At 50.1% G+C, this 124,751-nt stretch overlaps 1 protein-coding gene across 1 annotated transcript; it reads right to left on the reverse strand.

Moving 5' to 3' along the window:
- Positions 1–37,111: 37,111 nt before the first annotated feature.
- On the reverse strand, positions 37,112–114,911 carry COL13A1 (collagen type XIII alpha 1 chain). Its single transcript, XM_072971375.1, has 38 exons — positions 114,891–114,911; positions 112,371–112,406; positions 110,285–110,311; positions 107,798–107,848; positions 102,176–102,211; positions 101,652–101,678; positions 100,987–101,013; positions 96,475–96,501; positions 96,353–96,379; positions 95,484–95,510; positions 93,527–93,583; positions 88,680–88,787; positions 86,298–86,324; positions 85,461–85,496; positions 75,033–75,077; positions 74,114–74,146; positions 73,481–73,507; positions 70,942–70,995; positions 70,035–70,121; positions 68,425–68,478; positions 67,237–67,281; positions 66,773–66,841; positions 65,589–65,612; positions 64,015–64,077; positions 62,917–62,961; positions 62,403–62,555; positions 61,724–61,822; positions 60,362–60,406; positions 57,784–57,825; positions 56,809–56,835; positions 55,784–55,864; positions 52,402–52,437; positions 50,245–50,298; positions 49,011–49,064; positions 47,966–48,001; positions 41,912–41,989; positions 38,996–39,034; positions 37,112–37,339 (listed from the first exon to the last, which is right to left on the reverse strand). Exons 2-38 carry the CDS (start codon positions 112,383–112,385, stop codon positions 37,337–37,339), a joined length of 1,785 nt encoding a protein of 594 aa, XP_072827476.1. The 5' UTR covers positions 112,386–112,406; positions 114,891–114,911; the 3' UTR covers positions 37,112–37,336.
- Between the last annotated feature and the right edge of the window lie 9,840 nt (positions 114,912–124,751).

Here is a 124,751-nt window from a genome sequence, read left to right on the forward strand (position 1 = left end):
ACAATCATTATGCCAACAAAGCCTGTTCTTGGTATCTCTGGCTAAAATGAACATCTTCATCTGCTAACAAAAGAAACATTTTACTGTTTCTGGTTCTTAAAAACAACAACAAAATATGTCCTTTTTTGATACTATGCCCTGAGCCTTTGGTTCTGGGAAAGGAGATTTACATGAATGAGTGTGTGTATATATAGATTCAGATCTGAATATATGCATCTACATATAAGTAAATGAATATATATTTGGTGTGTGTTACACGTGTGTACGTTATAAGATGGATAGTGACTGAGATTGCTGTAGGCTCAAGAGTCAAGCCTGATTTGGATTTTAAAGGAATCTACCAAATGTTTAGCATTTAACCAATGAACTATATTGTAAAAAATATATTTGGAAAGTGAAATCTTTCAGGTTTTTAAGGGAAATGCATTGTCAGCCCCAAATATTCAGAGTTGTAGTTAGGAAAATGAAGCACGTGATGTCATTAAGTTTAATGGAAACAGAACCTGGAGCGAAGGGGAGTGTGCCAGTTGGTTTCTTGCTCTGTTCGGCGCTGGGGCTCTCTGGGAGATCATCCCAATACCTCCAGGCAGGGCTCTTTGTGACAATTGTAATGGGAATTGTCATCAAGCGCCTAGGGACTTTGGCCCTTAGCATCTGTGTTGGGAAATCTGCACAACGTGGCCTCACACCTAAATGAAATTGCTCATTACAATTTAGACATTCTAGAGAATGGGGGCACTGATTTTTCAAATGCAGAAAAGCAGAATACCACAGTAAAACTATAATTTATTTATACAAATGGTGTGTTTTTACAAAGGCCATCTGTCAGTTGACTCTCTGATCTAAAACAAATCTGTTTGTTCCCCGGAAGAAATAACATGTCTGTTGAAAAAGGATTTATGGACGACAGGCTGCCCAATCCACCAGCCATTGATATAATAGTAACTATTTATGATATATTTACTTCTAAGGGAGTGCTGTGAGTGGGAACTATTACTTGTAAAGTATGGTAATTAATTTTTCATTACCTCAAAGCCAAGAAATGGAGCCCGGTTGCATTTATTAAGATTTCTGCATGAAAAACATGTTTCTTCTGGAAAAAAAAATAAAAGTATTCAGAGAGCTATGGCCTCGTGGTAGCTCACTGCTCTGATGGGTGGGATAAAACTGTGGGCTGAAACTCAAGCCCTGGATTTGTTTTTGGGGGCCAAGATGACAGTTTTCTATTGAATGACCCTGGTCACTGGATCTCCAGGCACCACTGATAGTCCTTATTGAAAATTAGATCTTACCATTAATACTGAAAGAAAAAAGAACTCCGGGCTGGGAGAAACAGAAATGGAAGAGAAAGGAAAGCCCCCTGTCTTCCCTACACAAGGAAGACCCCATCCCCCTTCACAGAAGAGAGACTCCATGAGTATATTCATACTTTAATATTTACTTTGGGATGGAATCTAATGTTTCTTAGTATGTATCCTCTTCAAGAAACTGGGCTAGGTCACATGAGGGGTACAAAAAAGCATGTCTTCTCTCAGAAGGCTTACAATCTACCTGATATCTCAGGGCATGGTGATAGATACAGAAATCACCTTGACTTTATCAATGAAAAATGGGTAACAGAGTCAGTGTTTATCACCAAACACCTTTCTTAAATTAACACCAATTCTTATATTTTGGTTTTCCAAAGCATTCTTAAAATTAGCTAAACCTAGTTTTCCCCCCAAATACGTAATTTTTATTTCCTTTGAATTTATTTTTGTTTTTCAAACATTTTAAAAAATAGATAATACTTGAATATGACACACAAAAAGTACAAAGGTAGACGGTCCAAGGGGTCCTTTCCTTGTGTCCCCCAGGCAGCCAGTTGCCCTCTCCAAGGAAACCCAAATTCAGTTTCTTCTGTATCTGTTTCTCCTGGGTTTCTCTTGTGGACAGAGGTCTTATTTGTCTTTTCCAAGGAACTGTGGAGGCGTCTTAATATTCAGATCCCAAAGGAGACAGATTCTACCATAACACATTTACTTGTCTCTGCAAAGGTCTCGGCAGAAGAATGGACATTGAAGCTCAGAGGCAAGATGTTGGTGAATGTAACCATGTGGGTCTCCTGCTGATGCGGCAAAGTGACAGTCCTCTCATCTCTCCAGATCCAGGACGGTCCTCACGTTGGATAAGTCAAAACCCAGAGACAGGGCTGGCACTGAAATACATTGTGTCTCTCAGGCTGACAGTCCAGAATCCTTGGTTTGAAGATCGGAGGACCCTCACTGTACCTGTTGATGGATCCTTGAGGATGCCTGATGCCATTCTGCTTTATTTCCCACAAATACCTCCCAGCGGTGGGACTAGAGATGAAGTGGGCACTGCCCTGGACCCCCATTATGTACACAAGTCTCCCAGGACAGTTGGACTGAGCCTGTTTGCTTCCAAGCTCCACACTGCAAGGTTGGAAATGATGAGGTGGTTGTTGAAATGATGAGGTGGTTGTTGGCCCGGGTCACATCCACAGTCATGTCTTCTTGGGATCTCTGCAGCCTGGGGTCCAAGAGCAGGGTCACGTTCAACTGGGGCTGCTGCTCCCTGGTTTGGACTGCTCACGTTCCCATCTGGAGGTTGGGTCTCAGCTCAGGCACTGGGGGATTTGAAGGTTGGGGGCCAGGTTATAGCTTGTCTCCAGGGCCTGCATGAGCAGAAGGTTGCTTCAGCCAAGGCACCCTAGAGGCATGGGCTTCCAGAACAGTGGGAGTGGGGCAGCTCATGGCTTCCAACAGCCATCCAGCTGTGGCCTCCTCAGGTTTGCTTCTCAGTAACTGTGCCCCATCCCTGCCCCCTGCATCCTTATAGAGGAATTCCTACCTCCTTGAAATTCTTAGCTTGGGTTCTGGCACATGTAAAGGTCCACTAAGGTCTGTTGGACTCTTGGAAGAGATACTGAGGCTCTGGGAAATTTTATGTGTACACGTTTCTGTTGAGAAGATCCATCTTATGTTGTTGGCAGCTTTTGGGTGGGTGGGGGCGGTAATTATGTTTATTTATTTATTTTAGGTTTATTTATTTATTTTAATGGAAATACTGGGGGTTGAATCCAGGACTTCCTGTATGCTAAGCAAGCCCTCTACCACTAAGCTCCTTGGCAGCTTCTTAAAGGCGTTTCCGCCACAAAAGCTGCCCACTCAGTCTTCTGGTCCCACCCCAGGCCCCTGTCTTCACCAGCCAGCTCTGGTTCCCCTGCTACATGCTCTCAGAAAACGTCCCTCCTCCTTCTATAGTATAGATTAACAAACTTTTTCTGTACAGGGACAGATAGTAAATATTTTAGGGCTCTGGCCTAAGAGGCAAAATGAAGGAAATATGTAGGTCCTTATAAAGCAAGAGAGAAAACAAATCTCCACTTTTTTAAATTAATAAAATGCTAAATATAATAATAATAGAATACATTTTTTGTAGTATAGGACTATTAATGAGGATAATGGAATTCTATTTTAGGGATGATAATTTTTCTTAATTGAGGTTAAGATTTAGTGTTTGCTCTCATCAAAACTGATTGTAAATTTTTGTCTATTAATGCTGATCTGTAGTGAGATTTAATATATTAAATTAAAAAAATAAAGTTTGAATACTGTAATTTTCCTGTGTCACAAAATATTATTCTTCATTTGATTTTTATTCAAACTTAAAAAAAAAGTAAAAACCATTTTTAGCTGTACAAAAACGGGGAATGGGCTGAATTTGTTTCTAGAGCCTTACTTTGCCTGTTCCTGCGTTGTAGCACTCCCCACTGCATGTGGTATACTCGTTTGTTTCCTCCTCTGTGCTTTAAATGCTTGTGGTTAAGATATCAAATGACCCTAAAAGTTTTTTAGTAAAAACTAGCATTCACCTGCTCTGTTTCTCCCTACCCCCCTGCTGCTCCCTAGAGGCAATCACTTTAAATTCATAGCTAATTCTAATGTTAGTCTACATAGATCTAGAAAGAAAGGATAGAGATAAAAAGAAAAGAGAATATAAGAGGAAAAAATAAAAGGCATATAATGCTGTTTCTTGATTTATCAATTTTAAACAGTATACCTCTTGATTTCTTACCACAGAATGAGATTTTACTTCTCTTACACTCTTTCCTCCCACTTTCTTTCCTCTCATCCTCTCAGTATAGTTATACCACGGTTTTTGGTTAAATTAATATTCAGTCTTTATATTCTTGTGATCATATAGTTATTACTCAGCAGAGCCATATAGTATACTATGACTACATTTCCTATATTGCACAATATTTCTTTTTCCTGAAGGTAATAATTTCCTTTTTTTTTTTTCCTAATTGTCTCTGTGCTTTTTGGCAGATTCTGTGGAAGTTCAGAATCTCCCAGCTCATGTAATATTAGAGATAATTCTGCCTAATAACATTTTAGAGTGTTGCAGTATAACTGTACATGGGTGATGCCAAGTCATTTCAGTACAACTCTGGACGATGTAGCAAGATGGAACTGATGGTGTAGTATGATAAAATTGTACCTAAAACCAGGATGCTGGATCCTGTGGCCTGTGCAGGGTGGTTTTGCAATCATGTATATTAATGATGCTTGGAGTTTCAGGGTGACCAGTCTAGAGGCAGCAGAGACTTGGTAAGTGCTTATTTAGACTTCTTACAACCTGCAGGATGTCCCTGTAGACAAGCAGACTATCTCCACCACCTTGCGTGCACCTCCTGTGAGGACATGGAGACTAGAGGAGACATCTGCACTCCCCACTCCAACCAGCTGGACGTGCTCTTCCCTCCAGTACTAGCGACACATACTTTTCGCTTTCTGCAGTGAAATGTTGCTTATATAAGATTCCTGACTGAACCTAATTTTCCTCCTACACTCTCCACAGATCTCTAGAACTTTTCTCAATATGGTAAACCAAACAGGTAATCTAGCAGCTGTTTTTTTGTTTTTGTTTTTTAAATTGAAGTGTAATTGATTTACAGTGTTTCAGGTGTACAGCAAAGTGATTCAGTTATATATATATATATATATATATATATACATATATATTTTTTCAGATTATTTTACATTATAGGTAATTACAAAATATTGACTGTAGTTTCCTGTGCTATACAGTAGGTCCTTGTTATTTATGTGTTTTATTTTTTTTTAATTTTATTTTCTTTAGTGGAGGTACTGGGGAATGAACCCAGGATCTCATGCATGCTAAACCCACCACTGAGCTATACCCTCCCCCCATCTGTTTTATATATAGTAATGTATATCAGTTAATCTCAAATTCCTAATTTATCCCTCCTCCCCTTTACCCCCTGGTAACCATAAATTAGTTTTCTCTGTCTGTGAGTCTATTTCTGTTTTGTAAATAAGTTCATTTCTACCATTTTTTTAGATTCCATATATAAGTGATATCATGTGATATTTGTCTTTCTCTTTCTGACTTACTTCACTTAGTATGATAATCTCCAGGTCCATCCATGTTGCTGCAAATGGCATTATTTTATTCTTTTTTATGGCTGAGTACTATTCCATAGCATATACATGCAGTATCTTCTTTATGCAGTCATCTGTCAGTGGACATGTAGGCTGCTTCCCTGGCTTGGCTGCTGTAAGTGGTGCTGCTGTGAACACTGGGGTGTAGCAGCTGTTGTTGACGCTTCTCCTCATCCTTCCTCTCCGTCCCTTCTCCCCCCTCCCCTGCTTCCTCTCCCTCTTTTTCCCTTCCTTCTTCCTCCTCCTCCTCCTTCCTCTTCTTCTCCACTTAGACATTCCTCTTATATCTCTCTCTTTGCTTACTCCAGGCTGTACTGATTGCTTTCTAGGATTGCAATCTGATTATTTTGGGGATTTAACTCTTCTATCCCCTTGACAATTTCCTTCATCCCTTTAGTGTGTTGGATCCACTGTCTTCCTCTTTCTTGATTGACTTCCTTGTTTTAGTGGAGAATATTTTCCAGGAAATCCCTGTGCATGAGAGGTGAAAATATCTGCATGTCTGAAAATGTCTTATTCTACTATCACATTTGATATCTTTCATCTGTGGTCATTTCTCTTACTCTTTTTGTCCTTGAGGGTTTATGTCTATGAATTCCTTTACTGTTATTTTAGGGGAGTTTTGGGAGGAAGCGGAAGTAAACATACATAACAGAGTTAATTTTTACCTGCTATTCAATGTCTTTTTCCTTTATTACTAGAACCTCCCAATTTAAGCTAGAACAATGACTGCATTTCCTAGCTTCCCTTGGAGCTAGATATGGCTGTGTCATTAAGTTCTGGCCAGTTCTTTCTGCATATGTTATGTCTGTAGCTTCTAAGTCAACCTCTTCAAGGCAAGAGGCAGGTCTTCTCCTTCTCCACCCTTTTGCCTAGAACATGGTTATGGTGGTGAACCATCTTCAACCTTGCAGAACAGGGTGACACTCAGGGAAGGCTGAACAACGAGAGAGAAGGAATATGGGTCCCCAACATAGTGGGGCACTTTATTATCCTTGGCCTTCTAATGATCCCTGTTATGTAGGAGAGAATTACACCTCTTTCTTGTTTAAGACATTGTTAGTAGAACCTGTATCCTGACTAGTTCAGTGAATGTGTTCAATCTGCTGTGTTTGACTGGGGGAGAGCCTTCTTTACATGTAGAATAAATTTCTTCTCTTTTTCATGTAAGGGAATGAAAAGGCTCAGAAATGATAAGCAGTGGAGGAAGAAATACGTCTCTCAGATGTGTGAATAGATAAACTGTTGGCACATGACCACACTCCAAACTTTTTAATTTTTATCGACCTGATTCATGGAAGGAAGAATGAACTTAGAAATGAAAGATTTGGTTCTAGTCCCAGCCTCTCCACTGTGTCTTTGGAGGTGATAGAATCTCTTTGAGTCTTAGTGTCTTCATCTGTGAAATGATAATAATGGTTAAGAATGGAGTAGGGGGTTTACCAAATTCTGCTTATGTAATTATGTCTTTAAATGTTTGCTCTTAAGTGAATCTAAAATGAATCTTTTAAATTAATGTTATTTAGTATATCAGCTTAATGTATTATATTATCAATAGCTTTTATTTATTAAACATTTTCCAGATGCCTGGGACTGCAAAGCACTTTTATAATGGTAATGATGTTAATAATAATAAACCCTTAATGCATGCTTACGATGTGCCATGTGCTGCACTAACTGCTTTGTATGTATTAGCTCATATACTCCTTGTAATAACCCCATATGAATAGTTCCATTATTAACCCATTTTACAGATGAGGAAAGTAAGACTTACAGAGGTATATAACTCCTCTAAGGCAAGGATTCACACCCCAGTCTAGACCAACTCCCAAGTCTTTGCTCTTTTCTTTTTTCTTTATTCCTTTTCACCTTTTCCTCAGATGTTTTATGTGATTTTTAACATGAGAAATTAAAACAAGTAGGTAAGATTAGAGAACCACAACTAAACCTAAAGCAAAATTAGCCTCTAACTTGAAACACTGTTTTGACCCCATGGCCATGACCCAACTTAGAATCATGGAAGGGGATGTGGGGTCACCCAGTCTAACCTCCCACCCAGCATGGAAATCCCCCCGTAACAGCCTGGACGGATGGTCACCCAGGCTCTGTTTTAATACCTCAGTGGCTGAACTTGTGCTGCTTTATTCGGCTGCCAGTGCCACTGTCAGAGAATCTCGGCACAGCTGGCTTTCAGACTCCAGCCCCTGTGTGTGCCTACCTCTGCAGCACCGAAGCTATCAAGTGGCGGCACATCTCTCTTGTCTCTCATCTCCCTCCCTTCCCCTCTCCTCCAACCCCATTTGGTAGAGAACTCCATGAAGAAGATGACATTTGAGCTGAACGAGTGGGCTGCATGAGATTTCCACAGGCAGAGGTGAGAGGAGGTAGAAGATTAGAGGCAGAGGCTGCAGGTGGGGCAGGTGGGGGCGAGGCCAGTGTCTCAGCCTGGTGGGTCGTGGGTGCCCAGAGAGCAGCTTAGGGGGAAGGTATCTTTGGGGTGGCAGGTTGAGGCCCAACTACAGGGAGCTTTGAGCATGAGGGTGAGGACTGGTACATAACTATGGTAAGCGGTGGGATCTTGGAGCTTCTGATGAATAGGAGAGTGGACAGTTTGAGAGTCTTGCTTTTAGGAGATTCCTCTGATATCTGTGTGTGTACAGGGATGGCTTGGCAGGGAGACTCTGGAGCAGAGACCAGCCTTTCCCAGCCTGTTGGAGCAGGTGCCCCCTGGCTCCTCTCATGAACATAATCACTTTTCTCTCTACATAGTAGCATTTTAATTTCCCCTACCATATAACAGGACAGCTTATTACATTTTTTAAACAAAAGATGTGCATAAGACAAGCAAAAATGAGCAAAATTTTTAAAAAAATGAGATAAGATAAAGAACAGCCTTTTACAACAAATAATTGAAATGTGCTGAGAGCACTTTTCCTTTCCTCTTCCAGCCTTCTCTGGCCGGAGGCACACTTACTTCCCAGCCTCGGAGAGAATCTGCCCTTTAATCTTGTCCCGTGGGCCGCAGGTCACACAGCTAGTGGCCCAGCAGGCATCAGAACTGGGGCTTTCTGATGGAGAGTCCAAGGTTCTTTCCACTGCGCCCAACTGCTTCCATCAATCTCACTAACCGTCAGTGTGTGTGTGTCATATCAAAGCTTAGAATAGATTCCAAAATAATTCAACATAGGAACTTTTGCAGTTGGGTTTTATGTGGACAGATGAAAATGGCCCGATCTCTTTATTTACACATGCTTATTTTCATAAAAAGGTGCTTTTCAAAGAAGCTGATTAAGCAGATATACCCAGACTCTTTTGGTGTATTTGCAGATTTATGACTGATGGACTATGTGGTCACCATTTATTGATTAAGTTTTTTTCTTATCTGTACAAAGTCATGGCTGCCTGTCCTTTGAGTCTGGTTTTGTCAAGGGGCCCAGGTCTCTCTCCACTGCATCTGCTGCCTCTCTCTCTCTGGTTGTTCCTTTCATTCAGCTCATTAGATGAAGGTATTCTCCACTTGGTTCTGTGTTGACAATCATGAAATTGAGTGCTCCCCCAAAATGACAAGTGAGCAAGAAGAACCTTACTTAGAGCCAGAGGGGATGGTCGCAATTAAGATCTTTAAAAATTTCAAAAAGAAGTCCCTGCTGAGTGACTGCGACAGCTGCTGCTCATTGAGATGAGAAACCATTGGCTCCGAACCAGCCAGTTCTGAACAGCAGGGCTCCCTGCGCTACTCCAAAGTGTATTTCTTTCCATGGTGGCTGCCGAAATGCAGGCTGTAGTAACCCTGCTTTAGATGTGCCACTGGAGACTGGGCTGTTAAGGGATTCTGCTAGCGGTCCTCTGTCTAGGCAATGATTCCACTTCTACATTGTCCATCTCTGAGTTGGCTTAAAGGACTGCGTGCATTACTGCAGATGATGTGTGTGTTTGCTTTGGTAACCCGTATAGTCATTTGTAATGAAAATTATGTTGAGGACATTATAGTACATAACCCAAAGAAGCAAATGTTCACCCATCAGACGCTCGTAATTCTTTTCAGAATAAACTCTGTAAACTAACCCTCACATGAACGTGTTTTTATTTTCCAAGCAGAACGAGTGTTCAGATTACCTTTAGCTCACACTTATATATCCTTAAAATGGTTTGTGTATTAATGATTTAATGGAATTAATAACCCTCAGTGCCTCTCTTGAAACTATTTAAATTTTTCTCATATTGCTCCAAGGTTAGATAGAATCCCAAATTTTGAATTCCATTGTCATGAAACCCCCTCCCCCCATTTTCCACAGTGAGAGCACATGACATCCTGTGTGCCATGACACTCTTTTTCAAATTTGTACATTTAAAAAAAATCCATAATCAAACTGGACTTCATTTTTTTTTAAAGAAAGTGCATTATAGTCCCTATGCTAATCTTTTGAGTGAGTGAAGTGTTTTCTTGCAGATGCTATAGGGCTGATATTCTACTGGCTAATCTTACTTGACTCAGACCTAGTCATTCACAAACAACAGATGTTCATGGTGTATTTTTCACTTTCCTGCTTGCTCTGTGAGCAGTGATGTTTGTGGTAGGCCGTGTCTTTGTCAGGTCCTCACATTTCTAGTCAAACCTGGTATTTTCCTTGTGCTGATTTTTCCTCCCTTGGGATACGATCTTTTGGTGAGGTTAGAGGTTTGTGGCAGGCTTCATTTACTTTTGTTCTTGTTTTGGGTACAGCTAATTCAGGCATAAGGTTTCTGTCAGATGATATTTAGAAGCACTCTGTATTTCGGTTTGGAATACTGGACATACAAGGCTCTTTCTACAGAATATGTAAGTGCAATACTTCAGTCTCCTTGTTTACAAAATAATCTTTTAGACAACCCCGGAGCCTCCCAGAGAGATCCCCAAGGACTCTGACTGTCCACTCTGAATTCAGGATAGCTGTTCTTCATCACCTACCTCTCAGCCAAATATTATTATTAATTAGAAAAACAGATTCATAACAATGTGTTTTTAACTGCCTTTAATTCGGTTCTGTACAAAAACGTTTTTGAATATCTGCTTTTTACTAGATTTGAGCTGATAGCACATACCACGGAGCAGCTCGGATAGGAATGGGCAAGGCTGATGTAATCAAAGCAAAGGAGCAAAGATAGTGAAAAGAGTATGAATTTCCCCAAAGACCGCATACTCAATTTGTGGATAAGGTATTTCCGTTCAAAGTATTTATTGGTTTTATTTTTTTTCCTGATTACAAAAGTCTGTCATATTTGGAGTAGATATTTTGGAGAAAATAGAAAAGTAGTCATCCACCATCTCAGCATCCAGTGTTAACACTTGATTTCATAGCCTCCCTGTCTTTTTTCTAAGCATGTCTATATAGTTCACAAAAAGTTCACTCCATACCGTTTTCAAGAACCTTGTTATAAAATAAAACCTGTATCTAGAAAATGACACAAATGTATGGCTTACTGTAAGTTATCAGAAGGTGAACACTCTTATAATTAATTTCCAAATAGAGAATGAGAACTTTGCCGACACCAGAAGTCCTTTAATCTGCCTGATCATCATCTCAACCCCCTCACTTCCCACCAAAGTAACTACTGTCCTGGCTTTTATCATGTGTAACATTTTATCATTTATAACTTCTACATATAAGCCTCATAATACATTATTATTAGTTTTTCATTAAACCATCAATGATCTTTTAAAGAGGTTTTAAAAAATAACACCTGATAATTTTCCTTCTGTCTGCAGGATTTTCTTTAACACTTTCTGAAGTGTGGGTCTGCCACTAATAATAAATTCTTTTAGCTTTTTTATGCTTGAAAAAGTCTTTATTTTACTTTTGTTTTTGAGAGATATTTTTTCTGGATCCTATACAATGTTATATATTATACAATTATAGGATTACAGGTTTTTGTTGTCGTTTAGGAATTTTACAGTGTTGCTCCCTGGTCTTCTGACTTGCATTGTTTCTAAGAAGTTACTTGTGTTCTTAGCTTTGTTCGTTGGCTGCTTAAGAGTTTATCCTTATCACTGGTTTTAAGCAGTTTGATTATGATACGCCTTGGGAGAGTTTTCTTCTTGTATCTTGTGCTTTGGGTTCATTGAAATTCTTGGATAGATGGGGTTTGATAATTCTGTTGAAATTTGGAAAAATTTCAACCATTATTTCTTCAATTTTGGCCCCACCTCCCTCTTCTTTCCTCTTTGGGGACTCCAGCTGCATATTTGCAGGTTACTGGAAGTTATCCCACTGAGCCTGGTGCTCTGGGGGGGTTTTCGGTCTTTTTTCTCTAATTTCTATTGCTATGTCTTCAAGTTCATTACATTAGGCCTTTCTTCTGCAGTGTCCAATCTGCTATTCCTCCTGTCCAGTGTGTTTTTTAACTCTCAGATGTTGTAGTTTTCATCCCTATATGTTCATTTGGGTCTTTTAAAAATATATTGTTCACATCTCTACATGCCCAATCTTTCCTCTACTTTATGAAATACATATACTTTAATTATAATTGCTTTATATCCTTGTATCCTAATTCTGTTTGCTTTATTTATGCATCTTCTTATTATGGGTTATATTTTCCTGTTCCTTTTCATGCCTGATAATTTTTTAATTGGCTCCAGATCTGAAGAATTTTAACATGCAGGGTGCTAGCTATTTTACATTCCTGCACATATTCTTGAGTTTATTTCTGGGATTCAGTAAAGTTACTTGGAAACAGTTTGATCACTTTGAGGCTTGCTTTTAAGCTTTGTTAGGTGGGACCAAAGCAATTTTTGTTCTAGGGCTGGTTTTTGCCTCACTACTTAATGCCTCATGAATTACAAGGTTTTTCCAGCTCATGAACTTTTCCTGGTTTTATGTGAGCTCCAGAAATAAAAATTGTTCACCTTTCTTTGTATAAGTTTCCTTATATCCATGTGCTGATCAGTACTCAGGGGTTGCTCTCTGCAGGTCTCTGGACTTCTCTTCCCGAATTCCTCTCCTGTCCTGTATTCTCCCTGTGGACTAGACACCTGACCTCCTTGAACTCGAACTTTTTCTCCTCAATCCAAGAGGACTGTTAGGTTCCTCCTGTCCGCAGTCTGGCCTGGCTATTTTCTCCAGGCAGTAAGCTGGGGCAGTTTTAGAGCTCACCTCATTTGTTTCCCCTGTTGTAGGGATCACTGTTCTGTGCAGCTAGATAGTCAAGATCTAAAAACAGTTTTTTTTCCACCCATATATTTTGTCTAGTATTTTAGTTATTTCAGGCAGGAGGCTGTATCTGGTCCCTGTTGCTCCATCTTGACCAGAAGCAGAAGTCCCTATCTTGACTTTTATAGTGATTGCTTCCTCATGCTACTTTGTAGTTTTATCACCCAGGGGTACATCTCTAGAAACTACAATTTAATCTTGCGCATAAAAAAATTTATCATGCATCTTTTAAGTCTCTTTTACTATACAGAATCTTCTTCATCCTTTTCTTTTCCTTGCATTTCATCTGTTGAAGAACTGGACTGTTGAACTGTAGTTTCATGTGCTCTGGCTTTTGCTGATGCATATTTTTGGTGCGTTCAACATATAGCTCTAGTCTTTTATTTTTCCTGCAAATAGGGAGCCAGTTCCAGAGGTTTGATCAGATTTGGGTTCAATTCCTTTGGCAAGATTTCACCAGAAGGTACATAATGTCTGGTTGTTTCTCTTTTTGTGATGTCAGATGAATGCTTAATGCCTAAATTTATTAATTCATTGAGGATTGCAAAATGATGATATTCTGATTCTTTAATTTCTTTTTCATTTATTAGGTAGAGTACCTTTATAAAGAGACACATGTCCTCATTACCATTTGATACTCATGGTGCAGTTTATATGGGAAGGCAGAATAAATGATTCATTTAAGATAAATTGGTTTTATATCACTCTCTCAAGCTGACCCATTCATTTAAAAAATCATTTTTAATATCATTATTAACTCATTGATTGATAGGTTTTAATCAACTGCGATTATACTTTGTGAAACTCAAATTGTTCCATCGCTGGCTGGGGGGAGCCTCTTAAAGTTGGCTCTGAATGTTTTTAACCCCTTAGTAGCTTGATGACTGCCTCTCTGTCTGGTATGCCAAGATATTCCAGACTCATCTTGTACATTTCCTGCCCTAAACCAGGAATAGCAGCTTCTTTGAGAAGTGTTTTCATAGAAGATGGTATTTCAGATAATCCAAGTGCTAGGGATGATCTCTGCTATTAGTTGGTCATTGTTTTCAGGCTTCTTTAGTGAACAGAGCTCAGATTGTGTGTGTGTGTGTGTGTGTGTGTGTTTATTTTTTCTTTTAAAAGGGAAAATATCTCCTGAGTTCATATTGATCCTTCTGACTCATTTGGTTGTAAAATTCAACCTTTTCTATATTACATCTGTATTTCCTCTCTTCTACACCAAGAATCTTTTTTTTTTAACACCTTTATTGTGGTATGGTTCTTGTACAGTAAACCACACATATTTCAGATGTACAATTTGATGAATTTTGATAGATATATGCACCCATGAAACCACACCACAATCAAGATAGCTAACATTTCCATCACTCCCTGAGAGGTGCAACTTTTGAATTCCCAATTTACCTCTTACCACCCCTTTTACCCCCTGGTAACCATAAGTTTGTTCTCTATGTCTGTGGGTCTTTCTGTTTTGTAGTTAAGTCTATTTGTGTCCTTTTCTTAGATTCCACATATGAGTGATATCATATGGTATTTTTCTTTCTCTTTCTGGCTTACTTCACTTAGAATGATTATTTCCAGGTCTCTCCATGTTGCTGCAAGTGGCATTATTTCATTCTTTTTTATGGCAGAGTAGTATTCCATTGTATAAATATACCCCAACTTTATCCAGTCCTCTGTCGATGGACATTTATGTTGTTTCCATGTCTTGGCTGTTGTATATAGTGCTGCTATGAACATTGGGGTGCATGTATCTTTTCAAATTAGAGTTCCCTCTGGATATGGGCCCAGGAAGGGGATTGCTAGATCATACGGTAAGTCTATTTTTAGTTTTTTGAGGAATTTCTATATTGTTTTCCATAATGGCTGCACCAAACTGCATTCCCACCAACGATGCAGGAGAGTTCCCTTTTCTCCCCACCCTCCCCAGCATTTATCCCCCACAGTGTAAAGCCCCTGATATTGCTCCTCAGAGGATGCAGGCTTGGTCATGCACACAGTCACCCTGGGATGAAAATGGTTTTATCTGGGCTCCCTTTGACTGTCTTCATCCTTGATCTCTCCATTGAACTGTCTGCTTCTGTATCATACCCAGCTGTTAGGTTCTACTAATTGTCAGCTGACTCTTCTATTCATTTTTTGGCAATGCCCTGGGTGGTGAATTGCTCCACAGTTTTATCCAATTAAATTCAGGCTCTTTTGTGGGGGTGACTTTTGAGGCCAGACTTTGGGATTTGTGCTGGTCCCGGGAAGGCTCTGAGCTCTCTCTCTGATGCTCTCTGGTGAGCTAGCTTGCCTGTCACTTAGCCTGCTGCTGCCATGGCGCCGCCAGCCTTTCCTCAACAGCTCACCACCAAGATTCCCACGGTTTTTGAGAGTGCCGTTAGGCTTGAGCTTCCCCATATCCTTTTCCAAATAAAGTCAGTTCATTTGAGGAGTGTGATGAACCTTTGTTCTTATGATCTGTCTCTCTCTCTGGACAAAACCTCTGGGGCTGGGAACAGGGGCAGTAGCCCTTTTCTCTTGCGGTGACACTCTGGGTCACTGGGCAGGGGTCGTGGGAGCATCTGATCTTTTCAACTTGTCTCTCTTGGCATGGAACCTCTGCCCTGTGAACAGTCTGGGGTGAGCAGGGAGATCGGGGGCCTTGGTATTCCTGGTGTTCCTGGGGGCAGAACCTCTACTGTACACCAGGGTCTGCGTGGAGGATGGGAGTCTCTGACCTCAGCGCTCTCGCCTGGGATTTCGCCTCTGACGTGGAGCTGGGGGAATGAGGAATGCCAGCATGCCCCTCCTAGGGATATACTGTAGCTCTTGACTGGGAACCGGGGGGGGGGGGGGGGTGGCGGGGGTGGGGGGTGGGGGGGGAGGGAACCTTGTCTTCCAGGCCACACCCACCAAAGTGGAGCTTCCATCTTGCTTAAAAAATTTTTCTTTTAGCCGTTTTTCAGTTTTTTAATTGCTGTTAATTCAAGGGAAAAAAGGTTGCATGAAATCCAATCTGTTTCCAATCTCAAAAAAACTTTACAATACATAACATTTCAAATATCAAAGTATATGGTAAACATACAAATAAGGAGAAGGTGGGGGAAAGAGGAAGAGGGCTGTGGCTAATGTGCCACAGACTCTCCCTGCATTTGTGCTTCAGTTTAGTAGACATTCTTTTTTTTTTTTGATAGGGAAAGTAATAAGGTTGGTTGGTTTGTTTGTTTATTTAACGGAGGCACTGGGGGTTGAACCCAGACCTTGGGCATACTAAGCACACACTCTACCACTGAGCTATACCTTCCCCCTAGTAGACATTCTTGAATAAATGTTTTTTCACTTGCTGTATGTGCTTAAGACAATTTCCAGAAAATATAAATGGCCATTTTTTCATAATTTTCACCAATTAGTGATTGTTTCACTGGGGAGTGGGTTCATGGACCTCCTCACACAGCCATACCAATTTAGAGTTGGGATCTCTAATTCTAATTATTTTAAAATTTGTGTCTAATAACTGGAATAGGTAAGTTTCCTATTGATTTTTTTCTACTGTTTTTATTTTGGTCTTGGTTTTCAGCCAGTATTTATCTTTTTCTCTGCCTGGTTATTTTTGACTGAGGATCAGATGTTGCCATGAAGATTTCAGAGATAATGTGCATCTTTAGGTGATTTTATTTTCCTTCAAGAGAATTTACTTTTGCTTCTGCAGGCAGGTTGGTGGCAGATAGCCTTAACTGAATTGGAGATCGATCTGATTTAAAGGTAGGCTCCCCTCTTTGTAAGGGCTGGCTTATTTTGGTTATTTACTTAAAAATTTTTTTTATTCATATAAGGCTTTATTTATATATCCTAACTTTTAAAATTGAAGTATAGTTGATTTACATTATTATATTAGTTTCAGGTATACAGCATAGTGATTTAGTATTTTCACAGTTATTACAAGATAATGGCTATGGTTCCCTGTGCTGTACAATATATCCTTGTTGCTCATCTATTTTATACATCGTAGTTTGTATTTCTTAATCCCCTGCCCCTAACTTGCCCTTCCCCCCTTCCCTCTCCCCTCTAGTAACCACTAGTTTGTTTTCTACGTCATCCTTTTAGCCCCTCACAGTCTCATTTGAAAGGTCTCACCTCTTTGCTGGACAGAAACTCCAGTTTTTGTCCTCCCGTCAACGGGAAGTCAGGGAGTCACCTGAAAGCTCTGCTTCACTTTTCAGCTGTTGTTTTCAACGAGCGAGGGGAAGGTGGGCCCAGGGGTTCTGTTCCCTTTTCTGGGCTTTCCTTTATTCTGAGTTCTTGGCTCTGCAAGTCTTAACTACTTTTGTTACCAGGAAAAGGAAAACAAGAATTACCTTGGTTCTCAGTCACCCAAAAAAAAGATTTTTGATGAGAGACAAAAAGGGTGATATAAATACAATTTTTATTAGTGAAATAAAAAAAATAGTGAAAAATTGTGAAAAATATACTTCCGAGAATTGGGAGCCGGCCAATCTAAGAGAGGACAAATGGCGCCATTCCTAGTTTTTCCTGTTTTTCTATCCTGGATTCGTGATTGATTGATTGATTGATTGACAGCTCAGGTTCCCTGTGTTCTGGTTAATTGACAGCTCAGGTTCTTTGTGTTCTGGATTGTTCCCTTCCCCTTCCTTTCCCCCTGCCCAGTGCTCAGTTCTATCTAAACTATCTGACACTTTGATAGCTCTCTGATGCCTTCACATAGATTTTCTCCAACTGGCAATACAGGAAGCCACCCCGGCCAGCGTTGCAGAAGCTGCAGCAGCCGTCTCTCAGCTTGGCATGAGAAGGAACGTGGAAGTGCCTTGACTCCAGTAGGCTTCCCGGGAGTTTATCGGCGGTGGAGGTGGGGGAGGCGGAGGGCACCTCAAGAGAAATATGTTGGGCTGCTGCTAACTGGGTAGGTGGTGTTTTGAATAATTAATTTTGAAAAGAGAGAGGAAATTTGTGAAGTTTGTGAAGCAGGTCTTATAAGTTGTAGAAGGTATAATTCATACCAAAGACTAGACCTGTCCATCTTTTACATCATATGCTTTTAAGTCATACATCATGCACCAAATGGCTCGTAAAGATAATTCCCAGGACCCCATTGTGATTCTAGCATCTGTCTACTTGTTCTGGAGCTGTTAAAGCTTTAATTCAGTTTTGTTCAGTCTTACGCTTTGGATCTACCTCTCAGCGTTTATCCCTGAAGTGATTACTTCGGCAACATTTCTTTCGTGTTTAGGTGCGAGCCTTCCCCCTCCAAGGATGCTGGCTTTGCTCTTCTCTCCCACCTTTTGACTGTCCTGGGAGGTGATCTTTGGATACACTCCTTTGGCCCTCCCCGTGTTCCACACCTGGGACACCTGTGATGGGTTAGAGTTGGAAAAGAATAGCCATCTAGTCATTGAAGGTGTCTTTTGCTATCATGAAATGTGATGTTGGAAGTTAAGGAGATGAGTTAAAAAGATGAATGTCATCTTGAGAATATTCATACGTAAAAGTAACACTGAATTTTTTGAATGAATGGTAAGCCAATAGAGAGAACTGGCTTATGACCAGTAAGATAATGAAGCTGTGAGTTTTAAGCACAGAGGGCTCATTAGGGAAAAAAAATTGTATCAGGCAACATTTTGCAGTTTATTTTGATAGTTTTCAAATCAGAGGCGATGCAGTAGACGTTACATGCATAAATGTTTGCAACACATTTCAGTGTTTGAAAATTTTACCAGTAAAATTTAAGATGCCTTGGAATTAGAAAAACAGTCACATGGCTTGCAATCTGCTTGAAAGACTATAAATTACAAATGGTATTGTTTAGGAGTTAGGCTGAGAAGTTTAAGTGAAGTTGTAGAGTCGGAAAATGATTGCTGGAATCTGTAATTCCTAAGGAAAAATGTCTAGGAGGGTCAGGAGTTCCTGAGCAGTATATTTGTGGGAAAAAAATAATTTCAATTCTGTGTTTGTGGAATTCTTGAAATGCTGGAAAAGCTGACTTTTCAACAAGGTGGCGGAGGTTTACAGTGGAGATGGGCATTTTATTTTCGGCCGTAGCAACCAGTGTCGCCACAGGAATTGGGGGCTGTCCCACAGGAATTGGTCCTCTCTGTGGTGATTGGTGGTTTCTCACGCTAAGTGTTGTAGGGAATTTGGAAAGATTTCCTGTAAATTAGGATTGCCTGTATTCCACATCGTTATGATTTATTCTATATAAATGACTACATCCACTTTCTCAAATAACTTTTGGGGTTGTTTGCCTTTTGTCCTGATGTTATTTTCAAAGGTTCCAAGGTTCAAAAAACACAGCTTTGTTTCTCCGGAGTGCACTGCCTCCTGCTTTTTAATTTCCCCCAGAAATGGAAATGTTTGACAAGGCTTCCTTTGGGAATGCAGTTATCCAGTTAATCTTAGTGTGCTGTAGAAGGAGATTACAAAGCTTTTTTAGGTCTTGTCTTAGCTGGGGTCCTATAACAAATACTGTAGCCTGGCTGCCTTAAATAGCAGACAATTATTTCTCACAGTTCTGAAGGCTGGGAAATCCAAGATCAAGGTGCTGGCTGATTACGTTCCCGGGGAGGACCTTCTTCCTGGCTTGCAGCCGGCTGCCTCCTTGCTGTGTCCCCACAGGGCAGAGAGAGAACAAGTGAGCTCTGGTCTTTCTTCCTCTCCTCATAGAGCCACTAATCCCATCACGGGGGCCCAGGTCTCAGTATCTCAGCTAACCCTAATTACCTCCCGAAGGCCTCATCTCCAAACACCATCACACTGGGGGACAGGGCTTCAATGTGTGGATTTTGAGAGGCTACAAACGTTCAGTCCATAATAGATCTCATGCCTCCAAACTTGATTGCAAGAAAATGCCTCCCAACTCCACATTTCTAACAGAAAAAGATTATTTGTTTATTTATTTACGGCCATTGTTTTTATTTATTTATTTATGCTTGGCACTTCTTAATCCCCTCACCTATTTATCTCCCAATGCCCCCACTCCTAGGAACCACCTATTTATCCTCTGTACGTATGACTCAGTTTCTGTTTTATTATGTTTGTTCATTTGTTTTTTTTAGATTCCGCATGTAGGTGAAATCATGCAGTATTTGTCTTTTTCTGTCTGACTTATTTAATTTAACGTAATATCCTCTAGGTTCACCCATGTTGCTGCAAATGGCAAGATTTCATCATTTTTTCTGGCTGAGTAATATTTCATTATATATATATGTGTGTGTAGATCACATCTTTATCTATTCTTTAGTTAATGGACACTTAGGTTGCTTCCGTGTCTTAGTTATTGTAGATAATGCTGCAGTGAACACTGAAATACATAATGTCTTTTGAAACAGGGTCTTTGTTTTCTTCAGATAAATACTGGGAAGTCAAATTGCTGGATCGTATGGTTGTTCTATTTTTAGTTATTTGAGGAAGCTGTATACTGTGTTCCATAGTGGCTGCACCAACTGACATTCCCATCAACTGGGAGGGTGCACGGGGGCTCCCTTTTCTTCACATCCTCAGCTACACTTGTTATTTGTTTTCTTTTTGATGATAGCCACTCTGATGGGTGTGAGGTGGTGTTTCACTGTGGTTTTAATTTGCATTTCCCTGATGATTAGTGATGCTGAGCATCTTTTCATGTGCCTGTTGGTCACCTGTGTGTCTTCTTTGGAAAAATGTCTGTTCAGGTCTTCTGCCCGTTTTTAAGTTGGGTTGTTTGCTTTATTGATGTTGAGTTGATGTGTTTTTTGTGTAGTTTGGCTATTAACCCCTTATCAGATATATCATTTGCAAATAGAAAAAAAATTGTTTCCTCTATTGGTGGACATTTAGGTTTGTTCCTATTTTTCTTCTATAACAATGTTACACTGAGTATTCTTGTGCATTCTCTGTATATAATTATAATATATATAACATATACATATATATTTTTATTTATATAATACAGATATATGTATGATGTATAGAGTATATTGAAAAGTATTTTGAAGTTGTACACAGGGCAATTTCTGGAACCACTGATGAGAATTTTTCTGTTTTTACTTGTAATACACATTACCTGTCTTCCAGATAAATTATTTCCCATGTATTTTCTGCTCATTTCCTTTTCTTCCCAATGGTTTTTATCTACTGTTAGGCAATTTTAAAAGAAACACTGAAAAAAATCATTCTTAATCTTGTTAGTTTACATCAGGAACTTTTTTTTGTAAGTTACACATTTGTTAATTTTGTCTATATGTAATTAGAATCCACCATCTTATTTCTTGCTTATTTTCATTCTATTTAAAACTGTCAAAAACATTTGCCCATGTAATTACATAGTCTTTCCTCATCATCTTCATCATTATTATATGGCTTTACAATTACATGATAATCTGTAAAGATAAAGTAGTAAATTTACTTAACTGTTTTGGTGGGAACCATGCTAAACTGCAATAGAGAGGGATGTCCCCACCTCCTTCCCCAGAGATGGCGTGGGTCTTTAGGTCTCTATTCAGCAGCGCTGGGCTGCTTTCAGGAGGCCAGTCAGAGAAATAGCAGGTGCTCAGGGAGTTTACCGTCCAGCCCAGAGACAAAATTTTTTAAAAGTTTTTTGTTCCAAAATCAAGTTTGGAATTTTGTTACAGAAATTTTGGAGAGAGAGAGAGAGAGAGAACACATTTGCCTTAATTTCATCATTGATAGTACCACTTTTGTTTTTTGTATTAGTACATTTCCCTCTCAATTTGTTTTCTCTTTCCTTGTCTTTTAAAAGGTATAGAGTACATGAGTTCATTCTCACTGTAAAAGATTAAAATAATTATTAAGTGGAGAGGAAACAATAAAGCTCCCCTTCATTCGAGCACAGGAATCTCCCCTCCCTCTAGAGGTTAATTACCGTTACATATTCGGTGAGCATAATTCCAATTTTACTTCTTTGTAGCTACATACATATAAGTACACATACAGTTACTTATTTTCTTTTTACAAATAACATCCTTTCTGTATTGTTCTGTGACTTGCTTTTTCAATTTACAGTGTGTCTTAGAGCTAGTTTCACGTTAGTACTACATTATTCTCTTTAATAACCATTTAATATTCTATAGAAGGGATTGAGCCAGAATTTTTAAATATTTCCTCTCTCGGCGGACATTTTAGATTTGTTCCTATTTTTTTTCTATAACAAACGATGTTACAGTGAGTACTCTTGTGGATTCTTTTTTGAAACATATGTAAGAATTTCTGTATGGTAGTTTCCTTTAAGTTGAATTTCAGGTTCACAGGGTAGACATGTTAAAAAGTTTGAGAGATGTTGCCAAACTGTCTTGAATTTATATCCTTTCTAATAGTTATATAGGGGTGTCTTTCCTTTTATCCTTGTCACATTTAAAATTATATGACTCAAAAGTTGTTGGTAATCTGATTGGGAATACTTTATTACTATTTTAATTTGTATTTCTTTGCATTATGGTAGATCTGGCTTCTTTCATGTAGCACAATGTTTTCAATATTCACCTACTCTGAAGCGTGGATCAATGCGCCATTCCTTTTGTTTGACTGCATAATATTCCATTATATAGCTAGATCACATTTAGTTTATCCATTTATCGGTTGATGGACCTTTGGGTTGTTATACTTTTTTTTACTATTATGAATAATACTGCTATTATTCACTTGAACATTAGTGTACTTGTTTTTGTGTGAACATATGTTTTCTATTCTTCTGGGTACATTCCTGGGAGTGAAAACACTGGTTCATATGGTAACTTTGTGTTTAACTTTTTGAGCAACTGCCAAACTGTTTTCTGAAGTGGCTGCACCATTTTGCATTCCCATTAGCAGTTCATTAGGGTTCTGTTTTTCCCACGTCCATCCCAACACTTATAATGATCCATCATTTTCATTATAGCTTTAGTGGCTTTGAAGTGGTATCTCATGTGATTTGCATTTCCATTCACATACCGGACATATCCTATTCCCCCCTCGCCCTGGAGTTCACTTTCTAGTAATAATTGCAATGAGAGTTCATGGTCTAAGAAATATTTGGATTCCTGCACATCTGAACATGTCTATTTTTTCCTAACACTGGAATAATAATTTGGTTGGATATAAAATTTAGGTTCAAAATTATTTTGTCTCAGCATTTTGAAATTATTCTTACCTTGTCTTCTTTTTAAATATATTTTTTGAAATAATTTCAAAGAAAAAGTAGAATAGTATAAAGAACTCCTGCCTGCCCTTCACTCAGATTTACCAGTTGTTTGCATCTTCCCCCTTTTGTTTTATTATTTTATTTTTGTCTTTATCTCTTTTTATTTTTGTTGTGGAACTATTTGAGGACAAGTTGTAGATATCCTCCCCCTTTATTTTTAAATACTTCAGTGTGTATTTTCTAGGGGCAAGAATATTCACTTATACAACCACAATACCATTGTAAAAACAGATTTCACATTGATACAATACTATTTAAGCCTCAGACCATATTCAGGTGTTTCCAATTGCCCTATAATGAGTTTTATAGCTTTTTTTTCTGACCCAGGATCCATTTAGTTCCCATGTCTCTGTAATCTTTATTCTTCATTATTCTGGATCAGTTCCTTGGTCTTTCTTTGCCTTTCATGACATTCTTATTTTTGAAGAGTACAGGCAGTGTTTTTGTTGAATCTCTCTCCATTGCATTGTATTCTTATACCCAGTGCTACTAGTGAGAATCTGGAGGTAGAGGAACTGAATGAGAGTGTATTTAACTCAGCATAATCCATCCTCACTCCTGAAAAGCCAGGGAGGTAAACAATTTACTTGTGTGATATTCAGTACCCAAACTCTTCAAGGCCTGTTCAAGCTCAGAATCCCTGGAGATGCCAGTTAACAGCTCCTTTCGGGGGATTTGCTGCTCTCTCACAGGGAGCATGAGCTGGGCAAGACATCTCTATGTGTCGGTGCTATCCAAGACAGCCTCTCCTCAGTTCCCACCTTACAAATCTTGTCTCTGAGGGGTGGTACACGGCCTTTTTTTCAACCACATTTAGAGCTTTCAACAATTGTCATATCATATAAAAATACTAACGGCCACAAGGTATCGCCACCTATCGCCTTAGTACCAGGAGAGATTTTGAGTTCAGTGATTTCACGTTTTGAAGAAGTAGAGGCCTTGAGGGAGAAGGCCACATCACTCGTTAGTGCTACAGCCCCGTCTTGAATTAATATTCTGATTTATTATTTAAAGTTGAAATCCAGCAATCCTAAGGAAACCACTGTTCAGCAGTGGCAAGAATAATACAGTGGCCACCTTAATTAAATTAAGATTGGAAAAAAGCGGAGGAGGGCGGGGGACATAGTTCATGTCTCCGGGACTAAGATGGCTGGGATTTGCCAGCCTGATTACAAAGGCCAGGTGGGTGATATGCATGAAGTATCCTTGGAGGGGGCTTTATGAGTTCAAAAAAGAGAGACTGCAGTTCATTATGTGAAGAGCATCTTAACTTGTCAGCACATCGAATTAAGGGGCCAGTAGCAAAGAGGGCCTTCCTAGTTAACAGTCACAAATGTGAAGGGTCAGGGGTCTTTAATTCAGAGGAAAGACTCTAGCCATATAAACTGAGAGATTTAGTGCGTACCCAGCGATGGGTGCTGTGAATCGAGGGTCAACATCCTTCACTACATCTGCTTTTGATAAGCTCTGCTGAGTTAGTTATTTATGTCAAGAGTTCCTAGCCCCAAGCAAAGTGGGGTTGGCAGTGGGGTGACAGCAGGAGAGACAGTGAACAGAGAGAGGGGAGCGGCCCAGAGCTCACGGGGTCAGGAGGTTAATGCTCAAATACAGGGCTCCATCAATATCTGTGCAGAGGTTTTCCTGATTACACTTTCCCCAGCATAACGTATGAGTTGAAAATGATGATGGGTTTTAATGTCAGTGAAATAGGTCTGGGTATTAAATAAAGCAGAGCATTGCTCTACAATTGTAAAAAATATTTCTGAGTTTCAACAGAAAACTGTGTTTCATCTGCAACCTGTCCTTCTAGGTTATTAGATACTAGACCCGTTCACTGTCTTTGAGCTGTTTTGCAGCCCTTCGTAAGTTGTAGGTGATGGACAGATGTGAATTCTGTCCTGGGAGTGATAGTTGTCTTTGTCCTCTTTGCAGTTCATCTCGACATTCCTCTGGTCCACAGAAATATGTACTTTTTAAACCTTTCCTTTGGACTGGTTAAAAACATCGATCTGGTTCCCTCATCATATGAGTCAAATGAAATCTTAACACACATTCACTTTTATGTCTGTATGAGGGTCATGATTTTACCTTTTTATGAATATTAATCTTTTAACAGAAAATCTTTGCGTAGCCTGATGGCTTGTGAAAAAGTTCAGACACTCTCCTCTTCTCTGAGATTTGGTTACGCAGATCAGATCTCTGGAGACTTCTCCACTGGCACTTTTAAAACAAGACACAGCGGAAATATTTTTTTTTCTTTTTTGATGCTGTTTTATACACTGTTGGATTTAATCATTTGAAATCACAGGACTGTGTATCTAAAGTACTTACTTATCTGTTTTACCAATTTTGCATCAAGGTGCTGCTAGAAGTTGGTGGGGAGTGGGGGAGGCCAGTGGGAAAGAAAATGTCAGGAAAGAGAAAACAAGAGGTGCTTTTACCCCTAGTGTGAGCATTTCAGAGCAGGAAGGGCTCCCGGTCACATTTAATGGCAGAGTCAGACCTGGAACTCTTATCTCCTGGGTTGTAGGTCTGCTCTGCTCTTCAGAAAAGGAGAGGAGAGGTAGAAGCTTTTACTTTTAGAAGCCCCTCACTCAGACTCCCAGCCTGTTCAATGCGATGGCTATATTTGCAATGCCCTAATTTGAAGATGGAGGGCCCGTCGATGACAAAGGTGGATATAGCTGGTTCCCTTCCACCCGCCTTCCGTGTGTGTCATCTTGAGCAGGCAGAGAAGGAGGGGCTGCAACTCCAGAGAAGGGCCTGGATAGTCCCTTTATCCCTCGCAGTTTTTCTCCTGAGTTTCAGTGACTATGTCGTTGAGTAACTTCGGTTGAATCACAGAAGTCCCGGTCTCTCATATACACAATGAGGGGAGGGGAGCTGATCTCAAAGGCTTGTTTCTATTCTGACGTGGTAGGAAGCCGAGGTCAAGCCTTTTGGTCTGTTGAAGTGGGAAGCAACCTGCTGTTCATCATGGTTTTCTTTTGAACTGTACAGCTTCAGTTTGGTCATCAGCAAAGGGGAAGAGGGCACTTCTCAGCTTTGAGGGACGTACTCCTTCCACAGTAGTCTGCCTGGGACACTCCTTGGGAATTCCTTCCCACTTTGGGTGGATTGTCAATTCCAGGTCATTTGATTATATTTCTGTCTTGGTAACAGTCTTCTTCATGTGATGTTAGACACTGATGAAGAAATTTTGGTCAAACCAAGAACATATTCAAAGTTTGTGTATTTCATCAAAAATTGTTGAAACGTAACATCTTCCCTAAATGTTCTGAAAGCTAACAAAATAATTCTGGTTATTAACCATGGATCTTATATATACCAGTGGGAAAAGTTAATATCAACTCAATTTCTTTTTCAATTTTGTCTCCAAATAGAATTCAAGCAAAGTAAAATATTAAACAGAAATCTCCCTTATATAAAATGTTCACGCTCCAACCAATCGATATAATGAAAATTAAGACTTAGTAATTCCACGTGCATCTGCTACCTTTCAAATTTTAAAAGACAACTGTGACAGCTGTTTTCATTTTTAGATGAAGCTCCAAGAGGTTAAGTGACTTAGCCAGTCTCACATCTGTTAATGAAAGAGCCAGAACTAAAACCCACTCTCCTGAGCCCTAATCCTTTCCTCTTTATATGTCACCATCTTACTTCCATTAGTCAGGAATGAAGGTTCCCTTTAATCATGAAACTCTCTTTCCCTTCTGAAAGATGTTAAAGGTATGTAATTTCTGAAAAAAAAAAAAAGAAGAGGTAGATGATTCGTAATTTATTACTTAGATCAACTTCCATTTTAGAAAAGACAAAAACAAAGTATATAATCCATATTTATATCTTTTACAATGAAAAATATTTACACCACAGGTATTAAGTACAAAATAACACATAAAACTCTAGGACAACACAGATAGTAAGGACCACAATTTTGGCAGGATGTTTTCTGGCTCTTTTTTTTTTTTTTCCCTTACAAGTTTAAGTGCATAAGGCTAACAGTAGCCTAATCATTTTGTTAATTTACTGGCAGTTACTGTTTCATCCTTTTAGTTTGATGGCCTCTCCAAAAGAGCCTTTGTTTAGTGTAATTAGTAACTAATCTTCCAACACCACTCTCTTGAGTTCACCTTTGAGCCTTAGGACACCTGTCCCATCACTGTGGTCCAGGCCGTTGGCTCTTGTGGGTTTTCAGGGGTAGAGCTTTCTACTTAAAAGAGTATTTATTTGCTGAAATCCTCCCCATCTGGGAGTAGCAAAGCTACAGTTCAAGGAATAGGCTCACTTGCTGAGCTGTGTTTTTTTGGTACAGAGTATTCCATTTGCAAAGAATGACCAGTTTGTACTTTATGGGGCCAAAGACCAGACAGGGCTGTCAGTTAGTGCACCACTGGCAGAACTGGGAGCAGGAGCTGGGCCTGCTGACCCCCACGGGGCTCTGCCCTGATGTCACCTGGCTGGGATGGAGTTAGTTGCTCAGAAGGCCGGGTTTTGGCCTGCCTGGGTGTGACAAAGTGGGAGGCAAGAAGTTTCAAACAGATGTGGGTGTGGGTTAGCTGGGGGCTCTGTCCTCTACTTCAAAAAACACTTAAGAAGCCACTAGTGAAGCCATCTAGTCATAGGTCCTTGGGCAAAGCCGACCACCTGGGATGTTTTCCCTGGGATTCACTTGTAGCCTGAAAGTTTTCAGAATGGAGCAAAGACCTCACTGCCAAGGCAGAAAGCTATCTTTGACCTGGTATGATGAGGCCTTGGCATGTTGAATTAAAAGTCAAAACAACTAAAATCAAAGTCAGAAACAGGAAGGACAGAATAATCCAGCAGAGAAACAAGTTTTGTTGAAACAGCACCTGATAATGGAAAGGAAACCACATAGGTAGCATTTAAAAGGACCGATCTGTTAATGTCAATACCTAACAAAGAGCTTGCTCACTGCTTCAGCAAAGAGCTTTCCCGCGTCTACTAACACAAATAACATAACTCCAAAATATCAAAGGAGATTAGAAAAATAAATTGAGCGCACCAGAAAAAATACCCAAATTTAAGAATGACAAAAGGATAATGGTGATAGTGATCACAGTAAAAAACAGATAGTTCTTAAAGTACCAAGAGATAACAATAAAAGATATTTACATACATGAAGTTAGCAACCGCACAAAATGTGTAAATGGGTGTGTACGATTTAAACAGTTCTGAAATTACCTGAAGGTTGTGAGAAGCTAGAGAAATTCTTTCCCACTGTCAAGCTCATCGTGGAAATAAAATACTGTGCATTTAAACACTGTACCCCAGATGCACCAAATAACAAGGGGGAAAAAAAGCTTAAATGAAGGTGTAAAATTAACAAATGCATAAAATCCGGTTGCTTCAATAAACAGGCTGGTAAGATCAGCCCTGGACTGTGGTGGAAGTTTGCAGTGTCCAGCTGGGCAGAAGGGAGGTGCTGGGAATAAGGGAATTGGACATTTTGCCCTTAGTGTTTTTTTCCTGGTAAAATGGCATTTTTACTAAATTGATGGAATATGATGTGAGATTCTATAATGTTTCTTATAAAGGAAGCTCTCAAACTTAAAATAGAGTAATTAAAATTCTTTGGAGGCGTTTTTTTAGATCGTAAATGGAAGAGGCCATGGTGCTTGGTGGAGTCCGGCATAACAGACAGGCTGTTGGAGAAAAGTAAGTTCTGAGGCACAGGGATTCTGCCCAGAAGCAGTCCCTGTGGTCAGTAGTGAGAGGCTGAAGCCAGGGCCTCGGGTGGTCATGCTCTCAGGTTACCACCATCCAGTGAATGCCTTTGTGAGGAGGTAGTAGGAACCCAAGATGCCCCAGGTCTCCAGCGCCCCAGGAGGTGTCTTTCTCCTGGGCCAGCAGGTTGGTGTGGACGGGCTGGGAGCTGGGAGCTCTGACCTTCAGAGCTGCACTTGCTCTGAAGAGCCCAGCGTCAGTGCCTCAGGATTTGGTGAGGAACGCCTGCATGAATGGCCACTTCAGAAGAGAAAACTTTAACTGGAGAAACCAGACTTCCTTCAGGGCCTCCTTCCAAGTGGGGACATGCCTGGTTTATGATTATGTTAACGTTTGGACAGGGGACTGGAAGCTACGCCCCCAACGTAGAACCAGTCATTTCCACTAAGCCAGGTAACCTCTTATTTCTTAGCCAGTTGGTGTAGGTGAATGATGCTCTGTTCTGCCCCTACCCTGCTGGGTAAGGGCTTGGAAGACACGTGTTTTTGCATGGTCCATGCACAGTCATATTCCCAGAGATCACTTCATCTTGCACCAACTTGCAGTAATGCCTTCCAGTAGCACATAAAACACAGCTGTTAATTTTCTCTTCAATACAGTTATAAGCCCTTTTGGCCACATAAGAGCAACAGAACTGTTTAGAGATTTATTTTCTTACATTGATCATTCTTGAGCACACACTGAGCTCTGATGGCCACGACCACAGGAACCCTGCGGACACCTGCTCATTCATGGGAAATACTGAGGGTCTTTCATGGGGGTCTTTGATGGCCATGGAACCGGCTTGCTTACTTTTGGCTAAGCTAGAAACCAAAGAGTTGAATTTAAGGAAAAAGATTAGCTAGCTGTTCTATTTCTTGCCACAAATACTTGGCACTGGGTTTCTCTGAACGTCTCATATTGTGTTAGAGACCTCATTCCAGATTCCAGCAATGCATGGATGGGAGGAAACCAAATGAGTTCCCAAAGGAAGAGGAAAGAACCAGCACAGGAAATTGTCGCCACTCCTTGTCCACTGCAACTTCCCACCCAGATTTGGTGAGGAGGGGGCGTTTCTCAACTCAGGCTTGAGCCAGAGCCCCTCCTAAAGTCAGAAAATACAGACGCACGGTTGAAAACAAAACCAAACACACCCCTGACAGGCGTGAGGAAAAATGCCTTTGACCTGTTGAAATCAGCAAAAAAGCTACTGAATTGTAGAATCACAAAATATTACATCTAGTCTCACCCTTTATTTTTAAGGATGAGGAAACGGAAACTCTCGGCACCGCTGCCTTCCTCTGGAGATGGCGCGTGTCACGGCTCTGTAACGAGAAGTTTGCTGTGACATATTGAACTTAAAACTGGTGGGAAACCCTAGAGGCTTTGCTTATGACCCTCAGACCAGAAAACAAAGCATTTCTTCACCAGTAGGTCCTAATAACTATGCTCTATCAGATTCAGAATAGAAACTGAAAATCAAATAGAATAAAACAAAAGTGTGGCTTTTCTCTTACGAGGCACAGAATAAGATAAGTGATAATCTGTCAAGGACTCTATTTAAATGAAAGGCATTAGTAGTGTTTGTTAGGAAAACAAAACTGTCCCACACGCCCAGACTGCAGTTTTCACCCCAGGGGCCTCGGGCTGCTGAGGTGAGCTAAGATGATGCTCAGTGGACTGAGCTGAAGGAAGTAGTGGGGAGGGTCTCTGAGGGGCAGAAGATGGTGGGGAAACAGAGACAGGAGAGAGGCGGGAGCCAAGTTGTCTGAGGGTGAAGAGTGAACGGAGAGAGAACTGAAAAATAGACAACAGAACCAGGGTAAGATAAGGAGGTGAGAAATCCCTCCCCGGTTGGGGTGTGATAGGGCGGGAACGAAAGGAAAGATCCAGAGGACCGTCCAGGCTGAGGGGCTGGGGGTCCTATCCCTTGGGAGGGGGTGGTCTGAAGTCTATATAAGAGGCTTTGGGAACCATTTGGGAAGGTGACAAACACAGCAAGAAGGTAGAAACCTTCCAAGCTCTCACCATCTGCTTGACCAGGTGAGGGGACGCAAGCCCCAGGGCTCTGCGGGGACATGGAAGGGGGCACCATGGGGACCAGTGACTGACCTGGAGCCAGGAAAGGTCCTGCCTATTGAAAAATGACCCCTTTTTGGCGAAAGGCACCATAATGCCACAGGGATTCCTGCGGGGGTGAGGACGGGACCGCCTATCACTGGGGACACCTAGGGTGGGAAGGGGGTGTCGGAGGCCTCACTCTAGGATCTTAGCACCGGGCTGCCTTCACAGGAGGCGCTTTTGACCCAAAGGAAAGCTTGAGGGAAATAACTTTTTAAAAGTCATAAAAAAAGAAAAGAAGACATCTTGCTATAACATCAAAACAGAAATGCTAGAAAAACTTACACCATGAGCAAACTATACACAGGCACATTTTTTTTTCTTCCATACAAAAGTCCTACAGTATGGATAGATCCTTACCAAAAATAATTACCACAAGGAAAAAATCGTAATTCATGAGTGCTTTTATCATTCGAGGAATTACTCCTGAAAACCTCTTTATCCTACTCCCCAGTCTGTACAGTCAGTCAGATAAGCTGTTGATCTTCATTATGCAATTCTGAAAATTAGGTTCTGACTCACCTTAAAAATACATTAAACCTGCAATTAACTGCACTGAAATTTCCTGCAAGACACAGTGCAATGAAACTTTTTCTACTGAAATACCGAGGTAATGATTGTTAAACGTAAGACGACAGATTGACCACTTGGGGAGTCTCGGCCCCAGGGTCTAAGAGGCGCAGGAGGGGAGCGGGAGGGTGGGGCTGCTGGGGAGATGGGAACAGGCCCTGAATCAGTATGTTGGAGCCGACAAAAGGGAAAGTCCTCATTCAACCAGGAATATGGGGAACTGTAATTTTAAAAAAAGATTTTTAAAAACTGCTGATTTTTCTCTTTTTAGCAAAAAGAAAGAAAAACCTATGAACATATATGGAATTCACTTGTAAAAAGCAACTTGCCAGGGGCAGTCCACATCCATTCTTGTGTCCCATCCCAGGTGGGCCACCCTGGGTTGGAGATGTGTCTACATCTCTATTATTTAGCGTTATTATTATTGAACCTAATTTCGCCAGAAATTTTAATGAACCATTTCTCAAGTGACTCCAGTTAATTGAGGTTTGACTACAAAAAGCAAGGTTTTTTTTTCTCTCTTGAACTGAGCACTAACCATCTCATTGTCTAACCTTTATAGAGCTCTTTCCTGTGTTCCGAGTCCATTCACAGAGCTAGTCCTCCCATGCTCCAGGTTATAAATGAGGGAGGGGAGGCTCAGAGCATGGGGAGCACTTATCCAAGGTTGCCCAGCCGGCAAGGGGCAGTCAGGGCCGGCACACAGACCTCCTTCCTCCTGGGCCAGAGTGCTTCCCACTGGCTAGGGGAGTTGCAGGCATGTTTATTTTGGCAGACTTTTGCAATAAAACACTGTGTCTTTGGAATGAGCGGAGTGCAAGAAAAATGTCACTTAGCAGGCGACTTTGCTGCATTTCTTAGAGTGAAATGAGCCCAGGCACCGGCAGTTTCCTCTTTCAAATGTGGCCATGATGGATCTGGCTTCCTCTTGTGTTGTTGGTTCGGAGCTGGTGGTTTGCTGGCAGATGATAAAGACCATTTGACTATATGCAAATGTTCAGGATTCTGTGAGTCACTGAAAGTCCTCAAACCCCTTCACTCATGTGTCATGTCATATAGGGATGTTTTTTATTTCTCCTATGACCTGAGGATGGAAGGAGCATTGGGCGGCTGGTTAATTTGGCTGTAAAAACCCAGCGGTACCCACCAAGCCTCTGTATGGGGACCAAGTGAGAAGGAAGGTAGTGATGGGTAATTTCCAGGCCCTGTCCCTTCAACAGTTTTGCTTAAGGAAGAAGTCTTATTCCAGATCCTCTTGAAAATATGTAGCTTGCTGTGCCTCTCCATCGTCTCAAGACTGCAGACTCGATGTGTGAGGCCCCTTGGCTCTGAGGGCCAGCCCAGACATCCAAGCTCATCGCCATCTTGCTCGTGGGCTTCTCTCCTCTATGATACTGTCATGCCTTCCTCTCGAAGACAAATACTCTGCTTTTACAGCTTGGTACACTTATCAGTTTATGATATTTGAAAGAACCCAGGAAGTTAAAGGGTTAATGGTGGCAGCACCAAAGGAAGTTAAAGGAACTCAGTTGAGAAGGAGCTGGAGAGGTGACTGGTCTCTGGCCACAGCCTCCTGGGGAGGCCTTCCAGGGTCAGAGTGTGACAATCAGCCACTTCTGCAGAAGGGTTGTTGCACAAAAATCCCCAGTTCTCCGCGGCAGAAGGGCATCCCAGCGCCCTTGCAGTGCAGCAACAGCAGAGCGCGCCAGCTGCAGCGCCGCAGCAGAAACCCCAGCAGAGAGTGGAGGAGGTGGGCGAGCCTGCGCTCTGCTGGGGGGCTCTGGCCCTTGGAGACGGCAGGTGGCCCGCGCTCTCCTGTGGTCACCCTGTGATTGCCTCTCAAGCCACGCCCCGGAAAGGGTTCAGCCCGCGTCCCTCTGTCCAGAGGCAGTGCTGTCTTCTCCTTCCTCCAGGGTAAGGCCTTTTCCCCAAGGCTGGCTTCACTTTTTGGCAACTAACCATGGACTCTGGCCCTTCAGGAGGTAGATAGAGGGGATGTTTGAGAACGAGCCTGGCTGATGATTGGCACGTAGGGTGCCTCCCTGGGCCGGGGATCCCACAGACCTGGTGACCTTGGTAGGTGCCCAGCACCCTCCCAGTTTGGACCCACCCTCTCTACCCCTTCCTTCCACCACAATCCCATTTGCCCTCCCCTGATTTGAGAAGCTAGTGTGGCCCCAGGATCACGCTCACTGGAAGATTCTATGAGGAGGACAAGGGAAGGGAGGGGACCGCCTGTCCACAGTGGCCAGCTCCTCCTCCTCTGTAATTCCTTCCTGGCCTCCTCGCCCTCTCTGCATTCTGGCCACACTGGCCGCACAGCATCCTCTGGCGCGCCCTCACTGAGCACTCGGCACAGTCCTCGCAGGGCTGGAGCTCCTGTGAGCTCCTGGAGGGCAGACTGTGTCTTACGGCCCTTAGTAGCCCCTGCCCCCTCCCACTGCCTGCACATAGTGACATAGTGCTTAATGACGTAGACTGATGATTCAGCAGGTTAGGGATGTTTACGAGCCCCGGCTGTGGTGGGGAGACCTGGGCCAGGTCCCGCAGGAGCCCAGAGAATAAGAAAATCCTTCTCTAAGAGTTCACTGTCTAATATGGGAGACCGACTTTCCTACTCGATTAGAAGGTGGAGGAAGAAAGGAAGGCAGAGTTCCTGGTCGCTCCAGGGAGGGAGACTCATCCAACCGAGGAACCCAGAGGTCTTCCTGGGGCCTGGAGTCTGAGCTGGGCCCTTAGAAGGAGGTAGAACTTCGACAGATGAGAAAGAAGGGCCTAGCAGGGGCCAGGTGTGCAGGGGGCGAGCAGAGGGTATGGGCAGGGCCCAGTGGGTAGACCTGGGAAGGGGTGGGCCCTGCTGGGGAGGCTTATGTCCCTTGTTCAGCTCTGCCTCCATCTGTGTCCTCCTCCAACAGACACCTGGCTGTTTCTCAGAAGCAGGGTGCTTGTAGGAACCAGAGGGTCACTCTGCGTGTCGAATTCTACCTTGGATCAAATCCAGCTCACTTACCTGCACCACCACCAACCCCCTGCCCCTGCTGTGAGAAGCTTCACCCTCGAAAATTCCCCTCCTTGGACAAATGAGCTGCTGGTTCCTCCCTGCCCTCCCTTCCGACTCCCCATGGGCCCCTCTTCTTTTCTGGCTCACTCCTCAGGAGCCTGCCCTTCTCCTCATTTTGGGTGGAGTCTTAAGTGCTTGACGTCTCAAGTTGCCTGAAAACGTGTCCAGATGCAGGGCTGGGGGCAAGGCCAGGCTGCGGAGGGTGTGGGTGGTGCCCTGGGTGGGCGCGGCACGGAGAGCCTGGTCTGAGGAAGGTGGCAGTGTCCCTGCACATTTGTGGGGCTTTGGGGCCCCCGCTGCGTGCCGGGTGGTTCAGCCTGTACTGCTAAGTCTCTGATGAAGGCAGCAGCGTGGACACTGTCGTGAGAAGCCACCTCTGTAGCCACTCCTGCCCCAGGAGAGCTGACCCCACTCACCCACTCCCCGAGACAAATGCAGTAGTCTTGTTACTCAGGGTTACAAAGCACACGCATGCAGCACACGGTTTTGCAATGCCAGCTCCATGCGCAGCACTCTCACAGCCAAATGACTCTAGCTGGAGGGGCCTGGAACGCTCCAGCGTCCCAGTGCTCCCAGGAGCTGACCAGTCACTGGAATCAGGGAGTTTCAGGGTATCAGAGGTCATCCAAGTCAACTTCCTCATTTTACACCAGGGGGAAAATGAGACCTGGAGTGGGTTGTCCCCAGGCCAGATAGTTAACAGTGAAGAAAGGGCTGGGAGCTGAGGCTGCCGACTCCCTGGCCAGTGCCCTCTGCCTTCTTGGGCTAAGCCTGACTCTCCCCACTTTTCTTTACACGTATTTCTATTTCATTATCTATATTCTCACAAGTGACTTCGAATTCTTTGTGGTATTAGCTGAGGTGTAATAAATAAGTGAATAATAACACCAGGATGGAAACACAGTAAAAGAGGTTTTGATTTGCCCAGAGTTGTCCAGGGTGTTCAGCTAACACAGAACCTCAGTTTCTGGAACTTTCTAGTTGATGTTTGACTCTATTTTGAGATCGTCAGTGGGTTCTGATCGCTCCAGTGAGACCATGAAAGGGAATGAGGCAGTGGGTCTAGAAGAACCAGGTTACATGCTGATTCCTCAGGCCCTCCGACGGGCGGGGAGTTGGGGGAGGAAGCAAAAGAAAACGGTGAGGAGGGTGGCACTGCGGGGGGGGGGCGTTCAGTCAGCGGAGCCAGGGCGAGAGAGGACGTGGCAGAGCCGTGCTGTGACTTTTGGGGACCCTGGGCACTTTTTTCTTCCTCCAGAAAAATACAGAAGTCGTATTTTATGGTGGCCCTGGTAGAAGGATAAGTGTAACTCTGGCTGGATTCATGATTATATATTCATTTTGCTTTTGAATTGAAAAGAAATGGAAATTACAATATCGAGTTGCCCCTGAAAGGCCTAGGCTTGGGCTCACGGTGCCTGGTGGAGAAGCCGGCCCTGGACGAGGCCGGGAAGCGGGCTCGGGATGACCGGGGGTGGGGGGGGTGCGGCAGCTGGGGCTCCCCCTCGGGGGGAGAGCAACTGTGCCAGCTGCTGGCTGGGGCCTGGGTCCCTCATGCTTCTGCCACGAGGGGAGGGGACAGCTGACCACAGAGAGCAGCTCTATTGAGCCACTTCACTTTTCAAATGAGACTCAGAGGAGGAAGATGCCTGATTTTAAAATATCTGAGTGGATATTAGGTAGGAATGCCGGGAATGGTCCCCTGGGGTCTGGGCGGCATGTGGTCCCATGAAGACAAGAGCCTGTGAGTGCGACCTCACCCCACAACGTGGTGGGGGTCCCATGAATGTGAAACCCACTAATTTAGATTTCGTGTGACTGTGTGTGGACAGAGTCTCCATTTCAGTCTGCCTTTGTACGCTTTATGATGAAAGGATATACGTATAAAGATAAGTTAAAGGGTAAATAAAATGGGGCTGTGTGTTTAAATTACCCAAGTACTTTGTTATTTTCAAGCCCTTTAGAAGCATCAGTCGTTTTGTAACATCTAATAGCAAATCTGAGTGCTACACCGTAGGTAACACTTACCTAGTCTTTAAAATAGTTTTAATTTATTTATAAGCAGTGAAACCCTTATAGGCATTGTGCTAAGAACAGTAAACAATAAAACTCTATTTCTTAAAAAACAGAAACAACTTTAGATTGCCAGTCTCACCCAGATCTGTGTTTTCTGAATGTTCTTTGTTGGAGTGGAATGGCTTTGAGGCAAATTTTTCAACAGCTAGATGTGAGTGGACCTTGCAAATCTCTATTGAATGAATGGGCATCATGAGCAATAGCTGGTACTAGTGATTGCAGCTCAAAAGGAAGGGAAAAAACCACCAAAATACAAAAGCTGTAGCAAGTAGCCCTTTGTAGCCCTGGGGGCTTGGAGGGTTTCAGCGTAACTAAACCCTGCATGCGCATGTGGTGCTGTAATGAACATGGGAGGTGTTACAGTAGACATTGCTTAATACAGTCCCCTCCGCCCTCCATTGGACTTCATGTTTCAAACCATTATACTTCTGAGGACCCCTGCTTCTGGGACTTCCTGATTTCGCAAGAAGAGAATGTATTTAGTTTAAAGATACATCAGGATCATGAATTGCCATGTTTCATTTTTTTAAATAATGAAAATCCATAAGAGTTTAAGATATTCTTAGACACACCTAGTTTAGCAAACACCTCGGACCTCCACATTTCTGTGAATTCACACATAAACTAGCCAGCACCTGAGTGCTGGATGGCCCTCTTTGGCACCAGAACAGAATAATTTATTAAGCTTCAGTACTTAATAAGTGTGCACAAATATCATGCAAACGTACGACCATACTCACAAACGAAAAGTGTATTAGAGTCGTAGACTTATACAAAACATCTTGTAAACAAAAGGGAAGAGGTTGGTAATTTCTGTACAAAATATGCAGGTTTTCCTTTTTTTTTTTTAATAATCTGTAAGATGCATCATACTTCTGGCATTTTCAAAAAGTGAAAACTGTATAAAAATAAATATTCTATGTACAAACACACACAGGCCAATCCCAGGTTAGAGGCATCACTGCAAAACAAAAACAAACACAAAACAAGTTGGAGTTAGTCTCAGTCAGTCTGTGGGTATGTATTTCCCTAGTGGGAAATAAGGTAAGTCTTGTCCTGGGTTGAATGGGAGCTTTGGGTAAGGGAACTGGGGGAGCCAGGAACCCCCTAGTTCGCCCTGAAGGTGGGAAACCACTTTCTCTTTCCAGTCACTCCCTGTCCTGGCCACTAGAGGGCACTTTCTCTTTATGCTGCCTTCAGCGGCCTGTTGGTTGAATTACCGCATCTTCGCAGGCTGAATTTACAGTGAGAACCAAAAGGCACCAGGCTCTCTAGTTGCTTCTCCTAGACACTGGCTCTTGAGAGTGGCTGTTCTTCCCCTGCTAAGCTTAGTCAGTCATCTCTATCCTCTAACCATCCACAGCAATCTTGAAGAAGAAAATCTTTCTCTTAGGGGACACGCCCCTCACCTGCTTCTTGGCGCTTTCACTAGGTCTAGGGGCACTCAGCAAGAGGACGAGGCCAGCAGGAGGGACAGGTCCTCGGGGAGGCTTCTCCCTTAGGTGCTGAGCTTTTCGTTTCTCTGGTTAGGGGGTGCTTTAGGTACCTGGGCAAGTAGGTACTCAACGCAGGGCCTGGTGTCTTGGTGGTTTCACTGCTTTGCCGAGCCCCATGAACTGATGAGACTGTGGGCATTTAGCACAGAGGAGCTTATTCATCTCACTGTGAGTGTGACTGCTGTCAGTGAGCAGGACTGGGTTAGCCAAGCACAAACTCTTATACAGGTAGGGGTCTCCAGCTCTTTCATGAAGATGAACCAACCCTTCGAGACCATGGTGGAGGGCTGGTGAGAAGTCTCTGAGCAGGAGGCAAGGTGAAGGGAGGCCATAGGTGGGTCTGCATGGCAGCTGCTACCTTTGCAGGACCAAGTTGGGCTTGCGATTAGCAAACCAATGGCCCTGGTCATGCTGGGGAGCCCTGCACTTTTGGGGCCCTGGATGAGTGAGGTGATGGCATCGAGGGCACAACCTTGTGGTGTCAGCTTTAATGATGGCAAATGCCAAGCAAGTGTGAGCAGATGAAACCTCACTGTTGGTAGGAATTCTGGGAACCCAAGAGAGGTTGGGCTGAGTTCTCTCATGTGCAGAAGCATGAAGCTCTGACAGCTTAAGTTCAAGGGTAAGAGTAGAGTGGTGAGCTGGCCAGTCTCTCCGAGGAGGTATAGAATCCACATGACTTTATAGTTTAAGCAACTTAGATTCCCTACATCTGGATAAACGTCATCACATGGCTTAAATGGCCTCCTATGAACACTATGAGACGAGCTACTGATAACTAATTTTAAAAACATGGTGTAGAACTCCATGCAGGAAGGACACTGTGATAAATGAACCACACAAAGCATAAAGATGTCACTTGGCTGGCTGCATGGACATTCCATACACTGGGGTTTGCTGATGCCTTAAAAAGCATTTTTAAATGTTCTCCAAGTGTGTGCAGTGAGTGGCATGTTTAATGGGCACCCTGCCTTTGGGCTGATTCCTTTTTTGACCCGTGCCCTGCTGCCTCATCTGTAGGAAGGCCTGGAATGGGAATTGTGCATGCTTTATTGCATGGCAGAGAATGGAGCCCAAGGCCACCTCTGCCCTGAGGCACTAGAACGCTGGGAAAACCTTACCTTGTTCCAGCAGCCCTGGACTGGTAAGCCGTCTTCACCCTGCAGTGAGGAAGGAAGGCAGATGGCTCAGACTCTCCAGGATAGCCCACCAAGCCGCTGGACGGGGGCACACGGGCCACAAACACAGGCAGTTGATTGGGATGTAGCCCACCTGATGGTCTGTCTCTTTTCTCCCCATGACGCAGCCTCAGAAGGAGGCGGGAAGCAAGCCCGCCAGTCTGCCCACTGGCTAAGCTCACAGGGTTACTGTGCAAGGCCAGGGGCTGTCCTGGCCTATGGGCTCAGCAAACACAGGGGACCTGAGTGTTGTGGAGAGAACAGCCCGGAGGCCCGCTGGCCTCTGCTCTGGCTGTACTGAGTGCAGGTGCCTGTGGGCAAGTCATTCAGTGCTTGGGGGGGCCTCAGTTTTCTCCTCCATAAAACCTGGGCAAGGTGCAGCTCTGTGAAACAACAGCCCCCCCCCCCATGTCTCCCCTCTTATTCTCCTCTCTTCCTTAGCAGCTGGAGGAGGACATTCAGGCAGTTCTCATCTGGTGTCTAATGAGGAGGAGAAGGGATGACCTCACAGACATCACAGTGTGGGCCTGAGGTGCCTTTAGCAAGGGGACGGGGCTCCCGGCACAGCCTGGGACACTGATGGGGATTTGGGGGGAAAAGGCAGCGGCAGGACAGGAATCCATTCGGTGCCGCCTGTCCCCTTTACCCATGGAGCAGTCGCAGCCTCAGGACCTCCTGAATCTCCTCGAGCCCTGATATCCTGGCTGCTCTGCACACCCTGGGGAACCTAGAAATCTCTGAGAGGCATGTGGGGAGGGTGAGGCTAAACCAGGGCAAAGATCTGGTTCTCAATTCAAGTCTATTAGAATTGTAGCCAGATTCTAGAACTCCAGGCTCCAGGGCAGAGAAAGAGATGGACACAGGGTTTCAAGGGATTGGAGCAAGTGGTCAGCCCCGTGGAGGTGGAATGGTAGCCCCCTGTGCCCTGGACCAACTTCATCCACCCCCAACAGGCGGCTAAACCGCTCACCTGGCGTTCCGCAGACAGCTGGCCCTGCGCGGAGGGCCCAAGAAGTCTAGTTGCCTTGTGTTAAAATTCATGATCAGTGGCCCCCCTGCCCCACGCCCACAGTAACACAATGCAGGAGGCGGGGCAAACAGCAACCACGGAAAATACGAAAGGGAAGACATGCACACGTCCACAGCAGTCAGTAGACACGTGACACGTGTTGCTGGTGGAAATGACAGTTTGCACTAAAGGTCAAGTCAAGATGACTTTCATTGTCCCCTCTGGCAGGGGCTGGTGGTGCACCCGAGGGTTCCACGAAGACCTCTGTCCCCTTCCCCAGCCCAACACGTCATACGGACTCTGGAAGGCAGAGGAGCCCCTGCGGGCCACAGCAGCATTCCCATTGGCACGTGGATGGTGGCGGCGGGGACAGAGGAGGGCTGGGCAGGCAGGGGATCACGGTGGTGTCGGGGTGAGGAGCAGGGAGGCCAGGGCTGCCGCCGGCAGAACCCAAGGTGTTCAGATGGGGGGAAGGGATGTGGCAGAGGCGACAGCCGGCTGGTGATTAATGGAGGTGCTGTGGAAGGTGTGGAGGTTCCAGGGTTGGGAAAGGTGCCCGGTGCTGCGTGCTCTGGGCTGGGGAGGTGGGGGCCGGGAGGCAGGGAGTGTGCTGCTCTGGGTGCTCGCTGCTCTGCCTCTCCTTTTGCTGCCTATGCTGGTCCTAAAAAGTCCCTTTAGGGGCCCTGTGGTCTCCTGTCAGGGTCACATAGTGTTTTTCTTACCACTTTTTCTCTTCTGTTCAAAGATAATTCCTGTGTGACCCTGAGGTGGGGATGTGAGGCGGGGAGTCCTCATCTGACAATTACTGGTATGAAAATAGCTTCCTTAGCGCCAAGCCTCGTCTGGAAATTTAGGAGAGCAGGAAGCTTCTGAGCCAGTTGCCTTGAAATGAAGTGCCATTTTCTGCTTCCTTGCAGTAAGCTGAAAGGATCTCAGTGGCCACTTGGAACATCCCCGCCTAGAGAGGGACTGGGCGCGGCGGGACCTGAACTGCTGCCACTGGTGTGGGATGTGCTTGGGAGCAAGTCCGAAATGTCCCTCCTGCCCCGTCTCCTCCCTCCTCTTCCTTAACTACATTCTTAACCTCTCTATGCTCTTCCAGACTTTTCGGTGATGAACCACCTGAAGATGAAAGAAAGGGAAACCAAGGGAGGGTGGTGTAGGGTCTTCTGGGATTTAAGCAAAAAGGATGAACCCTTCAGGATCTAGAATCCTGACCTAGGACCACCCCCTGGTTCTGGGGTGTCACTGGGACAGCGATCCCAGACCTAACCTGGAAGAACAGTCGGGGTACCCCCTCTCCACCTGGCTTCTAGAACTCTTTATTCTGCCCCGTTTATAAGGGTGCCTGCCCATCTGTCCCCTGCTAGACTGTGAGATGCTGGAATGGAGAGGGATGTGGGGCTGACTCATTCACATGTTTGCCAACACTCATCTAACTAAGTGCAGCGTGGGAGAGAAGCCACAGTCCTAGGAACCTGTCCCTTGTTTTCTTTCTGGCGGCAGGTTTGTCTAGAAACAGTTCAGAAAGGAAGGTCCACTACAGCTAAGGCTGGCACTAGATGGGGAGGGACGGCTCACATTAAAGTGGCGGGCTTTTGAAGCAGCTGTAGGAGGAAGCCGAGAAAGCATCTTGGCAAACTTTGCATGCAAGAGGGGGATGTGGCGGGAGCCCCTGAGGACCAGCCAGGGCAGGGTGACCCTTGGTGTCTCCAGGGTGAAGAGGTGGGAAGTGGAGACCGGGTGGATGGAGCAGGAGTGTGGAGGGCAGCTGGAGAGGCAGCAGGCATAAACCACACACGTGGGGAAGCCCAAACTGGCCATGCAGGCGAGGGAGGGTGATGCCATACCAATGGGCACGGGGCATCCAGTCCGTCCAGCCCTGGTAACCCCGGCTCCCCTTTCTCTCCTTTAAAACCTCGATGTCCCTGTTCATAAAACCAACCACGATGATTATTTAGGTCAAGGCCGGCCAGCTCCGACTGGAGTGGAGAGGCCCAGTCCTACGCTGGCCAGGATGCAGGACCCTCAGGGCATCTGTAAGGAGGCTCCAAATGCTCGCTGCTCCCATCTCCCCAGTTCTGCCTTTGTGCTTCCTTTGATTTCTGGGAGAGCTGAGCTTTGGAATGTGTATGTCCAGCCCCCTCTCCATTTAGAGACTCACTTGGAGTAAACACAGATGAATTTCAACGTTAATGCATCATAATTTTCAAGACCTTCAAATGGGTTAAGACATTTGAGAAGCCAGGCAGATGTGCCACAAATCATTCCTTATTGGCTGGTTTGGGACAGCTTCCTGCAGGGTGTCTATCTGCTGATTTTGGTCTGCAGCTTTACAGTTTTTAGCCAGATGCCTGGTGGGCTTTGGGAGGCTGTGTATAAAAGCCCCCTCCGTGGCCTCATTCTGCCCAGTTTTGGGCATAGGCAGCCCTTAGGAGACGCTGACCCTAGTGTTCTGCATCCTGACCAAGTGGGGATTCAGACGGCTTGAACTGCTGGCCACAGAAATGGCCTCAAAACAAAGAAGGCAAATTTGAGGGGGCGTGTGTCACTGTGACATGCGACACTGGCTTCCAAAGCCATCTTGGAGCTAAGAGCCAAGGCCTGCTCCCAGTCGCTTTCCTCGTGGTGTCTCCATTTCCACACATCAATTGTTCGGCATCTTCAAAAGAAAGGGATTTAGCGAGAATTACTTGCAGCTGTGGTTTCAGGGCAACACCAACAGGCAGAATTTCACCAGCCAAGCAAACAGATAGGTATTGGTGGAGTCACTCGGTTTTTATACTAGTTTATTTGCCTTCTTTGTTTCCAGCTTGCAGACCTCAAGGAAAAACCCAGAACCACCAAACGATAGATGGAAACATACCAATGGACAGGGGGCATCTAATCCAGGCGCTCCTTGGTCTCCCTTATCCCCTTTAGGCCCTCTAGAGCCTTTCTTCCCCCTCTCCCCCTGTAAACAATGGTTTAGTCCAAGAAAAAAAATAACATCAAAACTTTAGGATCATTCATGTGTTAAGGTTAGAGACAGAAAAAGAAAAAAATTGAAAGAGGGAAAAATAGATTCTCTCAATTAGGATACGCCACCCAGTGGGATGAGGGGTCCTGAAAGGACCATGGCTGACCCTCTTACCCACGGGCACGTCACTGGGACCTGAACCCCACTCCCCAAGAGTTTCACCTACCCTCTAAACTTAGGAAACTGTGCTCACTTCTGCACTGGCCTGCCCCCCCCCACCCCTGGAAGAACCTGAGAACCTGGCTGAGGCAGGTGTGGAGGGCGGGGAGCCGCGGGCTGAGAGCCAGAGGTGGAAGGTGATAGCGGCGGCCACTTTTGCTAATAGCGAGCCCAGAGCGCATCGGTAATGATCCACTTCCTTCTCTTTCAGGGTCCATTTTTGAAAGGCCCTGTCCTGACAGCTTTTGTCCCAGTTGGTTTCCATCCCTTTGATAGTATGTTAGGAGGTGAGTGATCTCGTTTAGAGCCCTGGGGTGTGTGCAGGCATATGGGAGTGTGCACATACACGGCTGGTGTGTGTGTGTATGTGAGCCTGTGCGTGTGTGTACAGTGTGTGCTTGTACACGTGTGTGCAAGTGCACGTGTATGTGTGTGTCCAGAGCTCACAGGCAGCACCTGGCTCTCTGCTGGGTCCTCCCATTTTGTGTGTCTCTGGCCCATCCTGGTCTGAAGTCACTGGCAGCTATTTGTATGTGGGCATGCTGGTTCGAGGAATGTATTTGTTTCTGAAAAGCTTCATTAAATATCATTTTTCTAAACTGAACCCTATTTTGTGTATGTCAGGGTCACTCTCCATTTAAAGAAGCACTGTGGGGAATTCTTTGTCATACATTTGAGTTTGGATTTTTATATTCTGAGTCTCCTTATAAAGGGGCCAAGTGTGCCCCTGGGGAGTCGCCCTGGGAACACTCCTCCGCTCTGGAAGGCCGGCTGTCTGATGCTGGGAGGCTTCCCTGGCCTTTCTCCAGGGCGACGAGACATTTCAGGGTGGGTGGCTGAATGGTCAGAGCAGAGGCTTGGAGCCAGAGCAGGGTTTGCCTCTTATCAGCCACGTGACTTTGCGAACTTACTGAACCTCTCTGAGCCTCAGTTTCTTCTCCTGTACAATGTGGATAATAACACCTGCTTCAGAACTTTGTTGTGAGGTCTTTGTGCGCCAGTAGTGCTTAACACTGGCATGTAGGATGTGCGCTGTAAGGGATGGGCTGCTTCAGATGATGGCAGTAACCACTGGCATTTCTTGCCAACCAGCACAGGAGCCGAGGCTGCCGCCAGAGGTGTGGTCTCGCCGTGTCCACTGTGCTCCCGCAGTGGAAGGCTGCAGGGCTTCTTAGAGGGAGGCAGTGGATTAAAACAACTTTTAATGTTTCTCTATGTCTTTGGAAATTACCCCAATTTTTTGATTCCAGAGGTCGCCTGCCACTGCCAACACATCATTCTAAGTGAGTTGTCTAAAATGCAAATGCTTGCTTAGAAAATGAGATATGTTTGAGAGGAACCATGAACATGCATATTAGGTGCCATCGCACTGGCTCTAGGATACGCCCACCAATGAGGATATCACAGCGCAATTCATCTGCAGACGCTGGACAAGTAAAACCACTAGCTGTTTGGACGGGGAAGTCCCGGGGTAAACTTTCTCGGGAATGTGGCTCCTTATTGTCCCTGGGGCAGGCCAGTGCAGAAGTGAGCACAGTTTCCTAAGTTTAGAGGGTAGGTGAAACTCTTGGGGAGTGGGGTTCAGGTCCCAGTGACGTGCCCGTGGGTAAGAGGGTCAGCCATGGTCCTTTCAGGATGGGAAACTTGCACTCTGGGCTGTCATGTTCTAAGGGCACAGGAAGTGGCCTTCACTGGGCGCCCCTTGGAGACATTGCAGCAGTAACTGCACCTACATCCTCCCTGCCCCACCCTGGCCCTCAAGGAGGGACACGAAAGAGCCCAGGGGAAGAGGAGAGTTCTGGCTGGTACAGAAGGGGGCAAATAAGGTCAGCAGCAGATGTTTCTTTAAAAATAAATATAAACCTGATTTTAGAGGATGTAAATTGAAGCTGGGAGAGTGGAAGGGACAGGATGAGGGATGTGCAGTTATTATAATGGGTGCATATATCTAGAGGGAGAAATATTGAGTGGGGGAAGGAAGAAAGAAGCAGGCCTGGCCAAGAGAGTAGAGGAAGGGGAGGGAAGGAGGCAAGGGGGCCTGGGGAAGCACCACACACACATACACACACACGCACACATGCACCCCCCCACCCCACACCCCAGACAGCACATCCCGGAGAGTGGCTGCAGCCTCACCGCACGCACTCAGACTTTTCAGTTGGCTGGTTGCAGGCAGCTCCACAGTAACGTCCGACTTCCCTGATGCCCAAATTGCCAAATTCACACCACCCTTTATACTTTTCATCCTAAACACGGCTCCTTGGCCACATTCACAGGGCTCTTAAGGGACAAGGAGAATGTCTCTAGTGACAAGGATAGACACCTTTTCCCTGGGATGTGTGTCCCCTTAGAAAACTGCCTGTCTTGGGCTCTGGCCCTTGCCCACCCCTACAAGGACCTCTTTCCTCCCGTGAGCAGGAACGACACTCCCAGACCGCCCTCTGGCGGGACTTGAAGAAGCCCTGTTGTAAAGATGTGTCTCAGTTCATGGTAAGATAGGACCACAGATGCTGCGGCACCTGCTGGAGCCTCTCTGATGGGTTCCCTGGGAGTGATGGGGGCAAAGTTCAGGAGCCGCCCTTCCATGCCCGGTGGGCACAGGGGCTTCAGACTCTCCTGGCTTTGCCTCCACAAGCAACAATGAAGCTTCCAGCCAGAATGTCCTCTCAGCAATTCTGGCCTTTTACCTGGACCAAAGTGTCAACATTCTGAGCTTCCAAGCACCAGAAAAGCTGGTCATGGCAAAGCATTGACTCTGCATGGACCTCTCTTCATTTTGGAGGCCTTATCACCAAGCCCTCATCGCTCCCCCCAGAAGTCCTGTTAGGACGGGTGGCATAAAGTGGCCTGAAAGGGGAGGCGGGACGTAGGGGGTGCTCTTCTAGGACACTCTGGCCTCCTGAGAGTCAGAACTCTTGGACGGAAGAAAAAGCCAGTCCTTGATGTGGAAACCTGCCCTTTGTAATAAGTCAACAGGTTCTTTGTGGTGTACTCAAGGGAAGATGCATGCAGCCTGCCTGTTTTCTGGACCTGACTTTTTACTAAGTGACATACTGCTAATTTACCTGTGGGATGGGGGAGAATGTGTAATACCTTAGAAAGGGGAAGTGGAGAAGGAATGCTTTCCCACTGAATCGTGGGGCCTCAGCAGCTCATTCAGTGACCTCAGTTCCTTAAGTAAGTGTCAGAGCCACCAGCCTCCCACCTCCTCTCCATCTGTCACAAGGGCCCCTGCCCCATCTCCACCTCTAGAGCAACACGGCCACTGCCACCTGACACTGGAAGGACTGGTTTTTGCAGACTTTCAAATGGCCCTGTGCCTCAAGCCAACTGGAAAAGTCTTAAGAAACAGGTTTAATAGGTGTTAATTGAATGTAACAAAGAAAACAAGAACACTTTAGAAATACATCAGAAAGGAGGTTAGTGAGTATGCCAACTGAGAGGTGGAATGATCAATTATTTTAGTGGTCTAAATTCTTTGATGCCACAGTAATGAAGGTGGGCTTCCCAGCTGCCTGAACAGGATGGCACGTTTCTGGAAGTAGGTCTGTTTATTCCAGTGGTTTCTAGACATGGTCTTCCCATGGACAGTCTGGTAGGGGGAGGTCTGCCTGCTTGCTCTTGTTCATAGATTATATGGGACAAATTGACTGATTTTGATGAGCTGCCAGAAAGGCGAATTTAGGAATATGGAAGTGTTCAATAAATCCATCTTAAATTACAGTTGATGCCAGATATAAACACAGATTCTGGCAGGTTCTATTCATGAACAGTTACCAGTGTTCAAAGGTCAGCCAGAAGACCTGGGTTCTGGAAGCCACCTGCTCTGTCTCTGACCCTCTGTGGGAACTCAGAACATGTTATCATCGTTCTGGGCCTTGTTTCTCCATCTGTTCTTCTACCTCTTCTACCTCTAAGATCCTTGGATATTATTCCCACTAGAAGATGCTCTTGGGCCTCTAGGGGGCGTGCGTCCCCATGAGAACCACTGTGATGAGGCAGCCAATGCATGAGATGCTCCAGAAAGGAACCCAAAGGTCATCCCTTGGTCAGAAGTAGTGAGATGATGGCTGCTGGGCCCAAGTGTGCCATACACACAGCATGTATCGTACAGCATCGCGTGGCCCTGGGTGCTGTGGACACTCAGTAACTGTGTCCTGATGAAGAAGGCAGATACCAAGGGAGAGCAGGGGGCCCTGGAAGGCACAGTTTGTGTCGTAGTCCTGCCGACTCTTGCCAAGAGAAATAACAGCTGGGGTCGTTTTTAAAACGGTTGGCTGCGTACAACTATCTGCTTGTCCTTGGACCTGCGAGGTATTCTCCCCCCAAGTGGCCTGGGATGCCTAGTGAGACTAAGTGTCAGGGGGCCAGGACTAGGCAAGGACGGGTATAAAAATACCATCTAGAGGCCCATCATCAGGGCTCCGTCCAGGGAGCCAGGCGGGCGGCTCCTGGTCCTGGATGGCAGTGCTAATCTGACGGTCACCCTGGGATTCAGCCTCCCCTTTCCTCGTGGAAAAAGATGTGCTTCCATTTCAGGAGTAGGTCCTGGGCTCCCTGCATGCCACGGATTAAGCCCCTCACTATAAAGCCTTTTAATTTAGGGTGATTTATCAGGAAAAACTGTACTTCCTTCCATATTGGGTCAGGAATCCCCAGTTGGTCATTCCACCTCACCATGAGAACGTCAGTAACGAGAGCCAGAGCGCAAGGACTCAAGACTCACCCGGTTGCCTTTATCCCCGGGTGGTCCGTGCAAACCCTGCAGTAAATCAGAGAAACAAAGACACAGTAATAAGAAAGCACAGAATGTCCACACAGTCCTCCCTTCCAGGCTCATAAAGCTCTTTACTGGGCCTCATTCATCGCAGACTGGTTTAATTATCCCCATTTTACGGAAGGGGGACAAAGGAGAAAACTGCTCAAGGAACTTGACCCCGAGACAGACAATGAATTATGGGAAAGCCAAACAGTTCTGGTTTTCTGGCTCTGCAGCCAGTGCCCTGGCCTGCGGCCGAGGTCTTCTAGATGGCTCATCCAAGGACACGGTCTGGGCGCAGACTTCTCCTGGAAGAGCAGATGTTTGCATGGCTCTCCTGCCAGACTCTTGCTAGAATAATGACTCCAGAGCCCCTCTTGTCAAGGTGCAGGCCATTCCCCTTGGCTTTAGCTGGGGGGTGGACACAAGGCAAAGACCGGCCAGAGGTGCCTACTTAGCCAAAGCACAGCTGAGCATGGAACCCATGAATAGACAGAGGTACCATCTTCAAGGGGGTGGGGAGCCAAAGTCCTGGCTCTCTTAGGCAGTCAGCTTTACTAACCACGCAAGGGGAAATCCGCTGCAAATGGAAAGCCAGTCCCCTGCATGGGAAAGCTTCCTGTCTTGGGAAGTGTCTCCTTGCCTTATAGTGATCTGGACTCGATCCTGTCCCTCCTTGAGGGCAGGGGCCATGGTACATTCACCTGTGGGACCCCCGCTGCATAGAACACAGAGGCTTGTGGCAGAAGGTGCTCATCCGGGTTCACCACATCTCGCAGATGTTCCACATGGCTGAGGACCTGGTTTCCTAATGGGTCGTGTCCCCTCAAGCAGTGCCCGGCAGGGAAGTTCTAGAGACTGGGCTGGGGGCTGCTGGCTGCTTCCTCTGTCAGAGAAGTTAGAATTCTCGCTCGGCTCTAGGCTTTTTTGCCCTAGGCTCTGGGTGTTTAGACAGTGGTTCTGTGAGGGACAGGGGTGGGTGAGAAGAAACCTCTGAGCCCATGAGACTTACAGGAAGCCCAGCTGCTCCTGTTGGTCCTGTCATCCCGGGGTCGCCTTTGCTGCCCTGAAACAGGAACAAGAACACGTGACCCTCCTTGACATGGTAATAGCCTTCCGTCGACCATTTTCTGTTTTTGTACAAAACCTGGGAAACCTGCCTAGTCCCTTCAAAGAGCCCCCCAGGAAGCAAGGGCTAGGTGAAGCGTGGGGTGAGGGCGGGGTGACTGGTGTGGGCTCTGCCCCGAGGAGGGGGCTCAGAAGCCCCTCTTCTCCTCTCTCCACAAAGCCTATCCCCCAAGGCCCTCCGGAAGGACTGGACAGTGTCTGGGGGGTACTGGCTGGCCAAAGGCAGAAGCAGCAGAGAACACAGGACAGGAATGGGCGCAGACAAGGGAGGCAGAGGAGAGAGAAAGCGAAGGGGGGGGCTGCCATTTCTCTTTGAAGCTGCAAGTGTCACTCCTCAGAGTAGCCATCCTGGTTCCTCAAGTGGCTGGTGACCTCAGGGAAGCCTGTGCCTCTCTCCAGAAGCTGCCTGCCCTTGCCTCTTCCAGCTGTGTGATCTGAGAGAGGAACAGAGTCTCCCCCACGGCAGAACCGGCAAGGTGGGCGCATGGTGAGAGGGAAGGCTGCTCCCACCGGCTGCTGGGGAACCCAGCAGCTGCCCACTCAGAGGTCCAGCGCCTGAGCTGGCCCTCTAGCGGTCCTGAGGATGTGGAACCGGGACCTGGCTGGGGGGAGCTGATGTGAGGAGTTCTCGCCTTCACGGAGCCAATGCTTTCCACCCCTGCACACGCCCATCGCACTGGCTAGAGCTCGGGGAGGTGTGATGGTGGGAGCCTGCTTGTGCACCGGCCTCCTGGCTTCTTGATGTCTGCCAAGATTTCTAACACCATCTGTCACTCCATGTCATGCTGTCTGCCTAAATCATTGCAGAGTTTAGGTGTGGCCAGTGACAGCAGCACCTGGGGCCTTGCCAGTCACCTGTGACTGATGCCAGATGACCAGGAGCTGAGTAAGGGAAGCTCTCCAGGTCTTTGTCCACTTGTAGCTACAAACTGAGCACCTGGGGCCTGCCCACTCACCTATGGGCTGTTGGGACGGTCACCAGGGGGAGACAGGGATGAGGGGCTTACTGGGTTTAGGAGGAACGGATGAGGCCGAGGCTGCTGGGGCTGATGCAGTGACATTGCAAGTCACAGGCACCAGGGCTGAAGACCCGAGGCTGAGGAGCACTGAGCACTCACCCTCTCTCCCTTTGGTCCCGCTGGGCCTGGAACTCCAATTGGTCCTGGAGTACCCTGCGGAGGTGAAGGAAAGGAGAGGTGAGGGTTCTGATGCCAGGGGGAGCCCCGGGAACCCCGCCCGACGCCTGGAGGTGAGCAAGGTCCAGAGGCCCAGTTTTCAGGGTTGGCGAGGCCAGGCTCGTTCAGGGCAGTCATTCGACTGGGCCGTGTTCCTGTTTGGGTTTGGGGGCCTTGGGGAGAGAGTGCCTCCCCCCAGCCTCAGAGCCAGATTTGAAGAAGGAAACCTTTTCGCTTCACAACCAAGCTTGCCAAGGCTGAAAACAGCAGGAGAAGAGGTGCTTAGTTTGCTCCCAGAAGCGCTCGGGAGGGAGTTGACGCCATCCCAGGGGCAGGGGACTAGGGGCTGGCACCCCTTTGCTGACGCAGCTCCACATGCAGCGGGAAGGTCTTCATGCCACAGGGACCGATGCAGACGCACACACAGAGGCAGGCGTGGGAGGGTCATTCAGCCACCGCCCACCCCACCCGCCCCCACTGCGGGCCCTGGCCCTTAGCCTCTAGCCGGGCCCCCTGGCCCCGCTCCCAGGCCCTAAGGAACCGGCTGGGTTGGAGAGTGAATGAGTTCGCTCTGGATGTCTGCTGTCACTGGCCTGGCAGGGAAATGTGTCATAAGTACTCCCGATTCGAGGCTGCAGCTGAGTTGGGGCAGCCGGAGCAATCAGAGCTGTGTTGCTTAGGGACAGAGCAGGGCTTGCTATGACACCATTAAACATCTTCTGCAGGTTCCTAAGTAACAGCCCGCCTAGGTGACGTCTAGATTTCAGAGCTTCCTATTGCTCTGCCTTGGTGATTAGTTTCTTGTTCGGGACATGAGCACGTGGGCCTGGGCCTGTGGGCAGTTCCCGGTGCTGCTCTGGGTGTAGCTGTGATGGGGGGCAGGGGGAAGTGGGGAAAGACTGATTTACTTTACATGGGACAAAAAAAAGAGCTGTAAGACATTCTCAGCGCTCCCCTTGATGGGGGGAGGAAAGCTGTGGGTATCTGTGACTGCGTCGGAACAGCACTCTGGACTCACTGGCCAGCTTCAAGTCCTGTCTCGAAGGCCTGCATACTCTGCAGTATTGGAGAAGTTTCTTGGCCTCTCTAAGGGAGTTTTCCCACCTGTGAAATGGGGATGATAACTTGAGTGTCTGCCTCCTAGGCCGCTGCCAGGTTAGAATGGATGAATGCATGTCATGCATTTGGTGCCGGGCCTGACATCTAGGAAGTGCCCAATAAATGTTAGAAGCAGCAGGGTAGGATCATTCTTCCCATAACAATTTTCCTTTAAGTTTGTGATATTGATTTTATGAGAAAAAAAGCCATCAGATTCAAAGGGGACAGAATACATGAATGTGCACTGCTCCCCTCAGTCCAACATGAATGGAGTAAGTGGTGGAGAGGAAAGTCACAGTTTCTCTGATTCCAGCCACACATAATCCCCCAGCCGTGGCTGGCCACCTGGGCAAGGTGTGCTAGGTGCGAGGCGGGTGGTGGAAGGAAAGGAGGGCAGCTGCGGTGCCACATGAAGTGTAACATGCCCTCGGAACACGGAGCTGGGACTGGCCTGTGTGCTCCTAAGTGCTACACCCGCCCTTACCCATCAGTGCTGTCCCCACCTACATACACACCAGACTGGTGGCGGCACAGGACTAGGAAGCCCTTGTGGGCAGACAGGAGATGGACAGAGCTCACAGCATGAAGACGACGAAGCGTGATGGGCACATACAGACACTGTTGTGTTTGGTGGGGACGAGTCATGGCCCAAACCCCCAGGGCTGGGCTCCCCGGCTGAACGCAGCCTTCCTTGAGGAACAGAGTCTTTGCCGCCGGAGCAGCCTCCCACTGCCCGCATCCAGCGGTCTGGAAATCCAGACCTGAGGACCCTGGGTGTATACTATGGACGGGGAAATTTAGATGAAGGCCAGTTTTTTTTTTGCAAGAGGCCTGAGTAAGCACTTCTGAATTGAGCACAGATGGTACTTTCCGGTGTTGGTGGTGAGATAAGGCATGATTCACTGAAAACACAAAGCCACAGCGGGACAGACAAAAGGGATTACAGGCCAGGGGAGGGGCGGGGTGGGGTGAGTTGAGGGATAATGGAGAAGAGACACTCACCGGTGGCCCAGGCCTGCCGTCCAAACCTGAAGCTCCCTGGACAAAGGGAACAGTTTGACCAAGAGAAGGGGAAGGGAGGAACGGGAGGGAGAAAAAGGGACCAGGGAGGGAAGAGGTGAGTGAAGCAGTGACTCTGGACAGACATAAATGCTGGTAATCAAACAAAACGGGGAAAATAAGCTCGGGAGGACAGTAATGTATTCACATGAAAACCAACAAAAACATGGAGACGCTGAGTGCAGTGGGGCCGACTGCTGAGCAGGCTGGGTGGAGATCAGTGCAGATGGCCGTTCTGATCCTCTGTGCCCCCTACTCCCCTCTCTCCTTTTATTCTTTCTCAGAAACACCTCTCCCAAGGGGTTGCCATGCTCCAGGAAAAGAGATACAGAAAGTAAATTCATGGAGAGGTGTCTGGAACCAGAGCAGGTGCATCCTCCCCAGGACCGGCCTTACTTGGGAGAGACACGCCTGCATGACAGGAGAGGCCCAGGTGAGGGTGGTCGGCCCAGGTGAGGGTGGTCTGCATACCTGTTGAGGCCAGGCCATGCTGGGAGACCCCAGGAGGCTCAGCTTTGAATTACAGCATTCAGTTTTGAAACCTGGGTAGAAGCTGGCCTACTTCAACTCAGCTAGGTGAGAGGAGTTGGGCCTTGAATGGTAATACTAAGAATAACTGACATTTCTCTGGCACTTTACAGTTTGCAAAGCTTAACACAAATTCAGTCCATTCATATTATCCCAGACAAGATCTCTTTTACAGAAAAAGGCTTTAGGGGGCAGCTGACTGGGATGGATGTTTAAGGCCATGTATCCCTTGGAATAAACTGGCTGGCAGGTGGGATGCTATGAGGCCCCACACATTCTGCAGCATCCAGTGATATATTCAGTGGGAATTAAAGCTCTTGCTCCAGGGCTGGGCTATGATGCTGCCCCTACAGCTTACCTAGGAGAACAGGGGTAAAATTATCTGATGACTCCAATGTGACTAACCCGGGGGAAAGCAGCAGGGACCCTCTAGGCCAGGAGGGACTGAGTTCTTGAAAACTGCTTCCAACCAAGCCTCAGAAATGAGCCTAGGCCTCAGGAATTTAAAGGTGGGGGAACATTCCCAGGAAAGAGAGGGCAGGGAGGGAAGGGTGTTGGGTTGTAGATCCTTCAGGGCTTTGCTTCTCAGTTTTAGGACCACATAATTCTAGACCAGTCTTGCTCACAGCCTAGAGAGTTGTGGTTCTCAATTCTGGCTACAATGTCAGAATCTCCTGGGGGTAATATTAAATAATACAGATGCCTGGGCCCCACTCCAGCCCAATTCAAACAGAATCTCCAAGAGGAGTCCTGGGTAATAGTGTGTTTGAAAAGCTCCAGGTGATTCCAATGTGCAGCCAGCACTGAGACCCACTTCTGTAAGGCAAATAGGAGGAACTCGGTAGGATGGGCCTGGAAACTCAGGCTGCTATGATATGAAATAAAGCATAGAAGTGAAGCCTAAAAACAGAACTTCAGCTAAACAGCCATCCACTTTGTCTATGCAGCATTGATACTGAGTTGTCTTGAGAGGTCTGGAGCAGAGGGCATGAACTGGAGGCTTGGGGGCCACTTGTGGGCCACTGACATATTTTGTATGGGCTGCAGGATTGCAAATAATTTTGATTTACTATTGGAAAATGAGGAGACATTACATAAAATGCCAGGTGCCTAGCTTCCTTAGAAAAATTAGAATATGCAGAAATACTGGATCCTCATTCCTCTAAGGTAACAGTCAGCTGAACTGAGAAGGGACTGGACCCCTTAAGAAGGGACGCATGGTCTCCGGTGTACCACAGTCCCCGCCACTCCTTATTATCCCTCTGAAGTCCATGTGAGTTGCCATTTATGAATATTACCTGCTCTGTTGTTTTCTTAAGCTAGCAAAAGTACTTCTCTGTACCCATGTCCCTATCAAAAGTTGAAAAATTAAAGACAGAATGAGTACTTTGTTTTTTCTCTGGCACTTTCTTTGTTTATATTACCCGTCTGGTCTCTGTGCCGTCTTCCTTTTAACCCCTGACTGAATTGTCCAATGTTTACCAGGGTTGCGGGGCCGTGAAGGTGGACAAGGAGAGGTTTGTGGTTGAGTAGAGTGCAGGAAGGCTCTTCATAGTCAAAAGTACTTAAATCATTTCGGACACAGCTTATGCCATGGGAAAATGTCTGCTAAAGTCATCAGTTTACCATAGTCTGTCAAGCAAATCTGCTCCTTAAACATTCCTGCATTTGGTGCACTCCTGAGGTGTAATCATACCTTTTGCTCTTCCTGTTTGCTGGCTGCGATTACATTAACCAGACCTTCAAGCTCTGCCAAGCTGGGGCAGTTGGGCTTCCCATCATTCCCCTGCTTTTTACAGCTTCTTGGGGTGGGAGCTGGCTTTATGCCTGGGAAAGAGGAAGCCCCAGTGGCTGGAAAGAGCCCTTTGCAAGGCTGTGGCCTCAGTGGAGGAGCAGCCCTTGGCCCAGCCGGCCCATCGACTTCATATGTGACATCAGGTGACTCACTTTCTTCTCTGGACCCATCAGTAAGATGATTACATGGAATCCTAAAGTCCCTTCCAGGTCTTGAAAAACAGAAGAAAGGAGTGCTGACCTCACTGGGGTGAGAGGGAGGATGCAGCCCTGGGGTCTGGGCGGGTGGTGGGATGAGCTCTCCCGGAGGCTGGAGAGCCAGTGACCAGGCCATCGGCCGCTGGAGCTTGGGGTGAAAGAATTCGCCCAGGCAAGCCCCACATGTGGAGATACAGGTGCCATCTGAGCAGCCTCTGCCCTGCCTTGGGGCTCTAGCCCTGGGCAGGCTGAGATCAGAGATCTCAGGGAACTGAGCTTTGAGTGGCCTTAGCCTGCTGGGGCCAGAGGATCTGACTTTTTGCAAGCTTTTCTGCTGTGGCCAGTGCTTAAGAGCAGAGAGCAGGGGCTCTCTTGTGGTCCCCGGGGAAAGTAGGAGAGAGACAGGGAATACTCCACTGTCCTGTTGCTCCCAGGTCCTCCACACTCGGCCCCCACAAGGGCAGACTTTCAGTGCCACAGTTGAGCACATGTAGGGCCTGAGGCTGTTCTCAGGCCTCTCTTGGCTCTCCAGCTGGGTGCTCTTGAGGGTGGGGAGCTTGTCTTGTTCAGCTTTGCGTTCCTCCAGAACCTAGGCCAGGGCCGGCCCAGAGGAGGCCCGCAGCAAGAGAATTAGAGCCTACTGTCTTGTCCAGGTGGGAAAGCAGGATGCTGCAGAGCTCTGGGATGCTCAGGACTTTAGAACCTCGAATTTTCCCGGGGACTTCTCTGGGGGCCCTGCCCAAAACGTCATCAGGACCACCTGGCTGGGATTGTCACACCGGTTTGCTGGGTCTGTAATACTTACGGGTAATCCCAAAGGACCTCGGTCTCCTTTTTCTCCCTGGACACCCTTTTCTCCTTTTGCTCCATCTAGTCCTGCTTCACCCTGAAGGAAAGGGAGGTGGGCGAGATCACAGAAGGGCATGTCCTAGATAACTGATTCTTGCATTCTGGGGTCCTGGAGATGGGGAAGGGTGGTGGAGAGGGGTGGTAGGGAGAGGAGGGAGGAGGTGGAGGTGGCTGGCCCACGGGTGGCAGTCTGGGGACTCCAAGAATCCCTCAATTCTTAGCCTGGCTCTGCTTCAGTTAGAGTCCCCTGTTTCTCTGTAGTAACTCTGAGGTCCCTAAAGGGAAAAGGGATGGGGGATTGGAGAAAAATCCACAGGTCAGTTCCAGGTCAGGCTTTAGCATAGGTGACCATTTGCATAGCAGAAAAACTGGGACTCTGCAGAGACTGGCTGGCAGATGCCTGAAATGCCACCACTGGAGCTCTGAGGCTTCCAGACTAGTTGGGAGAAGAAAGTGCCCTATAATCCCCTGGAGAATGTTATCATAGGAGGCAAGGGCTGCTGTTAGACTAGCAGCCCCCAGCCCTTCTTATCTATTTGAAATGCTTTAGGCAGGGGAGGTTGGGAGAGCCCCAAACCAGAGTCCAGTGGACTTGGTCCTGGAAGCGGATCCCGTGCTTCACTGCCCTCTGACTCCCACCTATACTTAATGGTAGTGAAGGGTCTGGGCTAGGTTACACGGGAAAAGGATTTCATTATCTGCTAAGAATCTAACCTGTCGCTCTGTAGGGCGGGTTGATTGAAGGATGGGAAAATTCAAAATCCAAAGCCTGCCCGGTGTTGATGATGGGTGTTAAAGGGGCTGGAGGACTTCACTCCATCCTAATTGTGCCCCACTGGCTGAAGTGTCACATGATTCCATTCAGGGAAGGGGTCAGCTCGGTCCCCTGGCACTGAAGCCTTTTCCCTCTTTTCTGCCCTCACTGACTCAGTCCCTTCCCCGACCCACTCGCCCAGCACCTGTCACACGACCTCTTCTTACCTTTGGTCCAGGAATGCCTTGGAGGCCCTGCATTTGGAACCAAAACAAAGCACCTCAGAACTGCATTTCTGGTTAAGTCAATTTCCTTGTCCATAAGTTAGACCACAAAAGAGCAAGTGCTTAGAATACATAGCCTGGCGTGGGGACCCTGCCTGGGGGGAGGTAGAAGAGAATGCTAAGGAGGGTTGTTCTTGGGGCTTCCTGGGGTGGGGTCTGAACCAGGCTTCCCCAGCCAGGGACTGACAGAGAATCTCTCTGTGACCCCTACAGCTGACAGTTGGGAGAAGATTCAGAGACTTATGAAGGGAAGATTGAGAGGGAACAGAGGGAACATTAAACAAATTAATATGTGCAAAGTGTTTAGAGTAGCATCTGGCACATAGTAAGTTTCAATAAATGCTGGCGACTGTCATTATTACTACTACTACTTCTACCAGTGACAGTGGGTGGCTCATTGCCATGGTGACTGTGAACCCTGCAGAAGCAAGGACAAGCATCTCTTGGTTTAGGATACTTGGGGGCCCTCTAGGCACAATGCCTAGGGGTCTCTTTAAAGGTGCCTTATCATCTGTAACCATGGAAAGGCCAATCCAGTGGGCTGGTTTTAAATGGGTCCCTTTCTATTTTAATCCTGGTCGTCTTGCCTGCTGGTTAGCAGGAAAGAGGAAAGGGAGGAGCAGAGTGACTCCAACTCCTGCAGTGGGGTTGAACCAGACCCTGGGGCTGCCAAGCCAGTCAACTGTTTCCAGGAAGCTCGGCACTGCCCCGGCTCCTCAGTGTTCCAGAGATAGTGCCTGTTTAAGGTGTGAGGGAAGAGGAGCAGGGAGGGGCCTGTGGATGTGAAATCCCATGTTGGAAGCAAGAGGCGATAGTGTGACCTAAGGCTGAAGTTAAACCCAGTGACTGTCATGGGGTGGGGACATTAAGGGACCCAATTACAGTGGACTGGAACACAGACAAGCCCTCCAAACTCACCGGAGGTCCGGGAGGCCCCTCTGGTCCTGGTGGCCCAGGAACCTAGAAGCCAAAAGGAGATGTTAGCCACCCCCACCTGTTACACTCTAAGTGGTCCTGCCTGCTGACATAGCCCAGGGTCCGGCTGGGGACTGCGAGGCCAGAGGACAGAATTACCAGCACACAGTCTCCCAAATGAAGGCTTAGAACAGGTCAGAAACTCATAGCAACTCATTAGCCTGAACAATATTGAGAAAAAAAAAACACAACACTGCCAGGAAATATCCTCCAATGTCTATTTTTCTAGATTTCTTTTGAAAACCCAGAAAATCTGGCAGCACCAGGCTCTTGTTCATGCACGGCAACAATTGCCTGGAGCTGAATGAGAGCTTCCCCTCCAGGTGAGGCCTGAGGTCTTCGGTTTACCCCAGTCCCCACCACTCCCTATTGTTTTGTTTGTTTGCGGGGGGTGGGGGGGATTAGGCTTATTTATTTATGTATATATTATTATTTTTTAAGTGGAGATATTGGGGATTGAACCCAGGACCTGGTGCATACTAAGTATACCCTCCACCACTCAGCTCCACCCTCCCCACTCCCCCACTGTTTTTAACCCAGACCTCTTCCGTTCATTTGTTGCATGCCTGCTCCCTGTTGGCATTTGGATTTGAGACCTTTAGGAACAGGGACTGGTTATGTGGAATGAGGGGAGACCGAGATGTTTCTGAAGAATATTCCTCAAGCTCCCCCCACCCCAGGTTTGTAACAGGCAGAATGGGGACTGGGGGTCTTATTTCTCTGGAGAGCAGATTAAAGTAAGAGAGATTTGGACGGGACAGTGGAGATGGAGGAACCCAGGGTGGCCTTCCTCTCTAAGAGGATGCTGCTCTTTGTAGATCCTGTCTCTGGTGAAGATGGACAACCTTTTGTCCACAGTCAGCCACCCTTGAGGCAGGAAGGAGATCTGTCTCCTTACTTGAGCTTCTGGGCTTTCCTTGGGCATCTTGCCTTCCCAGGGACAGAATCCCCTGGAGTGTGGCCAGGGTGGGGACCCTCTGCCAGACAACTATAAATGGAGTCCCTGTACTGGGCAGACAGGGCACCCCAAAGTCCCTTGGACCTGTGGGCTCTTCAGCTCCATAATACTACAGTCTCCTTGTAGGGAACTCAATCTTTGGAAACTCTGCTTTCCGAAAAAAAAAAAAGTTTGCTGATTTTCTTCTTACTATAAATGAGTAATTCATATATCCTGATTTTGGTAGTGGGTATGCAAATCTATGCATATATTAACATTCATAGAACTGTATACATTCCACAAAAAAGTCAGTTTTACTGTATAATTTAAAAAATAAAAAATTAAAGGAATACAAACCCTTTAAAATATTTAATAAAGAGATTAAAAAAGGAAAAGAATATCACTGAAAAGTGCTAATATTTTACTTTATTTCCTTCTACTCTTTATGCATAAAAATGTTTGAATATATGTCTATACTTATGATGATATTATATGTATGTAATTTGGTTCTCTGCTCTTTTTCACTTAGCATGAAACCCATTTTCCTTTTTCTGTGTGTTCCCACAAGTCTTTCAATGTCCACGTGCTATTTACTGACTAGAATAAAAATGAACTCCCTAGCCAGGGCTTGGAGCAGCACTTGGCCCAAGGAAAGTTCTCCAACACTGGACTATGATTCCCATTAGTATTGTTGCCATAAGTTATTTAATCATTTCCTTCTTGTTAGAAATGTAGGCTGTTTCCAGTTTTTATTTTAATACTTCTGGAAGGAACATTTTTGTATATAATGCTTTTCATGAATTTCAGAGCATTTCCGTAGAAGGATTTGGATTACTTATCCAAATAAGTAATATATATGTTACATAATTAGGTCTGGGTCACTAAATGCAGAAAGGGCTTGGTGACACTGAAAGGTGCCCGAGGGGACCTCTCCAGGGACTGAGTGGTGGTCTCTCTCTGCGGTGGTGTCTGGGTGGCCCTCCCACCAGAAGCTTCTCCCTTCTGTATCTGCAACCTCTGTTTTTTCCTGGCTCTTTCCCCTGAGCCTGATTCCCTCCCATCTTATGAGAAGCTGGCTTTCTTCCCGACTACCTCTCACTCCACTGTTCTCTCCTCCGTTAACCACCACACTCCTCAAAAGAATAATGCCTCTCTCTAGAAACCCTAGCTCTGGAGCTTCTAGGCAAACTCCTACAGAGTCTTCAAGACCCTGCTCAAATGACCCATTTTCTAGGGTGCTTGACTCCCTGAGCTGCTGCCATTCTAGTGCCCACTAGTGGGAACTGTTTGCTCACAAGGTTGTTCTGTTTTATTTTCTTGTCTCCAGGCTCTGGCACTGGGAATGGAACGTGGCAGGAGCTCTGTGAATGCTGTGGAGGGACCTTATTAATGCAGAGGCCATGGAGCAGACCTGAAGGCTTCAAGCTGACCCCTGAGATGCTCAATACACGTTCAGCTTCTTGCCCTCTCCCCAAGCCAGGCAGTTGTGAGCTTCATTCTATAGCATGGAAATGCTGCGCCCCTGGAGAGACTGTGGTGTGACAACGTCCCCATGACATGAACAGCAGAGCAGGTACAACCTACCTCCACTCCTGGGTCACCTTTCTCCCCGGGTTCTCCTTTCTCTCCCTGTGGGCACAGAACAACATGGCATGGACTCCAGCATGCGGGGGAGCCTGGGACAGACACCCTCAAATCTGCAACAAACCTATTGGGACTAGACTAAGCTTAGGTGTCAGCAAGGACTTCCTCCAAGGCTGCGGAGGCAGTCAGCCTGGAGGATGGAGACCCGGGCGGGGGCCCTGTGATCCCTGACTTCATGAATCTGAGGTTCTAGCACGTGGGAGCAGAGGCTGATATTCTGTACGGATCCTGTGGGGCACGGACCCTAGGGTGGATCTGGGACTTGCTTCTAACCAACAGGACATGGATAGGGTGAAGGTGATGGGATGTCACACCAATGATTATGTTACAAGCTCACGATACAAATTGTAACATACATATGTTATACAAATGATAGTATATAACGTGGTAAGATTATGTTATGAGTATGTTACACACACCCCCCTCTGTCTTGCTAGCATGCACTGGGAGAGCCTGCTGGCCTTGACTTAAAGAAGTAAGCTGCTATACTGTGATCTGCTTGCTATGGGGAAGGCTTTGTGACCAGGGACTGTAGGTGGCCTCTAGGAGCTGAGGGACCCAGTCCTAACTGTAGAAGGAACTGAATTGTGCCAACAGCAGCCAGCTTGGAAGAGGACCCCACCTCTAGATGGGAATGCATTTGGCTGGCACCCTGACTGGGCAAGAGGGCCCTGCCGAGACGAGACTAGAATCCTGACTCACAGAAACTGATAAAATACGTGTGTGTTGTTTTAAGCCACTGAATTTGTGGTGACTTGTTATGCAGCTGCAAAAAATGAATATGGCTCTAGAAGCAGAGCCAGGGCCAGGGAACTGGTAAGGGAACTTCTGTACCGTGTCGGAACACTCCCGCCAGTTTGGAGAGGACATGTCGGGAGGCCGTCAGCTGCCTGCCTGTCCCAGCTGAGTGGGGCAGTCACGTTCAGTGGCTCCTGAGGGATCCTGCACTGGGTCAGAGGTGGGACTGGTTGGTCTCTGAGGTTCTTTCCACTTCTAAGAGGAGAATTCCGAGTCTAAGATTCTAGCCCCCTTGAACTATGCTGGCACCTGGAGACGGAGGCCACCATGCTGTGAGTGGAGGGAGCTGGAACCCTGTTTACACCCGACTGGCCCTCAGGGAGTAGTGGCTCATGGAGGGGACCTCCCACCCAAGGCCGGGCAGGCAGGCTGGGGGTCAGTGCAGCCTTGTTGCAGCACCAGGCACCTGCCTGGCAGGTGGCCACAGCTGGGGAGCGCCCCGCTAGCTTGCCCTCATCTGCAGAGGCCTGCTGACAACCTTAGTACCCAGCCCTCTCGCCTTACTGTAAATCCTGGGAGCCCGATTGGGCCAGGCAATCCGGTCGCTCCGGGTCTCCCTTGGCCACCTGGTTCTCCTTTCTCCCCAGTTGGGCCGTCTAGACCCTACAGATCGACAAAGATCTTTTTTAGTCAAGGGCAGGGCCATCACACTGAGGTCTGTGACCAGCTGTGGCACTCACGCAGGTCTCCCTTCCTCCAAGGGCATGTGCCCAGGGTGCTGCCCATTTCACAGATGGATACCATGAGGCTGAGAGGAAGCTCCCAAGTCAAGCCAGCGGCCTAGCTGGACTGGGTTAAGGTCTCTTTTTTGTACCTCTCCTACCCAGGGCTTCTGCATACTTTCCCAAGAGGCAGTTTTACAACTATGACTTCATCTCCTTCCCAACAACCCAGTGAGGTGTCCAGGAAAGGCACTGTTATCCCCATTTAGAGATGAGGAAACCAGGGCTCTGCCAGGATCAATGACTTTCCTGAGGACACAGACAGGAGACGACAGAACAGGACCCTGATCTCTTGGGGTAGGAAACTGGTCTTCATAAAGTAAGGCTTGAGAGGAAACTGGGTGAATCCCCTGTGCCCAGCCCCAGGCTCCAGGTTTCCAGGCTGCAGCTAGCACATGCAGAGCCTGCGGCACGCTGCGGGCGGTGCACGCTCCAGGGACAACGCGGGCAGTGGCACTCACCGGTGGGCCTGGCTGCCCCGTCTCCCCTTTCTCCCCCTTCTCTCCTGGGCTCCCCATGGGTCCGTCTTCTCCCTTCATTCCTGCGGGCCCAGCCTTTCCTGGGGGGCCCTGGGGACCAGGAGGGCCCACATCTCCTGGTTTGCCTCGAGGTCCCTTGAGAAAAGATCAACAACACATTTTTGATTCACTGGCAGAGAAACGAGGGGAGAGAAAGTAAAAGGATGGGAGGTCAGGAGGACTTGGCTCTCTGGGGCTTGACAGGACCAGGCAGAGGGCCTGTCCAACTCCCTGAGGGAATCCGAGGGGGCCTCGGCCACCAGCCATGGCCCATCCCAGAGTGAGTCTGCCTGGCTCCTCCTGGCGCTAGCAGCGGGGCTCAGCCGGGCTTCCGCAGGGCGGGCCCCCCCTTCCCTCCTCCCCACATGGCGTGCAGCTGGGCTTCTTCCAGAGCCTCCTGCACCCTCACCCCCAGGGGTAAGAGGACCTTCAGACGTTTGTCTGGCAGTGTCCTTACCTTTTCGCCATCATGTCCTGGAGGGCCTGGCAGTCCAATCTCCCCCTGCAGCCAGAACAACAAAAGGTCACTCCCAGATCAGAGGAGAACGATACCTGTTATTCATACAGCACTTGCTGTGAGCCAGGCGTCCCCAGCACTCACGCAGACCGTATGCACGTTCACTGACTCCGTTTTAGAGGTGAGGACCCCAGCACAGAGTTGTGAGCTCAAGGCCTCAAGTGAAGAGTGAAGCCAGGTCCCAGTCCGGGCAAGCTGGCTCCACTGTCCACGATTCGGCCATAACCTCACATCACTGCTTATGACGCCTGGGCTGGGGGGTTTGCCTCCACAGCTCCATGGCCAGGCTGGGTGCCTGCCTCGCTGACTCCCTCAAATTCACCCTTCCTGTCCTGGCCCCCCACGGGGAGCTCCCTTCACTTCACATCAACCCGTGTCCCTTTAAGTCAGGGAGGGAGATAAAGGATGTGTGGCCTCTGCTTTGATGCCAAGTAAACACCCAGCTGCACCATCAAGGCAAGCCCAAAGGAAAGAGCAGTGAATTCTACCTGCTAGATCAGGGGAAGCTTCAAGGAGGAGGCAACCTTCAAGTTGGGCTTAAAATGAGAACTTTGACAGGTAGGGAAAATGGGAAGGGACTTCAGGGGAGAAGGTCTCATGAGCAGAGGACAGAGGGGTACATGTGCACAGCCTTCTGAGAAAAATCACAGAGGCGATAGGGGCCAGAGGATAAAAGGAAGCAGAGGCAGGAGGTGAGGGAGGGGTGAGATGGAGGAGGCTCAAGTGCCATGTGCCTTGATGGTAGGTTAGGGTCCCTGTTGTGGGTCTGGCTGGGGCAGGGGCTTGTCCAGACCTAGGTCTACCACATCAGAGGTTCTGTAAATTACAGGAGCCCAAGACAGACAGCCAGGAAAGAATGGCAGAGCTGAGGGTGGGAGGATGAGGGCACCGGCAGGCGGTACCCTGGAGCACCAGGGAGAATACCAGGCCGGAAGATGAGAAGGACACAGGCCAAGGGGCAGCCCTGGGGTCCGGCACTCAGAGACTCACCCAGGGCTTCTGTAGGGTCTGCACCCCACCTTGTCAAGACAGTGTTACCTTCTGTCCTGGATTCCCTGGAGCTCCGGGTGGGCCAATTTGCCCGGGAAGACCAGGGGGTCCCTGGAAAGGAAAGAAAGACGTGTGGGGGGACTTTCTGACTGAGGAGGGGTGGCCTGTCTCCAGAAGTGGGGCATATGTGTAGGCTGGTGTATAGACATTGGTCATTTCCAAACATTTCATCAGTGTCAGGAACACTTTTTTTTTTTTGTAAAGAAAATAACATGGAGACCCCACAGTGTAAAGCAGATAAACACTGAGTGTACTTGGGTTAAAATGGGGGCGGGGATCCTACAGCCATGCCTAAACAGCCTCTCTCTCCTCTTCTCTCTACACCCTGGGGGCTCCTTGGGCTCCAAGAAGACAAATCTGACTCCCTGATAGTGATTTTAAAACATCTCCAGGAAACAACCCAAATGTCCATCACCAGGTGAACATCTGATATATTCATACAATGGAATACTACGCAGCAGTGAAAAAAGACCCATGCACTGTGCAGGCCATGCCATGGATGAAAGAAACTCTGACACATTCATTTGAGCAAAAGAAACCAGATGTAGATACCTATATACTGTGTGATTCCATTCACTGAAACTCTAGGATAAAGACTAATCTACAGTGACAGAAAGCAGATCAGCAGTGGCCCAGGTCTCAGGGTAAGTGGAACTGACTCCTGAAGTGCATGGAGGAACTTTCTGGAGTGATTGAGGTGGTATGGTAGATACATAGGTGTATACATTTGTCAAAACTCAGCAAATTCTACATCTAAAATGTGTACTTTTTTTTGTATGTTAATGCTAACTCAAGGTTGATTTTAAAAATTAAAAAGTTTCCAGGAAAATTTTGCTTCAAAGAGCTATTTCAAATAATATATTTTAATGTTTCCAAATGAAGCTCACTGATTCAAAAATCATGTGGTTAATATCGATTTCTGGAACTGGGGCATCATATGACTGGTGTTTGATGCTGGGGTTGTATCACCCCTAAGTGTGTTGTTGTGTGGCGTATGGCCACTAAAAAATACTAAGTGAATTGAAATGCTAGTAACTTGAGAATTTGTGATCTCCCCTCTCTTCTTTGCCTTGGAAGTTAAACCTGGTGGAAATCATTTTACCTACAAATACTCACTGAGGGCCTGTCACTGGTAGGCACACGTGCAAAATCCCGACTGAGAATTGACTGGTTTTCTAGATGCAGATAATGAAATCGATTTCTATGAATGAGGGAAATGCGGAGGGTCGCTACTGATTTTTTAGGATTATGCACTTCATTAGTTAAAGGTTGAGTAAGAACCTTTAGGAGGAGAAACATAACAATACCCCTCTCTATACCTCTAGTTGCCTGACATAGCTGTAACGAGAACCCAGCATTTGCCCTGTGACAGGAGTGTGCTGCTCAGATGGTGAAAAGCCACGTCAGGAGAGAGCCACAAGCCCTGCTAAGGCTCAGCTCAGCCCCCACCCAGCAGCCCAGCGTCTGCCTTCTGGAGGCAAGTTTCAGTCCTGGCTTCCAGCCTGCCTTCTCCCAAGTCCCAGCCCAGTGCCCGGGGAAAGTGAGGAAGGAGGAAGACTCACCATCAAGGCCAGCGTCCGGATCTCCTAAAAACCAACACCATGCCATCAGTTGAGGAGCAAATCAAGAGCCACCTGCAGGGTCCCCTTGGCCCAGTCCTGGAAGCATGGGAGCCGGGCCCCTCAAAGGGGCACAGCAGAGGTAGACCCTCTTGGGAGGCTTCGTGCTTGCCAGCCCCACACCACCCTCACATCTCCCAGAGGTTTGTAATCACCGGACAGAGAACATCCCACATGCACCAACTGCTGCCCTGAGGCTGTCCTACAACAGACATGTCCTAAAATGGACTGCAAACTTCCACTCTACCAGATAGGGAGGGAAGCGACATCTCCTGTCTTTTCTGATCACTCCCTCCTTGATCTTCCCTCTTCTTCTAGAACCCAGATTTAACGCTCTGGTGTACCTCCCTTTAAACAAATTAGATGTGATACAGCACTACGGAACCATTTGAAAAACAGATTAGAGGGACAATTGTTGGTGTTAAAAAAAAACGATTGTACACCTTGTAAATGGATTCAGCTAGGTACAAAGATTCCTTTAAAGGAGCAGTTCTCAATCTAGGGTGATTTTGTGCCCCTGGGGACATTTGGCAATGTGCGGAGACATATTTTGGTTGTCGTGGCTTGGGGTGGGGTGGCATCTAGTGGGTAGAGAGCAAGCATGCCCCCAGCACACAGGACTGCCTCCCCCTCAACAACCCCACAGTCAAGATTATCCAGCCCCAGGTGTCAGTGGCACCCAAGTTGAGAAGCCCCGCCTTTCAAGGAGGGTACCATCTGAACCTGAAAGATGACTAAAGTGACAAAGGCAGATGTGTTCCAGGAAGACAGATGCTGCCATGTGAAAGGGGAGTGTGTGTTTTGAAGAAATGGGGCCCCAGAGCCCTGGATTGACCAGCACCCCGCAGGTGCCAAAATGCTTCAGTCATGGCTCTCAGTGACCAGAGGCAGGATAACCAGCCAGCTGGGCGCAGACTGAGAGCTGGGCCACCCTCATTCCAAATGAGAGGCTGTGTGCCTGGGAGCTGCATGGGGGAGGCTGAAGGAGAGAAGGCCATGGGTCACCTGTCCTGGAGGCTCTGCATAGCAGCCTGTAGGGGGTCCCGCCCCCTCATCAGGCCCTGGGGCGGAGCCCGGAGGCCCCTGAGCCCCTCCAGGTGCCTAGTTTCTGGGAGGGCCCCGCTCACCTGGAGAGCCTCGTTGATGTTTCCGTTGTAGTCCACCATCTCTCCCTTCCCTGGTTCGCCCTTGGAGCCCTACGAGACAAGTGAAACCTCCACCCAGGGCCTGGGCCAGCAGGGACCTCAGGACAACTGCCACCTGCTTTCTATCAAACAGGACCACAGCCAGCACTGGCTGCAACACAGAAGGATCCAGAGCAGCTGGGCGGGGGGGCTGCTATCAGGGGGCTCCAAACACTCTCAGAGGAAGCCCAGGGGGTCCAGAACCGACAGAGAAGACTCCATGTGAGAACCCTGGGCTAGACAGGCCTAGGGGAGACTGAGTCCAATCATGGCTGCAGTTCAGACCTCTCTGGGGTCAGAACGCTCTCCCCGCCCTCCCCTGCAAGGCCTCAGGGACAAGCCACTTCACGCTGTGATCCAGGGAGGTGAGATGTGATGCTGTGACTCTGGGTGAGAGATGCACGTACCTTGGGGCCAGCAGGTCCTTGTTCTCCAGCTGCTCCAGGCTCCCCCTGTTGCACAACAGAACTGGAGTGAAATGGGCATAAAGCCAGTATGAGATGTCCCCACATGGGCCAGGCGTTGGGGGCCATGGAGGGGGCTCAGGGGGCTCAGATCAGCTCAGGCCAGGGGGTGCAGAGCAACCTGCGCATTCATGTGCAGGCTCCACCCCTCAGAAAGCATCTCCACCTGCCCATGCTCCCCGCTCCCTCCGAGCTCCTCCAGCTTTGCCCTTGAAGATATTCTTTCTGTCTTGTGTTTGTTGTTGGCGACTCTCCCTGTGTCCGTCTGGCCACCTCTTCCCAGTCCCCTAAGTCAGCCATCTCCTCGGCAGCAGGGACCAGACCCTTTGCCCCTCTTTATTTCCATTCTGCTCAAGGAACAAGGGCTCAAAAACTTTTCGCCAATTGTCTGTGTGGTTGGTAATCACCATGGAGAGCCCAGGCGGTCCCTCCAGGGGCCTCTGCTGGTGAGAGACCCAAGCTGTGAGAGGAAGCGTGGGGCCAGGTGCGGCGTTAGGAACAGCCGGCCTCCTGGAGTGGGTGGGCTCGGAGGATACGTTCCTGTTGGAAACAGGATGGGACTATGGGGAATAGATGAAACAGTGGTGTAAATTGTGAAAAGCAAACTACAGTTCCAATTGTTCTGGAATAATGTGAACACTGAACACAATTTAAAAAATTCAAGATAGAAAGTAAAAATAAAGGGAGAACAAACTCTTTAATATAACTCAACTCCTGCTGACCCTGCAGTCGGCCAGCTCACGGAGCGTTACCTCCAGGGAAGCTGCCCTCCACCTCCCCGTGCCCACGGTCTCTCGGGCTTGGAGCACCTGCGGGGAACACAGCAGCACCGGCCAGCCCGTCCCCAGGGAGCAGCGGAGACAAGTGGGAGCCCCGCCCTTACCCTCTGGGTCATTCCCCAGCCCCTGCGTCCCATCCCTCGGCCTGCCTTTGCGCGGCTGCCATCTCAGTGGGAGCTCTCCAAAGCCCAAGCTGATCAGGAGAGACAGCGGGCAGGAGTCACGGCTATCAGCTCTGTGCCCTGGGGGCCCAGATGCAGGCACGGCCAAAACTCTCAGTCTCTCTGAGCTGGGCCTCGAGTTCCCAAGCCAACCCTCATCCTGCAGCTCTCGGATCTAGAGGCCTCTGTACCTTGTCTCCTTGCCGTCCTGGGGGGCCGGCCTGGCCATCAGCTCCAGCATCCCCCTGAGCAAGAGGAGAGAGATGGGATGAGCACACACAGGGCAGCTGGGACAGCTGTTTAAGGCAGCAAAGACGGTCTTGCTGTTGATGTCCTAGTGTCTCTGAGCCTCTGCCCCCTTCCTCAGCTTCGACTAACTCACCCCATTCCACCTATTGACTCCTCCTCACCCCTGGGCCCAGCCCAGGTCTCACCTCCTCCAAGCAGCCCTCCCCACCTACTCCCTTTCTCCTCTGAGTTCTGCACTGCCCAGCCCGCCTCAGTTCTCGGTTAACACGCGCGCCCAGCTCTGTCGAGAACCCCACTGGTATTGCCATCAGCCCCTGGCTGCGGGAGGCTGGTTACTTTGGAGCCTGGAACACTTACGAAGGCACACCTCATCAGTCCTGCCTGGGAGACAGAGGGGAGCGGGAAGGCCCTGGGCACGTGGGGAGGCGGCCCCAGGAGACCTAGGACAGGAGGAGCAGGGAGAGGTAGGAGGCGGCCCACTCTAAGCACTCTACTTATTCAACATTTTCTCTCGTCCTGGAAAGAGGACGTGGGTTTGGGGACAGTCTTCTAGCTTTCTTCCCTTTCGTCCCAGGACACAGGGGCAACAGTGGCCAGGTTTCCCTGACCCCAAATCAAGACCCAAGAGGTGCCTGGTATCCATGCCCTGGGGGGTCAGCGGGACAGACTCAGCACTGGAGATGTCCCGGAGCCCAGGTGGCAGGGCTGTCTTTGGCAAAGCTGGTGCTCCTGCCAACGAAGCTCTTCCCACCACAGTCACATGAGCATGTGGAGGTGAGCCCGAGACCCTTCCTGCTACTTCATCTGCCTATCTGTGGGGTTCCTTGGGGCTCCCTACACTATATTCCTGGAATTGTGGGTTTACTTCTCCTGGATGGTGGGCAAGCTGAGGGCAGGTTCCCTGCAGCCTCAGAGCGCACGCAGAGGCCAGCCCATAGCAGGCCCCTGATAAAAGTCGGTAGAATGAATGAAGATCTTGCCTCAAATCATGCAGAGTAACTAATCCTTTCCTTTTAAGCTAAGAAAGAGACCCTCCTTATTTCCCTAAGCTACTAAAATAAACCAAGCAATGCAAGAGGCATCTGCTTCGGAGAACTCAAATCTCACCACTGTGGCTCCTGCCCTGTGCAGGGAAAGTGTGGGCAGTCCCATTCGCAGCTGCCCCACTGCTGCAACCCTGCCTCCCCGCAGTCTGCCACACCAGCCGGGCCCAGCTGATCACTGACCCACGACTGATTTCAGAGCCTGGGCCAGGGGCCTTTCTGGTTGTCCTAAGGCTTTGCAGCCATTGGTCCCTGACACAGTTATATCACAGCCATTTGAATCAGTGGGACCATCCATCTGCCCCAGAGAGGACATCTCTCCTAGATGGTTGAATAATCACTGGCTGGAAGCAGATACTTGACCCAGATGACCTTTCCAGAATCCACCAGAAAAACCATACAATTGGAGCAGGAGAGCAGGCAAGGTGCCCAGGACACAGAACATCTGAAATGGGCTAAGGATGAAGGCAAACATCTGCCTTGAGCACTGATCCCAGGGAAAGACTCACCTTTGGCCCTGGGGGCCCAGGGAGCCCTGGGGGACCGGACTCCCCTCGGCCTCCTCCAATGGAGTTGCCAGCATCACCTTTTTCTCCCTGGGGGTGGAAGGTAGAGTTACCATGACTAGCTCTGGAGGGAGGTGGTTGAGCCCTGTCTTTCCTCCCCTCACAGTTCAAAAGGAGTGAAGGCAGCAGACTGTCCTCAGTCTATGCTGAGTGTTGGGGGACATGAAGGGACTGCAGGCTCCAGGATGGCTGGGGACCTGAGGCCTTCAGCAGTCTGGCTGTGGGGTTTGAGGAGAGAACAGAGCTGGTTAGTGAAGGGGAACGGGTGTAGAGTTGGAACAAGACACCCATCGGAACCGGGATCTAGAGCAGTGTTTCTCAAAGTGTGCTCTGCGGAACATTCCTTCAGCAGGCTGGGAATATTCAACATGTGAAAAAGGGGCCTGGTGGCCAAACAACATGGGAAAGGTAAAGCGAAACGAAGCTTCACAGGTTCCTTCACCGAAGGCGCCACAGGTCTCTTAGACAGGCCAAGGTGCCCTGCCTTACACAGCTCTCCCCAGATTTATTCGACCTTCAGTTTTGTTTGTTTGTTTTTAATGGAATGTCTTACAGAACACACGTAGTGTAGGGCACACCTTCAGAGCTGGTGCAGAGAAATCAGGCCAGGTCACAGTTACCAAATTCTTTGAAGCTGGGCATTTTTTTTTTGCCAATCAGGGCCTCCCATGTGGTGCCCCATGTCTCTGTGCCCCGAATCAGAGTCTGACTGTTTCAGCTACTTTCCCCTAATTGGGGAGGGCCACCTCCAGTGCTGCCTCTGTGAATTTAGGGGGACCGGAAATGTGGGTGGGGACAGACACCAGGGCTTTTACACAGAACCCACCATTCAGAGCTGACTGATACTCACCTTCTGCCCCAGGAGGCCGAGAAGCCCAGGGGGACCGGCAGCCCCCTTCTCACCCTGCAGAGGAAATGCAGACGGCATGGGGTTAGGAGCTGCGGCCCCAGGCTGTCGGTGAAGGCACCAGCCCTCCAGCGTTGGGCTTTGCCTTTCGTCTCTCCTGCCTCCCTGACCTACGTGGGCTGTTCTCTGAAGGACTCTACTTCCTGTTGGACCCCACTGGGGACCTGAGTCCTTCCTTGGGACACTTCATACAGGCATCACTGTCCTCCTGGTCCCATGTGGGCCAAAGCCTCGGCACTCATGCAGGGAGAGGAGACAAGAGCATTTAGTCCCTTTTGGGGGTTTCCTGGGGAGAGGTGAACAGTTCTGAATGCCAGTATTTGGAAAAGGCCATTTTTTTTTCTTCTTAAACTGCTCAGCTCTTTTTCATGTTTGTAATGTCTACCAATCAGAGGCCCCTGGTCTCCAGGGAAAGCTTTCTGCCCACCTCTTCCCTGAGTCTAGAAGGGCAAAAACCACAGAACCAGAACTCCTTTGGAGGAATATTTTGAAAAGTTTGCCTCCTATTGTAGGTTGAACTGCGTCCCACAAAAATTCATATGTTGAAGTCCTGACGTCATTGGACATGTAATTAGCTAAGTTATGAGGTCATCCTGGAGTAGGATGGGCCCCTAATCCAATATAATTGATGTCCTTACAAACAGGGGAAATTTGGACACAGACATGCATATGGGAAGAAAATCATATAAGATGAAGGCAGAGATTGGGGTGATGCTTCCACAAGTCAAGGAACACCAAGGATGCCAGCAAACTACCAGAAACTGGGAGAGAGGCACAGAACAGATTATCCCCTACAGCTCGCAGAAGGAACTGACCCTGCCTGCACCTTGATCTAGACTTCTGGCCTCAGAACTGTGGGACAATACATTTCTGTGGTTGAAGCCACACAGCTTGTGGTCCTTTGTTAGGGCAGCCCTGGCGCACGAACGCTCCTCCTGCACCAGCTGCTTCTACCACAGAAGAACACCTTTCTCCCCCAGGGCATGACTCCCAGAGCCCCACTCTCACTGAGCCAATGAAGGGGCTCCATGACTGCAGAAGACCTCTCACTGTGTCAGTAGCAGAGCCAGGTCCAGCACCCAGGTCTCCTGATGCTCTGTCATCTAGCCACAAAGACTTCACTTTGATTCACAGAGTGTCCCGTAGCAGGAGGCCCCCCAACACCACCCCGCTAGGTTAGCAGAAGTTCCACTCTCCACAGCCTGATGGCTGGTGCTTCTCGTATGTAATGGTATAAATTGAGGGCCCTGGGATTGTAATTTGCTCAGCTGTTTCAATGAACTTTTCAGCTGGGGCCACAAAAGATGCCACACCAAATCTTTGGGTGTCATCCCCTTGCCACCTGCCCATGGGTAGATGAATGAAGAAATGCAGCTGTTCAAGGAATGGGAGGAGGGCTAGATAAGGCTCAGTTGATGAGAGGATGGGAGTCCTGAGGCCCCAGCTGGCCCTGCTTTGCCTGTGCTCTGCTGTCTTCAGCTGGGGCCTCCCCTGAAACAGGCCGGGTGTGGGTGGAGGATGCGGTGCTGCTCCACAGAGGTCCTGGGGGATGGGGGCGAGGGGGAGGGAGGGCCTTCCTTCCTTCCTTATGCTGGGCTTTCCTCCTGGGTACCCAACAGCTTTCAAGGAGAAAGGATGTGCTCTCGAGTGTGAATTTCTGAAGCTTTGCCCAGTCATCCTGGCACACCCCTCGTTCCGGGGACACATGCATCCACAGCACACTGTAAGCAGCACACCAGCCATGGGGTGGGGCAGGGAGCTGGGGACTAGCCGAGGCCAGGATGAAGGGGCACACATTCAAAGACACAGTATCCTACCCTCTGCCCCCTCTTTCCCGGCAAACCTGGGGGCCCCGGCTTCCCTGTCGCTCCTGGGTCTCCCTTAGGGGTAAGAAGAGAAAGTCACTGATAAGAGGATGAGGGGGAGGGGGGGAGGGGTACGAGGGACAGTCATCATAGACCAGAATACTTGTCCCATAAGATGCTCCTCTTAAAAAAAGAATGCCCTGGTGGGAAAGTTAGAAAATGCTGCACAAGATACTACTTTTTTAGTTTCCCAATGTATGTTCAGCATATTAAAGGCTCTGAGAAGGCCTGCAGTAAAGAAACCTGTGTAATATTTTTTAACCCTGTTATTTCTCAAACGTATTTGACCACGGAAACTGTTTCTCATGCTATGTCTCTTATTGTCCTAGATGAGAGAGACAGCCCTGCAGGTGCAGGGGACAATAGCCACTGCCCGCTGGAGCGGGTGTGAATGCAAACTAGACAGCTGTCCAGGGTGGGATCCAGGCAAGGGGGGAGACATTTTCAGAGCATTTCTGACAAGCAAGCCCCTCCCTGGCAGGCTCACCTCTGCTCAGTCAGGTCCCTAGCCCCAGGCCAGCCTCAGGGGGACCAAGAGCAAAACGACAGCAGCCCCTCCCACCTCCACCCCACGCCTGATGCTCCACGCAGCCCAGAACTTTCTTCTGCATCAGTACCTTGGCTCCTGGGGTCCCCGGCTCACCCTGTGTGGGAAAAAGAAGACTCCGGTAAAGAAATGGGAGACGGAAAGAGAGAGCAAGTGCAGAAGCAAAGGGTGAAAGCACTCTGGGGGCAGGGGAAGCCTCAGGCTAGCCCCCGGTCTTCCTATTTTAGGACTTGGGCCCCTCCTGGATGTTCCTTATTCTTTCCCCAGGTGAGAGGGGTGGCAGGTGTGAAGCAGCCTAGGAGGAGGGAGAGGAAGGAAGGGGCATTTGCTTTGGACACAGAGCCCTTGTCAATGGACCTGCGGGGAGATCCACACAGAGCATTTATGCTTCCCCGGTGTCCCCGCCCATCGGAATGCAGTGGCTGGATCTTGGAGTGGGAAGGAAAGTGGTCCCTTCACATTGGCAGGTGAGATTTCTAGTTGAGGCTGCTAAACCTTGGCTACTTACTTGCAAGGCTTAGTTAAACATCTGTTGTTCCAGTTAAGCCTCTGGCGTAAATATTTCTTTAAGAGAATGTTTCCAAATCCTCTCTGCTCCCTCTTTGGTCCAGGGGCCACCCACTGAACCCTGAAGCCCTGACTCTGTCCTCTCTCCATCCCTCCCATCCTGCCCCTCAGGTGTCAAGTTACAAGGTCCACTAACCTTCATCCCAGCCACAGCGATTCCAGGAGCCCCCTGGCAGAGAGAAGAAAAGGCAGGGGAACCTTCTCAACCAGGGGGAAGCGCAGAAAAGGTGGTGAGATGTGAGATGTGAAGGTGTCTCCCTGCCGCCCCTGCCCCTCAGGGGGGGTTGCTGAGGTCGGCACAGTGAGAAGGGGCCTGAGGAAGAGGCTCTGTGCAGTGCTGCTGGCTCCCCGGGCTTCCCACACACCTGCTCAGCCCCAAGACCCTCCTGGGGGACTCAGAGGGTGCCGTGGCAGGCAGCCCGTGGTGGGCTAGGCAGGGACGCCCCGGGGTGGAGTGAGGAGAGGGCTACCTGGGATGGGAAAGGAGGAGGAGGAGACGGAGGGGAAGGGGCAGGAAGGGAGAGCCGTAGGGGGGAACAGCAGATACTAATTCCAGCAAGTGCAGTGGACGTGGGTGTGCACCTGGGACTCTCCTCACAGAGCGCTCTGGCTCTGAGCCCCGGTGCCTGGGGCGGTGGGGGTGGGGTTGGGAGTGAACCCCATTTCCTCAGCAGCCCAAGACTACCAGCTTTGAAGTAAATAGGCTGCCAAGTGCACCACTTAGTAAATCCCAAGTGAAAGTGATATTTAGCAGCTCCTGACTCCCACATGGGTCTCAGGACTGCAGCCAGAGCTGGGGCTACCTGAGAGGCCTTTTATGACCCACAGACACGCAGGAGGAGGCCTGGCCGTGTCAGGAGGGCACTGGTGAGTGACGGCTCATGGGCCAAGAAGGAGCACCCCTGCCTGGAAGGACAGGCCGTGTAGCATGGGGAGGGGGCCGGGGCGGAAACGTGCACCCATCTTCACAGAGGGACGCGGGGAGGAGCTGTGGGAGAGAGGGCTGGGCTGCCGTGCAGGGTGGGAGGTGCCAGGGCTGTGGTGGGAGGCAATACCTTTGCGCCCTGTTTGCCCGGCATCCCTGGCATGCCCCGTTCTCCCTGAAGGAAGAAACAAGAGAAACGATGAGAAGATGACCAGACTCAGGGCCCAAGTCTTGGCTCTGGAAGCTTGGCCTGCAAGGATGTCCAGATAGTGGTAGCTCTGGAAGCCTGGGATGACCGTCCAGCCCACGATGGGCCTTGAGGACCCTGTGGTCACCAGCAGCCACTGTGGGCCCCTTCTCTCAGCTAGGTGAACCTGCACACGGCCAAGTCACAGATCACAGAGCAGCAAAGAGCCAGGGAGAGAAGCTAGCCAGTGGAGCCCGAGTCCGGGGGTGGGGACTTGCTCAAGGTTTACCGCCAGACAGGGCCCTGGCCAGGGCCGTGGGCCTGAGCTGCCCCCCTGGCCACTTACCTCCTGCAGAGCCCCCCTCCCTTCCTGTCTAGTGTTTCCTGCCCTGTTTTCACTCCAGCAGGTTTGTATGAGTGGCACTGCTGGCTGAGCTGGACGGGGCTCCAGCCTATCCTCTTTGTCTGGGGTCCTCTTCCTCCCAGGTTCCTTGGGTCTAACTGTTCCTAAGGACACGCGGGCCTTGGCCTCACACGGCCAAGGGTCAGCCTGTGCTTTGGGTATTGGGGAACTGTGGATGGGGGTAGGACACAGCCTAGAGCCCCCGAGCCCACTCATTTCTCTCCACCACACCCCTAACCTCATCCATGCAGAGGCAGGCAAGTGGTTGCTTCTCTAGGATACTGTGCATGAGGTTTGCTTTACCATCTCAGCAGTGTCCTATCTTTTTCTGTAATCTCTTTTACTTCTTGATGAAAACGCCAAATCTTGGGAGGGGCTGGAGCTCAAGAAGGAAAGGGAACATACTCTTCCCTCCTTGGAAGGACACACCAGGGGGAGATGGGGTTGGAGATGACAGCAAGTGACAAATGGGGGCCAAGAGTAGGTGAGTCAAGACTAACCTGTTGTGTCAAAGAGGGAGGGGTGCAGGGGAGGAAGAAGGCAGCTCTTGTCTCCACGAGTTGAACCCCCAAAGAAGTCCCAGCCAGAGCCCAAGATATTGGGCAGTACAGGTGGGAGTAGCCCAGGCCCTGTGGGCTGCAGACCATGGTGCAAGTCCCACGGGCAGAGGCGGAGCTTGGCCCCACCTGCCTGCATCTTTTCTGCTGTCCTCATCCCTTCCCTGCCATCTTACAGGAAGTCCTGGCCCACCCTGCTCCTGGCTGAGGCTGGAGCTCCTTCTAACCTCTCCCCTCCATGATCAGGGCTCCACACTGGCATCCAGGTAAGCTTCCCAGTACAAAGATTGGACAATATCACTCCCCTACTTGGCTGAGCCCGCCACTGCCCAGCATTGACCGTGGAAGAGGGGCCAGGCTCCTGAGCATGGCCTTCCACTCCCACTCCTTTCTGGCCTCCTCACTGACATCCCAACATCTGTTCTCCGTTTCTCTGAAAACACCACCCATTTTCACCATTGTATGCCTTTCTGCTATTTCCTCAACTCAAAACCTTATTCATCCTTGGGGACCAGGTCCAACACCATCTCTGCTATGAAGCCTTTCGCTCTGCCCCATGACCCAGTGCTGGTTCCTCAGTACAGCAGGGACCACTGTGAATTTGTAACCTGCATTCACAGATTCATGTCTGCCTGGGATGGCTTCACCTCCATCCTCTTTGAGCCAAGTCTCCGAATTCTGCAAAAGGCCCAGAAACTTTAGCTTCAAACTCAGGAGCTCTCCCTCACCCCGGCCCACCAGGACCCCTGAGCCACAGGCAGGGGTGTTGAAGCTGGACTCAGAAGTGACCGCAGCAGACAAGCTGGTGCCCCAGGTCTGCCCCAGGCCCTAAATTCTGGAAAATGTCTCTGGTGGGACAGAGCAAAGAAAGGGACAGCCATTTACCGTACCTGTTACGTGTCTGGTACTGAGTTAAGCCTTTATATCCTTCCTTTATTCAATCTCTAAAAAGAATCCCCTACGATCAGTGTGGGAGTGGATGTTATTCCTGTTTCACAGGTGAGCGAACTGTGGCTCAGAAAGGCTAGGTATGATTGCCAAGGTCATGCAGAGCAGGGATTCAGACACAGGTTTTTTGTCTGCCAAAACCCAGGTACCCTTCTCTCGGCCAGCCTCAAGCTACAGAAAGGCTGGTGTTCCATCGCTTCCATTACCCACTCTCTGCAGGCCGAAAGCAGGGCAAAGCTCTCTCTTCTGGAGGGGCCTCAGGTCTGTTCTCCATAGGGGTGAAGGTTCAGTGCTCAGCCTTGGGCTGTCTAATCACAGGCACCAGAAAGGGGCTGAGCCAGGCCCTGCCTGCAAGCACAGTTCCGCTTTACGGCCGGCAGAGGGCGCCAGAGGACCTTGTCAGAAGTCGCGACTGTAGCTCTAAGGTTCTCAAAGATCCCTCCTCAGGAGCGTCCTCTGAGGTCCCCGTTACTCTTTCCTTTGGAGGACCAGGTCTCATGCTAACGTTCCAAACAATTCCAAACATTCCCAGGATTGACTCAGCCCCAGGGACATCAGACAGAGTCCCCTGAGGGGTGGGTACAGGTGGGAGGTCAGCTTGGGCATCCCTGACTGTTCAGGGATCTCCCGTTTGTCCCATTCTTCCTCTTCCCATCTTCCCCTCAGCTTTCCCCCAACGCACCCACCCTCACCTTGCCACCTCCACTGAGGAAGATGGCCTGGGAGTCAGGAAAGGCTGTCTGTGTGACCCTGGATAAGTCACTTTCCCTCTCTGGGTCCAGGTTCCTTATCTGCAAAGTGCAATTAGACTAGACACTTCCTACCCACCCCTGCTCCTGAGAGGCCCTTAGGAAGGAGAGGCCAAAGCTGAGGAGGTGACACTGGGTGTGTTGGCAGCTCCAAAAGAGGGCTCCACCTGAGAGGGAGTGTTAGCTCTGAGTAAAACTGCAGCTCTAGGAGGGGCTCAGTGGGTCTCTGCTCTCCCTGCCTCCTGCTCCGAGGGACAGCCTTGCGATGCTTCAGCAGAGGAAGCAGCTGAGGTCTGTCCACACTCCATCTCTAGGCTTCTGTCCCTAGTCTCCACATAAGCTGTGCAGAGCAGAACCTCAGGAGTGAGGGTTTCTGGGCTAATCAGGCTTGTCCTCAGCCCGTGTTAGTTTGTATGCAAAGACACAACCACACAGTCCAAGGAAATCCGGGCCCCTTGGAGCCTCTAAGGAGGCAGCCCTCTCGTTAGGGTGGCTGACCTCCGCCACTCCCCTCCCCTCTGGGTCAAATCTCTTAATTCTGCAAGTGACCCAGACTCCCTTGATCCCCATCTGGGGGCCTCCCTCACCCCCACGTCTCGGCTAGGCAGGAAGCAGGGGTGCCCCCAGCTGACCCCACCCTGCGGGCTCACTCCACTCTCATCAGTCTCCTTCTCCAGGGCTTGTCTCCATGGGATTGCCCCAGCCTGACCTCTGCACCGGGGACTGGGCTCGTCCTGCACCAGAAGACGATGATTGTGGATGGTGGGGGAGGGGAGAGAGGGCTGAGAGTCATTATCAAGGACCCAGGGCAGTGGGCAAGGGCGCTCGTTTGCAGGGGTGCGGGGGGTGGGGGGAGGTTTCTGGCAGCCACTGGTGAAGGGAGGACAAAGACACACTTGTGTTCGCAGAGCGTTTCCTCGTGGCTTGTCTTTGCGCGAGCGCATCTAGACGCTCCTTCTTTCCCATTTCCCTTCTTAAAAGTTCTCCTATTTAGAAGGTTTAAGTTTGGAATTGTGCTGAATTTAGATCCACTAACTCACTAATGTCTTAGTTGGGGAGGAAGCTCTGAGAGTCTGCCAAAGTCTGAGGGCCCCAATTTATCCCCTCTACTTCTGCCTTCTCCTGTCCTCCCAGTGGGGAGCTGGGAGGCTCCCCTAGGGGGCTGTCAGCCACCCAACCTGGGCCATCCTACAGCTGGGGAAGTGGGCGCTCTGAGCATTACAAAGGGTCTTACCCCAGGTGCACAGAGCACAGATGGTGGCAACTGCTGTGGGACCAGGCCTGAGACCCCCAGGCCGGCCTGGCCGACCACCTGGGAGGCTGGCTCTTCAACCTTGGTCCCCAGACCTGATGACGCTGGATTGCTGGCCTGGAAGAGGCAGATTTCAGTCTTTGTGGCTAAGATAGAGCTGGGTGAGCACAGGTGGATACAGAGAGGACTGCCCCGAATGACCCTGAAGGCCATCCCAGCCCCCAGCTGGATGCCACTGACTCCAGCTGCCCCTGCACGAGTGCGTGCCAGCTGCAATAGGTTCTCTATCCTGGTCCCGCTTCCGGGTGGGGGGACCATCTTTTACCCAGATGACAGGTTGGAGGCAAGCTCCTTGGAGCACAAACTGGTCGTGCTCCGTTCTCTTAATTGGTGATTTACTGTTTGTTGAACAAGCAGGGCAGGGACTTGGCAAGAAGATGTAGTCTGGAAGGAGGTGGGGGCTTCCAGGTCAGCTCTGGCTGAGCAAGGTTAGGCCAGAGAAGCATGGGGAGGGGAAAACCTTCCTAACGTGAGGGTCCCGCTGTGGCCCAGTACTGGGGTGGGAGGGCCCTGGGCCCAGGCAGCTCCACACAGACTCTTTGTTCTCTGCAGGGGAGAAGTGTGGGGTGTGGAGGGCTGGGGGGAGGCCAGTAGGTGACTCAGGCCTTAAGTCTGGACCAGGGCCCTTTCTGGGGCTGGAAAAGCAGGGTGAGGAGGGCTAATGTCTTTCTCTCCCCTAAAGAGTTCGCAGGACTCCCTTCTGGGAGAAAGGCAGCTCTGCCCTAGCCAGCTCCTGCCTGGAGGGGGCTGGGGCCGCGGAAACGCCAGGTCCTCCGGTAATTAGGGCCGGCAGGAAGTGAGCTAGGGAATTACCGGGGTCAGGCGCCCCATCGAAGGCCAGGGCTTTGGAGGGGCGGCTGGCTTGTAATCTCGATTTGAGATCGGTTGATTTTGTAGTTAGTTCCAAAAAGAAAAGTCAGCTCTAATTAATCTGTGGACTTTGGAGTGCAGGAGAAACAGGGCCCAGAGAGCACAGGCTGGGGGGCTGGAGGCTGGCAGAGTGAGAGTCCCGTCAGCCCCCACGAGGCCTCAGATCTGGGGCCCCTCTCTCAGCTCCCTGATCTGCTTTAATTGAAATGGTCTGGATGCCCCCGCTGGGAATTCATGGCTTTGAAAGAAAGCGCTGTCCCTGCTCTACAAGGCTCCTACATCTACGGCTTCCATCTCATGGAGTCTGGGGTTGCCCAGGTCCTCAGAAGCCAGAGGGGTGCAGGGAGGTTTCTCCGCTGTGGTGGTGCGGGCCTGAGACAGCTGCCTTCTCCTGGCTTTATTGGAGGTCCCAGGACCAGGCCAGCTCCCTGGGGAAGCATTCAGGTGGACTCAGTGCCAATAGGCACAGTACTTCCCTTCCTTGGTTCTTTGACTAAAATGCACCGAATACCCCAACTTCTCTGCCTTAGACGCTCTGTGTCCTGCTCGCAGAGTCTGGGAGGCTTGGAGGAGGGCCTGAATCCAGCCACAATCTTTTTCTCACAAGAAGGAAAACAGCCCAACTCCCTCCTTCTTTCCTTCCAGTGGAGCCGAAGGAGGAGCAGGCAGGAAACTACTGGAAATCACGAGCCCCTCCAGGCTCCTAAGACCAGGTAGTAAAGCCATTCTGTACAAGGCTTTCGGGCCAGACGGACCTGGCTCCACTGCTTTGTAGCGGTGGCCCTTAGGGGATTCACCTCTGTGAAACTTGGTTTGCTCATTTGTAACCTGGGAATAAGAATAAAACCTACCTCCTAGGGTGGTTATAAGGATCCAGTGAGATGATTCCAGCGAAGTGCCCCTACACAGCCTGGCATGAAAAGGTGCAGTAAGGCAGATATACTAATACTAGTTACCATTCTACAGAAGTATGTCCACCAACAGGACGCCTTGCTCTACCTGGCAGGTCAGAATGATCCTGCCCTTTTGTAGGATGGAGGAGGGGTGAGGAGATGGGCTGGCACGGCCAGAGAATGAGGGCAGAGATGGGCCGGGTGGGCGAGCTTCCGTTCCTCACACCCTCACTCTAGTGCTCCCGCTATCTGACCATGGGGCCCGTTGGATCTCCTCCCCTGGGAGTCCTTGTTTCTGGGAGCCCTGCAGCCTCCAGAGGAGCACCTGCAGTTCCAAGCTGGTCTATCACATCCTTCCTCCTCCGTTCTGAAAATGCACAGCCCGCAGCCTGCTGGAGGGAAATGTGTGCTCAGCTCCAGTCCTTCATGCAAACCCCAAGGCTTAACACCCAGACCACTATATGCATCAAACGCACACCCCACTGCCAAGACGGACAGACCAGCTCCCATGTGCTTAGAGATAAGATCTCACCAGGTTTTGTGATCCACAAAGTCTGACAATATTCGTCAATCCTCTTGAAAGAGAGCCAAGGTTGTAATGTTTTAAACACACTTTGCGTCTTACAACATATTTAAAATGGATGGGTGTCATAAATTTGGATCAAATAGGTACCACATGGGTGCACAACAATACTCACAGTGTCTAGGAAGCAGGGCTGAGCGTGAGTGGGGCTGGGGTAGCATGAGGCCTGCTGGCCACACTGGGCTGTGATCTCAAGGAGCTGGTGGAGACCCTTTACTGCTGGCCTGGCTGGCCTTTGAGAGAACGCCAGGCAGGGACTAGCTGCTGGGGTTGGGGGTGGTGGTGGCGGATGGAACTAATCATCAACAAACTTCACAGGACGAGAAATGTCTTTGCTGAGAGTTAAATTCCACCTCTTATTGAAAGAAAGGCCTCCCTGCATGTGTATCAAGTCACCAGGACAGAGCAATGGAAGCAAATGTGGAGGGTCTATCAGTTACCCTGCGGGTCCCCTCATTCCCTGAACACAAGGGGCATCCTGCGGCCTCTGTCCCAGCTCGGTGTCCCCACCCGCTGGCACTCCCTCCTCCCTGGGGTGGCGGGTGAGAGCAAACTCATCCTCCCAGCATCTGTGATCAAGCTGCCCTTCATGTTGGTCCCTCCTCCCCAGGCCTCATTCCAGGCAGAGAAAAGAGGGGAGGAGAGAGAAGAGGTCTGATGGACAGAAGAAGGGAGCTTGGGGGCTGACCCCCCACATCCCAGAGAAACCACAAGCAAGGGTGGTCTGTGCATAGTTAGCCTGAGGTGAGACCTCCTGAGCAGACATTCACCTCCGCACTGGCGCAAGAAGACTGGCTTCTGGGTTTGGACTCATGAAACCTAGCTTCCAATCCCGGCATGACTGTTCACCAGCATGACAGGTGCACCAGCTGTGCACCTTGAACAAAGTATTAACCTTTCTGAGCTTCTCATCTGTCCAGTGGGGATAATGAGCTCAAACTAGTGGGCAATGGTGAGGACCAGTGAGAGAGGGAGTGAACGGCCTTTGGCTAAACCAGGGATGGGAAGCATTGCTACCCTTGTCCTTGGGCACCAGACTCTTCATGTCAGAGTTCTGACAGGAAGCAAACTTCTGCCTGGGCGTGGTGGTCCCTGGGGCCAACATGCCCACTACACCCAGTGGGGCTGGGGCAGGCACTTGTAGCCTCCTGAGTGTCACTCAGCCTTGAGGAATGACTCCTAAGTCCTTGGGGGCAGACTCTTTGCTGCTGCCATCAGCCCCCAGTGCATGCCCTCTGGCCTCTGTTGGACTAGGAGGCTGTGGCTTCGGTGGTAACAGGACAAGGGTCCTAGCAGAGGGAGAGCTGGCACAGAGATGAGGCGCTGAGACTACCTGGTGGCTCCAGAGGCACCTAATGAAAAGTCCCAAGGACAGGCTTAGAGAAGAGGAGGCAGCAGGAGCCTTCCAGAAACCCAGAGAGGCAGTGGGCTAGCAGCCTCACAGCCCCTCCAGATTCCACAAGAAGAGGCCGATGTGGAGGGTGGTGGGAGTCAGGGGGGCTGGCAGAGAAAGAAAGGGTGGGAGCATGACCTGAGCATGAAGAAGAAGGGCCTCTTGATTCCTCAAGGCACCTAAGAACAATGATGCTTCTGATGAGTCCTGGATGTGGATAAAGAAAGGCCTGGCAAAGACACAGGGGACTGACTCATAAAGCCGGGGTAGGGGCTGCTCCTCTCTAGGGGATATGGAGCCAACTCTGTCCTTGGGAAGCTGCAGCTTCCCTGAACTGGATTTTAATCCAGTCTCCCATCTGGTACACAAGCTTCTCTTAGCACATCCCAGACCCGTGATTATCCAGCCTCTCCTTGAATAACTCTGGTGACGGGGAGCTCCCTCCTTCTCAAGGGACCCATCAGCACTTGCTCTACCTATAGTCATGCGAAAGAAGTACGTTCTCCTTTCCATGCTCAAGCCTTCTCTAGCAGCCCTGAGCCTTCTCTCCTCAGAGCAGGCTTCCCAGGGGTCAGGAGCTTCCCTATCAGCAGGACCACACTGGTTTTCTCTACAAAGTCAATGCAGGCAGGGATGAATGATTCCTCCCACAATCTGAGCCCAGAATTGCCACACTCATGGAACCAGGCCTTCTGTCATCATGACACCCAGCCTTAAGCTGATGCCTCTCCATCCTCAGAGCAACAGACCCCCAACCTCCTGTCTGGATGAATCAGACTTGCAGTTGGCAGGAGCAGAAGTCAGCCATGGTATGGATGCCAGTCACAGGCATCCTCATGACCCCAGGGAAAGTTCTGCATTCCCTCTCCTTGTCGTTTCTTCATGGCTTGAAAGAGCTGGTCTGGCTGCTAATGGGAAAGCCGACCCCATGTTGCACCAGGAGGCAGTAAATTTTGTGAGCCTGCGTGAGTGGATGGAGGCAAACGTGGGGGCCGTAATTCCCACTTCCTGACACAGTACAAACTTCACAGTTTATGCAGAACTAATGAAAGATCTCTCAGGTCTTGCCATTTCACCCCCCAAGCACCCATAAAACACTGCGGTGACGGCAGCGGCCCGATCACAGAGCGTGCGGAGTGTGCTTCTTTAGAGGGAGTCTTCCCTTTCCAGAACCCTTCCTCCTCCTCGCCCTGCCTTTCCTTCCCGTCTCTTTGCTTCCCCTGGAAGGTGCCAGAGCTTCCCAGCCAGGGCCTAGAGGGTGGGATGGGCTCCTCGCGGCAGGTGCACCATGGGAAGGACCCAGACTTGGACTTGAATTCCTGCTCTGTCACTTATGAGTCATGTAACTTCAGGTGTGCCTCAGTTTCCTCATTTATTAAATAGGAGATGAATAGTACCAGCCTCCTAAGGTGGTCTTAGGATTAGATATAATGCAGGTCATGTTGAAGCACAGCCTGGTACATAGTAGGCATTCAGTAAGTGGCGCCTATTATTAAAGTTATTTTTTATGTTATATAGTTATTGTAATGACTACCTCTGGGCCTTTGCTCAAACTATTTCCTTGTCTAATATGCCATTTCCCTTGAAATTTGCTTGTTGAAGGACCACCGTGGTGGATTTAAAATGGCCACAAAGGCTTCGCTGATCCTCTCACAAGAAGTGGAGGCTCTGACTTGCATGCTTTGGCTGCGGGACTTGCTTTGACCAATAGGACATCAGCAAGCGTGATGCAAGGCATGCTATTGAAAAGCAGTTGTGCACTGGGACTTGCCCATTTGGAACGCAGCCCTGAGCTTGCCATGCTGCGAGGAAACCTGTCTGCTCTACTGGGGGTTGACAGGCCACATGGAGGAGAACAGAGGTGCCCAGCCCACAGCCAGTGCCAACCCCAGGCACATGGAGGAGGCCACCTTGTCCCCCCCAGCCTTTCCATTCATCATCTCACATGACTGCCTGAGTGAGCCCAGAGGAGGCAGCGGAACTCCCAGATGGCCAATCCACAGAACCATGAGAAATAATCATTTGAAGCGAGTTTGACAGGACTTGTTACACAGCAGTAGATAATCAATACACTTACCCAGTCACCAGGATTGAGCTCAGAGGCTGTCCTCTCCCAGCAAACTTCCCAAACTCCTCCCAACCTAGCATTAATCTCTCTGCACCCACCCCCCATATTCACATAGCACTTTGGGGTGGTAACGGTTAGCACGGTCTGCCTTCACCAGGGTTATTTTTGCAGGAAGTCCTTCAGTCTCTCTGGCCTGTGAGCTGCCAGAGAGCAGGGCTGGGGCCACTCCATATCCCCCACCACACTCAGTGTGGAGCTCTACCTGGCTCCCACTTACCAAGCCCTCAGGGGCCAGTGAGAACCTGGCCTGCCTCTGTGCAGACACAGCCACCCAGGCTGGCAGGGGACACTCTCCTGGGTCTCAGGTTTAGCCAGGCCACTGGCTTGGCTGAGGCCCGGCCCCCTCAGAGCCTCCTCCTCCCTCAAATGGAGGCATGAACCCCTGTTCAGCCAACTTCAAAAGGTTTTCAGGCTCCTGCTGGGTGTGTGTGCAAAAGTGTGTGTGCATGACCAAGTCCAGACCCTGTGTGCTCTGTGGTGAAGCCCCTCTTGGTTGTCACTGAAGGGTGGGATCCTCCCGTCCCCTCATTCTTACCTTTCGGCCGTGGTAGCCCTGGATCCCTGGGTCTCCCTGGGGGAACCAAGAGAAGACCATTTGAGAGGTTTTCCCAGTGCCAGACTTCAGCTCTCCCCACCCACCTCACAGTAACCATTCCTCTTCCTCCCTCTGACTCCAAATCCTCTGACACCCACCTCCAGCTATCCCTGGGACAACAACAGGGACCATCGGCCCCTTCAGAATGAGTCCCCGCCTCGCAGAGGCAGAGGGAGACGGAGGGTGGACTTGGCAGGGGCCCAGGACACCCGAGTGTCAGTTTTGGTTCCACCACTGACACTCCGTTGCACCTGCTGGGTAAGTCACTTTTCTCCAAGGCTCTAGCTTCTGTATTTGTAAAATGGTTGGGTGAGATCAGTGATTCACAACTTCTCATCCCCACAGCTGCAGGGACCCCAGCTTCAAAGGGAGAGGCTGTTTTAAACTGTGGGCTTCCAGATAAGGTTTTGAAAGAGACCAGATGACCCCAAAGGTTCTTCCCAGTTCTGGCCCCTTATGAAACACTGTTTTATTGGGATGCTGTGACAGCACCCTGGGCATCTTGAGTTTCCAACTAGACCGTACGTCAGCTCTTTGGAGGGTGGGGCTGCATCTCCCAACCAACCATAGCACTTGCTAGGCCTGAGCCCACAAAAGTGCAGTCTCTGTGGGACCCAATCAATTTCCGAGTGGCGTTTTCTACATGAGCCACTCATGATCCATCTCTCAGCTGAGAGCCCTCCAGTTCCTTACTCAGTACCCCTGAGTGCTGCATCCCCTGCCCTCCTATAGGCAACCCTCCTACCCATTTGATGCATCACCCAGAAGGACCCTCACCTTCAGTCCAGGAGGCCCAGGTAAGCCCTGTGGAAGCAAGAAAAAAATGTGTGTGGAGATGGATTCCACTGGCAAATGGTGAGGGCTAGTCATGTTTACAGTGGAAGCTGGGGGCAGAGTACTGCTTGAATAGCTGGGATGGTTCTGGCTGTGCTGGAGAACAGATCTAGAGGGTGCTGGAAGGGTGTCTGAAGCCTGGTGAGGGCACGTGGGGACAACAGGCTCATGTCCCTCTTTGGAGCCACACGGGCGCCATGGGCAACTCCGCAGTGCTCGCCCACTGGAAAATAGGTCAGTGGCATCCTGTGAAATTGATGGTGTGGTTTGGTCCAGATCCCCACCCACCTACCTCCTAACGGGAACCACTCTCTGGAAAGCTGACCTTGCCCAGCAAATCCTGGATTTTGCCTTTGGCCCTGCCAGACTGTGGGGGAGCCCTCTGTCTCCTTTCCCCATCTCCCAGGCACTGTAACCTCGGCAGTCAGCACAGGGAGGTGGTGCGGCCCTGTGGGAGCATGAAGGAGAGGCGAGGGAAGGCTGGTTCCGGCGTGGCCTCTGGCGTGGGTCTGGACGGCAAACATGGGCGGGAGGAAACCATGATGCCCAAGTCTGGTCTGTTTCAACTGGTTGAAAAACATGCTTTCTGGTTTTTTCCTTTATAAACAACCTAACAAAGAAAACCACCTGGCTTGGGTTCAGGGATGGGGAGCCCAGTGTGTCTGGGGGAGGGCCATCAGCGAATAAGTCTATTTTGAGCACTCCTTTGGTTTTCTCGGCTTGGTTTGTTTGGTTCAATTCCCTAAATTTCACTACCTTTCAGGTTTTCCGTTTTCCCATCTAGAAACCCATGGAAGTGAGACTAACTTCCCTCCCCTGGGTTCTGAGGAGAAATCATGGAAATATTTAAAATCCATGGTAGGGTCAAGTTGAGCAGGAGAGCTGTCTCCTAGCAAATTAAGTGTTTACTCTGCTCTGCTGCTTTCTGGCCAAGCTGGCTGCCCTGGTCAGCCAGAGCTGTCGCCCAGCCCAAGGGTCCCTACACTGCAGCTGGGCAGCTGGGGTAGCTGAGGGCCCAGACGTGAAGCTGAGTGGCCTGGAATGTGGTTGTCCTCATTGAGGGCTGTTTGGCAGGGGCATCCCAGCAATCCGACCTCTGGGACTCCATCGCTGCAAAAGCATCAAATATGTGCACAGACATTTATGTTCCAGGATATACACATTGCAGAAGAGAATTCATAACTACCTTGTAAATAGAGCCAGCAGTCCTAAAATCCATATCATGGGAGACTACCTGACATAGGAAAGGGCATGGTTTATGCTATTAAGTGAAAAAAGTAACAGGCTACAAACTGCTCTACTATTCAGAACATCACTAACCTAGAAAACGTTCATGTGCAGATAAGTCTAAGGAGAAAAATGGAAAGGACTCTCCACAATGTTAATGACAGGGAACTCTGGAAAATAGGCAATTTAAAACTTTTTTTTGTCTATTTTCCAAATTTTTCATGATGAATGTATGATGCTTTTGTTATAAGAGAGAAAAAGTTTTATGTTTTTTTTTTAAGCCACGTGGAAAAAACATCAAACAGACTATGTCCTTAACCCCTGTCCCCTCCAGTAACTGCTGATGTTAGTCTTAGTTCTGGGTGGAGAACCCATTTTCTCCAAAGAAGTTGAGGGGCCTGCTAAGTTATTCTGCCCTGGTACTTCCTTGTACTAAACTGGGCTGAGAAAGAGTCAGGGGTTGGCCAGGGCTTGACAACAGACGACCTGGTGGACTCTGGCACCGACATACTGCCTGAGTGTGGTCTTGCTTGGAGCAGGTGCCTGTTGGCCCCGCTGGGCCCCTCCCAGCAGTGGTCCAATCCCCAGACTAGATGCAGGGTCCTCCTGGCCAACCAGGTGTGCAGCCCAGCTGGGAGGTGGCCCAGGAGTGTGAAACCTACATATACTGGGACAGGTGTGTTCCTTAGGATGCCCCCTTGCTACCTCCTGTAGAACTTCCCCATCTCAGGTTTTCCTAAGCCCAGGGTCAGGGGCAGCCATCAGAGTGGTCCTGGGGACTTTCTTCCCAGGCTCCTCTCTGCTGAGGCTGGGAGAGGGGAGGCCTGTTAGCGATTTCCTCTCTGGAAGGCAATGACTGGAGTGGAGCACAGGGTCCCAGGACGTGTGTTTTCAGAACCAGACTGCAACAGGTGAATGTGACAGGGATAGGCAGCTCCCGCACAGGCCAGCCACGTTCAGTGGCCCTGCCAAGGTGTTTCTGCCTGTTTGGCAGGGACCCAGGTTCCTGTTGGTTATACAAGGTTTGGAAACTTCCAGAGAATTCTTGGAACAAATCTTGAAGGAGAAGAAACAGTGGAGAGCAGGAGGGATACTTACAGGTGGCCCCATAGGCCCTGGCAGTCCTGGGTGCCCCAGAGGTCCACTCGGTCCAGGAGGGCCTGGTGGCCCTGGTGGGCCTTGAATGCCAGCCTGGCCCTGTTCACCCTGAGGTTCATGGAAACAAGTGTTAGAGCCCCAGGGCTGCAAAGCGGTTCCCGCCCCAATGCCATGCACCCAGTGAGGCCCCGCCGTGGGCTCTGGAGGGAGGCAGTGGAGGCTTGATGGTGGTGATGCTTTGGTGGTGATTACATGCAGGGACCGGTGGCAGCAAGGAGATGGCCAAGACATTACGCCCCCAGAAGAGAGGCTTCCAGAGAGGACTTGCTGCAGGAGCAGCTGGTCCCCAGGGCAAGAGCCCTGCTGCGGTGGCAGAGGCAAAGGAGTGAGTGAGATACCCCCGGCACGCCCAAAGGCCTGCTCCCAGCCTGGTCAGATGGCCAGGGTTCATGCCTGGTGGCCGGCGGCCTGGGCCTGCCTGGCCGTCCCCCTCCTTTGTGGAGAGTGCACCATCACTGTGCCCCAGTCTCCCTGCCATCAAATGAGAACAGCTGCTCCCTGCTTCCTGTCACCGCTTTTTGCTGTCTTTGATTATTTGGCCCAGAGGATCAACCGAGATCCTAGGGTCAGAGGCTACAGAATTTTGTTTGGTTCACCACACAATTGGGCAAGAGATTTTATGTAAAAAATTTGGCTTAGTGGCTTCTGATGAAAAACTGGGAGCTCTGGCCAGCTAGGCCCACACTCCGGAGGGCAGCCACTGCCTAGGCTCCCCAGCTGCTTCCATCCCCACACTCCATATCCTTTCTGCATGCAGCCTGCTTCTGTCACTTACGTGATTGGTGCCTGATCTCAGGGGACAGATGAGTTTGCAACCCTTAGCTTGGTTGAATTTTGAAACTGTCAAGTGCTCTTTGTCTGCATGGGGATGCTATTGCTATTCCTTTGACTACCCTGACTCCTCACTCAGCTGCTCTGAGCCCAGCCTTTGTCACCCACCGTGCATATGCCCAGGATGGACCCAGGGCCCAGAGAGGTTAAGGTGGGATCAAGTTCCCTCAGGAGGAAGAGAGAGCCTGGTCCATGCGACCCAGATCTTGGGGCCTGGGGCCAGCCCGAGTCATTATGTAATTTTCTATGACATCTCTAGGGGGGATCTGGGCTCAGCTCTTGATAAGGGCCCCATTCCTGCAGACAGACTAAAGCAGAACAGCCTGGCAGGTGTGAGAGCTCCAGGCTGGGATGCAGTGGGGCACAGGCGACCAGACTTCCAGGCTGGCCCACCCTTCTCAGTGTGATCTCAGTAATCCTCTAGGACACTCCTGCTTCCCTAAATGAAGAATGGAACTGATGGTGCTTGCTGCAAACCCCATAGAGGAAAATGATGATTTTAAACAGGAGTGCACAACTTCAGGATGAGAACAAAGATTTTAGCAGCAACTGTTTGAACCATCTCTCCGTTGGGAAATCCTAGGGCCAATGCCACCAGCAGTGCCACTCTGGGGCCTGGGCTGCATCCTGCCACACCCTCTGAGAAGCTGCTTGAGGGCTCTGAGTGTCCTTGGGGGAGCAAGCAGGTGCAGAAATGGATCACAAGTCCCACTTTACAGAGGAGAAACCTGAAGCTCAGAGAAGTTGAGCTCTCTGACCAAGGTCACAGGGAGAAATCGGTGGGGGGAGCCAGGACCCAAACTCAGAACTCCAGACTATTTCTATTCATTCCAGATAAGCCCCCAGCAAAAACTGCTCACCATCCAACTTTATGCACGTTGGAAATGACTCCAACACCATCTGCTAAGCACATCATATCTTATATAAAGTCTCCTCTTTCAAATAATGTTAGACCCTATGTTTAAGCATCTTAGAGAGCCTGTAAAATCAATATTGGTTTATTGATAGGAAATGGACAAGCCTTTTTATGTCCCACGGTGGCTGACAGCATCAAAACCTTATTCTCCAGGCCGAATCCGCAGCAGGCAGAACAGGGGCCCCTATTCTTCCCTCTTTCCTGTGGAAATCAGGTCAGAGCAGCACAGAAAGTTCTGGATCACCCGCCTCTCGCTCTTGAAAAGGGAGGCAGGATCAAGCCTCAGCCCCTCTCAGTTTCTTCGCCCGTAAGGTGGGGATGACGAGGATGGCACCTCCGCTGCTGGGTGGCTGGTGTGGGATCACACGGGATAATCCACATAGAATTCTTACAGAAGTTGCTGGAACCCAGTGGGGGCTCAGCAAACAGCGGCTGACGCAACTAAGGCCGGGAGGTGGCTGCTGGGGGCTGGGGCCACTCTGAGAGCAAGGACTCAGCTCCCCTGGAAGGGCGTCTGACACGGTGGGATCACTGAGAGTGGGGTGGGCCTGGTGCTTCTCTGAGCTGGCACTGGGCCCCCTGAGAGCCATGCTTGGGGTAAGTACTCGGAGCACTTGGAGGCTCTCGAGGATTTGGCTGGTGTAATGGGATATGTAGGCTCAGGTAGCACATGTATCACGTGTCCCTCTGTATTTTTAGCTGTTAATTGGAGTGATTTTTCAGCTTTGTTCAATCAGGTGCCTGAACATGCAGGCCCCTGGGCTCCTGAGTCAAGCCAGATGGTGGCTCCTGGCCCTGCTGTCAGGCTTTCAGAGAGCATCTCTGAGCCTGGCCACTTCCAGCACCACTGTAGCCTTAAGGGGGACCCCTGACCCCCAACATAAGGAAGGCTGGTGGCACGAGTGGCAGCCATGGGCTGCCTGGTCTAGAATCAAGCTGTAACACCTCTGCCTGGATCCCTTGGTCTGTGGTCTCTTGCTCTTTGTTCGCTGTGATCTGGTCCAATCCCAGCCTCCTTGGCTTGTAAGGCAGGAAGAAGGAAGCAGTTGCTCACAATGATTACATCTATCAGTTGTGGGCTAAATTTCCTCTGCAAATTCCCTAGATTCTCAAACTCAGGTTACCAGCAATCAGATACTAAGCAACCTACACTTTTAAGCAGAAAGGGTGTAGGTCCAACTGAGAGAGCCCTGGATGTGGGGTCTGAAGACCTGGCTGCCAGTTCCCATCCTGCCTCCTGCTGTTCGTGTGACCTTGGGCACAAATTCACCTCTCTGAGCCTCAGTTTAATCATAGCACTTAAACTATGCCGGAATTATTCCCAGTGCTTTGTGTACACAATGACCCTAGGCAGTAGGAACTGCTATTACCCTTATTTTACAAATGAGCAAGCTGAGGTACAGAGAGGTTAAGTAACTTGCCCCAAATCACACAGCTAGTAAGGAAGAAAATCTTGGTGTTCTGCAATTTACTGGCTGTGTAATCTTGGACAACTTAATGTCTCTGAGCCTGATTTCCTCATCTGTGAAATAAGGATGATCATGCCTAAATCATACAACTGTGGAGAGAATTAAATGAAATCAGGCCTGTAAAAAGCACAGCTCAGTGCCTGGCACACAGCGATGGCTGTTGATGGCGGCTGTTATGAGTAGTAATGGTGAGGTAACAGTCGTGACTCCTGGGTCTGGGTGCTGTGTATTTTCATGTCTATGGCATTTGTGGGTCCATTTTTATCAAGTTTAATGTAACCAGGGTGGAGTGAGATTCTGGCTTCGCCGGCAGCCCCAGCTGGCCTGTCAGGGCGCAGAGACTTGCCAGCCCCTGGGAAGCCCGACGTGGTCTGGGCAAGGGAGGTGTCTACCTGGAAGGTCCGCCTTTTAATGACTGGGGGTGGAGCCAGCCGCACTGAATTGAGGAGAGGCAGCAGCTGAGGAGAAAGACCAGGTGGAAGGCCAGAGGGCAAAGGCCAAAGATCGCAGGTGTTCAGGAGGGTCGAAAGTCGCCAGGAAGGCAGGGCGGCCAAGAGGGTGGGAGGAGAGGAAGAGAGAAGAGAGATTAGCGAGCATGAGGCACAGGAGGAGGGCGTGGGCGGGGCTTCAAGGTTTGTGGGTGCAGTGCAGAGCTTGCCCTTGGGTGGCACCCCATCCCTTGAGGGAGTGTTGGCCAGCAGCCCTCCCCGGCCGGGAGAGTGGCCCTACCTGGCCTGGCCTGGCCTGCCCTCCGTGGCCAAGGTGGGCCACAGAGGCCTCCTGACACGCGGCCCAACATTGCACTGCCAGCCCCGCCCATCCCTGGTTGTGGACCGAGGCTGCTGGGCTGAGGGGAGGAGACTCCAAGGCTGCGGCTGGGGAGCCACAAGACCAGCTAAATTGGTCCTTGAAGCCAGGCTGGTGTGTGGTGACCTCTGGGTTCTTTTTTCGTTGAAGAAGGAAAGGCTAGTGTCAGCGAATCTGGGGAGGATGGTCAAGGGCGGTGCCAAGGCTGGCTCCTGGGTGCTGAGCCAGTGGAGGGTGTGACCGGTGTGGGCACCAGCTAAGTGCTACTGAGGTCTCACCCTGGGGCTCATGTGCTTGGAAAACAGGCTGGGCAAAGATGTCTCCAGCATGTTCAACCACTTTTTAGAGGGGAGGCAACTTGCAATCATGTTATCTGATGTCATTTTCGTTTCTGGAAATCCTTGCTGCTTCTGGTCTCTTTACCCATTGGAGCTGAGTGTCCCATGGCTTTAGGAAGAGGTTAGAACTCATGTGAAAACAAAGATGGCATGTAATCCACCTCTTGCTTTTGAAAGCATTTTAACTCATGTGAGGTTGTTGGGATGAGCATTAAGAAGCAGGGGCCACCTGGGCTGAGGAGGGACCCAGCTGAGGACTTGGGAGCCCGATTGTGGCCTTTCTGGGTCACTGCTGCCTTCCTGGGCAGCTGCTGCCCTGGGAGCCCCATCCCTCCCACTGTAGGACCTGGAGACGTGCAATGTTGGGCTCTGCGTCCAGGGAGCCTCTCAGCAGAGGGGCCCGGAGACCTTCCAGAACCTACGAACCTTCAGGGTAATTATCTGGTTGGAGCGCAGAGCGGCTAGAGGGCTGCTTAGGTGCTCCTGGGGTGGGGGTGGGGGTGGAAACAGGGTGACAGAGAGAGTGAGTGCCAGGCCCAGACACCAGCTCCCTGCTCCCTGTCCCAGAGCACCCCAGCCCACCCCTGCCTACCCCTCCTCCCACTCCCTCCCTCCCTGGGGATGCTGCAGGCTGGAACAGAGGCCCGGGCCAACCTGGATCTTGTAACTTGTGGACCAGGAGGCCTGCCACTCCCTTCAGGTCCACAGACCCCTCAGAAAGCCAACAGACCCTTTGCCTAGAAGCACCCTGGTTTCCTACCCACTTCCAAATAAACAGAGGGTGCCTGCTGCCTTGCCTCGCCCATCAGCTGGATCCCCAAATCCACTCTCACCCTGCCTGACTTGTCACCCACACTGGTGCAGTCATAGCGCTGGGCTTCCTTGCACTCTGTGCCCAAGGGGCTCTGAAGCTTCTATCCCCATCAGCTTCCTCTTGCTGGGTTGGGCTGAAGGGCAGAGAGCGCTCTCCTCCTCCTGCCCCCATGCATTCACTCGGACTAATGACACACTGTCAAAGCGTCTGCAAGCGTGTTGTCTTTTGTGCTGGGGGATGCTGTCTTTCTTTCGTGTAACATAACAATCCTGTGAGCCCATCGTTTCAAATAAACACAGCTGACCTTCTATTATTGTATCAGGATCAGGCTGGCCGGAACACCAGGGCCCCTGCCTCCCTGGAGCACATGCCACTGACAGGCTGGCTCTGTCTGCCCTGCTACCGGCCCGCGCCCCCTGCCCAGTCTTGGCCTCAACCCCACCCCAGCCGCTCATGTTCAAGGCTGCCCCGCCTTCAGCCTCTCCCTGGCCTGGGAACCCAGAGGTCAGAGTCTGAGTGGCCAGACCCTGTTGGCAAGGCCCTCCCAGTGGCCTTCCGGAGCCAGCACAGTCGACTGTGAGCCTGGCTTGTGCGCCTCTCCACTCACTCAATCCCCCTGCCTGGCAGGGATGGGTGGCCAGGGCAGCTGTACGGTGTGTGTGTTTCTGAACACAATGAAGCCTGTGACAGGTGGATGGACACCTAAAGATGCCTGTCGTCCCTACCCCTACTGCCCACGTCTGAAAGCAGCAAGGCTGATCCACAAAACAAGGGGCATTTTCCTGGTCCCCACTCCCTGGGGCTCCTGCTGGAGGAAGCACCGCACTCCTTCGCCCTCCTCGCTCAAGAATGGCTCTCTGATGCTGGTTCACATATTTGAGGCTTCCTAATAGGATCATAGCAGCCATTGGGCTCTGTATTCTGGGGTGGAGCAAGGAAAAGGAAGGAGCTGGGTGGGGGCTGGGGCAGAGTGGGAGACCTTCCCAGCCCTGAAATCCCCTACCCCCTTAGAGAAGCATCCTTTATTCTTCAAGAGGCAAAACAGAGACTTTATCCTTGAATCGATACAGTCAGCCTTCAATTATCTCCCGCCATGGAGGTTTGGGTCATCTGAAACAATGACTAACCCAAAAGTCCCTCTGATTCAGCCAGGGCAGGCAGCCAGACACACGTACATGGAGTCACACGCTGGGTACAGGATCAGACACAGACTCGAACAAGCTGCACGGCCTTACCTAGAAGGCCATGTGCAAAGGAGTGCACAGCCAGGCAGGCGGAGTTCCAGACACACACACGCTGCAGGGCGAGGGGGCCCAGCCAGCACAGGGGCAGATAGACAAAAACACGCACGGGCGGGTGGACATGATCACTGGAGACCAGCTCTGTACAAACACACGCACTGAACACAGGGCACTCTTGGGGGCCAAACATACTGCTCCCGCACAGCACGGCTCTGGCCACTGAGTGCTGAGGGGACTGTGTGCTCCTGGGCCCCAAGCTCAGTAGGGAAGATGAGGCTGAGCTGGGGGCTGTGCCCCAGGGGTGGATCAGCTTTCAGGGTTCACTTACCCGATGTGGGTACTCTCCACACTGACCCTGGGAAAGAGAGGGAAGGAGAGGAGGGTGTTAGGCACCTGTTGGGGGGGCTGTCCCTCGGAGGCAACCTCAGGACTTGTGGACACATCACTCATACTCATAACCCACGAGCCTCGCTCTGATCCTAGGCTGAGCTCTCAGAGGTAGAACTGATTCCCTCCCCCTCGCCAGGCTGGTAGCAGGGAAGAAGCCCCCAGGGCCTGCCTGACGGGGCCCCACGGAGCCTAGGGCAGGACTCTGCCACCCCACACCATGTGCTGTGACAGCAGAGTGAGGAGTTATGCTCCATGCCAGGCTGGAGGAATCTCCTGGAAAGGTCAACACTCTGGGTGTGTCCAACCAACAGCCCTGAACAGGAGCCCCTGAATGGGAACAGTGGACACTGAGGCAGGCTGTGAGCAACAGGGCCCTCGGGGATGCCTTTTTTTGAGTGGGGGTGCCAGGCAGCTGCACCATCTACCTTGGGGCATGCCCAGCAGAGTCTCCATCAGAAATTCAAGGAGACACAGAACACAGGACGACAGGAAGCGGACCAGACCAGTGGTTTACAAACTGACACCTCAAAATCCTGGAGGCTCATGGAGGTGATCAGGAAATACCACTGGGGTGGCAGGTGTGATAGGCAGAGAAAGAGGCTGAGAAGGACCAGGCTCCAGGCTGCCCTGTCCCCCCAAAGAAAAGAACCCCAACTAGAGCAGCTTCCCTTCTCTCCCTCATATACCGCCTGCCACAGGGGTTCCCTGGTTCTGTTGATAAAAACTGAAGTTTGAAAATAACCCTTTCTACCTGTTGGAAGGCTGTTTACTGAGATGAAAATTCTAGAAAGCCTCCACTGGCCTTACCTTTTCTCCTTTTTGTCCTTGAGGTCCCTATGAAAAGACAGAAACGAGAGAGTTAGAAACTGAGCCTAAGGACCTAGGGCCCAAAGCCTCTCTGCTGGGGAACATGAGAGCGAGGTACCAACCGGCTGTCCTGGGGGACCCGCCAGGCCCTGTGGGGAGGAAACACACACAGGTCAGTGGGAGCAAAGAGGGGGGCAGAACCAGAGATGCAGGCCTGTGTGGGGTTGTGCAGGAACTTTTTGGAAAGCCTGGAGTCCTGAAGCCTGGGTTTGGCCACCCATGCCTGGTCTTCCTATGCCCAAGATGGTCCAGCTGGTGTAGCTCAGCTTCTTTGTCCCCCAGTGGACATGACTGTGTGTCCTGTGTGTCCAGTAGGTGTGCCCTGGCCCCTGCATGCAGCCATGATGAAGAACAGATGCCGTCCTTCATTCATTCCTCCACCGCCAGCATCTAGTGGTGGGGACACAAAGGAGGCGGCATCTCCATCTGCACATCAGGTGATGCTCTGCTACTGTGGACGCCCCGCTCACTCACGCCCTCTCCTCGTGGAGACAAAAGCCTCCAGGAGACACTACACATTCTAACTCCTACCCTCTGCAGCCTTAGCATCAACCCCACTGGGCCAGAGGGATTCTGAGGACACGGGGGCTGGGGCAGTGCTGCAGACATCAGGGGTTTGGAGAAACCTTGGCAAAAGAGAGGAAACAGGAAGTGGACAACTTAAGCCATGTTCTGGGCTCCGCAGAGGAACATAAGGGGCCTTGGGCTTTCCTTCCAAGGGGTCTTGTCAAGTTTGTAGGGCTGAGAAAAGAGCCCGGGTTCAGAGAGGACCCTTCTCTGAGGAGGACACAGTGTCCAGCTGGCTCTCTCAGGAGCCTGACCTGAGGTCGGTGCTGAGGTCGCATGCTGGGCTGGTGTGGTAGGGAGACAGGGAGGACAGTCCACTTTGTTTTGAGGACCCCCTCAGAGGCAGGCTTTTGGGATATTCTGAGCTCACACCATGCTGGCCCAAGAAGGCACTGGCATCACTCCATCTCCCGGACGAGGTGATGGAGACAAGGCCCTGCGGCTCAGCGAGTGATGGCACTGGGACTGCTGTGTCCAGCTGTGTCCACACTGCCACACTCAGTGAGCTGGGCTGGACCTCGCGGGGCAGGGCTTCTAAACTTGGCTAGAGTCACAGGCAGGGCCCCAGCCCCTGGGGCCCTGAGGTCCCTTCTAGCCACCGTCCTGAGGGCCTGTGAGGACCCACCTCTGGATCAGTCTCTCTGGGGCTTGACCTCAGGACCCCATGGACAGATCCATTTGGGTGGGAAAAAAATCCCTCTTGTCTCCAACTTGCCAACTGGACCGTCTACCAAACTGGGAAATTCTCAGCAGGTTCATGGGAAGGGACAAGTGGTCTTTGGGACAATCCATGTGGCACCCCAGCCCACGTGGTTGACAGTTTAGAATCAAGCTCAGCAGAATATGATGTATCTGGCAGGGAACCAGACTGCAGGGGAACAGGACACCCTTTCTCGGGAATATTATGAGCAAGGGAGGGCCAGGAGCCCAGAAAAAATAACGCAAAGGTTTGGGACTGCAGAGACTTGGAGGATTGGGTCCAGACAACCCAAATGGTGGCCCATGGGACAATTGTGGTTCTCAGAGGGATTTTGTTGAGACCATGCAGTTTTATTTCAATTAATTGCCAATATTTGAGAGCAAGGAGAGTACAACAAAAATCTGAATTTCAAGTTTCGCTGAAGTATTTCAAGGTCCAACCACACACGGCACCAACAAGCTCTTGAGACTCCCCTTTACGACAGGTGGTGGGAGATGCGCCAGCTCAGGCGCCTGTCCTTCTCCCTCTGTGCCAGGAACTGTTCTAAGCACTTGGTGTGAATTAACTCCTCCCACCCTTAGGACAGCTCTGTGAGTGGTGGGACAAGATGTGAATTCAGAGTCCTGGTTCTCCTTGAAGCCACTTGTGGGACCCCCGATCCTGTCCACACCTTACAACAGGTTCTCGGGGCTACTGTGAGGTGGGCAGGGTGAGGTCACCCCTTTTGACAAGTAAGGACACAGATTAAGCACATAAGGGTGAGCCCCAGACCCCTATTTTGGACACCCAGTGGAGAGGAAACCATGCGGAGAGGGAGGTGAGTGGGAGCCCAACAGATGATAAGCAGGCCAAGATAATTACACTAGACAGCATGTTGAATTAAGAGCTCGGGGTTTCTGTGCCAAGCCAAACAGGAGCCCAGTGGCTCTGTGGCCTGTTGGATTTTGATGGATGACTCTGAGGCAGACAGGGGATCTATCACACTGACGTGGCCTTATGGGAGAAGGAATGGCCCCACCTTTCCCCCGCAAGTTACTTCTGATCCGGGAACAGACAAGGAAGCTCATGGGTGGTCAAGTGAGGTGGGGCAGAGGGACGGCGGGAGGAGGAGCCCTATAGAAGGGTCCCTTTCCTTTAAAACCAAGGGCCCTGGCAGCAAAAGGAGACGTGGTGCAGGGGTAAAATCCTACCACGTGGGTTTCAATCTCAGCTCTGTTATTTAGAAGCAGTGTAGCCTAGGGAAATACACTCAGCCACGCTGTGCCTTGATTTCCCCTTTTGTAGAGTGGGAATGAAAACTTTTTATGATTACAGAAAAGTGCCCAGATGTTGATCATCATAATTACTTCTAGGGTCGCAAGGTGGGTGATCCCAGCCATTAGGCCACTAGGAAGAGGAAGAAGGTGGCAGAGAGGGGGCTGATAAACACTCCAAACTCCTGGCATCCAGATCTCTTATGCCTCTCTAATAAAGGAAGCATGGAGTATATTCTTGCCTTGGTCTCCAACACTTCCTGCATGTGCATAGCATGCTTAAGAACAGGGTAGGAGCCACAAGAAATGCATTTGCAGTGGAGGTGGCTGGGATGGAGAGGAAAGCTGGCTGGGGGGACCTGAATTCAATGCCAGTTCTACCTATGGCTTCCAGTGCGCCACTGCCCTTCTTCCAGCTCCATGGGTGTTTTAAGGACTTTCCTATTTCAGGGTCTTTGCACATGCTGTCCTCCCATGTCCAGAATGCCCCTTCCCATCTCCTTTTCTCTTAGTTAAATCCTCATCCCTCAGGACCTAGTTCAAGTCTTTTTCTCAGGAAAGCCTCTCTGACCCTCAGCCTGGGTGAGGGGTTGTTATGCTGAGGTTTCTCAGGCTAACAGGTACTGGCTTTTCATAGCACCAACTGCAAAGGCAATTTGTTAATTATGTGAGTGATTATTTAAATGTATGTCTCCTAGACTAGGCTGTGTGCTACAGAATGACGAGGACTTACTCCTGTCTGTATCCCAGCACCTGGCGCAGTGCCCAGCAGTGCAGATACTTCATGAAAATGTGTCAAAGGAAGGAGTCAGGGAGAAAGGGAAGGAGAGAGAGGAATAAAGAGGGAGAAAGGCAATAAAATGTGGAGGGAAGGAATTCGAGAACTGGGTGGGATCCTCTTCTGGACGCTCCCTAGCTGTGTGCCTTCAGGCAAGTTAGACTCTCTGGGCTTCAGTTTCCACAGCTGTCAAAGGGGACACTAATAGGACCTGGAGCACAGGGCTAGGCTGAGGATTAGGTGAGATGGTACATGTACAGTACTTAGCCCCTGCCACCACAGAGAAAACCCTCAGTAAACATTAGCTGAGTTTGAGTCAAGCAGGCAGGCTGAGGCCCAGAGGGAGCTAAGCTGCCAAGAGTCCCATGGCAAGTTAGGGAGAGTCGGGGCTAAAGCTCAGGTCTTCCAGCCTATCCTCCTCCATCTCTTTTCCCAGGTTATCCACATCCCTCAGAGGACGGGGTTCTGGCAGTGCCCTGGCTCCCATCTACACTTGGAGCAAGGCACAAGCCAGAGGTGGCTGGACACAGAAGCAGGGAAACTGCCGTGGGCTCTCACCACCCGGCACAAATCCCAGGAGCTGGTTCCTCACAAGGTAGATGTGACTAGCATGGAAGGCAGGAAAGCCCAGGGCTGGCCCATCTTCTCTTAATGGTTCATCCAACTCACTAAGAACTGGCCCCCTCCGCCGGAGGGGATGGCCCCTGGCAAGGGGAGGCCTTTCCCTTCTAAAAAGAGTAGCCTAGGGGAGACAGTAAAAAGAGGAAATTCCTTTAAAAGGCTCTGTAGAAGGTGGGAAGGGGCCAGGAGGAGGGTGGAAGCAGTGGTCTGCTTCTCCAGGTCTGCTTTGTGCCTCCAGCTGGGGCAGGGGGCGCCTGGAGTCCCAGGGGACCCAGGGCAGGGAGCATTAGGAAATCAGGCTCAGGACAAAGTGCTGGATGGGCTCCCTTTGCCTCTTTGTGTATGCTGAACACAAGCCCATCCCCAGTGGCGGTTTGAAGACACTGGCCTCTGTGTGACACTGGCCAAGCACGGACGCTCTCTGGACTTCCCTTTCCTCATTCTTCAGGTGGAGAAGCAGCCCCTGCCCACCTCTCCTCCCTGTGCTGAGTGAGGACCTAGGGGACGCGTTGTACACAGCTGGGGAGTGACTGTGGGGCAGCCCCTCCCACTGTCCCTGTTGGCCCCTTCTGCCTGGCAGTGCTTGTGTGGCCCCCTACCGTGGGCTAGGTCGACCCCCTACCCGTGGAGGGAAGGCAGGAAAGCTGGGTCTTACCATCTCCCCCTTTGGTCCGGGGTGGCCCTGGAAGGAGAAGAGCATGAGTGCCAGGTGTGTTGTTTGCAACCAGAACTCCCCCCCGCCAAGGCCCTGTGGTACACGCTCCTCCCATGAATGTCTGTGTCTGGGGCCAAGTCAAAAGGATGGATGTGAACAGAGTGGAGCTCTGGACAGAAAGCAGCCTCCACACAGACCTAGGCGTGTTGTGGGGGCTCAACAAGGTGGGGGACCCTGAGGAGAACACAGGAGGCGCCCCGCAGTGCTGGGGGATGAGGGTGTGTACTAGTGCTCAGGCTTCTTTCAGAATTAGCAGACTGAGCTTTCCTCCTCTCTCCCCTTCCTGCTGCCTCCTTGCCTCTCTCCCTGCCAGCCCCTCCCAGGAGTGCCCCAGAATCACTAAATTCTAGGATGGCTCCTGCTTCAGATGATCAGAGCCTAGCCTGGGGCCATGGACTTGTGCCCAGGGAAGGCCCACTGGGTCAGGGACAATTCATTCTAATGGCCCCTCCTCCCCTTCCCACTGGCAACGACTTTCCACCCTAGAAACGTTCATTCTATCTGAAGCTTCTTCCAAAGAGTCAGGGTCTTGCAGAAGGACTGAGAGACACTGGGTTAGGACCAAGGGAAGGGGAGGAGCCCACAGCACCAGAGGGTCTACTCACCGGTTTGCCGTCAAGCCCAATGGGACCCTGAAAGAGAAAGAGGCCGGATGTAAAGAGCGAGAGTCACAGGTCTCCTAGGCAGTGGTTAAGGCCCCAGGCTGTCTCTGCTTGACCGCTTGCTGTTGAGTCTCAGCTTCCCACTCTAAAATGGTATGAGAATAATAGAATCTTCCATGAGGGGCCCTTGTGAGGAGTGAACAAGACACCACCTGCCAGGATGGAGGCGGCTTCCCTGCAGTACATCATCTGCCCAACCTCCCAGTGTCCTGCTGGGACTCACTAGCCTGCGACTTCACTGCCTGTTCCTGTCTGCCGCCCTTTATTTTGGAATTGATTTCCCTGTCCATGAGCCACATGCTGGGCTACTCTCCTTGGTTGCTCTCCAAGAAAGGCTGCAGGAGAGGGTTCTTACTGACCGGGGTTTGGAAGGGCAAGAGCAGCTTGAGGGTGGGCCCAGGCTGAAGCTTAACCCAGCCAGGTCCAGGGCTTTCCGGGGACACAGCTCACCAGTCCTCTCCACTTACCGGAAATCCAGGAAAACCTCGAGTGCCCGGCTGGCCCTGAAAAGAGCAGGAGAGGAGTGAGGATGGGCGAGGAGGAGAGGAAGCCAAACATTAGTCCCTGGTTCACCTTGGCTCCCAGAGAGTCCGTGGTTTCTCTCCCACTCCTCTGTGATCGTCCATGGGAGACACTGGCTGGGAGGGAGGATGGAGAAAGATGGAGATGGACCATCATAGGAAATCTCCTCCAGGGACCGGGGGTGGGGCAGGGAAAAGCAGGTGGCCAGCATCCTTTGGATCTTTCTGGGAAGTAGCCCCTGAGAGTTTCTCACTGCCCAGACACTCTGAACCTCGACATGTGAATAAGACAGAGAGCAAGGACCGCGGGGACTTGGCCCACAGCATGCTGGACTCCTGGACTGTGACTGTCTAAGTCCTTTTCATTTACACAGCCATTGCTCACGGCCATTTATCTGAGGATGGTTTGGATGTCAGAACATGGCCTTAGGAATGTGTTTTCAGGCCAGAACAGGTCAGGTGGCTCACTGTCCTCTCACGCTGGCTAGCAGCTCCTGGTGGGGCAATCCCTGGATACCCCAATCTGGGTGGAAGGCAGAGCAATCACGCCCATTTTCCCAGAGGTGCAGAGTGCCACAAACGACAGCGTTCAGGCTGGAGATTAGAAGCTGGTTCACTGGCTACAGCCCAGTGGCTTAAGGCCCAGATTCAGGGCAAAAGAGATGTGTGGACAGGAGAAAAAGCGTGAGGCTGTGCAGATGCACAGGGCTGGGGCCAGCTGATCAGGAGATTCTAGGAAACATGGGTCCTGGCACTCCCCTTCTCATGAACCAGCAAGTGTTCCTTTCTGTTCATATATCATTCAATGTCATCCTCAGTCTCATCCTGATCCACCATTTTGGTTCCCTTCCAGCCTTATCTTCCCACCTACTCTGTGCTCAGGCACCCTGGTGCATCTGCCTTTCCCTGGTCACACCACATCCTTCATATGATTAGCTCTCAGCTTGGTGTCTCCCCTTCACTGAGATGATCTCGATCTTTTCCCAAGCTTGGGCTTTTGAGCCTGGCCGACTGAGTTCTAATCCTGCCTCCACCACCACTGATGGCTGTGTGATTCTGAGCAAGTTACTTAAACCTCCCTGTGCCTGTTTCCTCATCTATAGGATGGGGATAACAGTATAAATTCTTAGGGTCATTCAATTATATCTGTAAAGCCTATTGAAATGGTAGCTGCTATCATTGGATGTTTATTTAACTGAACTGAACCTAGGAGTACCAGCATAAAGCAAGGTGGCTTTTGAGCCAGTACGTCTTAGAATCTATGAAGATTTATCCTTATCAAGCAGTAGTTTCAGAATAAGACCTTGCCTAGAGGAAGACTTCTCTGGATCCATTTGCTATGAATCTGAAACATCTCCAGCCTCCTTGGGTCCTCCTTGAAGCCATGGACATGAATGCCCAGAGGCCTCTGCTCAGCAGACATGCTCAAGGGACATGGGTAAGTGGGATGGGGGCCTTGCTGTCAGGGTGGGTGCACTGGTCATGCAGGGAGCGAGCTGGAGTATGCTGCGGGCCCAGGATGGTCTTGTGGCAGGCATCCAAAAGGGCAAGAGGGTGGAGATGCCACTCATGTACCAGAAGGGCCCCAGGCTTCTCTCCTCTCAAGGATAAGTGATGCTAAGAAAAGCACTAAGGAGAAAACCTGGAAACCCCCCAGTGTAAACTGTCAGCCACTCTGAATGCTGAGAGGCCTGAAGAGAAGGTCAGGAGGACAGGATTCCAAGAAACATCTTCAAGTCCCACTCCTGGTAATGTTTACACGGTAGGGGTAATCACATGGCTGGCTGATTACAGAGCTGGCCCTGGTCAGGACACATCTCTCCAGCCCAGAGCCAAATCCAGGGCTAACCAAGGCTTTTTCAGGGATCTTGGGAAGAATGTTGTCATTAACCAAATGGAAACTGGGACTCCACTTCCTGGAGAAGTTGGGCCGCGTGAGGCACTCGGAGACGCTTGGAACCGGATTTCAGTTTCCATCTCTTCACATCTACGCTGAAGGTGGACATCTCCTCCAGTGTTTACTGACCGGTTCTATTTATTTGTGAACTGCCTGTTCGTATTCTTTATCAGTAATTCCTACTACATTGTTTATCTTTTCCTACTGATTTGAATAATGCTCTCTGTCAAGAATAGTAACTGAGTCATACATGTTCCAAATATTCTTTCCAACTTGGCATTTGTCTTTTTTACGGTAGATTTTCTGTCATAGGGAAATTCTACACCGATGTCGACAAACTTACCAATCTTCTCCTATGGCTTCTGGGTTTTATGTCATCCTCCGGGAAGCCTTCCCTGACTGCCCTCACCCCAAGTCAGGTGCCTCCTCCGGGTCCCCACAGCTCCCTAACCATCCCTGGCTGAGAGCTGACTGTCTGTACTGGATTCACTATGGGACTGCTTCTCTGCAAAGGGGCCAGCAGCCTGCAGTCAGGTTTCCATCATCTGCCCAACACCTAGGATGCAGTAGGTGCCTGACAAGTATTAATGGAATGAATAAATGAAGAAACACTCAACAGGGGTATCGACCTGGTGTGGGATGTCTCCTTGTGAATGAGGGCTGGAAGTTCTGACAGCTCCTCCTGGCCCCTGAAGAGAAGCTGGGCAGGTGGGGGGCTCCAGGAAGGGATGAGCTCCTTTTGAGATGGGGGGGTGGGGGGCAGATGACCTTCCTAGTGCCTGCTGGGCCAGCCTGCATCTAAAGCTCCAGCCTCCATCTCCAGTTTAATCGGCATATTGCTCCAGCATCTTGCCTCGTTGGAATGTGAACCATCCTTCTCTAAAGGGCCTGGAGGGATCCCCTTTTGCACACACCATTTCTGAAGCTTCAAGAGAAGGGGCAAGTGGCCTCTGTGAGCGGCAAGGCTGGTTCTCATTAGCAGCATGGATTTTGGGCCCTTCCTGGCTGAGTGAAAAGCCACATGTTCCCCATCATCCCTGGCCGCAGAGAACTTGCCCACTTGACCTCTACCTCTTAATTGCAATTGGCCCCTTGGTCTTCTGCAGTCCCTGCTCTCACCAGCTCCGGGTGGCTTCCTGGGAGGAACTGAGGGGGCTGCTCTGGTGTCTAGTGAGGCCTCGGCAGGGGTGGCCCCAGTCACCTGGGTGATGGTCACACACGCAGGCTAAAGTCGGAGGGTGCTGGGCTTGGTTGAGCCTCCTGGTGCCATAATGCCTCTCCCAGCACCAACACAACATGCAAAGGGAGGAGTTTTTCCTCCTTAAGGTAAACATGCTTTTTAAACAGTAGAGCTTAAACCATAGATGGGGGTGTTGGGGAAAGAATGCTGGTTTTGGAATGAGGCCAACTGGGCCCAAACCAAGCTCCAGCATGGACGAGCTGGGTGTCCACAGGCTAGTTATGGGCCTCTGTTTCCTCCTCTGTGAAACAGGCTGACAGGGCCTGCCTCACAGCTTTCCCTGGGGGACTGGAGACCAGCACATATATAGGCTTCAGCATAGGACCTAGCAAGTCTCCCAGGTGTCCAGGAAATGGAAGCTATTGCTGTTACCAGAACAGAAGGGACTTTTCACCATGAGAACCAAGCCCAGCTCGGGAGGTGTGATTATGCACGCTGCGCTGGAGGCCGGGGGAGCTGAGGCAGACCCTGCCCCCGAGCATATTCTCCAGAAGTGGGGCCTTTCAGTCACTTCTAGGTAGCCTGCTGACATCACACTGCTGAAGGATGCTGCGAAGGGAGTGTTAGTGGTCCACACAATGGAACATATGTGGTCAGATCAGGAGGCAGACAGAAACGGTGGCCAAAGCATAGGGCCTGCATTCTGTGTTACACCCCTGTCCTCCTAACAGGACCACCCCCAGGCTCAGTCCTTGCTGTTAGAACCTGGGGGACTCTCTCTCTGGGACTTTCCCGTCTCCTAGTTCCCCCTGGCTGGGCACCACTTTTGTTGGGAACACCTGGGCTCAGGACATCCAGGCTGTGGCTCCCCCAGTGCACAAGGAGGCTTACAGCCCACTGGGGCAGTGGCCACATGAGCCCAGAAGCACAGATGATGGTAACCCCAGGGCCTGGTGGTCTGCTACAGCAGTGGGGGTCAGAGTGCAGACTCGGAGCACGCGGTGTCAAATCCCAGCATGGCCACACTCTTGTGTACTAAGCAAGTCACTCAGCCTCTCTGTGCCTTGCTTTTCTCATCTATAAAACAAAGCTGCTAATAGTACCCACCTGTGGGGTCCTCATGAGGATTCAGTGAGCTGCAATGAGTAAAGATCTTAGGATACTGCCAGCTATAGAGTAAGCCAAGGGTCAGCCCTCATCCCTGTGGTCTGAGCTAGAGAAAACCTTGCTGAGAAGGCCTGTCTGCACAGCCCAGCACCCCTCCAAGCCCTGCCTCCAGCCCAGGCCCCCGCCCTGCTCGCCAGCCCTGCTCCCTGGCTGCATCCTTCAGCTTGCCTCTCTGACCTTCCCAGGCTCCCCTTCTCATCTCCCAGCTCTCACCATAGCCCCTCCCTGGCTGCTCAGCTCAGCAGGGCCCCATCATTTGGAGGTAGCTTAGCAATCTGCCCTCTGACTCCTCTCTCTAGTCTGTGGGTTGGAGACTCTGGCTTCCCCTTGGCTCTCTCCATGGAAGGCAGGGGAGTAGGCGTGGGGATGGGGTGTGGGGAGGGCGCTTCATCCATCCATTGGGCCAGCTTCTGGGAGTCTGAGGCTAGCCCTCCGTGCCCCTCCTCTCTCACCATGCAGGGCAGGTCAGGAAAAGAGCACAGCAGAGCATACAGGTGGCAGCCTGTTCCTGTGGCGGAAGCCCTGGGTGCCAGGGGTCCTGGGTTCTAATCCTGCTCCAGTCTTTGTGTTGGGGACCCTGGCCAAGCCCCTTGCCCTCCCCAGGCATCAGTTTCCCCTTCTGAGAGGGCTGTGTTAGACCATCACTGAAGTCCTTTCCACTCTGACATTTGGTGATTTTATTGAAGCTCGTGGGTGGGGTGCTCTTTGAGAAAACTAGCCAGTCCTCCTTCCCATCGTCATGATATCTTCCCACATCATCACCCATGCCCCCCTTTTGGTCCCTAAGGAAGCCTATCTGAGGGGAAGCTGCTCTGATTTTCCCAAGTCCTTGGCCATGGGGTGGAGGATACTGGAACACCGGACCCAGCACTGAGCACAAAAAAGGAGCCTTTGAGAGCACGGGGTGGGTTGGGTCTCTGCCAAGACTAGGAGTGGGTGCCGGGGTCAGGGAGCCTGGATTCTGGGTCTCTGCTCCATGGGCTTCTGGAAACAAGGCTTGTCCCCTGGAAGCTGGAGCACCCCTCCAGAGAGGAGCAGCCCTTTGTCCCTCTGCCTGTAAACACAGGGCTGCCTCACAGCTGCTGTCATTTCGTGGCTAGAGGGCAGGCCCTTGTGAACCCTCCCGAGAGGTGGTGATTTCGGTATATGTAGTCAGGCCATTTTCTTTAACATCAACAGCAGCACTGAGGCCCGGCCTGGCTGACTGCATCCCATGCAGTGGTCGTCATACCCAGAGGCACAGCCAGGACACGTGCTCCCCAATCCCCACCCAGCCCTCAACTCATTCATCCCTCTACCCCAAAGAAGAGCAAAAATCACTTACTGGGGGGCCACGGGGACCGATGATGGACATCCCGGCATCTCCTGGGGCCCCCTGTTGGGGAGACAAAGAGGGAGAAGGAGGAGAGGGAGCAGGGGCAGGGGCGGGAGGGGAGGGGTGGGGAAGAGTAGAAGGAGCAGCTGGCAGGTGGGGAAGGCGGGGTGGGTGAGATGGGGGTGCCGAGCCAGAGGCCGAGGACACAGTGGGCAGAGGATGTGGAGGAAGATGAGGGATCCAGAGGAGAAGGGACACATTTGGGGAGGATTGAGAAGGGCAGTGGGGAAGCCGGAGGAAGGAAGAGAGGAGAGATGAGTGAGAGCATACATGTGGGACCCCAGGCCGGGAAGCAGGGAAAAGAGGATGCAGCCCAGTGATGGGCAAGAGGGCGGTACAGGGAGGGAGGTGGGGGTAGGGGGACACTCAGCTCAGCCAAGGCTGCTCAGGCCCCAGAGGCGTCCCACAGGGCCCCGCTCAGGATGTTCCCCAACCTGCCCCAGCCCCAGCCAAGTTTTAAAATCCCTGAGGTCCTCTTCCCTGGCCCCAAATACCCACGTGGCTGCGCACCCTGTAACTTGCCTTGGGGGAGGCGCTGCTGCAAACAGAGGGTAGGGACAAGACACATACTTGCTGTGTGGGCCTATCAGCCCTGGTCTGAAGATTACAGCTGCCTTGGACCTCCCAGTCCTGGTGTCAGAGCGACACAGAGGGCTTAAGTCTGGGAATTTTCAGTCTAGAGAAGATGGTGGCTGCTTCTGGGCTGGGAGCTCAAAGTGTCATCCAAGGGTGGTCCAGCTGCCTAGATAAATTTGCGTGTGTGTGCGTGTGCGTGTGCGTGTGCGTGTGCGTGTGCGTGTTGAGGGTGGGGAAGGGTGACAGAAGGACGATGAAGGATGTACAGAACACAGGTGGGCGTGAGGGGTGATGCTCTGGCAGAAGGATCCAGATTGTGCTCGACGGGGAGGAAGGCAGGATACTGCCTCCAACCAGGGATCTAGGGCCGTACTTCCCGGTGTTGCTCTGCCAGGCAATTCACAGAACCTCTCTGAGCCCACATACCTCCTCTGCGAAAGGAAGCCTGAGAGCATCTCTGCTGCCCTTACAGGGCGAGGGACGGAAATACATTTTTCAACTGTCATGCCTCACACTCAGGTGAGGAGTGACTTCAAATTAATAACTGTTTATGCCATTACAATTATACAATCATTTTTATATAAGACAGTATAATGTGATGGTTATGAGCCAAATGCTTGTTTGAGCCCAGCTCTGCTTCCCTTGGCTGTCTGACCTTGGGCCACCTAAATTCTCTCTGCCTCAGTTTCCTTATCTGTAATGCAGGGATAATAGTGCCTGTCTCATAGTGTGAATGTGAACATTTCATGAGATAACGTTGTAAAGTGCTTAAAAGAACGCCTGATACAGGAAGGGGCTGGCAAGGGTCTGCTATTGTCCGTATACAGTGGTTGTGTCCCCCGTCTTCCTGCTGGGTGGTTTAGCCCCAAACTCTTCATTCCATTTGGAGGACAGCATAGCACAGTGGTTAGGGGCCCCAGCCTTGGACTCAGACACCCGGGCTCGTCTCCAGCTCTGTCACTTTTTGCTTTGTGACTTTGGGCATGTGACCTTGCCTTTCTGAGTTTCAGCTCCTTCTCATGTAAATGGGAGTACTGAAGCCCCCCGGAAGGGCTGTGTCGGCGTTAACTGGAGGAACAGAGCGAACGCTTAAGCTGCACCTGACACAGCTTGCGCTTAACACTTGCCAGATGCTGTTACTACTGCTGTCATCGTTATCCTGGAGACGGGGAGACTCAACTGCAGAAATCCACACTGCAGTGTCCAGGCAGGGATGTATCAGGCTGGGCACCGGGAGGTCTGGCTTCCAGCGCCTGCCCATCTCTCTTGCTGGGGGGCCTCAGGCAAGCCCCACCCCTCTCTGGGCTGCAGTTGCCTCATCTGCAGAGTGAGCTGGTTAGCTGTGTGGCTCTCTGTAACCCTTCTGAACCTGCTAGGGCTGATGTTTCAGGACTATCTCTTGGGCTTCTGGCTTCCAGGGAGCCCCACTCTACAAAGCTGGGAGCCTCTCTGGGTGTTTCCCCCGGGGACACTTTCTGGGGCAGCACCAGTGTCTGAGGCTCAGGGGCCAGTGGTGGGCTGGGGAGCGGCTAGAACCAGCCACACAAAACAGCAGTCTGCACTCTTCTTGCCGCTGGGAAGGGTGTCTGCCCTAGGCAGAAATCAGAGGCCACAGGCAGCCCCTGTGGGCAGGGGAGACCAACTCAGCCAGGGAAGCTGGGACCTTAGCCCGATGGTGTGGAAGCTGTTAGGAAACCAGGCTGCGAGAGGCTGCGAGGGCAGAGCAGGCAAGGGTGGCACGCTGTGCTGGCCTATGTGCCAGGAGGAGGGCTGAGATGGGGGCCTCTGAAAGCACCCCCAGAGTCCAAGGGTAGAAGTGGAGGCGGGGGCAGCCACGCGGAGGGGAAAGTGCAGACTCACCTTCTCACCTGGTTGGCCCTTTCCTCCCTGGGGCAGCCACATGCAACACGGGGTGCAGGGAAGAGAGAGGGAGGGAGAAAAAAAGAAAGGATGAGAGAGAGGCACACACACAAGAATTCGTGTTAATGGCACAACGACCAAACAAAAGAAATCACCGTGAAATAAGAAACAACACAAAACACAGATGCTGACAAACGACAGGTCCTGTGTCCAACACGCATAGCACACGGACAACTATTGCCTCAGCCCGGGGGCCGGCCCCAGCCACATAACTAAGACAGAAACAGTGGCAGGAGCCTTAAGAGGCCCTCCTGAAGAATGTGTATATGTGTGTGTGAGCGAGAGAGACAGGCAGACAGAAAGCAGGAGAAACCACCCAGGTCAGAGAATCGTCTGAGGACGTGCGGCGCCGGCCGGCTGGGCTATTTGGGGTGGGGATGGGCATGGGAGAGACTTTCCCAAGGACCCTGTGGTGAGGTGGGATCTAATTGGTTTGAAGATCCAACTGAGCACCAAGTACAAAGTTTTGCCAAGCTCAATGTGCCAGGAGTCGTTAGGGCAGCCAGGCAAGAAGGTGGGAGGGGGCGGGAGGAACGTGAGAGGACAGATAGAAGGACACACACATCTGGGAGGATGGAAGATGGATCTGGGATGCAGAGGAAACTGGGTCATCACCAAGGCCCTCTATAACCGCAGTGACCAGCAGAAAGACAACTCCAAGCCACCTTAATCGGCAGAAGCCAGTATCCCTCCTCTGGTGAACTACAGGAACAACTCAGGCATTTCACACTCACTGGCCACCCCAGTCCTTATCAGGTGGCTCATGCCAGGACACCTACTGGGCAGCCAAAAGGGTCCATTGTCACATTTAAAATAGCACAAGCAGCAAGAAAGCCTCAAAGTGGCTTGCAAACAGCTTTGTGTTGAAGGAAACAGGGGTAGGGGGGTGGACCTGCGACTCTAGGACAGACACTTAACATCCGAGCTTCAGTTTTCTCATCTGAATAATGTGTCTCCCTCATGCAGTTCTTGTGATGAGCTGATGTGTGTAAAGCTCTTGGCAGTATGCCCAGCACACAGGCAGCACTTTCAAGCATTAGCTATGACGTGGGTGCCTTTTCTCTGAGCACAGGGCTCATACCAGGCAAGCCAATTCACATGGGATGCCATACACAGGCCTAAGGCCAACCTAGCCCAAGCGGTGAAGTTATGAGGCAAAGCATGTGAGTGACATGGAAGAGTGGCACAGGGCCGGTGAGGGGGCACTGGGGAGCCAGGGTGGAGGTTGAGGCTGCGGTGGGGAGTTAGAGGTCAGACAGGGAGAGTAGCTTGGACCACATCCTAGATAAGGCTGGGGGTTGGTGAGGCCAGCGTGTGGCCATCACTGCCTGAGGCTGCCCTCAGTTTCCTGTGCTGCTCTTTCTAGCCCCTCGAAGGCTAGAAGCCACCAGGAAAAACCCTGGTGCTGGGACCTCAAAGCCTAGTGTTGACCTTCCCATCCCTGAGATGCGTGCTCCCTATCAAACATTCCCTTTCACCATCTTAATTTTTTCAGCAGGAAACGTTATATGTTTTAACTCCCAGCCTCCTGGGGAGGATTTGGAGGCACTGCCTGGAAGCCAGCCCTCTCTTCACCATCTTCTGGTTTCTGTCTAGGGCAGGTGCCCCGGAAGCTGGCCCCAGAATAGCATCTGTAGAACACTTTCAGTTTGCATTTCTTTCCATTTTCTCCTGCTCTTGCTGGGGGATGGTCGCAGGAGCAGCTATAAATCTGAGGGTGAGCTGCCAGCCTCGGCGGGGTTGAGGGGGTGGGAGTCCTCAGTAGGTAATTGGCAAAGAGCTTTATTCATGCAACGTTTGGATTTTTCCTTTGCCATGGCATCTCTCTGGAGAGTAAAGCCATATTGCAATATCTGAAGGACTGGATTAAAACTTTTCCCTTCAACTCGCATGTCCCTCTCTGAACCAGACTTGGACTGGGGAAGGGAGAGGTGGGACAGGCAACGCCTCGCCATGGTCTGCAGGATGGGCCAGCATGGGGAAGCAAGCAATGGCCACCCAGGCAGGTGCAGATGCTCCAACTCACCACACGTCCAGGCATCCCAATGGCACCTTTGTCCCCCTGATGAAAGAGACAGAAATAATTAGATGTTGCTGGAGCTGGGCCAGCACATGAGGGACCCCATGGCTAGCTAGACACTCAAGACCTGGTTTGCATAGGCACTTGGGATGATTCCCAGGCATTATGTGGGTGAACTTGCCCTTTCAGCCACACAGACTGTTCGGCCACATCCTCATTATGCTCAATTTCAAGGCACAGATCAGGGTGAGTGGCAGCTCCCACGTGACAGATGGGTGAATCACTTCCCTTGGTCTGTCTCTGCTGGAGCTGTGGAGCAGTGCCCATGGTTCCCACCAACTCCCCAGGCCCTCTGTCTGGGAAGGCTACCGACAGAGTCCTGCCTCTCCTCACTGCCACCCCCAGCGCCAACAGTGCGCCATGTGGATTCAGTCGCATCACGAGTTTCAGCTGCTCAGGGGGGGAATTGCTTTGTTTTGCAGCCAGGGGTTACATCTTTTCACTCTGGAAATCTGCTTATTAAGTTTTGTTCCTCCCCCTTTTGGTAGAGAATATTTTTTTGCAATCATAATGTGTGCAGACTCATAAAATCTGGGGTGGGGCCTGGGGTTTGCTGGGAGTCCGAAAGGGTGGAAACCAATAGGGGCTGAGAATCCGACGGCATCTGTCCCGGCCTGCTGGGCAGGAGACAGCTGGGCTTGTGGGTGCCCCTGCAGGGAGGGCATTTCTAGGGTAATTCTGTGTCTGCTGACCCCACTGAGGCAAAATGCCTCGGAGATGGTTAGCATCCCAAGATGTATGTGGACGCACCAGAGAATAGCGAGCAGCTCTGAATTAGGCTCCTGTTACACGTACACTGTTAAGGCTGAGAGTGTCTTTGGTAAAATGTTCAGCCTTTGCGAAAGAGTGGCAGGTCGCAGTGATGGTTATAAGCGTGGATTTGTTTCCTGAACTTCCCTGACTATCTGCATCTCTTGCCTGGGGCTGCTTGGAGGATGCCATGAGACTGTGGTTCTGGAGAGCTAACTCCTGGTGTCTGGCACCTGGTGAGTGCTTGTGTAAACTGCGTCTACGGGTAGTGAGCCAGGCACGGCCATGGGCAAGTGATTTTTATAAGCATGTGTGTACTTCACACTTTTGTATTTCACAACAAGAGGCCAATGTCAATCAATCAATTTGTGGGTCACTCCCAGGTCCCTTCATGGAAGCCTGAGCGGGGCTGTGACCCTTCCTGCTGAGGATGCCAGGCTCGCTGGTCGCTGGCTGTGACATCCCATGGCCCACTCACTCCTGGGCTTTTGAATGATATTGCAGGATGTGTGTTTGGGTTTCTTTCATTTCTTGTTAAAAACTAATGTTCTTTGCAGTCCTGGCCATAAAACATTTGGGTTAGGGACCGGCATGGAACAGCCAGAGACTGGGAACTGTGCAGCTGTTCCTGCTCTGCGAATTGCCCCCAAATGCTTTTTAAAGGTGGACATCGTCAGAAAAAAACAAAGTCTGCCCACATTCCCTAGTCATCTTATTTCTCTCCTCCTTGGATTTCACGGGACAGATTTCCCCCGTTTTCCTTTGCTCTAGGGCTTCTACTTGCTGGGAGAGTTTCCATTTTCGAGGCTAAACATTCTCCCACATGCATTTTATTAAGAAAGTCACTGCTGAACATGAATCCTAGAAGCTGTTGGATTAGTTAGGAGGTGATAGTATAATTCATGTCTAAAAGAGGAGTAACTGGGACAAGACGGATGCAGAGAAGTCCCTGGAAGCCAATGGATGTGGCCTTCAGTGCAGGGAGAGAGGGCAGCCTGCTGCCAGCCCCAACTCGGCCCTCTGACTGGCTGCAGCATCTTGCCTGAGCCACTAAGCATCTGAGTAACGTGGGGCCGCTAACAAGTCTACAGCTGAAGCCCAGGCAATTAGACAAGCTATTTTACCTCTCTCTGTTTCCTGACCTATAAAATGTGCATAGTAATGCCCATTTCACTGAGTGGCTGAACAACTCAAATATATGAAGAGGGATTAGCATAGCGCCTGGCATGTATTAAGGTCTCAGTGAGAGGTGGCTATTAGTATTATTTCTACTTTTGTTCCAAAGCCCCCATGGTTACTTGACACAGCCTCTCTAGCATTCAGAAATGGTAAATGGGAGGAAAACAAGGTTTTGGAGTCTACTCTTACCAGGGGGCATGTGACAAAGTGGGGACAATGGTCTTCAACTAAGCTGGGACACAGGAGGACACCGAGTAAGCCAGGAGGCTGCCTTCTTGTCCAGTCCCCCCATTACAGGGCCACTAGTCTGGAAGTCAGATCCAGCCCTGGAGGGGCCTGCATGCACTCATTTGCCTGCCTGGGGCCTCAGGAAAGGCCCAGGGGAGCTTCACCCTCAGCTATAGGCTAGAGATTCTGGAGAGAGGCCTCCACCTCGATATACCTGGAGGAAAGCAGCCACCCAACCTCACCTGTCCTCGGATTGAGAAAGAGCCTGCGAAAGAGATGCAAAGGAAACACAAAATGAAAGCTACTCACTGGGAGGCCAGGTCTTCCAGCAGGACCCTGAAATAGAGGCAGAAAGAGTGACGTTTGGGAAGGTCAAGGTGTTACAATATCCAACGGATCTACACGGTCCAGCTGGCCGTGAGGGCCGGGGGTCACTTGTGCTCTGTGCGCCTCTGCTATTTTATGCACAAAATGAAGAAGGGCTTTACTCGCTAAGCCTCTTTTTAGTCCTAGTATTCATTCATTCATTCAGAAAAGCTGTTAGCAGAGGTCTCCCCCATGCCAGGCCCAGGGCAGGTACAGGGAACAGAAAGACAAGAATGTCCCATCATGTCTCTGTCACTCATGACTCAAGGATCATCAGGGCTCTGGGCCTCACAAAAGCATCACCTCTCTCTGAGCCTCTGCCTCAGTGCACACGTGTCCCCCACTCATGTGTGCTGGCCCTGCCTGGGAAAGGGACCGAGGCAGTCAGATGTGGTCTCTCCAGTCCTACCACATAGGAGAAGCCAGATGTCTGCTGGTACACTTCTGCTGGACCTGCCCCATCAGGGCTGAGGGACCACGACCATCCCCAGGGGGCCCCTTCCCCTCTGTTGGGATGCTGAGGAGGGCAGTGGGACTTCCTTCCTTTGATGCCTCCAACCAGCTTCAGACTACCATCTCCACAATGAGTTGGCACTGGGGGTGAGGCAGGAGGCTGGACCCCACCTTGAGTGGACCCTGTGTGGCTCCAGGAGTCTTCACTGACCACCACCATGGCTTTTTCAAACCCTTTATTTATAACCCTAGGACTCCTGCCTAGAACAATTCTGGGTGTAGACCAAAGACTCCATATGATGGGTCTGAAATCCCACTGGAAAGAGGAAAACATTCAACAAGATGTCGATAATAATAGTTAACCTCAGAGCAGCATGTACAGGATGGGGTTCAGGAACCAAGCAAATTCTGAGCACGTTGTGTCTTTTTTGCTCTGGCTCCTGACTTCCAGATGGATCTGATACAAGATGGTGTCTGAGAAATTGCTCTAGGAGCTGACTCGTGGGGCACCATGGAGAGTCTGGCGGTGGGGAGCAGGGGCACCTGGAAAGAGATTCTAGAGCTAAGCCCCCAGCCTGGCGTGGCCAGGGCCTGTGGTCAGGAGAGATAGGGTCTTGGTCAGGGAGAAGCAGGCTTTTAGTTAAGGTATGGGCTCTGGAGTGAGCCCACCTGTGCTCGAATCCCGGCTCTGCCACTTACTCGTCAGTGACTTTAGTCAAGTTGTTTTGTCTCCCTGTGTCTCAGTTTCCTCACCTTGTAAATGGGAGAACAAGCTTATCTACTTCTTAGGATTAAATGAGATCATGTATGGAGAGGACTCAGCACAGGAGACCCGCAGGGAGCAAGCGCTGAGTAAACGCTAGCTACTGCGATCGCGGAGAGAGCAGGACTGGCTGACGAGGCTGGCCTCTCTGGACTCTGCCGTCAGGTGCGGTTTCTCTCCTCCCAGACATCCTGCTCTTCCCGTAAACCCGTGGCAGCACCAGGAGTGGGTCTCAGGGGGTCCACTGGGAGACAAGTGCATCCCCTGCAGGGCTGCTGAGGCAACACAGGCAGCACAAGGAATAAACATGCCCCGTCCCGTCCCTTGTTCCTGAGGACGTCCCGGAGGCAGGGGTGCAGGGATGCCCTCACTTGGACCCAGCCAGGGGGTCCTGGGGGGCTGCTGGTTAGTGGCCACAGGGGCACAGGGCCCGTGCCCACCCCTTCACTCTGCTGGGTCTTGCTCCTGGGGCAGGCAGGGTGCTTTCTGCTTGGTTCACGGATGTGTTCCCAGGGCCTAAAAGAGTGCTGAGCTCTTAGTAGGTCCTTAATTCATGTTTGTGAATGAATGAACCTGAGGGCAGATACCATGAAGCTGGGAATACAGCCTCCTTCTTTCTCAGCTCCTCAAAGGCAGCTCAGCACTGAGGGGCCTCAACCCAGAGCTTTAGCGCTGAGCCCATCCCTCTTCCCGACCCTTCTAAACACTCTCAGGGAGTGGGCCACCTCCCTCCCGTCCCAGAAAGCACATCCCAGGCAGCATGCGCCTGAGGAGGGTTCCTAACCTCACACAGGGGTAGTCTACCCCACCGGATGGGGACAGAAGGGGTAGTTTGCCACCGCTCCAGGGTACTGACCACCACCATCGCCCGCACAGGAGAGGAACTTCTTTAGGGTCTCAGCACCAGGGAAAGCAGTGCTTCACCCAGATGCCAGGGCGCTCCTTTTACTGCACCCTGACGCTTGCAACAATTCTGCTTTCCTCTCTGCTCTGACCACCAGGACGCTCAAAGCAGAGTCCACAGGATGTTGTGGTATCATCAGCCCTGAATTCCCTGTTTTCCTGCCTCTATTTTCTATGCCTCCCCTCCATTGTTTCCTTATCTAGTTTGTAAATCACCCCAAAAATGTTTCTTGGAAAAAGGTGGAGAAGAAATAAAATGAAATAAGCTTATTGAATGAAATAAAACAAAATGACATGAAATGAAAATTAAAGGCTTGTCAGAGTCTTTGGGGATCATCTAGAGAAGTCTTCTGTTTCTAGAATTTAAATGAGTTAATATATTCTAAATGAAAAAATATAGGCATACATGTATACACACGTATGTACACACATACATATAGACATACGAATATACATATACCTATACATACATGCACACTCATATGTATTACATATATATATTTCTCACAACACCTGTATGAAGCACACTACTACTACTTCAGGTGGGGAAACTGAAGCACAGAGAGGTAAAGTAACTTGCTTGAGGTCACACAGCTAGAGGTGACAGAGACAGGATTCTGACCCAGGGGGTCTGGCTCCAGAGCCCATGCCTGTAATCACTCTATTACACTGCCTCCATAAAAAAACAATAGTGTCTAATGCATAGTAAATAAGAGTAAACTAGTATTTCAGCAAGGATTACTTTCAACCAGGGTTGGCAGCTGGATATCATGTATTTCCCTATATTCTTTCAGAGAAAGAGACATACATACTTCCTTTGGTCATCTGTTTCAGTCTCACAGGTCTCAAAATTAAGAAATTCTCTCTTAAATCTATTGCAGGAATGGTCAACAGCTATCCACTTGAGAGCAGACTAATGGATTGGTAGTGACTGAGTGAAGAAGCCTCCTAATTGATTAGCAATGTCTGCCATGGGCGAGAGGTGGATGGGGGCAGTTCTGGGTACAATTTTTCCACCACTCAGATGATTCCTTCTGTTACTTAAACCCATCCTCCGTGGTTGTGTTCTCTAGGCACTGGCCATTCTAGTGCCCACAGGAATTGGGGTCTAGAGTCACCCCCGGAGGCATCCCTGAGAAACACCCAGAGGGTGGCAGACAGGCATTGTGAGCAGCTGCCATCTCCCTCTCCCTGCATCTGGCGTGACATTCTTCCTTTGCAAGAAGCAGAGAGAACGGGCGAGGGGGCGCTTCCCACCCATGCCAGCTTCCCATTTCCTCCTCATTGCACCTTGCGGCTTCAGCCAGAGTTGGATGAAGGTTCAGGCCTGTTCTGTTTCTGTGTCAGGCTGAGAATTCAGGAAAGCTACCTGGGCTCCCCTCCCTCACCCCATGGCTCAGGTGGCAGCTGGATGGGCAGGGATTGTGAGGAGAGGCCCAGATCCACCCCCCTCATTTGCTCTGGCACTGCAGAGTCCCCGGGAGTGGCAGCATCCTCTCCGGCTAGGAACAGTTGTGGGATGAGGCCAGCAGAAGCTCTCAGGACACTGCGTTCCTGGTAAGAAGTCAGGCAAGGACCCAGAATGGACTCAGGTTAGCCCAGTAGCCTGGCTGGGGGGACGTAGTAGATGGGGGAGGTCCTGGGAGTAGAGGAGACAAGGGCTGTTTTTGGCTTTGTCAAAAAAGAAGGGGAAAAGCAGCCCATTTCCAGCAGGTGGTCCACTGAAGTTTCCCAGGGCAGAGTTTATTTTGGAAGATTGATGACAGGAATTGAGATCTGACATCTAAAACATGCGTGATAAATCACCCCTCCTCCTTTCAGGGAATGACATGATTTTCCTCTCTCTGTAACTGAGCAGTGAGCGAGCCAGGCGGGGTCGGCAGCACGGGTTCATTGTGCCTTTCAAGAAAGACATAGATGTAATGGAACATCATGGTCTTATTACAAATTGGGCCGGCTGCTCTCGCAGGTACAGATCAAGAGGAGAACAGCTATGGAAATGACTTCTCAGAGGAAGGGAGGATGATAGGGCCGCTTTCAGTGTCGCTGAGAAAGATCTGATGTGGAGGGCCTGGCCCTTTCAACTCTAATCCCCAGCTCCTCCGGCAACCTCTGGGGCTTTTGTTGGGATATCAAATGCTGTCCTCAGAAGACGTGCTCCTGTTCTCTGAATCCATTACTTTGGGGAGTTGGTCTCCTCGGGCTCTTCTCAGGTTCTCTGGAAGTGGCTTGGCTCCCCCACCCTGCCCTGGGCTCCTGGGCGATGCTAGGGGAACGAGCCTGCCATGCTGCCTCTAATTCGTGCCGCTTCCCAATGTAACCCACTGACATCGCTCTCTTACATAAAAACACCACCACCATCACCTGCCCGACGTGACTCAGCCAGATGGAGCTGCCCACACAGTGCTGTGGACACCATGTCCTCAAGAGCAGTCCACACGGAGAGCCACTCACCGACCTGTTTACTAAAAGGGCAGGCCACGTTTCAAGGACCAGAACTGAGTAGAGATGACCTCTTTCTTCTTTCTAATACCTGGTGCTTCTTTGACTCCACTTGGCTCTTTGGGGACAAAGGAGCAGGCATTGTTCCTAACAATGGGGCAAGCCAGCCTTTCAGATTGAAACTGGGACGCGCTCTGCCCTGGGCACAACCACTGTTTGGGCCTGGAGGGTGCAGAGGTGGGTGGAAAGCAAAATGGTGGCCACGTCAACCTTCTGGAGGGACCCTGCAGGCTTCAGCAGAGGGTGCAGGGGGCTCAGTAACCCCACCCAGGGCCCGGTTACCAGCAAGGAGCAAGGCCTTTCAGACGTGCGAGACCGGCTGCACTGGAGTACTTACAGGAGGTCCTGCAAGAGAGAGAAAATGCCAGGGTCAGTGTCACTGTCATAAGGGCTGCCTTAGAAGCAGCATCCAAGAATTCTTCAGCGGAAGGGTTTCCATCTGGCCTTCAGAGTCAATATTTTCCTGGCCCACTTTCACAGTATAGACTTTTCCCCCTTTATTTCCTCTCCATATTTTCATCACTGGATGAGAAACCCAGAGGTCCGCGTCACAGCCCTAGTTTCCCACCCCACAGATGGGCTCCCTGGGACCCACCCAGCTCGTACACACTGAACACAGGGCAGTGGGCACTCAGGCACCTTGCTGAAGGTCAGAAGTGTAGCAGAACCTAAAGAGATTATGATTATTAGCACATTCGTCGTCCTCTCCATGCTTCCATGAAATGAAATGGAAAAGCAGCAGGAACAGCGGGGAGGGTTTCTCACTGGGTTCCCTGCCTGATGTCTGTCGGGCCTGTCCTGGTTTCTGTTAAGCTATGAGTCGGGTTTTCTGTCCTCCTGGGTCTGCTGCCCACTCCCTCCTCCTCACCGCCCATCTCTGTGCTCCAGCCCCACCCTCCCTCCATGCCTCCCCCTTTTGTTTCCTCCTCCTCTGTGTGGCCACTCTCCCTCCTCCCTCCCACGGGCCTCAGTAACAGCCCTATCTTGTTTCTGACAACAGCCAAGAATTACAAATTCAAAGGTTCCGCAAAAGGGACAGGAGGATAGACGGGGAGGTAAGGTAGAGAAAAAGCAGCCACAGAAAGATAGTGAACTGAAAGGCATTTCTCCAAACATGAGTCACAAAACCCCCCAGGTCCGTGGGATTCCCAGCTGGGCCGGTGCGTCTGCCCAGCCCCTGGTGACCTGGCCGAGTTAACACAGCTGCTGCTCCTGTTGCTTCTTTTATGCTCAGCCAATAGAGACTCCTGATGTTTCCCTTTGCTCCTCATGTTCCCAAAATCGGCTCCCCCCAACCCCTCATCTGCCTGCTCCTCTGTCCTGGGCCCCTTCCAGGAGGACGCAGCCTCTTTCATGCTGGCCTCTGTCAGGCCATCGCGTTAAGGGGGAACAAAATGTTTTTAATAACAACAACAACAAAACAACAACAACAATAATAATAAAATAGTGAAGAGGTGTGGTGCCGGGAGAGGAGGCCCAGGCAGAACGTTTCAGAACAGCGAGAGGAATGGGGGTTGAGGGAGGCGGGGACCATCTGGGACCTATTAGGCTGAGGAGCAGGGGAATGTCACCCTGAATCTGAAAATATCCCCTGAGTGCAGCTTGCCTGAGGGGCCAGCCCAGCTGGAAAGTCCATGCTTCCTGGCCAGGGGAAGTGTCCTCTTGAGAAACAGGCTGGTGACAAAGTTCAGCCCACAGCAATTTTGGGATAGTTTAGCCACATGGCGAGCAGATGCCCTGCACCCGCCGGGCTCCCAGTGCACAGGCTCTGCAGGAGTCCCTGGTGACGCGGCGGAGCCCCTGTGACCACCCTGCCTGCTGTCAGCAGCCTCGTTTGCATAGGTATCACCAGATACACTATGTAGCCGGGCAGCTGACGTGAGACATGGCACTCAGCCCAGGCCCAGGAGAGCAGTTTGCTGGGTCCCCCCAAGTGATATACATTCTGCAGATTTCAAAGGTTTTTACATCTTCACCATTACCGCACATACCTCTATGGTCCTTACTATGTGCCAGGCACAATCCTAAGTGTTTTCCACTGCAGAGGAGATTCTGTTATGCCCACCTTGTAGGTGGAGATACTCCGGCACAGAAAGGCTGACCTACTCCCCCAAGGCCAAGTCATTAGTCAGCAGCGGAGCTCCTGACTTTTCATCAAAGCACCTCTCTCTACTCCTCTCACTCAAAATACAACTCACTTTACCCCCGAATCGCCCACAGGCCTTTTCCCTCTCCACGCCGCTCCCTTGGATGCATGTCATGTTCAGCCTCTTGCTCCTCTCTCTGGACCCAACCCTCCCACTTCTCTTTTACGGGCCCCTTTTTCTGATACAAGGGAATCTGGCTCTGTCAAGCTCTTCCAGGCTGGCATCACCCCACCTGTCACACAGATTTCAGGATGGGAAAAGCCCCTCTTTGTTAATTGATTCTGTACCTTAGGGGAAGAGAGATAGTGGAGTTATAAAAAAAAACTTTTTCTATCACTAACATTTCCCCCTCTGGCAATGATGATCCTCAAGGGTCCCCCTGTGAAATCTTTAAGGCCCTTGGAAAATCTGCTGCTGCCCTGCCCCTGCCGGCTTTCATCAGACCTCTGGATTTCAGAGCAGATGCTTCATCTAATGTTGTGTTCGAGGCCCAGCTGCTCTAAGGTGGCTGGGGAGTCGATGGCTTTGTGAAAGCAGTAGTGCCTTGATGTCACTGGTTGGTCTCATATGTATGACACTTGGCCATGCTCAGTAACATGGTCATTGACTGATTTGTCATGCTGGCCAAGTATCAAAAGACAGGGTCACCCCAAGGCATCACCTAGTCCCCATTGTATGGATGGGGAAACAGAGGCCCAGGGAGAGTAGTGATCATGCAAGGTGACAGGGATGGGGCCACAACCCAGGTCTCCTGACTCCCTATCTAGGGGTCTTGCTAATAAACTACACTGTCTCTCTTGCTCTGTGTAGTTGACCCTCTCACCCACCACCTCAGTGAGTCCACTGCTGCCCTTCCTGGGGTTTGGCAAACCTCCAAGTAAAGCAGTCATGTTCTCCTAAAGGGACATGTAGGAATGGACTCCAGTGAAGAATCCTGGGTAGTCACGCCTTTCTTTCAGCCATTTTTGGTATGTTCATTTATTCATTCAACAAACATTTAATCAACACCTGCTGTGTATCAGTCACTGTGCTGGGCTGTGGCTCTATAAAGATGAATAAAGCACAGTCACCACCCTTTGAGGAAGAAGAAGTTCATTTTTAAAGCATTCAATATCTACCAGTCCTGATGCTAAGCTCTAGTGATACAGACAGAAATAACTCATTTAACAGTTTTCTATGTCAAAGAGCTGGAGAAGTTCCAGAGAAGAGAACTAAAACGAACAAGAGGATTTAAGAGAGAAAGTTATGCTGTGGGAGGATTCACTCATTTGTTCATTCAGTCATTCATTCAACATTTACTGAGTGCCTATGATGTGGCAGACTAAATACAATCATTATAACAGCACATTTAATCCTTATAACAAGGTTACACATACAAGGTTGGCATTATCATTCTCATTTCATAGATGAAGAACCTGAGGCTTAGAGGTTAAGCAATCTGCCTAAGGTGGTCCCCTTGTCTTAAATGGCAGCGTCTGTTTTGTTTTTCTTTCTTTCTTTCTTTTTTAGGTTTAATTTCCATGCAGCGGAGCCTGGATTTGAACCTTACCCAGAAGCCTGTGCTCTCCAGGTTGGAGGTCATGAAGGTCAAATAGGTCACACCTAGGGCTGGGAGGGTCCCCCTTCTAATTTAAGCAGGTAAAGCTCCTCTCCTCTCTTCCCCTCACCCCTTATCCAGAACTTGGATCCAGTCCCAGTCCTGGACAGAGGAATAAAGAGCCACAGGGTGTGCCCAAGTTCAACGTCATATGAGCCATGATCTGACCCTGCTTGACTGCTGGGCTCCCAGCAGCTGGGGTCCTAGCCCCGACCCATGCCGCCTGGCGCCTGCTGCCAGGCTGCCTGCAGCTGACCACCTGCCACTTGGCTCTGCCACATGCCGACCCACCCACTCTGCCAGGACAGATGCTCTGCATCCCAGGCTCTCCTCAGACCCGGGTGACTAACAGTGCCTTTCACGCTCTGTCTGCTGGAACCGGGGTTCTCAACCGGGGGTGACTTTGCCCCTCAGGGAACAGTTGGCAATATCTGGAGGCATTTTTGATTGTTACAACTGGGAGGTTGCTTCTGGTCTCCTGCATGTGGAGGCCAGGGATGCTGCTAAACATCCTATGATGCACAGGCAGCTTCCTACAACAAAGCATTATCTGGCCCCAAATGTTAATAGTGCCAAGAGTGAGAAATCCAGCACTGTACTAACAGAAGCAGTCCTGTCTCTGGGCTCCTCATGTGTCTATGGTCCTACTTATGCTCCTAGGTTGAGGACCTGGCCCTCAGTCCATTTGTGATTTGCCAACTTTGGCGATTTTCTTCTATAGGTTGGCCTATTCAGCCTCCACTCAAGACTTTGTTAGGATAAATAATAATTCATTTATTAAGCAATTAGTCTGTGCCTGACACTATTCAAAACACTTTATGTACTGCCTAACAAAACAGTGAAATAACTACTATTATTATTAGTCCCACTCTACAGATGGAAGAGCTGAGGCCCAGAGAGTTTAAGGCACGTGTTCACGGTCGCAGAGCTCATGCACGCCTGATGCTACCACAGCGTGAACACAGCTTGGCACAGCCTCCCAGGACATAGGAGAAATAAAAGGAACAACTCCCCCTTAAGAAGTGGCTAAGGGGGGAAACACAAATAGCTCAAAAACCATGAAAAGAAACTCATCAGTGGCAGGCATGAAGGCCTGTCAAGGGAAACTGAATGAGCTTTGAGGCAGCCCCTGCACTTTGAGGTTGACATCAAAGAGAACAGGAAGCCTGTCTGCCATGCAGCCCCACGGTGGGAATACTGGCTTTCAAGCAGACTTCTGGGCAGACCGTCTGGATTTGGTGCCCTGAGAGTATGCCTGACAAGTCATGCTTGGTGACTCTCAGAGGGCTTCAATGTATCTTAGCTCATTGTGCTTCACTACAACCCAGCTCCCATTTTAAAGATGAGGGAACTGAGGCTCAGAAGGGATGTAACTTGCCTATGGTTCACAGCTGGTAAGGGCTCCTGCATCCTAGTCCACACTCTTCCTGGAACAGCCC

This window comes from Vicugna pacos, chromosome 11 (genome assembly GCF_048564905.1).
Source record: "Vicugna pacos chromosome 11, VicPac4, whole genome shotgun sequence".
Classification (NCBI taxonomy): Eukaryota; Metazoa; Chordata; class Mammalia; order Artiodactyla; family Camelidae; genus Vicugna; species Vicugna pacos.

What these genes read in the sequence shown, in the direction of transcription:
- COL13A1 (XM_072971375.1), bottom strand. An exon ending in ACCAGATAATTACCCTGAAG is followed by an intron (nt 88,788 to 93,526) that starts GTTCGTAGGTTC and finishes CATGAACCTCAG; the next exon opens with GGTGAACAGGGCCAGGCTGG. An exon ending in AAGGTGACCCAGGAGTGGAG is followed by an intron (nt 57,826 to 60,361) that starts GTAGGTTGTACC and finishes TTTGGCTTCTAG; the next exon opens with GTTCCTGGGCCACCAGGACC.